This window comes from Ursus americanus, chromosome 13, assembly GCF_024610735.1.
Source record: "Ursus americanus isolate L20-20 chromosome 13, mUrsAme1.1.p, whole genome shotgun sequence".
NCBI classification, from domain to species: Eukaryota; Metazoa; Chordata; class Mammalia; order Carnivora; family Ursidae; genus Ursus; species Ursus americanus.
Genome location: NC_142139.1, coordinates 59,567,696 through 59,711,874, shown reverse-complemented (window position 1 = coordinate 59,711,874; position 144,179 = coordinate 59,567,696). Strand labels below are relative to the sequence as shown.

General features: G+C 38.6%; 1 long non-coding RNA gene and 1 pseudogene across 1 annotated transcript; one reads left to right on the top strand and one right to left on the bottom strand.

Annotated features, from left to right (window-relative positions):
* Nucleotides 1-80,901: 80,901 nt before the first annotated feature.
* On the bottom strand, nt 80,902-107,074 carry LOC148109103 (uncharacterized). Its single transcript, XR_015726533.1, has 3 exons — nt 106,729-107,074; nt 87,499-87,562; nt 80,902-83,580 (listed from the first exon to the last, which is right to left on the bottom strand). It is a non-coding gene; the product is annotated as an uncharacterized LOC148109103 (long non-coding RNA).
* Nucleotides 107,075-118,295: 11,221 nt separating this feature from the next.
* On the top strand, nt 118,296-133,916 carry LOC123793559 (keratin, type II cytoskeletal 8 pseudogene; annotated as a pseudogene).
* Nucleotides 133,917-144,179: the final 10,263 nt, after the last annotated feature.

Below are 144,179 nucleotides of genomic sequence, written 5' to 3'. Positions count from 1 at the left end.
GAAAAGAAAAATACTAAAAATTTGCCTTTGCTTTCATTGCCATTATCTGTGCGTCTCTACTGGGTTAATGTTCAAGTAAACGAAGTTGACTTTGGTCTGTTCTTTCTAGAAATCCAAAGTAGGTAACTTTTCCAAACATAAATTTTCCTCGGTCAAAGTGCTATTTTGAAGTATCCTATATATTTGTTGAATATCATCAAAAAGAACAACAAAGAAATCCATACCCAACTAAGTAAGACTTTGCTGAAGTCATGTGCTCTGAAAATGCCCAAGACAAATTGGCTTGGAGCACAAGAAATCTTAAATTAGGTAACTTTGGCAGATAATGTCATCCAGGAAGTTTATTCTTATTATTGTGCACAAGTCATAATTTCTTTCACTTTTAAACATCCTGCTTCTGAGAAGTTCATAGAATTCATAGCTGAAAAGGACCAGGGAGTTCATATAGTGCAATTATCACTCATTATTGGATAACTAGTTATCAAATTTTATCTTCTACATTCCCATTACTAGGAAATAGATAACTACTTATTACCAGCTCATATTTTTAAAAGCTTCTTTCTTGTATTTACTTCTTAAATGTATTTTTGTATTCTTACATCTATTAAGGTTAATCTCCTCGTAATTTCCTCCCTTTGATATTATTTCTGTCATCTGAGAACATTAACAAGAGCAATCATTACCATATATTGAGGTTTTATAATGTGCTAGGAATAACAATAGGCATTTCATATAGATGTCCCATTTAATCCTCACAACCGAACTGGGAAATAATTAGCTTTCATTAACCTCACATGTTCTAGATGATAAAAAGGGGTAACTTGCCTGATAGTATATTACTAAATAGCAAAGCTATATTTTAAGCCCAGATTTGAAGAGACTGAGATTTTCCTATTTATGTATTCAGATAACACCATTTAAATATTTAAATATAATCATCATATATCTCTGTTAGTCGGCTTTTCCCCCCCAGCTGAATGCACCCAGTTCCTTCCATAGTGTCTTCCATGTTAGTGTTTCCATGATTATGCTATCCTGTCCACTCTGCTCTGGGCAGCCCCAGTTTGTCATTATCCCAACAAAGTAAACTACCTAGGAGGAGGCGCAATACTTGGAGTCTTATCTAGGTAGAATGTAGAAGCATACTACAACTTCCCTTTCTCCAAATATTAACGTTTCTAGTAATGCAGAGTGAAATGACGTGAACTTTGAAGCCTCATTTTAGAATGAGACACGTGTCAGCAAAAATTTTGAAGTCTCTTTTATAGGTTCTGCTGTTCAGTCATGCTGCCCCAGTTTGTACCTGTATAAATATATGTCTACACTCTTTCATTTGATCTTGTCTGTATTAATCCATTAATTCCAACTTGTGAAAACTATTTTAAATAATACAAATAATATCTACTGTATTGGCCATCTCCCATTGCTTGCAATGGGTCTAAAATTTGACAAGAGGCTATGTCTTTAGTCAAAGAAATACTTGAAAGTGAACAGGGCAACTGTATAGTGAAATACAGTAAAGAAGAATCCTTGCAGAGGTCAATTTCAGCTCTACACCTCTCTCTCTCTCTTTCTCTCTCTCTCTCTCAGAAGAATAATAGAGTAAGTCAGTAAGACATTGGAAGAGTTGACCAAATCATGAATAATAAATGCATGGCTGGCTGGCAGGCTGGCTGGACAGATGGATGGATGCCTAATAAAACTCTGAGGGAATGGTATTTTTTCAAGGAAGATGGTGAGATGCTAAAGACAATATTCCGTCCTTAGTCTAAACATGACACCTGGGGAACACCTACCACGAGGTTCCCTTCTGTCTGACAAATGTTGGTAGGGAAAGAAGTTACTAAGACAGAAGCCAGAGAAATAACGAAAATTTTTTCCTTAGATTGATCCAATTTTCTGAATGTTAAAATGTTTAGTAGTTTATGCAGAAATAAAGCTTTAACCATGAATTACAGAGCTTCCCTTTCCAAAGAAAGCAGCATTTGACTCTCAAAATTCCTTGTTTTCCTTCCCAATTCAAGGAAAACAGGTATATGAAAAAGCCCAGTTCTTCATTTCACGGCCAGAAAGTAGGTGTGTGTGTGCGTGCGCCTGTGTGCACGTGTGTGCACGCGTGCGTGTGTCTGTCTGATTTCCTGAGGCATATCTTGTGCCTCAACACTCACTAAGACACAAAGTTAAATCTGTGCTGCCCATTTGCAGCTGTAAAAACCCAAATATTGGGCAGAGCAGCAACCTAAAGTGTATGAAATAGTACAGCTTCCTGAGGACAGAAGTAGGATCTATGAATGAAAATGTCAGAGAGCTGTATTTGGCACAAGTGAAGGAAAAGTTCTTAAAGATTAGAAAGGGAAACGGATATTCTTGAACACCCAGTGTGTGCCAATAAGTCTACATATATGACAAGTTGAGTCTTGTTCCACTAAGTCGTTCTCAACAGCTGATGGGGAAAAAAATAGAAAAAGTCAATTTTAAGTTTAAAGCAGCGTTCTTTGTTGTGAGAACAGACTTTAAATATTAAGATAAACTTGTTTCTTATTCTAGATAAAGCAAGCCAATGAGTTTTATAAGCGTAAAAACTAAGAAAAAATGTCTTCCGGGAAAAAAAAATTGGGGACAATGTATTACTTACAAAACTAAACTATTCTACATAATGGGGGGAATGTGGTTAGTTTCTTAGTGGTTGCTAATTCCTCCATAAGCAGCAGGGGGGGAAAAGGCTACGGCCATAATATAATCTTCCCCTTAAACTCAGATTATTATAATTACTTTAAAATGTTTATTTTCTGGTGCCTGGGTGGCTCAGATGGTTAAGCGTCTGCCTTCGACTCAGGTCATGACCGCAGGGTTCTGGAATCGAGTCCCACATCAAGCTCTCTGCTTAGTGTGGAGTCTGCTTCTCGCTCTCCCTCTGCCCCTCCTCACTACTGGTGCGCTCTCCCATGCTCACTCTCTCTCTCAAATAAACAAATAAAAATTTTTAAGATAAAATAAACTGTTTATTTTCTTAGAATCAATCTAGAATTCCCCATACTGATATATGGTAGTCACCCCACATCTGTGTCTCACTTATAATTGTTTCAGTTACCTGTGGTCAAGTGTGATCCGGAAGCTGGTGATCTTCCTTCTGACACATTATCAGAAGGTCAGTAGTAACCTACTGCTCTGTCAAATGCCTACCTTATTTACCTCACTTCATCTTATGTAGGCATTTTATCATCTCACATCATCACAAGAAGATGAGTGAGTACAGAATAGTAAGATATTTTGAGAGAGAGAGAGAGAGACCACTTTTATGTAACTTTTATTACAGTATCTTGTTACAGTTGTTCTATTTTGTTAATAGCTGTTGTTGTTAATCTCTTAATGTGCCTAATCTATAAATTGAACTTAATCAAAGGTATGTATGTATAGGAAAAAACATAGTTTATAGGGTTCAGTACTATCTGCAGTTTCAGTCATCTACTGGGGATCTTGGAACATACATTTATACGTATGTATGTATTTGGATATGTGTGTGTGTGTGTATTTGCCTTAGTCTGTTTAGACTGCTATAACAGAATACCATAGACTGGGTGGTTTAAAAACAACACAAATGTATTTCTGAAAGTTCTGGAAGCTGGGTAGTTTAAGATCAAGGTAGCAGCAGTGTGGTGTCTGGGGAGTGCCCACTTCCTAGCTCATAGTCAGCCATCTTCTCACTGTGTCCTCACATGAGGGAAAGGAGAAGGGGGCTTTCAGGGGGTCTCTTTTATAAGGGCACTAAATCCCATTCATGAGGGCTCTGTCTTCACGATCTAATCATCTCCCAGAAGCCCCAACTCCTAATATTAGCACATTGGGGATTAGGTTTCAACATATGAATTTGACGGGGAAACATAAACATTCAGTCTATAACAATATGTGTGTGTGTGTGTGTGTGTGTGTGGTGTGTGTGTGTGTGTGCACGTACGCATGTCTATGTACTAAAATAAGCAGGAAAAAACAGAGATTTGGTGTTTATGTTGAGCTGGAGAAAAGCAAAAGACTGACTTTGGGGTCAGCAAAATACTGATCTTAGATTATTATATCCTCTTAGAAATCTTATGGTTAGACTGTACTCCATATTGTGGGGGAGACATATGAAATCTTTCCCCAAAGAAATCAGAGAGGGAGACAAACCATGAGAGACTCTTGACTCTGGGAAACAAACTGAAGGTTGTGGAAAGGGAGGTGGGTGAGGGGATGGGGTAACTGGGTGACGGGCATTAAGGAAGGCATATGATGTAATGAGCACTGGGTGTTATACTCAACTAATGAATCATTGAACACTGCATCAAAAACTAATGATGTACTATATGTTGGCTAATTGAATTTAAGTTAAAAAAAAAAGAAACAAAGGTGATCAGAAGACATTAGAACAGTATCCCTGAAGTGCTTTTAAAAATTGTCAACTCTGAATTCTGTGACCAGTGAGCATATCCTTCAAAAATAATAGCAAATAAAGACATTTTCATTAAAAAAAAAAAGAAAAGAAAAGAAAACAACAGAAAAAGAAAGAAATTTTTCCCCAGGTGTCGAAGTTCTCATGGCCCGTCTTCCTGGGTACAGTTAAATTCTGGAGCAGAACTGAAGACTTGGCAGTAGAGAGAAAATATTTTTCCATCTCAAGGAGACAAAGAGTTGGAGGACTGAACAGGTGAGATTACTTGAGGTCTGCCCAGCTGGAGGTGGTAAGGTGGCCCCTAGGACATGGCAAAAGGCCAGGAACACAGGCATGGCCTGGAGGTTTGCCACAGTGGGGCAAGCTAGGAGCTCAGTAAAATGGAGAGAGCCCTGTAATGGGTCTCAGTTCCATTCGTGTATTTGAGAACTTCTTAGTAGTTACTTTCAGATATTTTTATTGCTGGAATTTCCATCCATTTCCCCAAGCCTCCAATAGGTCCCATTAAAAGTTGCAGCTACATTCTGCCTTTGCCATGGGGGACTGAGAGCAGGCTCTGTGCCCCAGGCTGGTAGTGAGGCTACAGAAGAGAAAGCACGGCAGCCAGAGGAGAACCAATGTGATTCCTTGAAGTAGCAGGAATGGCTCAAGGAAGAGTAGAGGAGAACACCAGAAGACTACACTTAGAATGGCTCTGTGGAACATCCAGACCTAGTGGATTCCGCCAAATGTTCATGGTGAGAACCAACGGTGCAACCAATAACATGGTAAAAGACCAACCGCCTCCTGTCAAGTGGAAATAACTCAAACTGTTATGAGTTGTACATAAAAAAAAAAATGTGACCTCAGTCTAATAACTCCCAGTAGACAGGAATGCCACATAACGTACGTTATTTTCCAGTAGTTAATTATCATAACAACCCTTTGAAGCAGATATTTAAATTTTGTTTCCTACATGGGAAACTGAGGTTTTGAGAAGCTCAGTTTCTTACCCAAATACAACCTGACTCCTCAATAGCAACTCTAAGTTTTAGGTTGAGTTACAGGACTTCAAATCTTCTGTTATATCTTTGAACCATGATTCTTTCCCAAATATGAGATATAAAAAGTAATTAAGATCGGGTCACCTGGGTGGCTAAGCCAGTTAAGTGTCTGACTTTTTTTTTTTTTAAGATTTATTTAATTTGAAAGAGAGAGAGAGTGGTGGGGGGACAGAGGGTGAGAGAGAGAGAGAGAGTCTAAGCAGACTCAGCACTGAGCACAGAGCCCAACGGGGGGCTCGATCTCATGATCCTGAGATCATGATCTGAGTTAAAAAGCTAGAGTCAGATGTTGAACTGATTGCACCACCCAGGTACCCCAAGCCTCCAGCTCTTGAGTTCGGCTCAGGTCATGACCTCAGGGTTGTGAGATCAAGCCCCACATCAGGCTACACACTAAGCATGGAACCTTCTTAAGATCCTCTCTCTCCCTCTACATTTGCCTCTTGCCCCTCTCCCTCCCTCTCTTAAAAAAACAAAAGAATAAAAAGTAATTAAGGGCTCTGTTTAAGAAAGGATTCAGACAGAGTTGAAATGACAAAATGTCTGGGGATGTTATAAAGAATCATGTGTATACGTGGGGGTTGGGCCATACTGTTCTGATATACTGTGATTCTTATTCTTTGGCCCTGCATTAATTATAAGTCAAAAATCTAATTTCTTCAGGTGATATCTTCAGGCAGTATCTTCAGGTGATATTTTCAGGTGATGCAGATATTATAGCACATTATTCTCTGATTTTTCTATTCCCAAGTAAATGTGATGAACCAAAACAAGGAACTCTTGATCATTATTCCAGAATACAAAGGGGACGCTGAATGTCCTGTGGCATGATTTAAGGAAAATAAATGACACCAGGATGAGCTTCACTATTTCCAAGACTGTTGCAACATCAGCCATCGGCCATAGGGTTACATGTGATGATTGTAATGACTTCAGTGCAGTGCTGGCATGGAGATAAATACAGTCTCCAAGGTTAGCCAGCACACTGAGGGAAAAGCCCACTTTCTGCCAAGGTAATGAAAATGTTGACGGTCTGCCAGGGTTAATTAATAACACAGTGAGGAGACCCTGTTCACCAATGGTCACTTGGAGATGAACCAAGGTCTGTTTGAGTAAAGCTGGGCTGCCTGCCATCCTGGTCATCTCACAAGCCGCAATCACTGGGTGCAGAGTCCACACAAATATTTTGTCTTGACCTGTCTGTACTAAAAGCCTCCCTTCTTTCCTTTAAAAATATGACTCAAGTATCGAGAGTAGAGTCCCCAAATGTCCTTCTTTTGGATCTCAAACTGGTCTTCCGTTCTAGCTACGTTCTTCCTATTCTGGTACCAAATTACAATATTCTTATAAGAATTTTTTCCTTCGTATCCAGAAGACTTTCTGTAAATATTTACAATTTTTAAATGACAGACTAGATGGACTGCCCCCCTCAAACCATTCAAAACTACCCTCCTCTCACGCCCCTCTTCACTAAATCACTCAATATCTTCAGCCATCCAAAGGTCTTCTATCACATCCTCTCAAAAGCTATCATTTCTGCATTAACATGAAGTAGGAGAGCGTTTTTCTGGGAAGAATACCTTCTGAAAACACAAATGTCTAAGGGCTTTGCTATTTGAGGACTTACAAATAGATTCTGCATTAACTTAGATTTTTTTCAGAACTATGTGGGCTTCCCGAATTCCAGAAACGTTCTCAATTGGAGTGTTGGACTGCAACAGACGAAGACTTTAAAAAATAGTCAGAAATTCATTTAATCGGTCAACAAGTATTGTTGGTTTCCCTAACAAATGGGCAAATAAATCAAGAAATGGAGTGCATTCCAGTTGTTATCTGAGATAACTTAAAAATGATCTGAAGATAATAAAAAAACTGGCAAGCTGTTTTAGCTTCATGAGGGAAAAATGGGGGAAAAAATAACTAAATAAAATCTATCAGAAAAAATTTGATAAACCCTGTGCTATTATGCTGCCTTCTTTGGGGATTGCTTAATATCTAGTTCTGATAAATGGGCAGGGCCAGGGCTAGGATGAGGCAAGTGAGGCACTTGTCTTGGCCACAGAATTTAAGAGAGTGCCAAAGACTCAATAAAGAAGATAAATAATACTTACATGTGATACTTTTTTAGAAATAAAAATTAATGTGAAAATTTATGATGAACAAAACATTGGAATCTTAAATATAGGCAGGGTCAGCTAATGGGTATGAGCTAAAAAGAGAATGAAATTGTTTGGCATAATTTATAGAGGGCCAAATCTCAACAAATTAAAAGTAGAACTACCATATGATCCATCAATCCCACTTCTGGGTGTATATCAAAGGAAACTAAGTCAATATCTCAAAGACATATGTGCGTTCTCATGCTCATTACAGCATTATTACAATCACCAAGACATGGAAACAATCAACAGATAAATGGATAAAAAAGACGTGGGGCTAGATAGATGATAGATAGGGAGACCAACTGACCATGGAATATTATTCAGTCTTCTAAAGAGGAAATCCTCCCATTTGCAGCAACACGGATGAAACTGGAGGGCATTACGCTAAGTAAAAAAAAAAAAAAAAAGTCAGACAGAGAAGGACAAATACTGTATGATCTCACTCGTAAGGGGAATTTTTTTAAATGATATATATTTTTTTATTTTCTTAACGATTGTATTTATTTGAGAGAGAGAGAGAGCGAGAGAGAGAGAGCACCAGCAAGGGAGAGAGGTAGAAGCAGACTCCCTCCCAAGCAAAGAGTCCGATGTGGGGCTCAATCTCAGGACCCCGGGATCATGACCTGAGCCGGAGACAGACACTTAATCAACTGAGCCACCCAGGCGCCCCTCATAAGGGGGATTTAAAAAAAAAAAAAGTCAAACTCGTAGAAACAGAGGAGAAAAGTGGTTGCCAGAGGCAGAGGGGTGGAAGAATTGGGGAAAAAACTGGTCAAAGTATAAAACTTCCAGATATAAGATAAATAAGTTCTGGGGATCTAATGTGCAGTGTGGTGACGATAGTTAATATACTAGATAGTTGCTAAGAGAATGAATCTAAAGCATTCCTATCACACTCAAAAAATGGTAACTATACGAAGCGATGTGTTAATTAGCTTGCTTGTGGTAATCATTTCACCGTGTGTACATATATATCAAATTATCACATTGTATACTTTAAGTATATATAATCTTATTTTTCAAATATACCTCAATAAAACTAAGGGGAAAAAACCCTCAACTATAGCACACACACACAAAAAAATGTGCAATGGGAGGAAGAAAAAAAAAGAGTAATTTAACTGACATTAGAATCCCTGTTAGGAAAAAAAAATGCCCTCTGTTGAGAAAAGCATCTTTGATCAGTCTTTCTAGTTGTAGGATATGAGCCCTCAGAGCTTGGGCAGCATGGGTTGGAAGTGAGAAAAAGAGAACCAAATACCTTGTCAATAGAGAGGGAATAATTTTCAAGGTATCTGGCCAAGCTGAAGGAGAAAAGAAAGAACAAGACAAGAAAGATGGTGAGCTAGTTCCCTATGAAGAGGGTGGTGAGATTTTTAAAAGCAAGGTTCTTTATGGTTCAGTTGTGAGTGATTAGCTCTGCCACCCTTGATTGCAATTACTATCTTCACCGGCATTAAACCTTCAGAAAAATCTGCCCTATATACGTTCTTGGATACATGAGATACAGGTAAAGGATAGTACTCAGAAGCTAGACTCCTTATTCTCAATCCTGGCTCTCCCATTTATTATCTACTTTACATATGAAGAAACAAAGGGACAGGGATATTAATTTCCCCAAGTTAAAATAACTAGGTGTGTAGATATTTACGGATTATCCTGTTTTATCTCATTTGATCTTTTTTTTTAATCTGATTCCACTGTAGTCTGAAGTTAAGACTACGACCCTTCACTTTCTGTTTGCATTTTCTTGGTATGCATTTTCCTACTCTTTTAGTTTCAACACTTCTAAAGTATTTTTTAAAGATGTATCCCATGTAGGAATGACTAGCTGTGTTTTGCTTTGTAATCTAGCTAGAATCTGGAGGGGGGGGTTCATTTAGCTCACTCATTTTTATCAATACTTTATTTTGGTCTTATCTCTGCCACCACGTGTTCTGCTATGCTTTAAATTTCATCGTTTTCTTTTTTTACTATATGGTCTGCTTTATGTTTTGTTTTATTTCGAATGTTTCTTCAAACAATTTAGACAATTCATATTTTTGCACTAATGATTGGGAAAGCTGATTAATATGTCTGTCTCCGGCTTCTTCACACAGAAAGCAGAACAGGCAGATTAATAAAATAGAATATATATCATATGTGTATATATATTTTATATGTCATTGAAAGTTGCATATCAAATTGATTGAAGAACTTGAATAAAAATTAACAAAAGATACTAAGACAATTCTTTACATTAGTAGAGGAAAAAAATCAAATCAATTTAGATCATTTTAACAGTACCTGTCAGGAATCTGTAAAGTATTTATAGATATAATTTTCAATTCGGTGTTTCTGCTTCTGATGGAAAACAAACAAATGCAAAAATTTATGTAAAGATTATTTCTTCAGTATTTAGTGTGTACATACAGAGGGTTAGCAGGCTATAGAAGATTTAAAATTTGCCATAATAAAAGCTGCCCAGTGGCAGGAATTTTTGTCCCTTTTTTTCATCAATGTAGCCTCGGACTCTAGAAGAGCGCCAGGGGCATCAGAGGTACACAATAAATATTTGTAGAATAAAAGATGGAAGTTTTATATTTTATATTTACTAGGGTCTCATGAAATGTTTTATGGGTGTAATTGCTTTCATTTGATTTTTTCTTTTTCTGATTGCTATAATTTTTTTAATAATTCTGATCAACAACACTAAATAAAAGTTATAAGAAAAAACTTAATAATAAATGTAGTAAGAGAAAATTTTGTTTTATCCTTCATTCTTAGTAATTCCTTTATTGATTTACCCTCAAACATGTTGTTTTAATATCCCTCTCTTGAAGAGTTGGAAATATATCTATATCTATATGTAGATAAAGATATAGATATCTCATCACCATATTGAAGATTCTAATAAGTCAAGAAGAATAAAAACTTGTCTTTGTTAGTACTATTTGAAATGTCTATTATTATATCCCAATGAAAGCTTTTTTGAAGGAAACATAACAAAATATTTTGGCACACTAGGGGACTTGGGAGCAGCTTCTGAAATGCTGACATAAACCAATCTTCAACTTTCTTCTTGCTTCAGCTTATAAAAATATTTTGGATTAAAAAAATTTAAAAACCTGATTTTTTAACTTTCTGAATTATACAGAAGTACCCAATTGTTTCCACTTAATATGTTTTTTTAATTCAGAAAAGTCCACTCTGAACTCTACACATGTAGTCCATTTCTTACTGCAAAACACTCACATCCAAATACCTGTGTTTTTTTAATGTATATTTTTATACTTTTTAAAGGTAAAAATCTCAACATCACTCATCATCAGGGGAATACAAATCAAAACTACAATGAGATATCACCTCACACCCGTCAGAATGGCTAAAATTAACAACTCATGAAACAACAGATGTTGGCGAGGATACAGAGAAAGGTGAACCTTCTTACACTGTTGGCGGGAATGCAAACTGGTGCAGCCACTCTGGAAAACAGCATGGAGTTTCCTCAAAAAGTTAAAAACAGAGCTACCCTACAATCCAGCCATTGCACTACTAGGTACTTACACAAAGTCTACAAAAAAGGCATTTAAAGGGATACATGCACCCCGATGTTTATAGTAGCATTATCAACAATAGCTAAATTATGGAAAGAGCCCAAATATCCATTGACTGATGAAGGTATAAAGAAGATGTGGTATATATATACAATAGAATATTACTCAGCCATAAAAAAAAATGACATCTTGCCATTTGCAATGACATGGATGGAGCTAGAGGGTAATATGCTAAGTGAAATAAGTCAGAGAAAGACAAACACCATATGATTTCACTCAGATGTGGAATTTAAGAAACAAAACAAATGAACATAGAGGGGAAAAAAAGAGAAAGGCAAACCATAAAACAGACTTAACTATAGAGAACAAACTGAGGGTTGCTGGAGGGGAGGTGGGCATGGGGATGGGTTAACTGAACACTGGTCATCAAGCAGTGCACTTGTGATGAGCACTGGGTGATGTATGGAAGTTTTTAATCACTATATTGTACACCTGAAACCAATATTCACTCTATGTTAACCAACTGGAATTTAAATAACTTGAAACTAAAAAAAAAAATAAAAATTAAAAATAAAGGTAAAAATTTTTTAAATAACGATCTGATGAGTAATATATATTAATTGTAGAACATATAAAAGAGCATGAAGAAGAAACTTGACATTATTCATAAACCCACTACTCAGTGGCATCAGGGTGGCTCAGTCAGTTAAGCGTCTGCTTTTAGCTCAGGTCGTGATCGTGGCCCCATGTTAGGCTCCCTGCTCAGCTGGGAGTCTGCTTGTCCCTCTCCCTCTGCCCACCCCCCATGCTCTCTTTCTTTCTCTCTCTGTCTCTCAAATAAATAAATAAAAAGTCTTAAAAAAAAAGAAGAAGAAGAAAGCAAAAACCCACTGCTCAGTGACAACAAAGCTAGTATAAATGTCTATTTAACCATTTGTCTTCTTACCTAAATACATTAAGATACTACTGTGTTTGAATGTCCTACTAATTTCTTCAACCATTATCATGGGCATTTTATCATATCATTATATATTCTTGAAAACCATGAATTTTGTGGCTGTGACAATATATTAGAAAACATAACAAAACTTCCTAACCTACTGTTGATATTTAGGTTGTTTCTGGTTAGTAATTGTATAAATAACACCATGAATAACAACTAGTATGTAAATCTTCATGTGAGAATTATTTATTATTCCTTCCACAGGCGACAAACCTAAGAGAGAAACTATAAGATCAAAGGATATGATCCTCCAAGGTCATGGGATTTTTTTTTATGCCATTAGCATTAAAATGAAGTGCTCTCAGATCCCATCTCTTTGAGTTTCTGCAAATTATAAAAATAGACATACTGTTGTCCTTATCAAAAGTCACCAGAAAGAATTTCTGCTTAGTCATGATACTGGAGAAAGGCTAGCCTTTTCCAATTTCATTTCTAAAAGTAGCATGATCCAAAGACTAACCCTGAAGGACCCCAAGGAACACAATACAAAGAGTCCTTCTAATGGAACACATAGCAAGCATGTTTGGAAAAAGAGTGCAGGGGAGGGAGGCTCATTAATATTGCCATTTGCTGAATTACATGCTGCTTACCCTTTCAATCTTGCAATTCGTCTACCATTGGACCTGTACATCCCTTAAAAAAATTATATGTCAGGGACAACACGTGGAAATCAGAAGAGGAGGAGGTGTGGAACATGTCTCTATTACTTGAAGGAAGTTATCAGTGAGATGAGACAGACTCAGCTCCTGGGGACCTTCCAAATTTATTGTTTACCAATTGATTCATCTTAGAAATAGAACGATAAAACACTAGGACAAAGGATGGTCTCGCTTACCAAATCTGTTCCCCCACAGGGCAGCGTTATGCACTTCCAAAACTTTATGGGCCTCCTTCAAATGACTCAAGGGATGGGAATTTCACCACCTCTCCTGGGAGATTCTTTTATGGCCTCCTAAGTCTCACCCATTATGAAAGTCTTCCTGATGAAAGCATTTTTTTTTTTTCTTTTCTTCAGTTCATTCATTACCCTTAGATAATCCCCTAAAGACCACCTCCGCAATCCCTCTCCTTCTTTGGGGTTTATACTTTCAATTATCTGCAAATGGCTATCAGGCCCCCACCCCACACACATGCGCACACACTCCTTAGCTCTTCAACCAACCTACACACATGTAATTCTTTTAATCTTTCCTCATACATCAAAACCTCCAGCTGCTTAATCATTTTAGCTCCTCTAATAAGCAGCGAATTTGAAGGGGGATTATGGTTTCCTTCTCAAGCTTTTCTCATGTCAGCTGCATCCCTTCTTCTCAACCACATGCCAGATTTCTGTATGCCAATAGCCATTCATCAACGGAAATGAGGGTTTTCTGGAATGCTGTGTTGTATAGTACAAAAAAAAAAAAATCCTTCCTACCCATAACTCATTTCTAGGGCGAATCAATATTTATACAAACTAATAAGGAGGAAAACTCTGAAAGATATCTGGGATCTACCCTAAGTTTTCAAACAACTGAAAAACTTTTTAACTACAATTAAAATTTCAAAATAATCTGTCTCATTTAAACATGGATGGAGGACTAAAAAAGGAAATTCAATCACCTTTGGTAAAGGAAGTGTTGAAGGATTGACTACTCACTTCTTTTATAACTAATATATATATATATATATATATATATATATATATATATATATAAGCTTAAATGAGTTGGGCATCACTCTCAGTATAAAACCTCAGGCTCTCCCCTCCCCACTGTTTCTCCCAAGCGTGCTAGCAGCCAGCCTCCTGCTGCCCTATGAATATGGCATGCACCGTCAGGTCTCCAGGACCCCTTCCATCACTCCTCTACCTCAAAGACCCGTCCTTTGCCCATCTCCCCCTGACCCCACCCCAAATTTCATCTGTCCATCAAGATCCAGCTTCAGTTCCATTTCCTCCAGAGAACCTACCTCTTCCTCTAGGCTTCATATTTGATATCTCTTTACCATTAAAATACTTTCTTGCATTACTCATTCTCCACTTGCTTCACATTTGAGAGTCTTGCCTCGCCAATGATTTGCAAAACCTTTTATGGCAGAGATGATGTCATATTTCTTTACTATCATCCAAAAGAACCAATGTATTGCTCTTCATTGAGTGGGTGCTTAATAAATGTTTCTTGATTCCTAGTGGAGTGAGAATCTCATAAGAAAGCTCCCAAGCAGTCACAAAATATTCACATTTATTTTAAAGTAGAAATAGTTCACATTGAATGCTCAAAAATTGCTCCCTTTTCTGTCGGTTTCTGTTATTGAAGAGTGATCGCAATTAGCAAAGCAAGCAGATATGTATTGCTCTTGGGATATACAAAACTTCTTTTCATGGTTTCTGGCATTAGGTCTATAAATCCTATCCCCTATAAAACTCTGCCCTTTTCTCTTTCTACTACCACTAGCACATATTTTTTGCCTTCCAAGGAACTTTTCCTCTGCCTCTACTATGCGTTCTTTTGTTTTCTCCCCCAAGAATTAAAAGCATGGAATGAGCTCTCCAAACTGTTGTGAAACCTGCTAGTCAGCGATCCACATCATTAGTCAATGTACAACATGTAAAAAGGTCACGACAAATCACTCTCGTCTACAAAGTACACTCATCTGAGGCCCTGATTTTTGTCTGAAGCCAAATCATCATTTACTGTAAAACTCTACGCGTGTTACTCTTCACTTTTCATCTTCAACAACTGAACAATTAACCTGCAAGTTAAAGTAGTCTCCTTTAAATTCCCAGCAGATTGGAGAATCTCAGGTAGATATTCTCCATTTGAAAAGATAGTTTTACTCTAAAATCTGTTTTCCTTCACTGCTCATCACACAAGGTTTAGGAGCCTGTGTTTCCTGCAGAGAAGCAGGTTCCCGATTGAAGTTACCCCAGAGGGGTGCCTGGATGGCCCAGTCGCTTAAGCGTCTGCCTTCAGCTCAGGTCATGATCCCGGGATCCTGGGATCGAGCCCCACATGGGGCTCCCCACTCAGTGGAAAGCCTGCTTCTACCTGTCCCTCTGCCTGCCGCTCCCCCTGCTGTGCTCGCTCTCTCTCTCTGTCAAATAAATAAATAAAATCTAAAAAAAGTAAAAAAATAAAGTTACACCAGACATCGCGAGTGACATCTCAAACTCTCTGAGGATACCAGCGAACCAAGCCCACCTCTGGAAGTTCCTGCAAATATCACAACAGTAATTACGGCCCCCAAATACTCTTCTGGACCCCATCATTTTCCTACTTAAGTGAGAGCATAAGCCTATACAGGAGCACAAGATACATTTGCTTCTAGAATGTTCTCAGTATTGCCATAAAGAAAGGCACCATAGTTACAAACTGACTTCTAAGCCAGTGTGGCAGGTTTATATGTACTTCAACAAACAGAGGCCTTCCAGGCAGGCTTTGGCTATCTTGTTCCCATTCTTACTCACTTCTGATAGAGTCTTGATACAGTTGTCCTTGGGTTCATTTTATTTGGAACTCTCTGGGCTTCCTGGACTCGGATGTCTATTTCTTCCCCAGGTTAGGAAAATTATCAGTCATTATTTCTTGAAATAGTACTTCTGCCCCCTTCTCTCTCTCTCTTCTGCTTCTGCTTCTGCTTCCCTATAATGTGAATGATATGATACTTTCATAGGTCTCATATTATCTCTCTTCATTTTTAAAATTCTTTTTTCTTTTTTGCTGCTCTGTCTAGGTGAGTTCAAATGCTCTGTCTTCCAGCTTGCTGATCTGTTCTTCGTTTCATCCAGTGTATTGGTGAACCCTACCCGCAATTCAGTTACTGTATTCTTCAGCTCCATGACTTTCTTCCATTTCCTTTTTTTCTTTCTTTCTTACATTTTCTATCTCTTTCTTGAAGTTCTCGCTGTGTTCATCCATTCTTTCTTCTTCCAAGTATGGTGAGCATTTTCATGACCATTACTTTGAATTCTTTGTCAGGTAGATTACTTATCTCCATTTCACTAAGTCTTTTTCTGAGGTTTTGTCCTATCTCGCTTTTGGAACGTGTTTCTCTGGCTCCTCATTTTGCTTGACTCACAGTACTTGTTTCTGTGGATCACGTGAAACAGCCACATCTTTTCATCTTGAAGGAGGGGCTTTGTGTAGGTGATGATGTTTCTCGTTCACCCTTGCCCTAGTTCTTGGGTTTGTCTCTCAAACCTCTGTAATTGTCTAAACAGCCTGCCTTATTCTTGATATGTCTCCATTGTTGAGGGTGTTTCAAAATCTGTCAGTGCTCCGAGAGGAGGAATCTCCTTTAGCACCTAGTTTCTGGCTGATTGGAAGCCAAATCAGCAATTTCTGAAGTATGCAAATATATACAGTCATGGGGTTGCAATCGTAAATCCTGCTGGTTTCCATATTGAGAGATCTGGAGGTATTTCCTGGGCAGCAGTTGCAAACATCAGGGCTTCAGGCAAGTGTATAAGCTCCTTTCTGGGAAGCCTCACGGAACTGCAGCCAAGGGAATATATAAACCAAGGGTGAGGCGAGGAAGATGTCTCCCTGAGACACCTTCATAGCCCCTGGATGTGTGGGAAACCTGAAGCTTTTCCCTCAGGCTGCAGCTCCCAGATAAGTAAATAGGTCTTTTTCACAAGAAGACTGAGAGTGTGGTTCAATTGGCTGTCCATGCAGTGCCCTAGGGTTGTTGGCCTGCCAAAAAATGTCTCAGATTGTTAGTGTCCCTTAGAGCTCAGGAACACCAGCCCCCTTGGCCATCAGGGCCGGGCAAACAAGGGACATCCCCTGAGTGGCTTACATATGCCTGCTGGCTTTAACAGGCAGCTGGAGAGTGCCAGGGGTGGGGCCTGCCTAGTGGCTTCAGAAAGGCAGTGGAGGGGCGCCTGGGTGGCGCAGTCGTTAAGCGTCTGCCTTCGGCTCAGGGCGTGATCCCAGTGTTCTGGGATCGAGCCCCACATCAGGCTTCGCTAGGAGCCTGCTTCTTCCTCTCCCACTCCCTCTGCTTGTGTTCCCTCTCTCACTGGCTGTCTTTCTCTGTCAAATAAATAAATAAAATCTTAAAAAAAAAAAAGGCAGTGGAAACATGCCTTGACTGCATGGGTGCTGAGCCCTCCGTAATGTTCTGGGAGAGTGCTCTGTCTGCACTCCTGTGCTGGCCCCATATTTGGGGTAGGAGAATGCCAGAAATGTTCCCACTTGCTTTCCCCCACCAGGGAGCAGGGGGATGCTATGACTGCCAACACTCTCCAGCCTCAACAAGATAGCAGGATATTGCCAGGACTGCTCACCCCAGCCAGCCCCAGGCAGGCAGCAGGAGGGTCGTGCATGGAGCATGCCCGCCTGTCCTACAGGGTAGCTGAAGAGCGCATAAACAGCATCTGCTGGCACCTTCATCTCTAGAGAGAGCCCCAACTGTCCCCTGACCCTCCAGCAGATGTCCCCAACCAGCAAATGAATCTCCTTCACATACAATCTAGGTGCTTTTCAAATTGGTGCTTTTGTGCTAGATCCTGGGGCAAGTAAGAGCCAACTCAAGCCCACTCAAAGGAGCTTCTCAGTTTCCTGTGGCACTCTGGGTCCCTTGGTTTTCTAAGCCAGGAGTTTCAAGAAACTCCTGTTTCTGGTGCAGATCCCAAGGGATGGGATGCCTGATGTGGGGCTCCAAACCCTTGCCCCTCCAGGAGAAGCATAGGACTGGTAAGATCCTTCCACAGGCATCACTGTGACAGGGGTGAGGTTTTTAGCCAAGACCACCTCTTGCCTCTCCTACCTGGGTCGATGTAGTCCTTTCATCCTTTCCCGCGGAGAAGCAGTTCCTCTAGTTTTCAGTTCTTTTTCAGAGGGAAATGATCCATATGAAGCTGTGGATTTGGTGTGTCTGTGCAACAAGGTGAGCTCAAGGTCATCCTGCCTCCGTCTTGAACCCTCTCCATGAGATTCTATTTTTAATGGAGACTTTTAAGTGTCTTTCAAAAGGAAATATAAGGTAAGTTATTTTCTCATGCTGCTTTTGAATAGTCAATCTAGGAGACTTATAAAAATAAATGTGAACAGAGTAGTCACACACTATGATATACATATATGTATAGACATATATATATATATATTTCAGCTTGAATGCAAAAAAGAACTGCTACTGAAGTGTAAGAAAAATCATTTCACTCATAAAATCAGGAGGCCAAATGCATAAATATAATGATTCCTACTTTGATTTTATTACCATAAAACTCTATGTGTGAGAGGAAACTTTGACCCGATTTCACTTTTGCCAAATCCTCATTTTACCCTCTTGGCCCTAGAAAAGGGAAAACAGCAGGCACCGGGGAGTATTTTGAAAGAGAAGAAGTTACCGAGGAAAATGTGGCGAGACTTTCTTTGTATGGATGGAGCGACTGATGGAATAATGATACCGATGTATACACTGCTGACTCCATTTTAAATATATGTTTTAAAAAACCAAAATGATGAAAGTGCATTTAGTCAAAAAAGTACAGAAAAAACTTCATCACTCATTCAAAGGAACAACAACGCTGTTCCTTTCAAAAATATCTGACTGAGAGGGGCGCCTGGGTGGCTCAGTCAGTGAAGCATCCAACTCTTGATTTCAGCTCAGGTCATGATCTCAGGGTCATGAGACTGAACCCTGTATCAGGCTCCGTGCTCAGTGAGGAGTCTACTTGAGATTCTTGCCCTCCGTCCCTCCCTCCCAACCCTCATATGCTCTCTCTCTCCCTCTCTCTAAAATAAATCTTTTTAAAAACTCTGACTTAGAAATAGATTTTTGAGTTAACAACTCCATAAATAAGGATGCCTCTACTCACATAAGGAGAGAGAGATATATTGGTGTCATCATAAGTATGAATTCTTACGTCACTGAAAACGTACATCTTTTTTGTTTTTTAACCCATCTTCAAGGAGTCATCTTCAATTTAAGAGTATATTTTGATTTCCAAGATCCACACCAGTTTCCTCCAGAACAACCTCGTAGTTTCTAGGTCTCACCACATGGTTCTACCACATAGAACCCTAGTGGGTATTACTATCCTTTTATTTCGTGGAGACACTGACTCACTTCCTCAGGGTAAGTTGTTATTCCACAGCTTTTAGTAAAACTGGATTTCAAAAATAAACACAGGAAAAGATAGAGATTACGGACATTAGTCTTTACAATGAACCGATCCCTTCATCTGACTCAATGTGAAAACTCCAAATAAGTTTGACCTCAGAGTTCCTTATGTGATCACTAGGACATTTAAGATCAGTTAGTTACAAAATGCATAAGAAGACACCGTAAGCACGTTGAGTATACATAAATATTTATGATAGTGTTTTCATAAGGAAGACACTTGTGAAGAAGTGGAAGTAAATACTAAAGAAAGAAAACAAATATTTTGGCACATAATTAAAGAATTAAGTCTTCTTTAGAAATATGGTTTGGGGACACCTGGGTGGTTCAGTCAGTTAAGCATCTGCCTTCAACTCACGTCATGATCCGGAGGTCCTGGGATCGAGTCCTGCATCAGGTTCCTTGCTCAGCAGGGAGCCTGCTTCTTCTTCTCCCTCTACCTGCCACTCCCCCTGCTTGTGCTCTCTCTCTCTCTCTCAAATAAATAAAATCTTTAAAAAAAAGAAATGTGGTTTGGATCTGCAGGCTACGAATGAAATAAGAAGTAATCATGTAATCAGTATTTTAATTTTCATAAAAAGGGTACTCATTAAGCACAAATCAGTAGACTGAGCCACTATTTTATTTTAGTCGTTCTTTTCATACTGTATGAAAATCAGGAAAATACTCATTCAGTTGTCAGTCAGCTAGTCAGTGAGAATTGGAAAATAAGTAAGATGTTAGCCGTGGTGTTGCTATTAACATGCTCTAAAGAGAAAAGTTTTGTGTTTACACAGTACATTAAGAATCAAACTGTGGCAGTAATATTTCAAAATTTCTCCCCTCCTGGTATATATCACCATAGCCAGACAGCAGCTCTGACCACTAGGACTTTCTGCAATGCGTAAAGATTGTACATTGATCCGCATTAGGCAAACAATAACCTCTAGCCACACGTGCCTACTGAACACTTGAAATGTGTCCCGTGCAACTAGAGAATTGAATTTTAATTTATTTAATTTTAATGCCTTGGATGACAACAGAAGATAAAGCCTATAATAAAAGCAGGGAGCCTCCCATTCTCAGTGATCTAACCATTTCTAAAAACTCTCATTTAATAAACTTACAAAATTATCATTATTATCATCATCATTATCATCACTATCATTACCATCATTATAATTATTATTAACTGTGAAATATATCACAAGTAATTTACCTACATTGTATTCGCAAAATCCCTTCAAAAGGGATGTCTTACAAGGATAGAAATATTATTTCTCTGAGGGAAAATGAATGGAAAATCCTTTCCTTGCTGTAACTGTAAACAGAATCAATTTATCGTCTCATGCTCTCTCTTCCTCATTTGCAAACTCCATTATTGTCCAAGAATTAAAGGTATAGTAAGTTCTTCCAAGAAAAGATAAAATCTAGGCAGCTGGGAGAAACTGTCTCCCTTCCTGTGGTTCCAGTGTGCTTTTGACTGTCTTTTGAACCAGAGCCCACAGTTTATTTGACCTTCACATAATTTCTCAGACATCGAATGACACTGAATGGCCCCTTGTTGAATGAACATAACCTGTGCATTAGTAAGGGTTTCCCCTCCCCCGAGATTTCTGTAACTTCATGCGTCATTGGAGCTGCTTTGGTTTAAAACAAAAAACCCACATCACTCTTTGTCAGGGATCCGCAAAGACACTTTCTTATTGCTGAGGTAGGTCATGAGGGGGGTACGTGGTAGGTTTCAGAGCTTGTTTAAAATAAGGATAAAGTCTTAAAATGAAAATTAACGTGGTGAAAGGAGAATTTTCCTTTTTTTCCCCTGCTTTCTCAACCTCCAATCAGGATGCTTATCATTATCTACTGGCCTCTAAAGGTTGGAAAATACTCCATCAACAGTTCTTATCTGCATGGAGCAGAACTGGTGTTCATGTGTAAGTTGGTGGGGGAAGAGGGAACAGAGGACATTGACTTTGTACCTCTTTCACTTTTGCATTTCCAGATTTGTTTTGTTTGGCTTTGCAGGGGAAGTGCTGGGTATTTTTTCTTTGTTTTGCCCGATGCACATACCAGTTTCATAGTTTTAGAAACACGAATGATACGTAGATGGTGCCAGTTATGGTGGACAAATTCACAGTTGACACGCATTTTGAATGTTTTCCATTCATAACCCAGCACGGTTTATACTTTGCTCTCCCACTCCATTTGGGTGGCAGAAACCAAATCTCAGTCAATTGGGGTAACCAATCATTGTTTTCTGGGATTGAGGTCTAGGTGAGTTCACAGTGCCAAGGCCTGGGAAGGGGATGCCATCTGCTCTTTGATGTCGATTATCCATGGAGGCATGCTCCTGAAAGCCCATTATCCCAGCTGGTTCTCATTGATCAGTCTACTCATGTGCTGAGGTGGTCTTCATCCCTGTCCTTGGCCTCTGGGTCCCTGGGGTCCTTTCAGCAGGTGCTGTCATGTTTCAGCCTGTCCCTTGGGAATCTCTGTGAGGTTGACTCTAGTCTTACATATCTCTAACAGACCCACTCGGCAGTCTGCCCACCTCTCGCTCCTCCTGCTCTCTCCTGTGAACAAAGCTATCTACGGACCTAACGAGATTGGGGCATGGGGCTCCTCTCCCCAGGACCCACTGCGATCTCCTCGCACAATGCTTCCCTTCCTTCTCTCCTCACACCTTCCAGTGCAGAGAAATGTTTTCCGGTTCGGAAGTAAAATCCCTCATTCCTCAAATCCTGACATTTTTTGGCTATACCTCAAACCTTCTCTCTTCTCCTTATAGCTTAGGCTTTTACAAACTAAAGTCAAAAGGATTTTTGCTCTGTCCCATCCCTGAGACCGTGAGAACTAAGTAATCTAGCTTTTTAAATTTGGGTTTGAGGTGGTACTGACGGGAACAGGTGGAGATGGAAAGAATCTTCTGGACCACTGGGAGACAGAAAAAACAGTTAATATAAGAAAAAAATATAGGCTACAGGGAGTTAGGGGGATGACAGCTGCTGATGTTCTACTTCGACACAGAACTGACAAGGCCAAATACAAATGGTTGAGGGGTGAGCCATTTCCCCAGTGCATTTCCATCTCAGATCCCAGTGGATTTCCATCTCAGATCTTCTAAGGTACCCGTTTTGCTGGATTGCAAGAAAATAAAATAAGACCTGACATCTGAACATTCTTCTACAGTAACGAGTCATTTTCTGAGACGGGGGGCTGCAGGGGAGACTTCTCTGCCAACTGGGAGGTGAATTAAACGAAGACCACATCTGTTCCCAGGCTGATTGTAAGTGATGGTCCTTCTCTCTGCACTACAAAGCGACACTAGTGAAGAGTCTGATGCTTTCAAAACATTAACCCCTTCTAAAGGTTTGGCTTTGTAAAAATACGCTCTTGTCTGCCTTTTCTTGGGGCAAAGGCTGGGACGGGTAGTATTCAAACTGTGTACCTCAGGGATGTGCCCCTTCTGTTCCCAGTTCTCCTTGTGGCCTTTACCTTCCAGTGGCCTGGGAAGAAAATATCTACCTTCTTCTTTCACGAACCACCTTCCCTCAAAATCTGTTGTCAACTTCTTTTCCAGGAATTTTTTGTTTTTGTTTTTGTTTTTTTTTAAAGATTTTATTTATTTATTTGACAGACAGAGACAGCCAGCGAGAGAGGAAACACAAGCAGGGGGAGTGGGAGAGGAAGAAGCAGGCTCATAGCGGAGGAGCCTGATGTGGGGCTCGATCCCATAACGCCAGGATCACGCCCTGAGTCGAAGGCAGACGCTTAACCACTGTGCCACCCAGGCGCCCCTTTTCCAGGAATTTTTTATTCACTTAAACAACAAACTTTCACTGATCTACTTGTAGAGTCTCGGGCACTAATGATATTAAGAAATGAAAATGACAGTAATCTCAGGAAGAATTTACAAGCCAATGCTGGAAACTTTCTCTGTGTATCTCCTCTCTTTCCTTTACCGTAATCCTGCAGACACTGTTTGTATATTTCTTGTAAATATTTTATAAAATTCATGATAATTTTATATCAAAAGTACCTCTAATATGAAGCATGTTTCCTCCATCTATCTCTCCAATAGTGTACATATCAATAAATACTATCTGCATTATCTACACTTTCATTGGATGATAGATACATACTGTTCCTGGAAAAGTGCAGTTTCAAAATCCAACATGAAATAGCTAATGGTTAGAATTCCTATAAAAAAATAAAATAAAAAAGCCATCATGAAAGAATGAATGGCAACATTATAACTATATGTATAAATGTTATCCTCTATGATAGCTTAATTAGACAAAATGGTTTTAAGACAAAAGGCTTAACTTTCCAATATTGTTATTCAATACGATTTCACTGCTTTCACTACATCATGCTGACCTTGAAACATAATATTTATCACCTTCAAATTTAAATTCGATTTTTTTCATAAACATAGTGCGGGTAAACTTATAAGAACATTAGTTGGTGCACATTAACATCAATGGGACAGTTACATAACCATAGACTGCTCATATTACCACTTCAAATGTCAAAAAAATTACACTTCTTAACACATGTACAAAAATATTGCTATTTGTTCTCATTTCATTTTTTTTAACTAAGCGGACCATCAAGATTATTTTTACACACATTTTACAGCAAAACCCTGGTCCAAAAATATGTCACGATTCATCTAGCAACTCTTTCTTAACTCATTCCTGTACCACAAGAGATGAGAATAGTGGACGGAGATTATGAAATACATACATAAGCAAGAATGTTCATTTGTTATCCCTATTTCAGGAACATACCCATGCTTATAAAAGATTTCTAGCAAACTCCTGAGATTTCGCCGCATAACAATTTAATTTCTACTGTGGCTGGAAGTTTTTATTCAGCTAATCTTTGGGAAAATATACATTGTGGTTTATTCACTTTGGAAATTATTCCAGAGTGAAGAGTGGCCTCCAAAATGAAGCTAGTTCTAGCTGCACATAATATTTTCCCCAGAAGGGCCTATAAAGTCTACTAAAATAAGAAAGTGCTCATTATTTTTGATAAACAGTAAAGACTGGAAATTCATATTTCATTTGAGGACCAGAAGTGTGGAGTTGAGATACAGTAGCGTTCTTTTTCTGTGCAGTATAATGGCCTATTATTTTACGAATTACTATTTACTTTGTGTCTGTAGCTGAAGTCTGAGTAAATTCTACCTTTCTTCTCTTGCTAACTAAGTGGGGGAAAAAAATTACCTCAAACCCTACCAAGTGTCAAAGCTGCTTTAAAATATTGGTATTTCAAGGAGGTATAATACCAGTAAGTCTGAGACGATTAGGAGTTCTGAGTGAGGATATACAGGACTGTGCTATGTAGTTTGTGACAGAAATCTTAAATTAGTATGGCAACATGGACTAACTTTCCCACAGACTAGGAAGAAAAGGGTTGTCAAACACTTAACTTGTGGTGATGGCACTTAGTAAGTATTGGTCAAATAAAGGGGCAGAGAGTAAATGAGTTGAGTCTCTCCAATTCTGAATTTGGATTTTTTTCCCCTTTTAATTTATTTATTTATTTTATTTATTTATTTATTTTTATTTATTTATTTATTATTTTTTTTTTTTTTTTGGTCAGAACTTTGAAGTTTTTAAAGCTTTGTTCTCTTCCTCTCTGCCAGGCCAATAAAAAGAATTATTATTACTACCACATTTGTGTCTCTTGGATTTTATTTTTGGCTAATGCAAGCACTTTTACAACATGATCTCGGTTGAAGGAGCAATTAGAATTAAGGAGCCTTATCCACAATTACAGCACTTATTGCAATTATTATAGTAACTGAGTACTTGACGACTTACCAAGTTACTCCAACGCTACATTTTTATTTTGCTTTTAAAGTTATCAAAAGCCTGATGCTGGAGGTTCGTAATGACTTCGTGGTAGCCAGATTTGAAGTCTGAAGCCCTGTCTGCCACACTGTTAGCCATCAAAGGAGGCCTGTCCCACCAAGCTCTCTATTTTCACAACAGGATATCTGGTTTCTTTTATGAGGATACAGCTATGTTAATTTGGTTTAGTGGTTTGTTGGAGGTAAGCAGGCTCTTCACAGCACAAACACCAAAATCCCCTTAAAGCAGTTTCTTGTTAATAGCTGCGGTCTGATTGGCAGATTTGCATTGTAAAGTGTGATTTGGTTGGATAAATATGTTTAGTCTAGTAAGCACTTTAGTGATTGAGTGTCTGTTAATGGATAAAGGTGGATTATGGAGAAACCTCTACAGGCTGTCACTGGGCACTTAGCATCGTGAGATGTCAAGGGCAATGGAAAACAAACTGGCACGACAGAACAGCTGAAGGGCTATAAAATGCTTAAAATATTCAGTGCTAACGTTGGGCTTTCCAGTCTCGAATATGAATTTCAGTCGAGGAGAAAGAACAGAAAATTAGACGGCAGGGCTGGTGTGAGTCCAGCAGTGACAACGTCGGGATGTCCCCAACCACACTCTTCAAAGCTGCCATCTTGCGTTGGATTTAAAATCAGAGCACTGACGTGTAGGAGGTTCGGGGCAGTTAAGTGACATCCAAGAAAGAATCCAACGCCTGCTGAAATCCTTGGGTTTGGATATCTTGCAGACAGAACGGGAATCAAAGGGCGGGGGGCGGGGGGTGGGGAGTGAAGACGTTAGAATTATTGCTCAAAACTGTTGACATGTCTGCGCATATGTGCCGATGTCGACACAGAGCATTTTACGCTTTCCTGAAAACAACGCACTGCTATAAGAATTACAGATACTAATTTCCTACCTCCTCCCATCTCCGAGCATCTGGAAATGAAGACTTTTCCATTTCTTCCTTTTGAAAAAGAGTACTGGGATTCTTCATGAAAGTCACCAGAAAAATGTCACTTTTTTTTTCCTCCTCAGGTGAACACGCAGAGGTATTTTTATGAGGTGAAAATATCAGCTTACTTCAAGGATCGAAATGGTATTTTAACATCCCAGGCTCTAGCGGAGGGATGCTGGAACGTCTGCTCCCCGCCAGTCATGAAATGCTTAAGACTTCAGGAACTAGTCTATTTTTGCAGATTGGCTAGTCTATTTAAACGTGTGTCAGCCATCATCGTTTAAGACTCTTCTGGACACTGCTTAAGGTCACCAGTTTTCATAATCATCGTATCCTAGACATTTATCCTCACAACACCACGAAGCAAGGCTTTGTGATTACGATTGTTCATCTATTGCTCCTGAGCCACTGGTTTCCTAGGTTAAGTGGCATCAGGAAAAGTATAAGCCATGAATGCTATTCTGCAAACCTGAGTTAAAATGAAGCCGATCCTTCAGCTTTCTGGATAGTAGAGATAAATATTATTCTAACACAAGCTATACCGAAGATCAGTTAAAAGTCTAGTCTAGTAAGGTGTTAGCCACTAATTTGTTATATGACCTTGGACCAATCATAGTCTCTGTGGGTCTGGTTCCAATACATATGGTGTTGACAGTGATTAATACAACAATGCCAATACCAATGCATTGTTATTAATGAAATTGGGTAGCTTCACATATATAGGCCCCAAACGTTGCATTTCCAGGGAGCATAATTTTCTTTATTATTGTACCACAAAACATAGTTTCTATTTTGAGCTCCTGTCCCACTGGATGGAGGAAAATAGAAAATTACATATAACCCCAAAATATAGTTATTATTATAAAGTTATAATATAGGTAGGCTATATACACAACTATATACACATGTAATTACTTAAGGGTCTTTTCCTGTCATCCAGTTCCTAGAATTGTGTCCTTAGTTCCGGGGGCCTCCAGAATGCCAGAGAGTGTCCTTTGGTTGGGGGCTGGGGTACAGAATGTCTCATGTTTGTACTTCATCTGCCCATGCAGATGTCTCTCGTGGAGACACCTCACAGTCATCTGGTTTCCAGTTCCTGATTCACACAGATCACGGCTCATTCTCTGAATATCACCCAAGGTCTGTCTCAGAGATATCTGTGCTTTTCTCAGATACATAAGGAACACAGGGTTCTTCTCACCTCTTAGTGGGGCATGTGGAAATGTGCATCTGACTCCTCTGTCTGGACACCCTGACACAGCCATGTCTGCTCTTCTGCCCCTCTGCCATATTGCCCAGAGAACTTGCCTTGTTCCACCCTCTGGGAAAAGCACAGGTCCCCTCTGCTCTCAATCCTTACACCCCTGCTGGATTTTTATCCCATAGCATCACACAAATGAGTCCTGGTAGAGTGCTTCAGAACCTCAACTTTCTTGCTTGCATTCCAATTCTTACTTTCCTATGGAATTTTTATTTGGTAAGAAAGAGATAAAATTAAATCTGACGAATCACCTATTTTATAAAGAAACACAGGGTGACAAAGTTGAACAGGTTCAGTGACAAACCAAAGCTGATGTTCCTATCAGCTATGGTTTGCACATGATTCTACAAGTGCAGTGACTTCAGCATAAGGTGTTAATATTGATCTGAGCATTATTCATACATCGTAAGTTAGTTGGAGCCAGGGATGGGGGTGACCGTGAATTCTCCAGTCCTGCTCTTCCTCAGAAGAGCCTGGACCAGCTAAGCTGTGGCTCCTGCTCTTACTTCCTTAGATTGCTACGAGGAACTCAAAACCCAACAAATTAGCTTTGAAGGGTATTTTGCCTATCATGAATCTTGAACCCAGAGCCAAAGTAGAAGATTTAGAACAGGGAGGTACAGAGAATGAGTGTTCAATAGAGTCTAATAATAAATGCCCATGTGAAAAGAGCAAAGGATCTAGTGTTGGACAGACCCAAGTCAGAATCTTGGCTTGCAAGTTAATAGCTATATTAGTTTTTTATTACTGCATAAAAAATTGCACAAACTTAGCAGCCTGAAATAGTAACTTATTATCTCACAGTTCTGTAGGTCAGAGGTCTGGGCATGGTATGACAGGGTCCTCTGCTCAGGATCTCACAAGGCTGAAGTCAAGGTGTCAGCTGGTGCTGGGTCCAGTGTCCTCTTCTAGATTCATCCAACTGTTGGTAGTATTCTGTTCCTTGTGGCGCATTTGACTGAGGTCCTCATTTTCTTGCTAGCTGTTGACTGGGAATATGTTCAGCATCACCAAGTCCTGTTCTACAGTCTCCTCCATGGCCCTCCCACACAGTTCCATCCCCTTGTTTCTGGAAAGGTCCAGCTCCTTCTAAGGGCTCATCTAAGTCAGCTCCACACAAGACACCCTCCTCTCTGATTTACTTGAAGTCAGCTGACTAGGGATCTTAATATATCTGTGAAATCCCTTCTGTAATATACCTTTCCATCACTGTGGAAGTGATAGCCCATGATAGTCACAAGTCCTACTGACACTGAAGGGAAGAGCATTACTCAGGGTGCGTATATCAGGAAGAGGAAATCTTGCAGCCATCTTAGAATTTGCCTACCACAAAACTGTGTGAACTTCGACAAGATTTTCAACCTCTCTCTGCTTGTTTCCTCTATAGAATGGGATAATAGTAACACCCAATCAGATGATCATTGGAAATATTAAACGTATATTGCCCAGTTCAGTACCTTTGGATCAAATAAGCACAATAAATATTTGTTGTTATTACTATTGTTGTTTAATGGAAAAAGTTGACCTGAAAAGAAAAACTGTCTTATTTTAATATTACAAATACTAAAGGGCCACAATTACAGGGCCCCTGAGATGATGACATGGACTGAGTGAAAACAAGTCTGATGTTTTCATGACTTTTTTGCAAAGCGGTGATGGAAGGCTGGCAAGACTGTTGCTGTCATCTGACCACCATAAAAGCTCAAGTGTTCTTAGCAGCTGGGACCCTAGGACCTAAACCTAATCTTATACCACTTTCCACCTGAAATAGTAGGAGCTTTGGAGACTCCTTCCCGAGGGGCTACTCCCACCGCGATTCTCTAGACTTTAACAGCACAAGGTGTAATTACTGTGATCCTCTCCTTCTCAAGAGATTCTCCAAGACTGCCCTGAAACTTCAGTGGAACATAAGGAAGTAAGTGGTTTTCAGGGTGTACTAAACAACAACAACAACAACAACAACAACAAAACCCCACTTACTTAGATGGACAGTTGCACTAGATATCAATCTGGACTGAAGAACAATGTGTAAAGATGGTTTCAGAGAATTAATTACATGGTCCGAGGGTATCCAGTACCCCTCTGAGAAAACTGATCAGAGAATATGGTTATGAACACAACTCTTTTTTTTTTTGTAAGATTTTATTTATTTATCTGTCAGAGAGAGAGACAGACCTCACAAACAGGGGGAGCAGCAGGCAGAGGGAGAGGGAGAAGCAAGTTCCCTGCTGAGCAGAGACCCCGATGTGGGGCTCAATCCCAGCATCCTGAGATCATGACCTGAGCCGAAGGCAGTCGCTTAACCAACTGAGCCGCGCAGGCGCCCCCGAACTCAAGTCTCTTACATGCCCTAAGAAAAAGTACAAATATAGGATGTATAAATGTGAATATACACCCATATCTGACTTCAGTGTTTAGGAAGGAAGAAAGAAAATGAGAGCTCTATCTTTAGATTTCTATAATTTTGTCCTGCTATTATAGAATTCATTTGATTGGCCCTCAGTAATTAAGGAAGATCTGTTTTACCATAGAAAGGTAAGAAAACCAGAAAGTGCAATATTTTTTAAAAATAAGATTGCTTAAAATTATATGAACTCAGAAAACTGAAAATAGTAACTGCAAAGCAAAAATAATGTATTTCATTCTTATTGCCTCAAGGAGGAAAAAAAAAAGTATCCACTTTACCAGTCTCTGCAAATAATGGAACAGAGAATTCTTCCTCCAGGAAAAGGAGCTACCACATCAGGTTGTCTTAACCAGATTTTGACACTTAACACATTTGAAAAGAAAGCTAATAAAATATAGAATCAGAAGACACCATAGGTACGCAGTTGAGGCCATATTTTTTAACTAATATTTTTGTAAATTCTAATCACATGGGATGTAAAATCAGAAGATTTTTAAATATAGTTTCATTTATTATTACCTAAAACATGGAATTTTTTTAAGTGGGTAGTCTTCAAATTTAAGTGTTTTATTTATGTCATATAAATTTGTATCAAAAAATAACTGGTAGGGGCGCCTGGGTGGCTCAGTTGGTTAAGCGTCCAGCTCTTGGTTTCAGCTCAGGTCATGATCTCAGGGTCGTGGGATTGCCTCCCTGCCCCCCCAACCCCCCAATGGGCTCCATGCTCAGTGCAGAGTCTGCTTCAGATTCTTTCTCCCTCCTCCTCTGCTCTCTCCTGCTCACGCTCTCTCCCTCTCTCTCTTTCTCTCAAATAAATAAATAAAATCTTTTAAAATAATAATAATAATAATTGGCATAAAACTTCTGATATCTGGCTACAAGGTGACCTGGGTCAGTTTATATTAAGTCTCCAAATATCAATTTACAAATTTATAAAATGAAGACACTCAGAATCTTATAGGGCTGATGTCAAGATATAGAACTTATGCCTTGGGATCTTTGCATGTAAGGTGAGTATACGATGAAGCTCTTATTCAAATTACCACAAAAACAAATGCTTATAATACTGATACCATCTTTTTAATCAGTTCTTAATACAAACTATAAGGACCTTGTCTTTAAATAACCTTAAAAATAACAAGACATTTTGAGGCCGTGCTTTGACTGCAAATCTATCAAAAGAAGCATAATTGAGAATACCTGAAGAAGATAGAGTGATTTGGGTGCAAAAATATCACTTTAATCATTACATATCAACATTTAGTATTATGCCTCCCAAAAGATAAAAAAAAACTAAAAAACAAGCAATCCTGTGATATAACACAGATATATGGTCTTTCAGTTTAAAATTAGAAAGTTATATAAAATTATATATAACTTGATGATATAAAATTAGTTATAAAAAAATAAATAAAATAAAATCAGTCATATATCAAAGATAGCCCCTAAAGTTGTTACAATGCTATCATGCTTAAAAACAAATGTACTTGAGACACTTTTAGAAATAATTTCACCTGTCTGTGCTCAAATATAAATGAGCAAGCATGGGAATAAATTGCCTTAAATTCATGATGAAAAATAAGTTCCACATCTTCTACTCAGTGGGCTTCCCCTTATCTTGACTCAAGTAGATGCAGATTTTAAACTCAATCTCTCTACATTAAAAATTAAAGATTTGCACTAGAAACAATGTAAAAGAAACAGCTAATTATGTTTGTTTCCCCATCTTTTCGTTAGTTGCCACCGAATCATAAAAGTCACTCCCAGCTTGAGAAACAGGGATCAATTATCATATCAGTAAAACTAGAGATATTGACATGATTTTTATAGACGTCTCTGTGGAACATACACACATTTCCATGAGTTTAATTCCTTAGAGCTAGGGCATTACATTTAAGAATTATTTTCCTGCCTCCATGGTGTTTTAAAATCCTATCTATTTCTCTCAATGATGCCTCTGAAAAAGCAAAAATATGCAGTATTTTACTGCTGTAAATATTTCATGCCCAAGAGATTGGGCCCAAATGGAAAAAGATGGGGGTAAAGTCACGTCCGTGGAAAAAACCCACACTGGAATTCGATTTGGGGGAATAAAAAACAAACAAACAAAAAAACACCCAGAAAAATAGGTTGTAGGCAGATAGGTAGGTGCTTTGTTCACTGCCCAAGCCCTGTCTGAAGGGAACATGAAACACAAAGGCCCGGCCACATATCTAGAGGAAGCAGCTGCAGGAGTGATACAGGGCCCATTCTTATGAAGAAAGAGCACCAGCAAATCTGAGCATGAATATTAGATTTGCCGAGTTCTGCTGACATCACCATGGCAGATAAACATATTATGGAGACTGAGGCAGCCTGTCGTTGGAGAGGTTGCCAGATGAGATAAGTGAACCCGTGATGCCCGTCTTGACAGCCCTGTGTATCCCCCAAGGCAACGACTTAGTCAAGTGTCGTCTTGAACATCGCTCGTCTAGAACAAGTGGATCAAAATGAACTCTGAACCTTTGCTTCCTTAAGAGTGAAGGACGAACAGCTGCCTGCATCTGGAATCTGTGTGAAAGTGCTTTACAGCTGTAACATAATAAACAAACTAAAAAAAAAAAATGCGCAGGGTCTACTGTTCCATTTACATTCTTGCCCCTTCTCTGGCCTCATTAAATTGTAATCTCACATCTAATTACGTTTTATCAATGTATTATTTCTGCAACTTGAGGATGAAATTAAAAACATATTGAAACCAAGAAAAAAATCTCTAAAGTTATTATTATTTTTTTTTTTTTTGGTCTTTCTTGTTCAGTATTAGCAAGTGCACGATGACCAGGACCTGAGTTGTAAGGGGCCCGGAGCTTGTATGACGCTTTTGGCAAGTAAATGGTGGTGGGAGGGGGAACCAACACGCTCAAGGATATGATTTACCAGCTCTGGAGCTCCGAGGTCTACATTTTCATAAATATAAGTGACAAATTATCAATAAATCACTCTTTGGTTCACCATAATGCATAATGTTTATTGAAACCCAGTTCCAATAAATATGACTCGCCCTTTTTAGCCAAAGCATAAGAAACAAAGATGACAGGAATTACAAACAGAAATGAAAAATGGGGAATAAGCCCCTGGCAAGCAATGGACCTTTTCTCTTTCCAATTCAATCTGAGACCACTAGATTCTGGAAGATACTTTCAGATGTGTACACTTGTTTCAAAATACCATTAGTTTTCATTCTGACCTGAAGAATTTACAGAGCGAGGCAGTATGGGTCATGTTGGACCAGTGAAAGTTTCTACTATTTTTTTTCTCATTTATATACATAAGATTCAGTGAGATTCCACTAAATGGCAACAGCATGAATTAAAGTGTCACAACATTCCTTGGTTTCAAAATACAACAATATCCCTGTTCTCTTTCCAAAAAAATGAGCTACAGTTTAAAAAAAAAATGCAGTCAACACTCATACTAAATATTTGCAAAATCGTCTCTAAAAAAACAGAAAGGTGGAAGATGAGAGTAACACTGGATGTAACTGGTAATTTGCCCTTAAAGTTTACACGCACATTTTAGCCATTGTTCCACAGACATGCCTCCAAGAGAAGAGGGATTGCACACATATTATTTCTGTTATTCTTTATTTATTTATCACTTAGTATGATTTTGATATGCTTTCTGCACTGTATGATTTATCTTCTATGTTCTAAGAGTGAAATTAAGAAGTGTTGCAGACAATGCTGTTGTAATGCCCTATAACTTTACAAACTCATTCAGCAGCTGGAAGCAATTGACATAGAGTAGCATTTGACTTGAACAACACTTTAAAAAGTCAACTTGAATCTTAATTGAAATACCCTATATTTCACATTGGATATATGACCCAATGCTAGCCTTTTGTTTCTCTTTTAAAAAGCAAAGGTGATAAAATATTACACTGTGTGTAAGACTTTATTATGAGATTGTTTATTATTATCGAACAACAGTATTTACTCTAACAAAGATTTAAAAAATTGACACTCTGAAACACTCCTGTGTTATGTATTTTTTTGTCTTTTTATGGAAAATAGATAAAATAAATACATTTTTAAATGAGCAAAAGTTAACCATTACCTGAACATGTAAAAAAAAAATATTTGATTTTTGGGTATTATAGTTCTTCAGCCTTTCTCCTATGTCGATGTCTTATTTATGTAACTGTTTCTAACTTTTTTATACTTAAATGTTTTATATACTTGGTTACGTATTTGTAATGCTCCACGTTCTTATTTAAACTGCCTAAAAACTATTGCATTAAATTAATTTTCAATGTGATCGGAAAAATAAGGAGTTAACAACAATTCATCTCTTATCAATAAAAACTAACATGCATTTGGGTAACAGACCTCTGTTCTAGCTGCCTCGCCCTCTATACACGATAACTATATGAGGTAGTTACTATTAATAGCTACATTTTTCAGATGAGGCAAATAATTCAGAGAGGTCAAATACCTTGTCCAAGGCACCATGTTAGTAAATAATAGAATCAAGCTAAGAGAATGAGCTCTACCAAATTTCCTTCCCTTGAAGTATTATGGGTCTTTCCGGAAGTATACATGTCCATCAGATTTTTAAAATTAAATCGTACATTAAATGCAGTCAAGTTAGCTATTTAATCCAGTGAATCCTTGTGGGCAATAATCCCCCAAATGTATCTGTTTATAAATTTAAATTTTATTGTATCATCTTGGGTTGTTCTGTCCTTTAATGACAGAAACGCAACTCCAACCCATTTGAACAAAGTAGAGAGTAACAGGATGCCTGTCACTGCAAGGGCACCTCAGGCATGACCAGATCCAGAAGTCCGAACAAGATGATAAGCCTGCAGCCCCTTTCTCTCCCTTACAACTCTGCCTCCTTTGCTAGCGTTCTCAAGCAAGATTTGTGTCCACTGGCGGGTCTTAAGTTTAATTTCTCCTGCAGGAGGATGCATAACACAAAGTCCTTTCTCAGTAGCTCAGGCAAACTCCCAAGAGATAATCCTCATTAGTCCAGTGGGTCATGCTCCAATGCCTGAACCATCACCGTGGCTGGAAAAAGAACGTTCTTTGTCTCCAGGCCTGTAGCATCAACCGTGCCCAGACTAAGAACGGAGAAGGGGTGATTCTCCAAAGGAAAAATCAAGATATCGCTACCTAAAGAAGAGGAAGAAATTGCTGGCCGGAAAGAAATCCACAAAACTCCCAGACGCAAGTTGTCTAAAAATAGTCTTTAGCTTTGTTAGTGTAATCTCTTCAGTATAAATACCCCATGTGGCACTGAGTCCGGGAGGGTGCAATTGAGAGAATAAAATCTGCTAGTTTAAGCTGAAAGGGATTTATTATGGGGGTTTTAAGACACATTTCTCAAGACAAACAAAGAGACAGAGTTTCTTTTAAGGTCATAGGAAATACGCTAAGAGAAGGTTAATCTCTTTAGTGTAAAAGGGTTGGTTTTTGTGTAAATATTCCACGCTGAGTTTGGAATACCCCATTTCCTCTTTCTCCCCCTCCTAAGATGACCAACCAGTCTTGGTTTGCCTGAGACTTTCCTGGTTTTTAAAACTGAAACACTCACAAACCAGGAGTTCCTCAACACTGGGAAAACCAGGACAGCGGGTCACCTACCTCACCCCATCCCTTGGGGAGTGATACCCAATGGAATCTACTAGCTAAAACCAGGACTTGACGCTAGCTGAGCAAAGCCATGGGATCCATGCAATGAGGGGGGAAAACGATTTAAAGAACCTAAACCTCTTTAATAAAGAAGAGAATGAATGAAGAGAGGGAGGGTCCAAGGTGAATAGGTTTCCCTACAGAACATATCACGGGTTACTACATGGGGCCTTAAGAGGCCCCAAGACTCTTGAGCAGTTGGAATCCAAAAGAAAAAGGAACTAAGCCCAAATGCCCCTGACCCATTGGGTCTGTGTGGATTGGAAGGCCCAGATAGAACCCAAAGGATTGTTTTATTTTCATCCCGGCCTCTGAGGGTTTGCTTGCTGGCTGACAAGAATATTGCCTGGTAATTGGGTTAAATCCTTTCTCCTTCCAGTTTTAAAAGGGGAAGCCTAGAAATACATACCCACCCTTGCACAATTAGAGTCGTTTCTGATATTGACTACCAAACCCTCCCACTTTTAGCATATAATTGAAAGCCTTATGAAATTCATCCTTTTCTCCCCATCCTCCAGTCCTTCCCCTAATAAAAGGGAACATTGCCTCCCTTTCTCCACCCCTGGATTTGGATGATTTCTCTCATTGTAGGGCCCATTTATACCTCAACTGAAATGGCAGGACTGTGAGATTATTCCCTCAGGGCTAGGGCCAGAAAAGAACATGGGTCCTCCTTCACTCTTCCCCACCTTCATCTAATTTTACTGAACTCCTCAAATACTTTTTTCCCAAGGGAAGAAGCTGATTTACTTCATCAGAACAATTCAGGAAGAGATAACCAAACTGACTCTTCATTCTGCCTGTTGAGAGTATGAGCTAAATATTTGTGCTTACCTTCCCCCAGAGTTCTGCTCCTTGCTGTCTCCTCAAATTTGCTACCTTGAGTGTTCCCAATAAAGGCCATGCTTGACTACAACTTATACGAGGTGACCCACAAGTTATTTCCTGTCCACATATCTCTGTTTTTGAATTATCTTAAGTTCCCCACATTGCCAAGTCCTAGGGCCTGTGTAGACTCTACCTCCATGTTTACCGAAACTCTGTGTGGTCCTTTCTTTCCTCAAAAGCCTCTCTATTTGATAGCTATGAGATGGGAAGGACAGGTATTCTATTATGCCCTTATTTTACCAAGAAGGGAACTAAAACCCAATACATTGAAGTGGCTCATTCAAGACCACATGTCTAGTCAACAGAAAAGCCCATATAAAAAAATTAGAATCTTACACTTCTACTTTATCACTTCACCACTTTAGTCTGAGTTAAGGTCTGGATCAAGCAACACCCAAAAAAAATCTTCTTAAAAGAAATTCAATTTTATTATCTTCTAATATGTACAATAGAATGCAATTTTTCTCAAATAATCTGCTTATTAAAAATAACGTTAACTCAAGGGATACCTGGGTGGCTCAGTCAGTTAAGTGTCTGACTCTTGATTTTGGCTCAAGTCATGATCTCAGAGTTGCGAGATCGAGCCCTGGCTTGGGCTCCACGCTCAGGGTGGAGTTTGCTGGGGATTCTTTCTGCCCTCTCCCTCTGCCCCCCCCCCCATGCTCTCTCTTTCTGTCTCTCTCTTTAAATAAATAAATAAAATCTTTTAAAATAAATTTTAAAAAATAAAAAATAAAAAGAACATTAACTCAAATAGAAGCAATCCAATTGCACATAGTTCATACTCTAAAGTCCAACTAATTTTATCCTGCAATATTGTTAACATTGTAAACTTGCTAGGCACACATTAAAAATTGCACACAGGAAAATGAAAGAGTGAGGTTTGTAGAGAGCTGGCCAAATCTAAGACAGAACTGGCTCATCGTATGCTACCAGCATGTTTTCCTGGACTTTTCCAGGATCAACCCCAGGCTCCTGCTCCATTCAGATGTATGCGATCATGTTTGGATGCACCGTTGCTTAGTGTGAAAGAAGCTGTTTTAAAAAAATTGAATGTGTTGCCACCATCTCAAATTCAGGAGATTTCATAGTAAAATCTCGATGTTGAAAATACAAACTTGCGTTTCCTCCTGACATTTGGCCGGAGGAGATAAGCAGCTCTCTCTCCACAAAGCATCTATCTCCAGTTTACCACAAAGTTCACCGCATTTACTTCTCAGGTACTTGAGGTCTGAACTCTTATAGGCCTTTTTTGAGTGAGGGGTGGGCAGAAGGAGAGGGAGAAACAGAATCCTAAACAGGCTCCACACCCAGTGCGGAGCCCCACAAGGGGCTCGATCTCACAACCCTGAGATCATGACCTAAGTCAAAATTGAGAGTTGGATGCTTAACCAACTGAGTCACCCAGATGCCCCAATTCCCATAGGCTTTTGAGTTGCAACCTCCATGGCTGATTTTTAGCCAGTAAACACCAGATAAAAGTAGCTCTTATATATACAATGGAATATTACTCAGCTATCAGAAAGAACGATTTCTCAACATTTGCTGCAACATGGACGGCACTGGAGGAGATAATGCTAAGTGAAATAAGTCAAGCAGAGAAAGACAAATATCATATGATTTCTCTCATCTATGGAACATAAGAACTAGGATGATCGGTAGGGGAAGAAAGGGATAAAGAAAGGGGGGCTAATCAGAAGGGGGAATGAAGCATGAGAGACTATGGACTCTGAGAAACAAACTGAGGACCTCAGAGGGGAGGGGGGTGGGGGAATGGGATAGACTGGTGATGGGTAGTAAGGAGGGCACGTATTGCATGGTGCACTGGGTGTTATACACAACTAATGAGTCATCGAGCCTTACATCAGAAACCGGGGATGTACTGTATGGTGACTAACATAATATAATAAAAAATCATTAAAAAGAAAAAAGAAAAAAGAAATAGGATGATCGGTAGGGGAAGAAAGGGATAAGGAAAAGGGGGTAATCAGAAGGGGGAATGAACCATGAGAGACTATGGACTCTGAGAAACAAACTGAGGGCTTCAGAGGGGAGGGGGGTGGGGGAATGGGATAGACTGGTGATGGGTAGTAAGGAGGGCTCGTATTGCATGGTGCACGGGTGTTATACGCAACTAATGAATCATCGAACTTTATATCGGAAACCAGGGATGTACTGTATGGTGACTAACATAATATAATAAAAAATCATTAAAAAAAAAAAGTAGCTCTTAAAGGTAACAGCCACCAACCATCCCAAGCCCTCTGAATGCCATTCTGGATGCCCTACCTCCCACCCAGGACCCTCCGACAGTTCCCCATGATTGTCAATTAAGGAGTAAATGCTTTGTACAGCAGGGTGCCTCCGGAACTCTGGTGTAGCTTCCCACACTTCCCTCCTGATGGTGGGGCCCATGTCCTAACAGATGACCAACTTTTAATACCACCCTGACAATCTCTATAACTAAACTATTTCTTTTTTTTTTTTTTTCTCTCCCAAAGAGCTAGTCTCATCTTATTTCAAAGCGCCATTCAAAATAGGTACTTTTTAACCTATGGCAACACCTACCCTGTCTTGAAGCTTTAGTCATGAGACAGTACTTCTTTTAGGAAGAGAAACTAGCATACTCATCAAATGATATTCGGTAGGGGACAACCAACCTAACGCATTGTTATTGCACTCATTTACAGATAAAACAAGTGGCATCCAAACATAGCAAAATATTTTAACCAAGCATTATCCTTTACATTTAAAAAAATGGTTCTCAGATCAGATTGTGAGCTTGGGGTAGAACGATTAATAACTGACTTGCAGCTAGGTCTTTCTCAGGTACAAAATGCCTTTAAATATTTTCATGTATTCATTTCACAAATGTGTGCCAGATTTTTCGCTCGATTCTCAGAACTCAGCATGTCGGACAAGACAGAAGTTACCACCCCACTTCACACAGGGGAACTAAGGCCCAGGACGGTGAACTATTTACTCAGAGTAACATCATCACTGCAGAACAGAGGCTTGAATCGAATTCTCCCGGCTCTCAGTTCCATTTAGCATTCATGAGAATGCTTTTCACGTCAGGAAAATTGTCCCGATTTGGTCAATGACAAAGCTCAAGCTGTTTTTTTGCTGGGCTATAGATTGTTAACTCGGATGATGAAAAGATGCAGGTGTAAGTTTTCTGCATCAGACTCTCTACACTTTTGCCCGTAAAGCTTTATTTCCTATTATGGAAAAGATTATACTGAACTACATTTTTTTCTTCCTTTGAGAGAAGCAAAGTAAATTTTTTAAATGCCTCTAACACTCACCTTTAGCTCTATGCATTCTGTACATTTCATATGCTCATTTCAGAATAGCTTATGTTAACCCCTAGGTTACATATTTTTTAAGTTACTTGCTATATTTTGTTTAACTTTTGGTTCTAATTTTACCCTGAGTGTACCACATTTAGATCAGAACATTTAACTGTTTATATTAATAGTATGCCTTTATCTTGCTGACATTTTCCTCGAGTGATCTATGTGTTTTTACAGAAGACATCCCATTAAAAAAATTTTCAGTTATTGTAATATAAGATATCTTTCTTAGAGTATATGTTAGCTTAAATTTTTAGTTATTTTGGGGCACTAAGGTGTTTTTAAATGTAATCAAAGCAATACAAAATTTACCAAGGTCCTAAAATTACATCACTAAATATTTCCATAAATAATCTCAAAGACTTTCGACAAGGCATTTGAACCAGTGACTTTAATATCTGGCCGTTGATTCAGAATCCTTAAAAATACATGAAGTTATTTGGCCTGAAAAATTGTACTAAACAAAATCAGAATCAAAATGTGATTTGAAGTCCAGCTCTTAATAACCTTATTTGATTTAAAGTCCTAACCTCATGCATAAGTGTCAGTGAAAATCACCTGATGCTAGTTTTTATAATATTCTCACGTCCAACACCACATTAAGGCGATCCTTAAAATAATAATAAACACTAAATATATGCTGGGTGTTTATATTTCACTTTTAGAGAACAACTGTAGGAGAAAAATAATAAGGCAAATGGAAATGGAAATATTTACTCACTAACCAGTCATATCACTAAAAAAGATCGATTTAATAATTTTGTACCTACATCTTTACTCCTTTGGACACAAAGCTGTAAGTCTAAGAACATAGGGACACTAGAAACCTCTTCTTCACTCTTTGGGGGGCATTCAATAGGCCAGGGATGAAGGAATTCAGGGTAAAACCAGTGAATAGTATAGGCACAAGCCCATTGCTACACTTCATTTGCCAAAAACTTCTCGATCATAAAGTATGTTGTATAGGGTACTGGATGATGAAAACCATGGAAAGTCTCTGTACGGCGCTGGCAGTGTTTGCAAAAGAACTAATGGGCAAGGAAGGCAAATCCAGCTCAGAGTAAGCCAATTCTAGTGACCATAAATCACTGTCCCTTCCATGAGGAGTAGGCATCCAAAATACACTTCCTCATGGGTGACTGGTTAGTCCCTCCGGGGAGAGAAACTATTCTGAGGGCTTAGTATAGGCCTCACTCTCTCCCTAGAGTTCCATCGATACCTGTTTCTCTTAGAATGATCTTAATTTGATCTTAATAGGACGACCAGGTTGAATACCTAAATTGGCAGCAATTAGATCACCCTTGGTGAAGGGAAGCCCATGTCACGAAAGTCATGGAGATTTCATTGCTGTCATTTTGTTCATGACCCGTGAGCCAGCTCTGCAGTTGGTGAGGAGAAGCTGACCGACATTGAGTCATCCTGACCATTGATCACTGAGATCCTCTTCGGTGATGGGGCAGCCTCACCTCCTGGACTATTCTAAGGAATCTACCCACAAATCCTTTGCCAGGTCTTCATTTCGTCAGTCCTTCAATATTCTTCCTGAACGTCTGGCCGAGCTTTTAGCCACTACTTATTAATTCCTCTAGATTTATATCTCTGGCCCTTTCTCTTTCCAAGCAAAGTAAATAATCAGAGGCACTGCTCGTAATTTTTCCTGTTGGAAGGATTTCCTTCTCCAGAGTCCTTCTGGGCCACCTCCAAGGCGAACGGTAACGTAAGGCTGCCGCAGTCCCGTTCAGCCAGTGCCAGCACGTCACGCAAAACCCCAATAAACCACACTTGAATTTTTACCTCTTCAGTCGACTAATCAAAGGGAACTCCCAAGAGACAAGGTGTGGGTGGGGGATAAGAGATTAGAGCAGCAGAAGGAGACAATGAGATAACTGGAGCCACGATGTATGCATACCTTCAGAAACTTCCTAAGTCCTGTCTCATATAGACCATTGCCACTTGATGGAGTGCTTCTTAGCAAACCCCAACTCCATCGTGCCTTGGATGAAAGGGGCAGTTCGGGTCAAGTGTTCACGTGGTGCATCTTAGCCAGGTATTCGGTGTCTATCGGAGACTGGCAAGTGGGGAGCAGGAGCTGTTTCTCAAAGAGGGAAAGGATTTGTTTCCGAAATCCTTGGTGTCTTCTACTGGGGACAGCCAGGACCTGCATAAAACATTTCTACTTGCCACAGACAGTTTGGGTGTCATTGGATCGGCCCGATCATGAAGCCCACAGAGCAGAATGTCTTATCCTTGAGCGTGGACCAGCTGCAGGGCCTATTTTTGCTCTGGGCCCCACTCAAAACTGACAGCTTTGCAGCAAGTAAGTGAACCCAGCATATTCAAAGGTAGTTTACGTTGTCACCAAAAGCCTTCCTTTTTTAGTGAAAAAAAAAATGGTCCTTCAGACATAGGAATTAGTCAACTTCATTGGTATATATATATGCATGGGTCCGTGTTTGCATATAACTGCTGTTTCCTAATCAAATAAGTATAGAGCAATTTGTATATAGTATTTAATAGCTCCTTCAAACTGAGTCAACAAAATATATTTTAGTCTAGTTAAAGGCAAAAATCCCGTGATATGCTAAGTTCTATTTTAAAGTCTTAATACATCAGCAACATGTTATTGAGTACTTTGACCATTTTCATTTATCATTTCTCTTGTTTCTATCATTAGGCACTGTTTGAAGAATGTGCCATAGCATGAAACTAGCAAGTGATTAATAAGACTTCAATTTGGGGAAATTAAAGAAATAAGTCAGCATGCAAACTATCATTGCCTCATCTGGTCTCAATCGTGCATGCCTAAGTTATGATATATGTATCATTTTATCTGGATTTATACTCCTCATTACTGAAAAAAATTAAAAAGCGAAAAAACTATTCAGAAAGATTGCATATGTTAACAAATACTCGGCAAAAAGAATTCTCTATTGATTATTGATAGCACAGATTGATGCACTTATCCTTTAAGATTGAAGTCATTAGTCTTTTGTTAATGAAAAGGAAATAGACAGCTGGCTTCTACTCAAACCTGGAAGATCTGACAATACACAAATTAAAGATGACTTTGAAAGAGGAAAGGCCACAATCCTATTACAACTAATCATTTTTACATATTGCTCTCCTGATCCCTGCTCATATGCATACATGTTTTTTACATTATTCATTATTAATTCATTCAACAAGCATTTACCAAGTCTACGTTATTATAAAGCACATGCACAATTTCATATTGTGCTTTTTGAACTGAATATGATAATATGCATTTTTATCATCTCCCTAACCAATGTTAACTTTTTAAGCATCCTTTTACTAAAATGCAAATGTTCTGGGGATCTAAGTTTCTCAATTTTCACCTTCACAAACAACTCCTCTTGATGATGCAGAATGAGGGTTAGGTTCTGGAACTAGACAGATCTGAGTCTAAAGCCTGGATTCACCACTTAACCATGAGATCTGGGGCAAATCGACCTCTTCATTCTCCTCATTTGTGTCGTGGTGATAATAAGAGTACTATTTCTGTCACTGTTTTGAGGATTAAATGACACAATGTAAATGAAATCCTTAAAACAGTGCCTAGCACTATATAGCTTGTGTTGTTTTTATTTATATCTCTATTATCCAGTCTGTGAAAGTATTTTTTATTCTTCATGGCTTATCTCACATGTTGTCTCCTTCATGAAGCTTTTCCTGATCTTTCCAACTGGATGTGCTCTTTCCTCCATCACTCTTTGAAATCATTGTATTTGTATTGGTTCTTCAGGACTTGGCACTTTATGCTTTGGTTTCCAAATGAGTGCGCCTTTCTCTTATCCACATTGCCAGATGACAAACTCCTTGACCACACCTTGCTAAACCTTCACTTTGACGATGGCACTTAGCACAGTATTGCCTATGAAATAGATGCTCAATCAATATTGACTAAGTTGAAAATAATTGTGGGTTGTCACTATATTCAACAGGTGGAAAAACAAGGATACAAACACATGATGAGTTTTCAATTAAAATTATTTCAAATTTCAGTTGATTTTAGCTTTCAATTGAAAATGATCTATTCCTTTGCATACTAATTATATCTGAATTAAAAACTGTTTTCCTGGGACACCTGGGTGGCTCAGTCGTTAAGCATCTGCCTTTGGCTCAGGGCATGATCCCGGCGTTCTGGGATCGAGCCCCACATCGGGCTCCTCCACTAGGAGCCTGCTTCTTCCTCTCCCACTCCCCCTGCTTGTGTTCCCTCTCTCGCTGGCTGTCTCTCTCTGTCAAATAAATAAATAAAATCTTTAAAAATTAAAAAAAAAAACCTGTTTTCCTCTACCAAGTCCTACCTTGTCCTCGGATGATTTCACTACTTCTCTTTTTTAATTGTATTGACCATTTGCAATTTTTTATTCAGGATAAGTTTGTTTCTCATGGAAACCTATAAGTATGTCATCTGGCCCAGTTACAACTATTTTGGTTTCTTCAAATAAGTGAATGTTTCTTTTGTTTGGTTCTCCAAACAAATACATGTTTCCAAAAATCTTTTTCTAATAGTCTGGCGTACCAATTATCACTTCTTTGTTGAATTCTGTTATGCTGTATTTTTTGCACAAAGCATCAGAATTATGTTGTTCTTACTGCAGATTACTCCCCTCTGTCTACAAGTATTTGTAATATTTATGATGGTGTTAACCAAACTCATGAAATAGTTTTCATGTGCCTATTTTGTATGTATATGAGAGACCTAGAATGAAAAATGACTTACAGCTCTTTCATCATGACTTGAAGCCCAAAACTTTCTCTTCAGATCAACATGTTCACTCTAAGAAACATCATCATAAAATAATTTAAGTGCATGAAGCAATCGCATTGGCCTCCTGCCATCAGTTTATAAACTTATCAACATAATTCCATTCTTATCTCTAAATTGATGACCATGAATAATGAGTTTAAAATGAAACTATAATTGCATTAGTCATGGTTATCCTTGATGAATGAATAAATGCAAAAATTATGCACTGGAGATATACATTAACATGATCAGTCCTCTAATTATTCAGTACAGTAATTCAATGCCCTTATGTAGTTAATGTGTGACATACAGACACATCACTATAGAAAATTTAATTCGGATTTTTAAAAGGACCCACAAAACTCTGTCAGTTGTTATAGAAAAGCAAACAAAAATGTGTGCCCTTCGAAAACTTGCAACTCACCTAACTTCCAAATTAAAATAAAACTGGCTTAATTAGAAAAAGCTAATAACAAACGATTGTTTCTAAAATTGCTAATCATCTTTTCATAATCTATCTTGTGAATACCTTGGCCTTCATAAACTTTGTTTTCTCAAATGTCCCTATTAGAGTTAAGAGTGGAAATTATAACGTCAACAACACCACTAATCCTGAATTTTTCAAATGTCATTTAACCACCTCTGTAGATATCATATGACCTTGATCCTTAGTTCTAATGATACGATGAATTCTACTAACAGATTTCCAAATAGGGAGTCACCATTAGGCCCTGCCCATTGTAGGTATTAAACAACTCATGTGGTAGAAACATCTGACCACCCACTGGGTCATATTTTTTAATGGCATCCTATTATTTGTGCAAAGAATTTGGACTTCATCCTAAAAGCAATGAGAAATATTTTATGAAGCTTTTCATTAAGAGTCCTGGATTTTAGAACAATCTCTCTGGTAACAGAAAAAGCCAAATTAGAAACAGTAGAATTATTGTAATGAGCCAGGTGAAAAATGATAAGAGCTTGAACTAAATAAGGTGAAATTCAGAGATATTGAGGAAATGTAATTATCAATGACTGATTGAGTCAGGAGGATGAACAAAAAGGAATACGAGTCCAGGTTTCTGGCATGGGCAACGAGATAGATGGTAGGGCATTAGTTGTGATGAGGAATACAGGAAGATGAGTAGCTTTGTCAAGAAAGACAATAAGTTTGTGTGGAGTTTTAGATACTTGTGAAACTTCCAAAGGTATACATTTTTTTCTAGAGGATGGGAAAGATATAAAGAGCATAAATACAAATTTTGAAGTTATTAATGCAAAGATGATAATTCAATCTATAGGAGTGGTTGAAATCTCAAGAAGAGTGTACATGGTGGGAAAAGCAATGGTTTAGGACTTGAAGCCGCCTTACCTTGCCAGACAGTTGTAGGGAAGATTAAATGGTACAATATGTATGAAAATATTTCATATGTTACTTATTATTTTCCTCCTAAAATTCTTTTTATGGTTTACATTGTTTAAATACACATGGCTTACAGAAAATATAGTTTATTACTCTTATTCATATATGTATATGTAAATATCAAATAAAGACTATGTAAAATTTCCAGTCCTACCTGTCTCTCCTCTGGGAATAATGCCATAGTGGCCCCCATTTGACACTTCCTGAGGTTCAGTTTCTACCTGTAAATGCAAGTAATAATATTTGTGTTTTACAGGTGTTTTTAAACCCCATGGGGAGGGAAAATACCACTGAGATTTGATAAATAATATATGATAGTGGTGATTTTCAAAAGACACAGATACATCTAGGATTTTATTTGCTCAACATTATTTTATGTCCACAAATATTTTTATGAGCATAGAGCCTTTCCGTTCAGTTTCTTTTCAGCAATTAAAATGAAAGTCTGAAGTGTCACAAAAATTCATTTTAAGTAAATACAGAACAGATTTATAACTTTAGAAAAGTCACCCCACTCTTAATACTTAACCCTTACAGCCAGTAAAATATAGAGTATAGTGGATACCTCAGAAATGCCCAAAGAAATAAACAAATTCAATACTTGGGAAGTTTAGTTCAAGAGCCTCCAGACAATAGGTGGTGCTGCTGGGATGGGAGACTGAATACGGACCTTTGATTCGACACGCGTCATGGAAGCTTTGCCTGAACAAAATTACTGTGCATATGAAATTAAACGTAGGTGTGAGAGCAGTATTAAATTCTAATCAGGATGAGCACTGGAGAGAGACAAAGCTTCAAACAACTTCTTGCACTGAAAAGAAAGATGTTTCCACCAGTGGGAGCTCATTTTCATAAGCAGATTTTAACTTAAAATAGCCAAATTCCTGAATCTTCTGTGCTTCTATCTGTCAAAACAAAGCGGTAACTGGCAGGTTCCAAATTTAGGTAGGTGCAAAAGATACCCAAACATGCTCTTTAACCTATCCATGTTATTATGCTTTCTCTCTTTCTTACACTGAAATTCGAGTGGAAGAAGATCTAAAATCCAGATTTCTCCCTTGCCTGAGCAGGTCTGATAGCCCAAGAGCCTTGACCTTGAGCAGTGTAATCGTAAGATACAGCTCTTTGGCGTTTGAGCCATAGGGTTTGAAGCAGTTCTACACACCTGCTCTTTGCTGTGGCTAAACGATTGCAAGTATCATAGAACAGACTGGAGTTGCATGAAGGGAATATTTAAAGAAAGGGAATGACCTGCAGATCCAATTTTCCCAGAGCCATTTCTCACTTTGTGATCAAAATAATGTATTTTTCCTCATCATTCATATCATTTGAAAATATCCGACAATCGAGGTGAAAATGTGCTGTGCGCATCTCTCCTTCGGGCAGAGTACCACCTGTGGTTTAGAGGTCCCTGCTACGTCCTACCCTGGCACATTCTACTTACTTACCTTAGCACTCAATTTCCAGAGTAACATATGGAAATAATCATTTAATTCTCTAGCTTTCCTTGTAAGTCTGGTTCATCTTCATATCCCCAGTCCTTATCACAGTGCCCACCACATAGCACGTGCTCAATAAATGTTTGTAAACTCACGAGCTCCCAGTATTTGTGCATGGGTGCAGTGAGACGTCCTCCAAAGAACCTACAGATTAGTTTCCACCACTGCTTGTTTGAGAGCTGGCTGGTACGATGTGACAGAAAGTCTGTATTCTCTGTATTTCATTCAACACTGAGTGACATTTTCTCCCAGTGGCTTAGTAGAGACAGCAAACTCTGAACCTATGACTTGTGCGTTTATACTCTTCATGGAAAAAAAAACTAAAAAGAAGAAATCCAGAGCCTGCCAGCTCCGGGAATTGAAGGCATAATGGGAATTATCTGTCCAGCCTCCTATGGCATTAGACCGGTCTTAATTATAGCACGGAGATACTCCCTTACAGATGGACTATTTTAGGTTAGCAAGTAATTAACCAATAAATTCTATCCCATGCTTTGAAAGTTTATTTCACATATGCATAGCATCTTGTATTTGGAATAAGGTAAAGACACATCTGGTTTTCTCTACTCACCCCAGAGTATAATGTTTGGACACTTTTTTCTCTATGAGTTTCCTGAGAATGGATTACATGGCATAGATATAGTTTATGGCTGTGAGATACGTTATGAAGTCTCTTGCAAAGGCAATCTCTCTCTCTCTCTCTCTCTCTCGGCTCCTTTTTTAGCAAATCCGTTTATGTGAAATAATTGGGATAGATGAGTCAAAATGCTTTCATCTTTGTTTCTTGTCTACATTGCATTTTAAAATAATTAAAACTCCAGATTGTTTCTGTTTTTCACCTAAGTTTACTGGCACCCAGCAAAGAAGGCTACACTTTGATTTTAATCATGGCCAGACAATACAAGGCCCCTGTCTCGGAAGCAACAAGAGCAGCAAGTAGAAACCCCGCTGGGTAATTTCAAAGCAATGTACTTCCTGCTGCTAGCCCTACAGTAGGATTTCTGTTCTGCCAAGGGCACCAAGAGCAGGCAACTTCCAATTTGCACCTCACACATAAATTCACATTATGCCAATAGGTTTCGAAGGAAACCACCAGCTACCCAGCTCAGCCGTCAGAGGTCTGTTAACAGACCTTTAACTATGATCTATTGTGCAGCAGGGCCCAAAAGACGCATGCGGAGTCCCACTTTATAGAGACCACACTTGCCTGACACCATTTTTCTTGAGATAATTATAAGTGTTTATTTTGGCTTTTAACAACTTTAATCACATTATTTAGCATGTTGCTGTTTTGTCATCAAGTTAAATGAACACAGAGTTCTCCCAGGAATGTCCCAGAAACTCACACATAGGGTGGTTTCCTTGAGGACAGACCCCCAACATATGAGATGGCAGTGGTTAATTTCACGAAAGCTTCATGTAGGCAAAGATGTTTCCTTCCCCAGACGAGTAAGCAAACAAATTACACCAGGCAACAGAGCATTCCTAAATGAGTAAGGTGCGATCTTTCTAATTGAAATAGCATGACTCTCGCCCTGCTTTGTGGTTCTGTTTCAGTGGTTTAATGGAGAGAGGGGTTTATAAGGAATCTCGCGTAAAGGCACGCAACATCTTTGATGACAAATGTTGCTGCAATGACCATGTGGACTACAGAACAGCACTTCTCTGGCTTATCTAGAATTAAGTTTAAAAATAACCTTAGCTGATCACAAAGGGTTCTATAGTCACTGTTAACGTCAAGCAACTGTTGAAACATCATGCCGTGCCAAATTGCATTTGATGGCCCAGTAATAGCAGAACTATAATGTGCTTCAATGAATTCTAAAAATATCTCCCCCCAAGGGAAACTGGTTTAACACAACCAAAAAGGACAGTTCACCTTATTCTTAAATCACCCCGTTCAGTGTGCATGAGAGGCAACTGGGGTATAGGTCTCAGATTATTTAATAGATATATTTAATACATCATGAAACTTATATGCCATCTTTATGACTTTAATATTTTTATCTGATGCTCTACATTCCGTTAATAATGACACTCAAGTTTCAGAGTAAGATTGTTTCCTCTATAATTATGCATTTCTATCATTTACTCAGTTCAACTTTCTTAAGAAACTGATGACCAACATTCTTTATTGGGATTGTTTTTGCTGCCCAAGGCTCTCAAGTGCACATGCAAGGTTTTGTTTTGTTTTTTTTTAAATGATAACAACAGATATAAGATGACAAATGAGGATATGCTTTTGAAGTGACCAATTTAATCAAATGGACATTATTTCTTTAAATCATCACATTTCTTTTTCATGAAGACCTGCAGGGCAACTTGTGATATGACCATCAGACTCAGGCTTTATTTGACAAATCCACGAGCCAATTAATTCATAAATAAAAGTTTTGTTTGGGTGTACTCTCAATCTCAAATTTAGTAAACTCATATCCAACAGACAACCCCCAGACTGATGAAATAAATGTGGAAAAAATGAATTTCTACTATAAATCAGTACTTTAAATACCCTTAGGAACTAATAGATGTTCCAGAGTTTTCTATATGCAAATACTATATTAACACATGTACATAATGATTAAAAGGGGGGTTAATATGTTTCATAGTTGAAAGTCCCAAGTCTAACAGAGCAATTGTCAGAACAAGCAAACACCACGTACCTGTGCATTTCAGGTTGCCTTTGCCCCGAGACAGTTAGCAACTGTCAGAAACCCTTTATCATTTACACAAGAGTTCCAATTTTATCTTGTTCCAGCAAACTCTTTCCTAACAGGAATCTCATGCATTTCATAATTAAGTAAGAGACCTGGATTCCAGTCTGATTTCTGCGTTGACAGAAGGGTACAGTCTTTAATCTGCTTCTTCTTCAGTAGCAAGAATTTCTTATTCTTAACTTCTTTCTGAGTTTAGTACTCTTTCATTAGATTATGCTGATGGAATGAAAAAAGGACACATGTTAATTTTCTTTCTTCATTCTACCTGCCTGGGCCATATTACTGAAAACTGTAAAGAATAAAAACATAACATTAAGGCATAAGAAAATAGTTCATTTAGAATCTAAAAACTTCCACTCTGATCCATTTTTGCTGTGATTCACATAAAATCGTGAGTTTTCCCCTTCTTTTGAATTTTTTATTTAAATTCAATTTAGGTAACATATAATGTATTATTAGTTTCAGGGCTACAATTTAGTAATTCATCAGTTGCACATAACACCCAGTGCTCATGACATCACATGCTGTCTTTAATGCCCAACACCCAATTACCCCATCCCCCCACACACCTCCCCTCTAGCAGCCCTCAGTTTGGTTCCTATAGTTGAGTCTCTTATGGTTTGCCTCCCTCTAGGTTTTTATTTTATTTTATTTTTCCCTCCCTTCCCCTATGTTCATCTGTTTTGTTTCTTAAATTCCACATATGAGTGAAATCATATGATGTTTGTCTTTCTCTGACTGACTTACTTTGCTTAGCATAATTCCCTCTAGTTCCATCCATGCCATTGCAAATGGCAAGATTTCATTCTTTTTTTAAAAAAGATCTTATTTATTTATTTGAGAGAGAGCATGAGTGGGAGGAGGGGCAGACGGGGAAGAAGCAGACTCCCCACTGAGCACGGGGCCCAACGTGGGGCTCCATCCCAGGACCCTGGGATCATGACCTGAGCCGAAGGAAGATGCTCACCTGACTTAGCCACCAGGAACCCCAAGACTTCGTTCATTTTGTTGGCTGAGTAATACTCCATTGTATAGCTACACCACCTCTTCTTTATCTATTCATCTGTAGATGGACATCTGGGCTCTTCCCATAGTTTGGCTATTGTGGACATTGTTGCTATAAACATTGAGGTGCATGTGTCCTTTTGAATCACTATGTTCATATCCTTTGGATACATACCTAGTAGTGCAATTGCTGAGTCATAGGATCACTCTATTTTTAACTTTTTGAGGAACCTCCATACTGTTTTCCAGAGTGACTACACCAGTTTGCATTCCCACCAGCAGTGTAAGAGGCTTCCTTTTCTCTGCATCCTCACCAACATCTGTTGTTTCCTGAGTTGTTAAGTTTAGCCATTCTGACCAGTGTGAGGTGATAACCCATTGTGGTTTTGATTTGTATTTTCAAGTATGCCAAGTGATGTTGAGCATTGTGTCACATAGACACATGTCTATTAGCCATTTGTATGTCTTCTTTGGAGAAATGTCTTTTCCTGTCTTCTGCCCATTTCTTGAGTGAATTTTTTGGGCTTTGGGTGTTGAGTTTGATTAAGTCCTTTATAGATTTTGGATACTAGTCCTTTATCTAATACGTCATTTGTGAATAGTTTCTCCCATTCTGTAGGTTGCCTTTTAATTTTATTGACTGTTTCCTTTGCTGTGCAAGATTTTTTATCCTGATGAAATCCCAATTTTCCATTTCTGTTTTTGTTTCCCGAGATTTTTCTTTTTTTTAATAATTTTTATTTTGTTATATTAGTTACCATACAGTACATTTCCAGTTTTTGATGCAATGTTCCATGACTCATTATTTGCATATAACACTCAGTGCACCATGCAATATGTGTCCTCCTTAATACCCATCACCAGCCTATCCCAGTCCCCCACCCCCTTCCCCTCTGAAGCCCTCAGTTTGTTTCCCAGAGTCCATAGTCTGTCATGGTTCATTCTCCCTTCTGTTTACCCCCCCTTCATTCTTCCCTTCCTTCTCCTACCGATCTTCTTATTTCTTATGTTCCATAAATGAGTGAAACCATATGATAATTGTCTTTCTCTGCTTGATTTATTTCACTTAGCATAATCTCCTCCAGTCCCGTCCATGTTGCTGCAAATGTTGGGTAATCATTCTTTCTGATGGCTGAGTAATATTGCATTGTATATATGGACCACATCTTAATCCATTCGTCTGTTGAAGGGCATCTCAGCTCCTTCCACAATTTAGCTATTGTGGACAAAGCTGCTATGAACATTGGGGTGCATATGGCCCCTCTCTTCACTACATATGTATTTTTGGGGTAAATACCCAGTAGTGCAATTGCTGGATCATGGGGTAGCTCTATTTTTAACTGTTTAAGGGACCTCCATACTGTTTTCCAAAGTGGCTGTACCAATTTGCATTCCCACCAACAGTGTAAGAGAGATCCCCTTTCTCCACATCCTCTTCAACATTCGTTGTTTCTTGCCTTGTACATTTTTACCATTCTAACTGGCATAAGGTGGTATCTCAATGTGGTTTTGATTTGAATTTCCCTGATGGCTAATGATTTTGAACATTTTTTTCATGTGTCTGTTAGCCATTTGTATGTCTTCTTTGGAAAAGTGTCCGTTCATATCTTCTGCCCATTTTTTGATTTATTTGTTTCTCGTGTATTGAGTTTGAGAAGTTCTTTGTAGATCTTGGATACCAGTCTTTTATCTGTCATGTCATTTGCAAATATCTTCTCCCATTCTGTGGGCTGCCTCTTAGTTTTTTTGACTGTTTCCTTGGCTGTGCAGAAGCTTTTTATCTTGATGAAGTCCCAGTTTTTTCTTAATATTTCTGATGTAAGAGGATTAGCCTGGCCTCTAATTCCTCATCTACAATACTGGATTCCAGAGTATAATGGACCAATGTTTTCCAAGTTATTTTGAACCTGGAATTCTATGCCCAACTAAATTATTATTCAAATCTATAGGTGAAATTAATCTTCAGTCATATAGTGACTTGGAAAGTTTATTACACAATACATTTTCTGAAAAATTCATGAATAGAATATTAATAATTCCTATCTAGCAGTGAATTATCACAAGAATGGACAATAAACAAACAGCCTTATTCTTAACATCAAAAAATGCCTTAAATTTAGGAATCTATTCATGCAGTTCACTATATAGCATATGAAAAGAGAAACCTATAAGATTATTTTGAAAGCTTCTGGTAAAGCACTTCCTATAATTTCTTTTGCTGATAAAGACAATAAAGCCTCCTACAAAATTTGTAATATTGAAAATTAGATCAAAACCTACGATAGGGGCGCCTGGGTAGTGCAGTTGTTAAAGCGTCTGCCTTCGGCTCAGGGCATGATCCCGGCGTTCCAGGATCGAGTCCCACATCGGGCTCCTCTGCTGGGAGCCTGCTTCTTCCTCTCTCACTCGCCTGCTGTGTCCCCTCTCTCGCTGGCTGTCTCTCTGTCACATAAATAAATAAAATCTTAAAAAAAAAAAAAAAAAACCTACGATAAATAGGGGCACCTGGGTGGCTTAGTCAGTGAAGTGTCCCACTCTTGATTTTGGCTCAGGTTATGATCTCAGGGTCATGGGGTCAAGCCCTTCATTGGGCTTCATGCTCAGTAGGAATTCAGCTTGAGATTCTCTCCCTCTCCCACTGTCTCTCCCCCTGCTCATGCTCTCTCTCTTTCTCTGTCAAATAAATAAATCTTAAAAAAATAAAAATAAACCTATGATAAATACTATATTAAAGATTGTCAAATAAAGTTCACTGTTAGGCAAGGAATGTATACTATCACCACTATTATTCAAGCTTATTTTGAAACATTCCAGCCAATGCAATAAGGCAAGAAATGTGAAATGTGTGTGTGTGTGTGTGTGTGTGTATACACGTGTGTATATATATACACACACACAGGAAATAAAGAAATAAAACTGTCCTTATTTGCATATTATAGGTTTGCCTGCCTAAACACTCCAAGAAAGTTGAAAAAATTTAAAACTAATAAGAGTCTAGTAAAGTAGCCAGATAAAATACAAATATACAAAAATCAATAGGAAATGTATAAATACAATGGAAAAAATATCCTATTCACAATAGTAACAGAAAGCAGTAAAATGAATAAGAACAAGACTAACAAGAAACATCAATGTATACTCAAAGAAAACACTTACCCTTAACTGATGAATGTAGAAAAGGACTAAGTACATTAAAATTCATAGAATTATACTGAATGAAAGACAGTAAATTATGACAGTGTATTAGTTTGCCAGGGCTACCATAACAAAGTACTGCAGACTGGACAGCTAACAGAAAGTTATTTTCTCAGAAAATTATATGGAGGTTAGAAGTCTAGGAACAAGGTGTCTGTAGGGTGAGTTTCTCCTGAGGCCTCTCTCCTTGGTTTGTAGATGGCTATCTTCCCTCTGAATCTGTCTGTTACAAATTTCTCTTCTTTGAGTTAGTGCCCTGCAATAATCTCATCTTAACCTAATTAGGTCTTTAAAGACTTTATCTCCAAATATAGTTACATTCTGAAGTATACCGGGGGTTAGGATTTCAACATGGAGCTAGGGACACAACTCAGCCCATAACAATGACATTCCTTTCTCAAAATAATCTAAAATTTCAAAAACAATTATTATTAAAAACCCAACAGAACTTTTTATGAAACCTGCCGGGATGAGTATAAAATTTACTCGTGAGAGTAAAATGCATAAGAAAATTATAAAATAGAGCATCGTTGACAGACAACTTGCTATCCCAAATGTCAAAGTATCCCAAAAACCTATGGAAAGTGCTTATAGTATAGTGCTTACCAACATTCTCGAATTGGATTGGGAATGTTAGGGTTCATCCCAGCTCAGCTGTTTAGTAGATCAGTAACCCCGGGCAAGTTACTTAACCAATTTGGGCTTCAGTTTCCTAACACGTAAAATGGTGATAATAATGTTGATTACCACATAAGGTATTTGTTATTAAATTAAATTAAAAGAATTAAAAGAATTAAAAGAAAGGCGCATATTAAAGGTTCAAAAAAGATTAGAGATTATTGTTATTAAATTCTGTTGTTATAGGATTAAAACAGTATGAAGAATAGATGAATAGATCAATGGAACAGAATTGAAATTACTAAAAGAGAGTGATGCATATATAGGAAATCAGTCTATGAAAATGTTGGCATTGGAGCACCTGGGTGGCTCAGTCAGTTAAGCAACCAACTCTTGATTTCAGCTCAAGTCATGATTTCAGAGTCCTGGGATTGAGCCCCTTGTTGGCCTCCACACTCAGCGTGGAGTCTGCCCAAGATTTTCTCCCTCCCTCACCCTCTGCCCTTCCCCCACTCATGCATGCCCTAAGTAAATAAATAAATAAATAAAATCTTCCTTTAAAAAAGAAAAGAAAATGTTAGCATTAAAATCTGTTAGTAAAAGCTAACTATTAAACACATTGAAAAGAAACCCTCTCTATAAGGAAATACCTATTTAGCAGATAAAGAATTAAAATCCATAATATATGAAAATGTTAAACTATCAAATAAAAATGAGCAAAAATTATGAACTGGCAGAAGAGGAAGTACTAAGGATAATCACTATGCAAAATCATGTTCAACATTATAAGTAATAAAGGAAAGGGGATTAAACAATAAGATATGTTTTATCCACTCAACTGGTAAAAACTGGAACAATTTATAATTTCCAAAGTCCATAAGTTTCAGAAAATGGGAACTTGATATATTGTTAGTAAAAACAATATATATAATGTGTGTATGTATATAAACATATATATATATAATACAGTATAAAAAAGCATATGTGAAAATGCCTATCAAAATTATAATGTATAGGTAACGCGACTCCACAGTTTTACTTATAGGGATCTCTCTTACAGAAATAGTAAGAGACATGGGTGTATAGAATCTTTGCTCTTTGAAGTAGTAAAATATTGGAAACAATCTAAATATCCAGAAATAGGGGAATGCTGAAAGAAATTATGAAACATTCATTCTATGGAATCCTAAAAAGAATGAGGTAAACAAATAAAATGAGAAATAGGAAAATGTCTGTCAGTTATTATTATTAAGTATTTGGAGTTTTCAAAAATCTTTATGTCCAAACATGTATAAATGCCTAGAAAAAAGTCTGGCTATATATGCCTGAACAATAGTTATCTTCAGACAAGAGAAAATGCTGGAAGACTAGGATACTTCTGGGCAGGTTTATTTTTATATATCTGAATGATTTGTAATTTTCAAAGTAACCTGTTATTACTTTTATATATTAAACAATTAAAAGATAAGATACCAACAATTAGTTCTGGGACTAGACATAGGCTGAAGGATCATTGCCAATCGTTTTTTGTGGGAGATGAGCTATAATCTGTAGTGTTTCTCTAATTACACTTAGATAACTGGGAGAAGAGTAACGCCATTGACAGAGAAAGGACACATGGAAAGACAACTGTTCTTAGTACCAAAAGAAGGAGAATAGGGGATCTTCTTTTGCCCTGATTTCATGTTCCCACGTAGAAGGACATCCATTCAAATAATGCCTCTGGCCTCTCTACACCCACACTAACTCTTTCCTAAGGGAGAAATGTTGACCTAACCAAATGATAAGCTTGGAACAAAAAGAAGGCAAGCCTGTATCAGTTCTTTCCTCTTTCTTTTTGGGAACTGACCATATGCGTGTGTTCTTTGATCGTGTTATAAACTTAGTGTTCAAGACTCTGTTCCAAAACTGAAAAGTATGTTGTCTAGGCCTGTAGCTGTCCAGAACTGCCTTGACCCAGAAAATACTATGTCTAATTCTTGGGATCTAGCAGGAAATCCACCACAACCACATACGTAAGGCATGTTCTCCAACCCAGCTTTTGTCACTAACGAAGCCATCACTTTAATCTTCAAGTGCCTGATTCTTGGCTCCATCTCTCAGTTAGTTCCAAACCTTAGAAAGGTGGAGTGCTTCAATATATTTGTCCAGATGCTTCCAGACAAATACTGAGTAACTCATATCAGATTTTCATCTATTTATTTATTTGTCCAATCAGCAACACTGAGCTAAGCTCAGGAGATACAGAGGTATATAGAATAAGGAACTTCGGGAACTCACGGTGTATTTGGGGCCCAGGCACAAAACAAATACAGCATTCTGTTAGGCAATTGGAAGGTTAGGAATAGGTACATAAAGGAGTTGATATAAGCTGAGTTTTGAAGGTTGAAGAAAAGCTCCCCAGGTTGGTGATGGAAGGTGATGAGGATATGGCACATCAGGAAGAGGAAACAGCATACGAAGGCAGGAAAGCTTGGGGGAACTCGTACCTTCAGTGAGCTCGGTGAGGTGCGCTGTAAGTGCAGTATGGGGTATATACTGGGACCATGGCAGCCAAAGCTGGAAAACGATCATCAAAAATGCATCATGCAATATGACGTATACAATGCGCTTCTTGAATATGATGGAGAAATCACCAAGGAATTTTTAACACTGTGGTAAAATGATAAATTTCGCTTTTAGACAAATCACTCTGATGGCATGTGAAGGAAAATGTTTCTCTATTCCTTTCAAGTTTAGACTTCTAACCCATGTCAATATAAATTCCTGCTAAGATGTGGCAAGTCCAGAAGACTCACCGAAAATTAGCTCCTGCCTTCTGAAGAATTTGGGCCACAATTGACACGATGTTGTTATTATCCTTTCTTCCGCCAGCCTTTTAAAAGAAATATTAACCAAGATTGATTTTTCTACTTTTCCTTTTATTGCTTTTCAGACGAGCCTCAAAAGATAGGTTGTGATTTTTTTTCCATTTTATACATTAAAAAATAACCATAAAAGAATTAAAGAGTTTAAACCAAATACAAGTCAAGAACAAAGCCTAAATTTGGGTATCTCTTAAATTCAATGAGGACTACACAATAGTGGGTAATTTTCTTCCATTTTAGAAATTCTACCCTTTATAATACTCATTCTCTGGTAGCCACAAAAAGAAATTGTGTTTTCAAATATAAAATCTGACCACTTGCCCCTAAGTGTGAATTCAAATTCAAAGTTAGATGAAATAACCAGTGTAAAACAGGTTTTTACAGAGAAATCAAACTAATATTTACTGCGTACTCTAATCCTTTTCTAAAATTTTCCTAAGCTTCTCTCCTTTAATGTAAGTAGTGCATTCAGGGTATTCTCTAAGGAATTCATACTGTTTTGTGAATGCCCCGGAATACTAGATGCCAAGCTAAATAAAACAGTACGAAAGTTTTGGTAACCTTCCTGGATCATGTCATGACTTTTATATATTGAAAGAGTCACACTGCACTGAACTGTTTGAAAGTCAAGAGTTTCGTGGAGAACAGCTCTGAAGGAATGGTGGTCTGAGCATTTAACCCTTTCCCAGCATTGATGTACCCCTGTGCATCACTGGAGTGCGAACAAAAGCCTTCTCAGAAAGAATCCGCACTGGAACACATTTCAGTTCATTGTGTTCTGACCTTGTGATCGTATGACCTTACCAGTTGCAGATGGCTGCCATGTATATGGAACACACAATGGCGTATATTTTCGTGATTTTTCTAAAAATCTTATTTGTTAATTACATATAAAATATTTTAGGAAGTGTTTCTGCCTCCTTCCAGAAGTCAGACTTGTTGGTATTTTGTGGATAGTTCTTCAGCTGTCATCATAGTTTTAATATCTTACTCATTTGAGTTGTATTATAATTTTGGCACCTGATAACAAGTTCAGTTCAGAAATTCAGCTGAGTTTATTTTATAGTACATTCAAAAAACTATCTAAATGTTTAACTAGGAACATTACTGAAAAGAGCTGATGAAATTAGATAAAAACAAACTACTATAGATTTCTTCAGAGGAAATATTCCTTACCACGTTCATGTCGCTACAAGTGTGCACTTCTCACGTCTGTGAATGGCTATGGCGTATTTAATTTCCCCAGACAGGTTAAACAGTCACCTTTTAGTGAAGTATAAACAAAATTCACAAAATACCCTAATACTTTTTTATAAAAGGGAAACTTTTATCCACTCCTGATGCCAACGAATTCTAAAGGAAAAGAATTCTAACGACACACCATGCGTGCTCCCTGTGTGTGAAGACTGATAGCCGTCCAGCTAAAGCTTTGATTCTGCAAGCGTCAGAGCAGAAGGAACCCTCCAGGGAAGCAATAGCCTGTAACATAAAACAAAAACTGAGATGAGCCATTTCCCCAAAATTCCTAAGAACTCTTTATGAGATTCTAATATGTTGAGTTAATTCGGTTTTGTTTTGTTTTTTTCCGTCTTTGAGCCATTCCACACTTATTAGTTTTGGCTAGAAACACTGGTTCTGAAATATAGTCATAAAGCCAGTTCTGGAAGCCATGCCAGCCAAAAGTCTAGACCTAGAAGTTCCAGATAAGGGTAGCACAAGCACTCATTCAAAAGTTTACTGGATTGTAAGCTGCTTGAAAATTAACACCATATTTTTGCTATAAAATTATATATAAAAAGTGTTAAGTACCTCCTACAAGTGCCATGGACTTCACTTCAAATAGATGGTAACTAATAATTTGACCATCATTAAATGACTAAAGGGAACATACCTTTTTATAAACGTTACTATCATTTTCTTGGCAATCATCTCCTCGTTTATCATCAAAGTAATACCTGAGATGGCATATACAAAACTTGTTACAAGCAGTTTTCTTTGCTAAATTAGTTGTTGGATTCATATATGACCATATGGCTGCCAGCCATGTTCTTTGGAAGTGGTTTGCCTGTAAAATGGGGGGAAAACATATTTCTATTCCCAAGAGAAAAAAAAAAAAAAAACCAAACCTTTAGGTCACAAAATGTAACAAAATTTTTAAAACCCAGAGAAATGTATCTATCCCATTGGCATGTGGGTTGTACCAATCTAGAGGTGGTGTCCCAGTACAAGCCCATCTCAGTGGGGAGAGGGACCAGGAATCTTTCAGGCTGTTGTATGCTTCTCCTTCTTTGTTTACTACGAATGGGACCAATCAGAATGATAGCATTCTTTGACATTACCGAGCAACAAATGCAATGCATCAGTGAAGCCTCTTTCTAAATTAAGTGAAAGATCAATAGAAACCTAAATGTAATTGAAGTATTTACTTGAGGGAAAATAATGACCCAGCGCCAGACATAGACTCCTCTGAATATTTTAAGACGAAAGCATCCAACTCAGAGCAGCCAGAGTTGCCATAGACACTCCTCTACCAGGTCCACAGGGTACCAGAGAGAGGCGCCATGACAAGGGTTCTCCTCAAATGGCCTAAGTTTCCTCTCAGAGAACAAAGATGCATAGAGCACCCAGGGCCTCTAACTATAGTTCTACCCCTTGACATCATCGATTGTACGTTATTCATCTCCGGAACCTCAACAGCACAGCACCTGACATATACTAAATGAATAAAAACTTGGTGAATGAATGAATGAGTAAAAAACAACAATAAACTGACCATTGACTGGAATGACCAAAAAATAACAATAAAGAAAGCCAACATCAGATTAAAATGATCAGATCTATTAAAAATAAAAGCTTTAAACTGTTGGCAATAGTCTTTTATTAGAAGAATATATTTATGGGAAAATAAATACCTATGAAGTCTGGATCCAATTCATCTTCTGTATGACTGATAATTCTTTTCCTTCTTATAACTTGAGGGTTATGGAAGAGCAAAACACTTCTAAATGTGTTATATTTATGGTTAGAGATGACACAATAATATAGCTCAACTATGTTTAACCATGTTTACTTTACTAGTGATTTCCTTCCTACAATGTTATAAAGAAAACAAAAATTATGAGCACTTGATTGTAGGTTATTTTTAAAACATCCCAAAAGTCTTTGCCACTTTTATCAGGATAACTTGATGAACAAATATGCCCAACCCCAGGCATAGTTAAATGAGCCAAATGTTTGTAACATGGTTTAATGACTATTCGTGCATCGCGTTATTTTAATGATTTTGTTTTTCCTCCAAAGTAGAGTACAGTGTACGAAAGCCACGCCAAAAGGGCATACTGACCCCTTCTAATCTCTAATGAATCTGTTACTAGCCTAATAAGGATCTGGTGCTGGACATTTGGTGATGGCATGGTGTAATTTTAGTACTAACCATTTGAATGTTCTAGCAAAGGGGCAGGAGAGAATGGGCAATTACAACTTAATAATACAAAAATGAAAGGCAGGCAAAACAGCTTAACATAGTCAAAAGCCCATCAATTTTGCATTCAGTTGGGATGCTGAAGTCTTTATGTCATAGATTCTCAACCAAATATCTATAACCCTATGATCAGAATTCTGCTCAGTGAAGAGAAAATATAATTAAATACACAGGAAATTGAGGGAAAACTATAACATTTAATTTCTCATCATCTATCCAACATGCCACCAACACTTATTAACAAAACAATTATATTTTCCTTGTCAATGGAACAGAGAAAAAAATCTATAAAAGCATAGTTATGATAATGACATATGACAACATGTCATCACAGATAAAGTGCATTAATTATATAAATATTCACTGGATGTCTATCACTCTTACTTCATGCATACATTATTTTTACCATGTATTTTCCCAAGTGATTAAGAATTCCGGAATCCTTCTTATATTACCATAGATTATCAAAAACAATATACCATGCTTTTATCCACAAGAACAAACATTATATTACAGCCACATAGGGGAGAGTCACAAGTCAGAAATTACAATTCTAAATGATAAAATGCAATGAGATTCTTAGCAGGGACATTGGGGCCCTTTGGAGGTGAAAGATAAGCAGGTAGCAGAAGGAAGATCTGGGAGGTCCTGATAAGAAATGACAGCTAAACTAGGTCTAAGGGATGAGTAGGAATGATCCAATAAAATATGGAGGGAGAAGAGCAAAGGGAAATGGGTTAGGAAAAATATTCCAGACAAAACGAATAGCATCTGGAAGGCCTGGAAGAAAAAGAAAGCATGAAACTGAGGGAAACAGAAAGACGTTCATTATAGAGTTAACGTTATAAAGTTAACAGCACAACATGAGGAGAACGAGGTCAATGAGATAAGCAGGATCCCAATCATGAAAGGCCTTATAAGCCAAAGCACAAGAATTAACCCCAAGAACACAGCAAAGCTAGAGAAAGGTTATAAACAGGGATGTGATAAGATCACATTACTCTTTTTGAAATCTCACCCTGACTACCTATTAAAGGTGAAAATGTCAGAAGACAGACTATGCAGGAGACAATGAGAATAAGTTAGGAAGCTATTATATGTTCTACTTAAGGATATGCTGGTGACCCACTCTAGGACAGTGGCAACAAGGATGGAGAAAAATGGGTGGATTTGAAGGATTTTAGGTGGTAGGATAAGCAGGATTTAGTAAATGATTAGACGAGTGAATGAAGGAGAGGAAGATGCCCAGGATTTTGCAGGTGAGTGAATGATAGCACTGTTCTTTGGTTTACACTTAGAAAAGGAAAGGGGGAGGGAGGAGAGCGGGAAGGAGGCAGAGTTAATGCTCTACTTCTTACAAGAAAGCCAACATCAGATTAAAATGATCAGATCTATTAAAAATAAAAGCTTTAAACTGTTGGCAATAGTCTTTTAGGTGCCTGTGAAATCTTTAATTGTAGATACCCTGAGATCACTTAAATATGACATTCTAGGAGTCAAGAAAGAGGTCTGGTATGGGGATACGAATGTAGGAATAATCTTTAAGGATCGGGGATTCTTAACCTGAATTTACGATGGGTTTCAAAAGGTTCCAGGATCACCTGAAATTGTATGCAAAATGCTATGAGTTTAATTTTCTCTCCTTTGTCTAGTTTCTTAAGGTGAAACTTAGTGATTAAAGTTTTATTTTTTCTAATCCTAGAATTTATTGTTATAAATTTCCTTCTAATTGGTGTTTTAGCTTCATCCCACAAATTTTGATATATATAATGTTTTCATTGTCATTCAAAAAATTTTCTGATTTCCTTTGAGATTTCCTCATTGATCTATGGGTTATTTAGAATTACACTGTTTAATTTCCATATATTTTTATATTTTCCAGATATTTTTCTGTAATTGATTTCTAATTTAGTTCTGTTATGATCATACACTCTGTATGATTTGTCTTTTAAAGTTTATTGACATTTGTTTTATGACCTAGTATATGCTTAACTTCATGAATATTCTATGTGCTTTCTAAAGGAACACATATTCTGTCATTGTTGGGTGTAATCTTCTATAAATGTGAAGTAGGTTAAGTAGGTTGATGATTACATTCAAGTCTTCTACATCCTTACTGATTTCCTCTCTTCTTCTATCAATTACTGAGAAGTGTTGAAATCTCCAAATATAATAATTGAATTTGTCTATTTCTGCTTTCAGTTCTGCCACTTGTTGCTTACTGTATCTTAAAGCTCTGTTATTAGGAGCATACATGTTTGGTTTATTTTGCCTTCCAGATGAATTGACTCTTTCATAATTATGTCTGCTGGGATTTCTTGTCCAGTAGGCTTCTTTGTGTAATACTAAAATAGGCAGTCCATTGCTCTCTTGATTAGTATTTGCAGGGTACATCTTTTACTTCCAACTTATCTTTCCTTATACTTGCAGTGCTTTTCTTCCAGGTAACATATATTTGGATCTTCATCTTTTTTATCCATTTTGACAACCTCTCCCATTTAATGGAATGTCTATGGACACTTTACATTTAATTTTATTATTGATATGGCTGGGTTTGAGTCTACCATCTTGCTTTTTGTTTTCTATTTTTCTTATCTGTTTTCATTTTTCTATTATTTTTTCCCTCTTTTAGTTTTGGTAGAATATTTTCTTGTGCTCCATTTTATCTCCTCTGTTAATCGACATATCTCTTTTTTTAATGATTTCTCTAGGGTTTATAATATGCATTTTAACTAATCACAGTCTACTTTCATTATATTATATCACTTCAAGTACAGTATAACTTTAAATAATACAATTCCACTTCTCCCTTCATCCATGGAGCTATTGTTATCTTACAGCTGCCAAAATATTACGTTTATTCCTTATAAAGATGTTATTAGAGAAAGTAGACAAATGAACTTCATAATACTGAATCTCAAATTTAGAAAGACTTCTCCATTCTAGACACATGCACTGCCTGGGACCTGCCTCTGTTAGATTTATGACATGGAAATGCAAAGAAGAAAGTTCTCTCTGGGAAGCCTACTCACAAGAGAAAGGGAGACGGGAAAGCACTGAACTTCTCCTTCCCACTCATCAATGAGAGGTAACTCCAACATCCCCATTGTGGAGTGAATGAGGGGGCAGAGAGGAGCCAGGAAAGTTATGATATTGGAATGCCCCCCCCCAAAAAAAAAGAAGAATCCTCAGCATGAGAAAACCAGTATCCCCTATCAGCCGTTCATTTCCTTTATAAATTTTGTCTAATTGTTCTGTCCTGTCCCCACATAATGTCGTTCTTACACGTATCCTCTCCAAGTTTCCTCCTACCTGAGCATGCATTTCTCTAGTAATTCTTGTAGCTTCTGACTCTCAAATTATATTTCAAATAAATCGGATAAGATGTTTTTAAAGTTAGAAGGAAAGTCTCTCTTCACCACCTACAGAACTTATAATTTCACAATTTGATCCCTCACACTCTAGTGACAGCCAGCTTCTCATGCACCGAACAGATCATGTGGAATTCCCTTTATGGGCCAAGCACTGTTACAGGCTGTCACAGGCACTGGTGATACCAATGGTGAGACAGACGAGGCCCAAGCTCTGCAGCTTCCATTGTTGTGAGTAAGGGACAGGCAAGTCAACAAGCAAACAAATGCATCAAGAAGATAATTTCAGATAGTAACAAGTGTTATGAGGAGAATAAAGCAGTATGACCAAACTGAAAGTGACTAGATAGGGAACAATTGTTCATGGACTGCTTCTTTCCATCTTGGACTCTCCAGGAAAAATAAATCATGATGAAGAGATAAAAAATAATAATAATAAATAATAATAATAATAATAATAATAAAGTTAGGAGGGGAAAAAAAGATAATTGGTATACCAGTTTTCTGTTTTTGTATGCTAATCCTCACTTAAATTCAACAGCCAGTTGCCATCCTCTCACATTTCTCTTGAAGGGCAACTACCTTTGGCCAAATACATAAGCCACACATACATAAGAATGGAAGCATCAGCACAGTCTCTATTCTACCAACCATAGCTAAAAGTAAGACAGAATTGGGGCACCTAGGTGGCTCAGTAGGTTAAGGGCCCAACTTTTGATTTTGGCTCAGGTCATGATCTCAGGGTTGTGAGATTAATCCTAGCTCTGTGCTCAGCACAGCGGAGTCTGCTCTAGATTCTCTCCTTGTCCCTCTGCCCCTCCCCCTGCTCTCTCTCTCTCTCTCTCTATCAAAAAATAAATAAATAAAATCTTAAAAAAAATAATCCAGAAATAATTGTTACCTCAATTGTTCCCTGAGTGCCAGGGTGCCACTGATTCTCAGGAAATAATGACTAATGAAAGGTTTAAATTAGCAATGAGTGAGAGAGCTTTTGACATGAATGTGCAAATGTTAATTAAACTGTATCATCCAGTGTAACACTGGTGGAAAAGGTAAGGTTTGTATCAACTGTGTGAAAGGCTCTTTCAAGTATTAGCTTCATTTTCAGATATCAAAGTCTTGGCATTCACCCAAATGTCAAAAGAAGTGTCTTGATCGGGGCACGTGGATTTGTACTCCCCCCGCCCCCAGATTGTTGTAATAAAGATGATACAGTTGGAAAGTGGGGGAAAATTTGCTGGCGAAGAAAGCCAAAAGAAAATAGGCTTCCAGCTAAAATGAAGCATGCAACAGCTATGAAGCAACATAGATTTAAAAAATTGGCTACATAACTATTTTCTGGAGAAGACAGAAACCAACTCCTGTGGCCAGACAAATTAAGGCACCGAGGGATCAGCCAAAGCAGCCTTCATTAAGCACCAGAATAGTTCCTGCCAAACAAAAGATACATGGGACTCAACTCAGTGTGACATATTGCAGCTTTTAGTGCAGAATTGATTTGTGATTTTAAAAAATGCTAAATGTGCAGTTTTGTGATATAAAATGACACAATAGGGAAATAAGGGGAGCATGAATGAATACTTGAGAATACTTGTTAGATGCAAGAACTTAAAGGATGGATCAAGGCAGGTAATCTTTCACGAACCTCACAAATTTTACTTTTCTCCAAGTTGGAGCCCCATAAGAAATTCCAGTAATCCAGTGCGATTACAGACTAAGGTGTGTGAGTGACTTGGTTGGTTTGTTTGTTTGTTTCTTTGTTTGTTTGTGGAGACTGTGGTGGAATTGCAAACCACTGACCCCCCCCCAAAAAACATCCTTAAGGCAGCCTCAAATAAATAAGAGTCTTTGGTGATTACATTTTTTTTTCTCAATAACAGCTATACTTTTTTCTTTAGCTAAAGTATCATGGAGATTTTATTCTTTGGTCTAGATTGTGCTATAATTTAAACTGAAATATATACTTTCGAGAGGACTCAGTAGGCCTGGCTTACCCTTTCCATTTAAAATTCCCTGGCTGCACTTCAGGCTCTCAGGCTACCTTTGAAGGGAGATTTATGTGTTCTAAGTACAATTCAAGCGCACTGACACCTCAAGAGGAGATTGTAAACAATCAAAGACTACATAGGGGTAATTCAAGTATTTCACTCTGACAACAGCCAAAAAAGTCTCGTGCGTCTCCTAAAAGACTCCGCATTAGTCATAAACATTGTTAGGTGCACACCACCAAACCCATCTCAAAGGATGTAGGTCATCAATGTCCATGCTCTGTTTAAAGAGTTTGTAAGTTTCGTTAAGTCTTTCTTAGCCTCAGTCATTAAAACATTCTGAAATCGTACTGATCATATGGTTCAAATTCTGTTTTTACATCTGAGAAGCAAATTCTAAAATACCCAGCTTACCTGGCAATGCAACTTCTAAAAATAGGTGTTAAAACTAATTTATAATCTTGTAAAGACATTTTGCCTTTTATTAATTAGAAATAATGCTTTCATCAGATTACTTTCACCAGAACTGATGCAAATCGTTTGGCACTAAATAAGGAAAACATAAAACCTATCTTCAATGTATTTAAATATCTCTTTCAGAGGACTTCTGACAGAAGCTAAGGTCTTCGGTTTACCCTGCAACTTTTTGGTTCCTGTCTTTTCTTTTCTTTTCTTTAAGATTTATTTATTCATTTTAGAGAGAGAGAGAGAAAGGAAGAGCAAGAAAGAGCTTGAGTGGAGGGAGGGGCAGAAGGAGAGAATCTTGAAGCAGACTCCATGCAGAGCGTGGAGCTGGCCTTGGGGCTTGATCTCACAACCCTGAGATCATGACCTGAGCCAAAATCAAGAGTCAGAGGCTTAACCAACTGAGCTATCCAGGCGCTTCAAGGCTACTCCCTTTTCAATTTCATTGAGAAATTCCATAAAGGAAGGGGCTTATGCTTTTTTATTTTTCTCATTGTGTTCTACGTGGAAACCAAAAGCTAAAAATCACGTCTCCATAGTCCAAATGAAATGAAGTATCATGGCGATTATCTGGGTCGTTCAAGGGAAATCCACATTAGAGGTGATTTGAGAAAAGTTCTTTTCCTTTTGTGTGAGTTACATATGGGGTTACCTCGGTTACTTTGCCACTTACTCATATGATTTTCTTCTGAGTCACTGTACAATTATCCTAAGGCCAGAAAATCCTGTCTTGAAAAGCATACTTAATGTCATTTCACATCCATGCCATTTATAAACAAAAAAATTAATTTTAGCCAATTAAATACTTTAAGCAAACATATATATATATATGTATATTTATATATATTTGCCATAGAAGTTTGAGCTTTTCCATATGGATCAACACCCTCATCATTATCTATAATGAATTTTACAGTATTTTTCACATTACTTCCTCAAACGGATTGTATTAATTAAAGAAAAGGACCTTCACACCATCTAAATTCCTAGCTCTCCCTACCTCAACAATTTCCAGATTAAACCTGAGAGTTCAGAGAATTGAAATTTCTGGCCTAAGAAATCTTTCAGCATTACATCTTTTGGCACTGTCAGATTAAAACCTGCATAACAAAAAGAAAATAATTGATTCAACATATTTACTCAGTCTTTTACCATTTAGCATTTAATAAAATGCCAAGAATTCAGAATTACCTAATTCAGCTCTGCTAACTACCAGTTCTTTCCATATTTCACTCTCTCCTTATGGTATATTGTATGACTGCTATATAGCATAGCACAATGACATCTGTCCTTAAGCAGCAGATGACATCACCGTCACACTATCAAGTTGAGAGAAGAAAAGAGAACCCTTTGCATATGAGTCACAAAATTCTTTCGCTTATACAAGTTCTTTGGTTCTAAGCCACAAATGCTCAATAATAGTAAATAGGAGAACAAATTTTATGATAGTATGGTATTATCAGGAAAACAAGTGTCCAAGAGTGTTATCTCCCTTTTAAATCTCCACACATTTTTAAAATTCTAAATGTAAGAATAAGATGTGACTATTATAGAAATTTTAGAAAATGTAAAAGATATTTGGGGAATTTAAAAATCACCTCAATTGACTACCCAGAGAAAATTATTGTAAATGTTATGGTAGGAGTCTTTTCAGATGTTTTTCATGTCCTCTGTGTATATAGGCATGTGCGTGCATATATAATTACCGTCACGATGCGTGCAGTATTTGATAATCTGCTTTTCCTCATGGTATACAATGAACATGGATCCATGTCATGAAAGTCTCCAAAAACATGTAGAGAAATCACATCATATACATACACCGTAATATATTTAACCAATCCCCACCACTGTATTCTTAAGATGTTTCTAATTTCTCACCTTTACAAATATTGCTCCGATAAATATTTTAGTGCATAATTCAGAATGTTTTCTTTTCTTTTTTTTTTTTTTTAGACAGAAAGAGAGCAGTGCACACAAATGCCCAAGTTGGGGGAGGGGGCGCAGAAGGCGGAGGGAGAGGGAGAGACCCAGCATACGCCCAAGGTGGGGCTCAATCTCACAACCCTGAGATCAAGACCTGAGCTGAAATCAAGAGTTGGACACTTAACCGACTGAACCATCCAGGTGCCCCAGAATGTTTTCTTCAGATAAATTCCTAGAAGCAGATTTGCTCTCAAAAAGAATCTAAATCTTTCAAGGCTATTCACAGATTGTGAAATTTTAGTCTAGAAAAATTCTTCTAATTTACATTCCCTCCAATAATGTATGTGAGTACACATATACTCATCTTTTTAAAATACTGCCACTCCAAAATATTAAAATTGATATTTCATTTAATTGGTGTTTACTTGATTACAAATGTCAGCATATATCCTAATGTACTTCCCTTTGGCCTGTATAAATCCTTTGCCATGTTTCCACTGGGGTAAAAAAAAAAAAAAAAAATCGATTTTTTAATGTGAATTGCTTTTTTAAAAATTGAGGTATAATTGACATACAATATTTTATTAGGCTCAGATATACAACATAATGACTCCATATTTCTATATATGGCAAAATGATCGCCACAACAAATCTAATTAACATCCATCACCATACACAGTTAGAGAATTTTTTTTCTTGTGATGAGAACTTTTGAGATCTACTCTCTTAGCAACTTTCAAATATGAAGTATGGGATTATTAACTACAGTCACCAAGCTGTACGTTATGTTCCATGACTTATCTAACTGATGACTGGAAGTCTGTACCTTCTGATCCCATTCACCTATTTTACCTACCCCTGCCTCCGGCAATCACCAAACTGTTCTTTGTATCTAGGAGCTTGTTTTTTGTTTTGTTTTGTTTTGTTTTAGAGTCCACATATGAGATCATACAGTATTATGGTATGTATCTTTCTCCATCTGACTTATTTCACTCACTATAAGGCTTTCGAGGTCCATCCATGTTGTTGCAAATGACAAAAATTTCATCCTTTTTTGTGGCTGAATAATATTTCATTGTGTATATAAATAGCACATTTCTTTCTACATTCATTCCCCCAAATCTGTAACTGTGTATCGAGATGGATGTTAACCAGACCTACTGTGGTCATCACTTTGCAAAATATACAAACACTTAGGTTGTTTCCACATGTTAGCTATTCTAAACAATGCTGCCGTGATCAGGGGGGTGCATATATCTTTTCAAGCTAGTGTTTTCATTTTCTTCAGATAAATACCCAGAAGTGAAACTGCGGGATCAGATGGTACCTCTATTTTCAACTTTTTGAGGCACCTCCATGCCGTTTTCCAGAGTGGCTGCACCAGTTCGCTTTCCCACCAACAGTGCACCAGGGTTCCATTTTCTCCACACTCTCACCAACCCATGTCATTTCTTATCTTTTTGATAGTGGCCATTTATGAGGTGATATTTCATTGTGGTTTTGATTTGCATTTCCCTGAAGATTAGTGATGTTGAGCATCTTTTCATGTGTCTGTTGGCCATCTGGATGTCTTCGTTGGGAAATGTCTGTTCAGATCCTCTGCCCATTTTTTAATTGGATCATTTGTTTTTTTGCTATTACATACATTCCTTTTAAATTGCTCTTTAATTCAAAAGTCTCCTAAACTTTGAGACTAAACACAATTCAAGGTCTTAACTCACCTGTGTAATAAGGGAAATTGTCAATCCCATCTTGATTATTCGTATTTATACCTTAATCTTGGAATATTCAAATAAATAGTATTTTTAAATGATCATCAAGCTGCTTATCTTGATGATATCCTGCAACTCCATGGACTACTGCTACATTCGTTCTACTGCTAAGATAGCTGAAGGTCATATCATGCTAGGTGAGTGGACCATTTATATTTGGCTTTTTAGTGAGGTTATCATTTGATTGACACATATGTAAAGTGATCTGTTAAGAATTTATGAGATTTTTTAAAGATTTATTTATTTGAGAGAGAGAGAGAGAGCACACAAGTTGGGGGGCGGGGCTTAGGGAGAGGGAGAGAGAGAATCACAAGCCGACTCCCCGCCGAGCATGGAGTCCCATGCGGGGCTCCATCCCAGGGCCCTGAGATCATGACCTGAGCGGAAATCAACAGTCCGAGGCTCAACCGACTGAGCCACCCAGGTGCCCTGGACTTCTGAGATTTTTAATTCACTACAGTGAATTTAATCCTATTAAACTGCAGCTGTTTCCTCTGGGTTATATAGACATACTACCGAAAACCAGGATAAGGCAGCAGGCACCAGGGCCTTCCCTGTGTCCCCTCTCCGCCTCCAAACCTCGGCGCTCCCCAGGACTCAGCCGCAGAGCCTCTTCTCTTTTCCTTCCACGCTCTCTCTCAAGAAGCCATCTCAGTCAGCGGCTTTAAGTGTGATCTACGCACTCACGATGCCCTGATTTTTATCTCCAGCTTCAGGCTTCCCTGGAAAAGCAGACTCTCACATCCAGCTGCCTATTCGACGGCTTCCCTTGGATGCCTCACAAGCAAACCTAACTCAAGCTTAACTCGGGATTCCTTGGTCTCGCCTCTTCTTCAAGTCCTTCCCCTCCCCTTAAATGGTTCCATACATTTGATCAAGCCAAAGACTTGGGGGAGGGGAGGGAGTTGGAGGGGTCATCTTATTGTATCTCCTTCCCTCACAGCCCCTTCCCATTCATCAACAAGGCCCCTGGGCTCTAACTTCCAAACACGCCGCGAATCTGACCCGCTCTCTTACCCCTTCGCGGCTGTCCTAGCGGGAGCCTCCATCCGCTGCTGCGGGCTGCTCCCAGCTGGGCCCCCATTTCCCCTCTTGCCTTCCTCAGATTTTACCCTTCACATATAGCCGCACAGCGACCTCTTTAGATGTAAATTAAATCACATCGTCGGCCTTTACTCAAACTTCCAAAGGTTTCCCAACACTCTCGGGATGAAATGCCAGCTGCTTGACCTGCTTACCGCGAGGCCCCGAATCTCTTGTTTCCTCTCGGACCTGATCTCTTCCACCCCTGCTTTTCACTCCAGTCCCACGCGCCTTCTAGCTGCGAGAACATCAAGCTCGTCCTCTTCCCCACGGTGTTTGTATGCTCTCTGCTCCCTGGCCCGTAACATTCTTCTCCTAGAACCTGGCATGGTTTCCTCCTCCATTTCATTTAAGTCCCTGCCCTAATGCCACCTCCCGAGAGAGAACCCCCTGACGCCTGGAACAGAACGCCCGCCATCGCTCTCCACTCCTTTGTTCTGATTTATTCCTCTTCGCAGCATTAAGTGTGTGCATGTGTGTGTGTGTAAAATGTAGACTCCATAAAAGCGAGATTTCTTTATTTTGCTCACCCATATTTCCAGCTTATAGAACAGTAGTATACACTCAATAAACATCCGTTCTCCCCTCCCCTCCCATTAACCCTGCAACCAATACTAGAATTATGCTGACCTATATAGTAAGAGGGTTGTGTTATTTTCTGTTACATTCTACATGTCTCTTAACTTTCTTCCAAAAGATTTAATCACAGCATTGGACAATTCAGTGCTGTCCGTTAGTATAAAAGGGGGTCACGAATGATCATGGGGTCCCATCCCCTGCCTTCAGCTGAGAAATATCTTATTAAACTCCTTTTACAAAGTAATCACGACAATCCCAAAAGCTTGCGGCTAACTTTCAACTGTGTTTGACCTCACAGGTTGCAATTATTCAGTGATAAAAAGAAGAGCTGGGAAATCTATTTGTGGTTGTTTTTACCTAGAGTATAACATCATTCACTTTCACTTTAAGACAATAACACGACATTGAAAAGATGCTATTCCATGTCATGTTTTTCCAGACTGTGGAGGGAGAAAACACTAATTCTTTTGCTCCATTAACTATAGTTAATTCAAAGGGATAATATACCAGCTCATCAGAGTTTGGTTGTTGTTTTGTTTTGTTTTACTCTTTTCTTAACTTTTTTCCCCCTTCATGACTAAGATCTACCTAAAACTCCTAGTGGAACCCTCTACTCTGTTATTTAAACAGGCTCAGTTTCATTTGGGCAAGATTTGACTGGTAAGGTACCGCTCTACCCTTTACAATCCACAGAAGAATTTACTAACAGCACACCAAGGGAAAGTCTGAAACAGCGCACAGAGGGGAAAATCATTGCTCTGTCCAGCCTAACTCGTCCTCTACATGAAGAAACTAAGGTCTAGAGATGCAAAGTGATTTATCAAAGCCATCCCGGGCTCCTCCATCTACCCGCCCTCTGCTGAGCTCTCATTGATACCCATCATTTATCTTGTTGCTTCCCTTACAAAAAGATGGCGTTTTTTTCCTCTCAAGGCAAAGCACCAAAAATCTTGGGAGTTTTGGAAAGAGAAGAAACACAAATCCTAGTCATCCTCAGCTACTTAAATGAAAGCAGGATTGGCAGGAAAACATATAAATGAAAATGCCAAAACCCTAACTTCAAATTAAGGTTTAGATTCCAAGAACCTCTCAACTCGACTCTTAAAAGAATTGCTTGTAAAACCACATCCTATCATTCTATCTGCCAGGCTTACGATGGCAGGGGTATGAGCAATAAAACAGTCAAAGGGTATGCAAGGGAAAAGAGAATTCATATGAAAATCCAACAGCCTGGTTCTAGATAATTGGGAGTGGACCGTAAACACCTCAGCTGTCATATGGCAACTTTGGCCTTTGGATAAAAATATTTTAATGGCAAATTGTTTCACTTTAGGAAAATTGTATCTACTTTCAGCAACTGGAGGGTCGTTTCCCAAAATGATTTTCAGGCTAGGAAAAGAATGTGAATAATGATAAGGCACAGCACAAAAAATACAGTTTCTGCTTGGCACAGGAATTTGTACTCGTGGCATTGAATGCCTACTTTGTAAAGTTCGTCTTAGTGATTCTGTGGAGAAAATCCTACTCCATCTCCTGACCCTGAAAATGAAACTCCATAGTATACTTATTTCCTTTCCTCCATTATTATAAAACTGCTATTAAAGGGCAGTCACATATTTAAACTAAATTGAACCCTTTTAAAATATTGAATAGTGAGCACTTGATATTCACGAAAGCTATGGTTCCAAAATCTTCACTAATGTCCAAATTGTGGGGGATTATTTGATGGTAAAAGTAAATTTAGAATTGGCTTGCAAATGTGTTTTGTTGGGCCTTCAGAGAGCTGACATTTAAAAAAGGGGAGGGGGAATTTCATATAAAAATCTGGATTTCTGATTCTCTTGAAAATTGGAAAAACATGGCAAAACAGCCCCACATTCCTACCTGGCATCAGTCAGCTGGAGCTCTGGAAGGTGGCTGCCCTTGGATGGGCACAAGCCCACCAGTTCGCCACACTCTCCCCCAGCTCTTTCGACTCATTTGCAGTTGCTTCCCTGGACCAGTTAGGCATTTGAGTTTGTGGCCCTGGCGTAAGAGTGTGTAAGTTTTCACTTCGAATGCACTAGAGGCATGAGGAGCAGACAAAGACAGTTTGAATCGTTGACACTGGCCTTTGGGTGGATTCACTCACCAGCTGCTGGCTGCAGTCCAGACACACAGTGGCTGTACGACATGAAATTCACACTTGGGTTTCAGCAAAATTAAAAATGATTTTATTCGGGCTCCTGTTGTACTTTCGAACCACGTAGCTTACATCTGTGAATGGCAATAACCTTTTGCATGCTATAAAAATTCTTAAAGGCACAGAGATACTTTAAAAGATTGATTTTTAGAAACTTATTGGGGAAAAGTGAAAAATTACCTTAAATCCTGTTAGAAACCCCATGCTTGAAAGCAAGAGTTCTCAACCTACAGTTCCCCACCAACAACATGAACATCACCTGGACACTTCTTAGAAATGCAAATTCTGGGGGTGCCTGGGTGGCTCAGCCATTACGCGTCTGCCTTAGGCTCAGGGCGTGATCCCGGCGTTATGGGATCGAGCCCCGCATCAGGCTCCTCCACTGGGAGCCTGCTTCTTCCTCTCCCACTCCCCCTGCTTATGTTCGCTCTCTCTCTCTCTGGCTGTCTTCTCTCTGTCAAATAAATTAATAAAATTTACAAAAAGAAAGAAAGAAAGAAAGAAAGAAAGAAAGAAAGAAAGAAAGAAAGAAAGAAAGAAAGAAAAGAAAAGAAAAGAAAAGAAAAGAAAAGAAAAGAAAAGAAAAGAAAAGAAAAGAAAAGAAATGCAAATTCTGGAGCTGGACCCTGGATCCACTGAGTCAGAAAGTGAGCGTAAAGTCCAACATTTGTGTTTCAGCAAGGCTTTCTGGTAATCCTGACATACCCCAAAGTTTGAAAAACCCTGGTCGGGAACTTTCCTGCTAGCTTGCCCTGAGTGGAGATATTGATCTCCTCAGCCCTCAGAGGCAAAACTGACAGGAGCGTTCAAAGCCCCCAAGCCTCGGTCTCTAGCCTCCAGCCACCTGCCTAATCAGAGTTTGATGACTTCTGTGTTCCTAGCTTGTCCCCAGAGGCAGCAAGCGGGATGTGCGTCGTTCAGCCCTTCCTCGTCCTCCTCTGAACTACCGTCTGCCTGTCTACTTCCACTGGCAGCCACCTGCCCAAGGGCCATGGAGCTACTGAAGAAGTTTCTATCCCCTGCTCCCAAGTAGGACACAGGGCAGAGTTCAGGAGCCAATCAGAGGGTGGAGACTAGAGAAGTCAGGCCAGGACAACAGAGCAGGGGCCCTTGGCAGGCTCAACAGCGTGTAATAGTCCTGACTCAGTCTTCACAGATGTTGAGTTCCTTTGCCCATTGGCGGCTGGTGGTCCACTTAGCGTTGTCCGTGGTGGCTGCAAGGTGACTACTACCACAGTGCACACATATTCCCAAAGGTAGAGCTTCGTTAGTTTGAAGTACTTGATATGGAAATATTCCATTGGATTTGGAATCCAGGCACAGTAGCCTAAGAAATTTTCAGCGAAAGAAAAGGAAAATCTAGTGGGTACTTTATTTCTTTTTATTAGTTACTTTAAAATATAATTTCAACTCTTATGAATTCTTGATTGGCTGGGAAGTCATTTAAAAACTTATTTTGAATTAAGTTTCTCATTAATGAGAAATACTTAAAAATTAAAGAGATCATCGAATACTTCATATAGTCATTTCAAGCACTGAAGCTGATAAAAGCAAGCTTGAGTTTCTCATTAAGATTATTTGAAGCTATTTTATTTGGAAAGGCCTTAGAAATTCAGCATTTACCCTTTTAATTCGTTGTATTTTATTTTCTCCATCATAATTATGCAAAGAAAGTGAAATTTTTTTTTACCAAGCTCCATATAGACACACCCAAATTCCATGCAACATACCCCCAAAAGCCATGCAGATTATGTTTGTGATACTTCATGCCATGACACGGAATTGGCACATTATTTGGAATTGCAAGTCAAATCTGAAGCGTATCCATTAATCCAGCCTTGAAAATTGAGATTCTGACGAGGAACCAGTGTTCGAAATGAGCCACATAGGCCTTGGTCCTTCAGCAGTGCTCCATAAACTCTAAGATTTTATTAAATTTCCATAAGCCAAGACAGTCTGTGAAGCTGTTTCTTCAACTCAGATCACTTGGAAAAGTAGACGAAAATACCTCCTCCCAGACAGCGGTCCTAACACTTCACCATTGCAGAGGACTGAATAAAGATACAGACCCACTACTCAGAAAACTGCACAGCTACACTGTAATGAAAGCACATTCCAAAGCCTTCCTGGACTCCCCCAGACAGTCCACACTCCGTCCATTTAACCTCAGAGTCTCCCGACACATATCTCACCCATGATCATTTAGAAGGCCCTTCACACACACACTCTGTTTTGATTCAACCCTGAGAGGTATACAAGAGGTATCACTAGCCTACATTTTTTTAGAGAGAGAAATCCTGGGCATATGAAAGCAGTGGTGGGGGTATGGGAGGGTCAGAAGGGGCAGAGGGAGAGGGAGAGAGAAAATCTTAAGCAGGCTACACACCCAGCACTCCATCTCATGACCGCGAGATCATGACTTGAGCCGAAATCAAGAGTTGAAAGCTTAATGGACTGGGCCACACAGGCGCCCCTCTAGCCCACGTTTTTTACAGAAGAGGAAACTCAAGGTCTCAGTTATTACACCCCTGATTTCTTACTACCTCTTATAAAACCCACAGGCTAATCCAAAAACACAGACATTTTTGCATCCACAAATACTCCGGGCCTTACCTTTTGATTATGCAATATTTTTAATTAGGCTGTGGTTCTTTCATAAATTATTTTATTTACACATCTTAATCAATTATCTTCAAATAGAATCTCCTAACACATTGGGTGTTTTGTGTTTATACTTACCCACGCTGTAGGAACTTAATTCTGTTTTAATTGTAACTTGACAGAGTAATAGATAACAGCAGGAGAAGAAAATAATAAATTCAGCGATCCATTGAATGTTGTTGAAAATGTGACATCAGTCTCAAACATTAACAGCCTTCACTATGGGTATACAATCATCACAACTACATCTAAAGGGATGTTTAATTGTTTTAAAGGTAGATAATTTAGTTTATGATGTTATACTCTTTCCTCCACTGTGATGTAATAGTGCTATTAGATACATTTTTTAAAATTTTTTATTATGTTATGTTAGTCACCATACAGTACATCCTTAGTTTTTGATGTAGTGTTCCACGATTCATTAGTTGCGTATAACACCCAGTGCACCATGCAATATGTGCCCTCCTTACTACCCATCACCAGCCTATCCCAATCCCCCACGCCCTTCCCTTCTGAAGCCCTCAGTTTGTTTCCCAGAGTCCACAGTCTCTCATGGTTCTTTCCCCGTTCTGATTACCCCCCTTTCTTTATCCCTTTCTTCTCCTACTGATCTTCCTGCTATTTCTTATGTTCCATAAATGAGTGAAACCATATGATAATTGTCTTTCTCTGCTTGACTTATTTCACTTAGCATAATCTCCTCCAGTCCCGTCCATGTTGCTGCAAATGTTGGGTAATCGTTCTTTCTGACGGCTGAGTAATATTCCATTGTATATTTTAAAATAATCTCTCTTTTTACCATTATCTGGGACATAGAACAGTTTCAGAAAAGTACATATATACTAGTAATGCTTAACGATGATTTTTTAAATAATTAGCTTTTTTAAAATAATCAGTTGACATTCTAAAAAATAAAACATGTATAATAAAAGAAGCCATATAAGAAAACTTACATATATTAATGATCATAACTTTATGAGAATGTGTCTTCAGGATGCCACACATAAATTCAGGGACTCAAGAAGCAATTTTTCACTAATATCTCCTCAGTAAAATTCTTTTCCACATTCCTTTACCCCTTGCTGCTCCCCTTAACCTTCCATACTCTGGAAACATTTTCAGGATACACTGACATATATATGCCATCACTTCAAGGGACTTACATTTAGCCTTCAAAAGGGACATTTAAACAAAATTAAAATTATTGGGGCGCCTGGGTAGCGCAGTCGTTGGGCGTCTGCCTTCGGCTCAGGGCGTGATCCCGGCGTTCCGGGATGGAGTCCCACCTCGGGCTCCTCCGCTATGAGCCTGCTTCTTCCTCTCCCACTCCCCCTGCTGTGTTCCCTCTCTCACTGGCTGTCTCTCTGTCACATAAATAAATAAAATCTTTTTTAAAAAATTGAAATTATTTTTAAAAGGGGGGGACATTTATATTTTAAAAGAGAATTCTGTAAAATAAAAACTCTCTGACATTCAAAGGAATGAGTACTGCAATCTCAGACACTGTCAGGCAGTGGTAAAGATCTTTGGAGGCAAATGGACCTCATATCAGACCAAGTACATGACTCGTACTGACAAAATCAATGCAGGTCCCAAACTCCTTGGGGTACGTTCTGAGACCCATGCAGCACAAATTACTTAGCAAAATGAAAAGCATAGGCTTTCACAAAGCCCTCCCTCCACCCATTCCTTTCCTTCCTTTAAACTGTAAAATTATTAACCTCGTGCTATAACTGTACTTCCGACGGCCAGGCTAGCCAGTCCAATCAAAATATCTTCTTCGGGTGTCTCTCTTACCCTCTTCTCTTCAGGCAAACATTCACAGGATGTGATACCCAAAGCGACTCTGCATAAATCCACTGGGGGCTTAAATGTTCAAATCCCCACTTGGCTGTTTATTTGCTTTATGACTTTGGATGAGTTTCTTAATAGTTCTGTGCCTCAGTTTCCAAATCTGTGATACAGTGATAATAACGGTACTGACCCCCAAGCCTTGGTGCAAGGATGGAGTTGATGCCCATTAATGACCAGCTCATGAAAGTCCTCAGCAGAAACTATCTTTGTTGTTGTTTTAAGACTTTTATTTATTTTATTTATTTGGCAGAGAGAGAGAGCAAGCACAAGCAGGAGGAGCGGCAGAGGGAGAGGGAGAAGCAGGCTCCCTGCTGAGCAGAGAGTCTGCCATGGGGCTCGATCCCAGGACCCAGAGATCTCTCCTACAGGTGTTGCTCTTAACGGCGCACTTGAAACGTCAACAGAGGTCATCTGGGCAGTTGGATCATAGCTCATGTTTGAAAGAAATAAACATCTTCCTAATAAAAATAACGAACTTTGAAGAAAATAATTAATAAATAAATAAAAGAAAGGGGAGAAAAATAAAACCCAGATCCTGTTCACTCTTTCATCGCTTCCCAGCTGGGGGAGCCAAGGAAGGCCAGGATCTCTTTGGAGTGACCCCCTTTCCCTCCTCACGGTGGAACGCAGTGGGAGTGCTGTCAGCAGGTGAGGGGCTGAGGTCAACCCAGAGGCGTGGAGAATACCCCAAGCGGACTGCAGCAGACTCGGAGCTATTACCCTGGAGGCACTTGTGCCGTTTCCAAATGTGTGTCCTTGTCTGCGTCCCCCACTTGGACTCAAGGGCACAGGCTTGCAGCAGGGGCAAAATCTTTCCAGCATCCAGCTTATCAATCAAAAATCATTTTTAAATCTCTTCTGCCCTGAGAATGTCTAGATTTCAGGCCCGGCAAGGTTACATAAACGTTCAGTCTGCATATGCAGTAGTGCAGTTAAATTTAAAATCTGTTCTATAATTTTCTTAGCAGATGTAGCTTTTTATGATGGTGGACCTTAGTTAACATTCGCTCTGCCTGAATCGTGCCAAGAAGTGACATGCAACTGGTCATGTGCGCCCCTCGCCTCCTCACCCTTGGCCTTGGCCTCAAACTTTTGGTTCCTTGAACACACCACATGCTCTCTGGCCTCTGAGCCTTTGCATGTGCTGTTCACTCTGTGGAGAATCTTCTCAACCTTCAATGCACCCCCTCCCTTAGCTTGTCCTCATTGTCTTTCAGGTGTCAGATTAAAAGCCGCCCACCACACCCACCCACACTCTACCACTCTCCTCCCCCTGCTGCCCCCCAGTAAGGCCTCCCCTGGGCTCCATAAAGTAGCTCAGATCACCGTGCTGTCTGTCCCCATAGCATGCTGTCAACCCTCCTCACATTCTGTTACAACCCCTGTTAATTGTGAACACTCAGGCAGCTGAAGACAGGGTTGTTTTTATGCCTAGTGGCCAGCAGAGCACATGGTAGGCACTCGAAAATGTTTTTGGTTTTTTTTGTTTGTTTGTTTTGTTTTGTTTTGTTTTATTTTGTTTTTAAAGATTTTATTTATTTATTCGACAGAGATAGAGACAGCCAGGGAGAGAGGAAACACAAGCAAGGGGAGTGGGAGAGGAAGAAGCAGGCTCATAGCAGAGGAGCCTGATGTGGGGCTCGATCCCATAACGCCGGAATCATGCCCTGAGCCGAAGGCAGACGCTTAACCGCTGTGCCACCCAGGTGCCCCTCGAAAATGTTTTTGAATAAATGAGTGAATGAACAAGAAGGCACTTATAGTTTTGGGTTTGTTTTTTTAAAAGATTTTATTTATTTATTTATTTATTTATTTGACAGAGAGAGCGAGCACAAGCAGGGGGAGCAGTGGGCAGAGGGAGAAGCAGGCTCCCTGCTGAGCAGAGTGCCCAACATGGGGCTCAATCCCAGGACCATGAGATCATGACCTGAGCCAAAGGCAGACACTTAACTGACTGAGCCACCCAGGAGCCCTAAGAAGGCCCCTTTGGATTCACATTTGCTTAAAATATACCACAAAATAATACAGCAAGAGAGGGCAGATTCTCTCTGCATAAATTTCATTGTACATATGTACCTACATACATACACGTGAAGTCTATTACTGGGAAATTCAAAGCGTGGTGTAGAAAAATATTTTCATCATCTAATGGAATCATCTGCTGGGCTGAAGAATCATGGACAGTGAGAAATTACACCCTAGGGACACAAATCAGCTCTGTGTTTCTCAGCGGAGTCTCTGGCTACACAACACGATATAGAAATACAACATATAGGGAAGGTTGCTCCCCAGACTGGAAGAAAGAGTCACGTTAATTTTAAGATCTTCTTGTCATCAGGTCACTTCTGAGCATCCCATTCATTGCAGAGAACAGCACAGGTGACACAAGTCCCCGGAAAAAAACAGAAGGACGTGACCGAAGCTTTATCAGAACCGAAGTCTGTGTTCGAGAACCTTCAGCCAGGAACGTAAACTTTCTCCTGCCGTTTCACAGTAGTAAAAGGCAAACTCTGGGGGCTTGGTTTCTATTACGTATTCACCGAATCTGTGAAGAGCTATGAAACGCTAACCAGAAGGACAGCCCAAAATAAATTTAACAACAAGCACAGATCCACAAGGAAAGTCCTTTGTAATGTTTTCCAAGGCACTACACTTTTTGAACGTTACATACAGGAAAATATTATATGGAGGAAACGTCACTTTACAAGCCTTTAGATGAGGCCTTTTCTATTTTAACGAATGTCATATACAAGGAAATGTTCAATATAACACAGTTTCACTGAACTGTATTGTCGGAATAAACTGTAGTCACTTTGGATTTTCAGCCTTAATCTTGTGAGAAATGTATTTCTAAATATCTTTGGCAAGACGTTCAAGGTTTATTTCCTTCGCAGTGTGGATCGGAACTCCAAAGGTCCAGCCAGGCTTACACTGGTGCTAGTCTTCAGCTTAGTTAAAGGCAAACAAATTGACAAAGTATCAAATGAGCGGTAAGGACATGTCCATTGGATTGTTCACAAGCCCTAAAAAACAGGGTGCGCACGAGTTCGCTCGGTTTTCAATTACCCTCAGCATTTAAAAACCACCTGGATGGGTTCGAGAAGTAATGTGAGCTGGGAAAAATATGAATTAATGAAGAACACATTTTGCTGATAGGCCTATAAATAAATGGTCTCTACGCATCTAGTTGGCACCCACAGATTGAATAATGCTAATGTAAGTAGATACAGATTTCTAAAGTCTTTTTATGTAAAATGTGGTTAGTTCCTGCTTTCTTGGCTATGCTAATGAATGCCAGGGAGAGTGTAAGCTGTATTTTAACTTTTTGTTTACATCGTTGGACACATGCTGAGAAAGTTCCCATGCAATACTGCGTACCACATGTACATAAAAGGTCCCAAGCTCACAGAATTAATCACGTTCTAAAAAATGATTTTGTTTCCCACACTCGAGATAATAGTCCTTTGTTATTTTTAACAGCTTTGGCGTATAAGATATGTAATAACTGCTTGAATATAATAGCATAGACTTTGTTACAATAAATCATTAAATTTAATGGGTCTGGGTTGTGACAGACTGCTGATTCTCCTAGATGGGAAGACATTCATCCTCCCTGGAAGCGCGTAGGAAAAATCCAAAAGCAAATTTCTTTGGCTTTTCGACAGAGCCAACCTACTTAGGTGGGTTCATTCAAAACCAAAACATCTTTTTCCGTCAAGAAAGCAAAAAGCTTCAAATTAGGAAAAAAATACTGAGTGGTTTGGAGTGTGCAACAATGTCCCCCGCATCCTAGGAACAGCGAGGAAAGATCGGTTTGAAATGTAGCAAGAGCAGGGAGGAGGCTGAATGAGAGAAAGATACGAGCACGTCACCCTTCCCTTGTCAACATGCTTTCACATTTCATCTCATCCATGCTCCTTGGATCAGCCCATAAAGAAGATGAGGCCAGTGAGATGGCCCTTCGCCATGAAAGCAGGGGACAAATAGAAGTCCACATACCACATGTCTAAATACTGAAGTTTTACAGCAAGCTAGCAAGCTGTTAAATAAAATACTTAATATGCTCTATTCCCCTTTTTCAACAAATAGATCTTCCTCATAAAATTGAGAAATATGTGCCTAAAGCTGAAAGTTGGCAAAATATCAAGGAAAACGGAATTTAATTTTTATTGCGCCCATCTAGGTGTTCTGTCGATGGGCCAACAAAGTTTGGGTGAATAATAAAACACCGAAATGACATAATTCATTTGAAAATTCTCTATCTCATAACATTCCTGCAAATTCACTAATTATTTGGTGTCATCAAAGTTTCCACATACTCAGTTTCCATCAGCAGCCAAATCGGATAACCTTTCTCGAGTCCTGATGGTTCTTAGTTTCTTATTCACATTAACATGGAGAAACTTTGCTCTGCTGAGGCAGTCACACCGCAATTGTTAAGACAAATGTAAAGCAATCCTGAGATTCAAAAATGGAATATGAAATTAACAAATCATGTTTGAACATCGCAAGAGGAACACTGATGATAAATTATTAACACAAAACATTACAAAATAATTTAACTCCAAGATATAAATTTCTACTGCCTCTATTAGATTTTCAAAGTATTTTAAAGCAGTATCTAGAGCCATACCACATTTCTTAGGTTCTTCTTCTTCTAAAATTGTCTGTACTGGAATATTATAAAGAGATCTGAAAAGAGCAGCGTGCTGTTCAACTGATTCCAATCTCTCAATCGAAACCATAGCTTGCTTTCTCATGACTAGAAAGTATGCTTTACAGAAATCAGTTTCAGAAATATTTGTACATGAATCTTTTTCTGCATAGGCAGGAAATATTTTTATTTGCTGTTGCAATTTCTTTCCCTTTTAATGAAATGTCACATTTGTTGCATATTTAACATGTAGCTTCTTGCAATCTCTCCAAAATTTTCTCCAGGGTTTGGGGCTTCTTTTAAGCTTTGAAGTCTTTTAAAAATGAAGTCGTTGGCCAAGCACATCGTTTTTGTGCTGTGGTGGTCATCATCTTTTCCTACCGTTATTAATAGCAAGCCACACAGACACTTGAAATTAAATTCATTTTCTGCCAAAAATCACAATTTGATTTTTATTTGAGGAGCTTCTCAATATAACCTTTGAAATCCAGTTAAACTGAGTAATATTTACTTTTTTATATGTTTCCTTCTCCCATTTTCTTATCTAATAAATGAACGATCCAATTAGGATTCTCTATCCAAAGGGGAGTCGCATTTTTTATTCTTTTCCTGATTTTTATTCACATTTTATACATCTTTAGCCATTCTATTAACAGACTTGGAGATGATTTCTACAAAGCCCCAAATTTTTCATGTTTATATAAAAATTAAGCAGAGGTTGATAAAAGGGTACAAACTTCTAGTTATAAGATGAATGAGGTCTGAGGATCTGATATATAACATGGTGACTATAATTGATAACATTGTATTATGTCACTGGAATTTGCTAAGAGAGAACTTACTTATTCTCACCAAAAAATATACATGTATGCATAACATATGTATGTAAATATGTGAGTTGACGGATGTGCAAATTAACTAGACCGGAGGAATTCCTTAACAATGCAGACATCTATCAAATCATCACAATGGACCCTTTAAATATCTTACAATTTTATCAATTGTACCTCAGTAAAGCTGAACAAAATGCTATTGCTGCAATAAGTATCATTGTGCTTTGCTAAAAATTGGACACATGATATCATCTTTAATATTCTTTTAAGAACTTGATAACAATGTTGCATATTCTGTTCTAATTTACTTCTTTGTTGAAAAATATCAATTGTCACTTACTTCATCCTTTTTTTCATTTGTTTAGTATCTGTTGATTTTATGTGCTTGTGGCATTTCATGTTCTTTTTTTGGCTTAATTATTCCTTAGTAATAGTTGCTCACATTGCATAATATTCTACGCATAATTTGTTTAACCATTTTCCATTTGGCTGGCATTCTTCCTGGTTACATTTTAATTATTGCCACTTTCTCATTTCGTTTTCTTTTAATCAAGAATATGTTTCCAATCACAAATATCTTTATTGCCCAAAACCATTTATGAACATTGGTTGGGAAATATATAAGGGTAGTAACAGGATATTTTGTCTTCGAACTTAGAATATAACAGCTTCTTTCCCAATTTGAAAGATTAGGGGTTTAACATGAAATTTATGAAGCACAGAGGAATTATAGGTCAGTGAAACTATGCTGTATGATACAATAACGATGGATACATGTCATTACACCCGTGTCCAAACCTATAGAATGTGCAACACTAACAGTGAACCCAGATGTAAACTCTGGACTCGGAATGATAATGAGGTGTCAGTGTGGGTTCATCAACTGTAACAAATGGAGCACTCTGGTGGGGGATGTTGATAATGGGAGAGGCTGTGCGTGTGTGGGGACAGGGAGGACGTGGGAAATCTCTGCATTTTCCACTCAATTTAGCTGTGAACCTAAAGCTGTTCTAAAAAATAAAGTCTATGAAAAAACGAAATATAAATTTCACATTTATCCAATGGAAAACTGTAATCATCGATTTGAATCAGATTGTGCTTTGCTAGAAACATTCTCATTTGTGTCAGGATATGACAGCCATTTTCCAGAATCATCATCCAATAAACAGAGTAAAGTTCCAAAGTTTTCAACTTTTTTATCCAATTTGCAGATTTTATGAATGTATTTTTCTTCGGCTTCTAACAAGCATGCCAGAATTATGTTTGCTGTCTCTGAATTACAAATTTGATATGAATAATTTTGTCTTTCATTTTCACTTTTGGTTGGTGACTACGGCTTCATTTAATGAGTCTCTGTCATTATAGAAGTTTTATCTGGGGGCGCCTGGGTGGCACAGCGGTTAAGCGTCTGCCTTCGGCTCAGGGCGTGATCCCGGTGTTATGGGATCGAGCCCCACATCAGGCTCCTCCGCTATGAGCCTGCTTCTTCCTCTCCCACTCCCCCTGCTTGTGTTCCCTCTCTCGCTGGCTGTCTCTGTCTCTGTTGAATAAATAAATAAAATCTTTAAAAAAAAAAAAAGAAGTTTTATCTGACCAGTTTCAGTGTGGATTTCAGGTGAATAATATACCTCGTTCATTTTCATTCAGTCTTCTTTGAATAATTGATAACATCTTGCTTACAACTTTTATGTGAGCAATGCTGCGCAGAAGTCCACTCACTTTCCTAGCTTCTGGTTTTTTAAATTTGGAGCATTAATTTGAAAAGTTTCTCTCTCTTATTGCTTTTTCGTTTTTATCCTAATTTCTACTTTTATCATGACTCAAATTGTACACACTCTCAATGATCTAAACCAAGATTAGCAAACTTTATCTATAAAGGGCCAGATAGTAATTATTTTTGGCTTTTTAGGTCAAACAGTATCTGTAGCAATTACTCAATTCTGATGTTGTGCCATGAAAATAACCACAGACGATACATAAAAATATGGGCATGGATGTGTCCCAATAAAGCTTTATATAAAAACAAATGACAGATTTGACCCACAGGTCTTAGTTTGCTGACCCCTGATCTAAAGAATTAAAAAATAAAATATTGTTTTCAAAGTATAAAAAATTTTACAGGTAAATAAGGTAAAACGATTTATCATGCTTCTTATTTTTTTCTCTAAAATAAGCAAAATAATATATTAAAATTAAAAGGCAAAATAAAATTTAGTATCAGTGACAAAGTTTGAACCAGAAGATATAAATATAAACTGAAATTTTAATTTTCAAAAATTTAATTACATCTTATTAAATATTTTTATAAAAAGAAAACCATTCACCATTGAATGTTCAAGGTAGAGAATCAATGTCATGAGAAAGACAAATACTATATGGTATCATGTATATGTGGAATCAAAAAACAAAAAGTTGAACTCATAGAAACAGAGAGTAGAATGGTGGTTGCCGGGGCCTGGGATGTAGGGGAAATGAGCAGACACTGGTTAAAGGGTACAAACCTTCAGTCAGAAGATGACAACGTTCTAAGGATCTAGTATATAACATGGAGGGATGACAGTTAATAATGCTGTGTTATATACTTGGAATTTGCTAAGCCAGTAAATCGTAAGCATCCCCAACAAATAAGCAAATAAATAAGAAATTATGTGAGGTGACAGATGTGTTAATTAACTTGGTTGTGATAATCATTTCATAATGTATACATACATCAAATCATCACATCGGACGCTTTAAATATATCCAATTTCATGTCTCAATTACAGCTCAATAAAACTGGCAAAAAAAGTCATGCTTCACATGTTTCAGCTAGACCTTTTTTCCAAGTACTATGAGTTATTTAACATTGTAAAAGGCTATTCAGACACCGTGTACAACTGTTGTGCGTACCTCACTCATTCATGGCTACCTCCAGATCCAGAAATTAGAACACAGGCATATTGGTCTGCTTGGGCTGCCAAAACAAGAAACACGGTCTTAAATAATAGAAATGCATTGCTCCAATTTCCGAAGGCTATTAGTTCTAGATCAACATCCAGCCGATTTCTGGTGAGGACTTTTCCTGGCTTGCAGACAGCTGCTTTCTCGCTGCAATCCTCATGGTCGTTCCTCTGAGCCCAGGCAAGAGGGAGAAAGAGGAAGAGAGACGGATAGTCTGGTATCTCTTCTTAAAAGAACACTAATCCTATTCGATTAAGGACCCACCCATATGACCTCATTGAAACTTAACTACCTCCTTAAAGGGCCTATCCTTTAATACTGTCACATTGGGGTTTAAGGCTTCAACATATGAATTTGGGGAAACAACTCAGTCCTTGGCAATAAGGAAAAGCAGGAATACTAACAGCACATGATATTTACTGTTCAAGAAAATATTGTGTTATTGTTATTTGATAGAAAGCATTTGGCAAATTAATTTTTGCTCTACCTAAGTATTTTTATCCCACATTTCAAAATAAGTCTGTCTCTAACATTGTCAGTGACACAATCCCCAAGTCTTCATGGAATTAGGACACTGGAGCTTTGCTTCATGGATACAGGGCAAGAAAAGTGGAGATGCATTTCCTTGGAACTGAATGGTATTTACGATATACAGGACCCTCTAAAGAGTGGCCCCAGTCAGTTCCCCCCCCGGGCCTTGTCTAAGGCCATGATCTCTGCAAGCATCGCATAGATGAATGGGAAGAGATCAGCTACTTGTTTAACCTTGAAAACTGTCTGAGTCGGGACTAGGGCTAGGTCCCATTTTTAAAACTACATTTATCATTCATGGCAGGGTACCAATTCTTTATACAGATCAATATTAAATACACTGGTCAATGATAGAGGTTTGAATTGCATTGTTGAAAAAATGGGTGAATGAATGCTTATATAGCCTTAAAATGTATAAATATGAAAACACGGTAGAGTAGTAGCCATTTTATAAAAGTTGAATAAACTAAGAACAGAAAGGTCAATTCTGGCCCAGAGTAGGACTTTATAGTTATCGATTAAACACAAATATCATGTAACTACTGTTTTAATATAATGGTCCTTGGTTATTTTGTCTTAAATGTCATAATTATTAATCCAAGAAAGATTAGTCTCTTAACATGAGGGATTGAAAATCCTCCTGGGAAAGAATCTACCCTGCCAATTATTCCCTATCAGATCGTTTTTTGTTTTTTTTTTTAATTTGGTCTTCAGACAAGAGGGAGAATTCTGAATAGAACTTGAAGAGTTGTGGAACACAGCATAGCTTTGGTCATTGAGAATCTACATATCCGATGCCTTCCACCAGCCTAGTGCCCAACGGTGGCAGCCTCTAGGTGTGGACACTAATGGTGTCATGAAAATATCTTGAATTGTGAGCACCAGAAACACTTTTGGATGCCATGTATTGAGCCTCTTTTGTCACTTATATGATTCTCTTATCACTAACACCAAAAAAGTTGACGATGGGGAATGTAAATTGGTACAGCAACTGTGGAAAACAGTGTGGAGGTTCTCAAAAAATTAAGTATAGAAATTCCATATGATCTAATAATTCTACTACTGGGTATTTACACAAAGAAAATGAAAACACTAATTCAAAAAGATATATGAACCCTTCTGTTTATTGCAACATTATTTATAATAGCCACGATATGGAAACGATCTAAGTGTCCATTGATAGACAAATAGATAAGAAAGATGTTGTATATATGTATATAATGGAATATTATGCAGCCTTAGAAAAGGATGAGATTGTGCCATTTGCAACAACATGGATAGATCTAGAGAGTTTTATGCTAAGTGAAATAAGTCAGATAGAAAAAAGCAATTACCATATGATTTTGGTCATATGTAGACTCTAAAAAAACAAATGAATAAACAAACGAACACCAGAATAGACCTATACATACAGAGAACAAACTGATGGTTGTCAGGAGGGAAGAGGGGTGGGAGTTGAGTAAAAGGTGCGAAGAGGAGTGGGAGATACAGGGTTTCGGTTATGGAAAAAGTCATGGCAATAAAAGGCACAGCATAGGGAATATAGTCAATGATACTGTGACAATGTTGTATTGTAACAGATGGTGGCTACAATTATGCTAAGCTTAGCATAACATAAAAAAGTGGAATCACTATGTTGCACACCTGAAACTAATTAATGTTGTGTGTCAACTAAAATCAAATTTAAAAGAATTTTTTAAAAAGAAAGCAATGTATCAATCATGAAATTGTCCTAAATTCCTCATGAAGGCCTCATTTCTTTTTTTTTACCAAAGTAAAATACAAATTTATTTGAGGAGAAATTTCTCGATCGACTTACTGATAGTCCCTCCAAAATTTAAGGGTAAAGACTCACAAGTAGGATAGAGCTTAAATTTTTTTTTAATGCTTATAAAGGGAATAGTTGAGGGGAAAAAAATCATGATAGAAGGGAAGAGTTGTTTTGTGGTCCTAGTATGGACAGCAATTTAATGGGAGGTTATAGCCCTCTGGGAGATGAGTCATAAAAAACAGCCCACAAATCACCAGACACAAATTGTTATCATTTGCAAAAGAGAAATAAAGGAGAGAATTAATGATGTTGCCAATAAGTTGTTGTGACTTTTGGTTTCTCCGTAAGAGTTCACACCAAAACAGGTAATCATAGCAATCGAAATTACAAATGTCTCTAATTGTCCTTGAGACAACTGGGACTTTAGTCATATTTTCTATATAGGGTTAGGTTCAGAGAATTTAGGTCGAAATTCAAATGGATCCTCTACTTTCTATTGATTCTAATTGAATTTGCCTTTTCAATAAAGGGACTCATTTCATGCACTAATTGAAAGAGTTTGTTTTGCTCTATCTGCATTGCCATAGAAAACACACATTAGCACATGCAGGCATTAGACAAGGAAACGTTTGTCTGTTTCACTGATTTGATCTCATTAGACTTGTCAAAGGATAAATATATCTATATGGGCTTAACATATGTTTTAATATTATTTTGATTCATTTTTTCAATGCATTTGAATTTTAACAGTATAATGTATAGCAGTTAGATTACCACATACCGGTAAGAAATCTTGAAACGGGGTTTTACCCTAGGGAAAAGATTTATTGGATGATATACATTTTTTTAAAAAGCTACACAGTGGTAACTTTTAAAGTGCTCTCAAATATACCATTGGAAGTTAGTTTTTAAATTCAATTTGTTAAACTTTTTTATCTGAGAACCTCAGTTTAAACAGACTATTGCTTTTATTACTCAAACTATGCCCAGAAGAAAACTTTAAAAGAGAATGATTACTTTTCTTTCTTATTTTGAGTGTGCAGTATAGTGTGGTACAAAAACTCTGGGCTAGTGTAGAGATAATGGGTCCCAGTGACTGTTCTCTCACTAAATGTGTTTTACACTTTCCCAGTACCCATTCCCTCCTCTAGAAAATGAGGTGATTGTCAGTGAATTCTCATGTTCTGGACTGCCTTAAGGATGCAAGAAGAGGCCTCAGACACAGTGAGGGAAGGGGGGGTGAAGGATTCTTACATCTCCCAACCTTCACCTTGCGGGGCTTCGATTTTATCTGTTTTTCATATTGTATGCCCACCTTCTCGTAAAATTTCACTTGAGGAAATAATTCTATGAAAAAAAAAAAGTTGAAAATTACTTGACCAGATGAACACGAAGATCTAACCAAAAGAATGTTCTAGCTTATAAACCGCTAAATTGCTTTTAAAAACTGTAGACTTTCGGATATATTATTCAGATTCAAACCAGCTGTGAATCAGTTAGGATTCCCAGTTGCCGACAACAGAATTCACCTAAACTCTAGTTTAAGTAGGGAAAAAAAAAAAGAAAATTATTTTCAAAAGTAACTTACATCGCTCACAAACTCTGTGGGAAGGGGAGGGAGTAAAACCTGGAGGCTATGCAAGCAGGTACAACCCCCAAACACATACAGACTGTTCCACAGAAAAACCCAACGCCAGCTCCACCAGACACAGAAGCTGCAGCTCCCACCACGGGCGCTGGGCTTTGGCCACTAGAACATCCCCCACCAGTGTGCCTTTACACAACACACACACACACACACACACACACACACGTGTTCCTCCTAGTACATACTTCCAGAAGTTGCTGTCTTCTGACTCAGAGTATTGGGGGGTACATCTGATCTGTGCCCCAGCTACAGGCAGGTCAAATCAAGTACCTGACTGGCCGCCTCAGGGAGGGAAGACTGACAAGGCAGAAAGCACCCCAGACGCAGGAAAGGTATTCCAAAGGTGCTGGGCAGCAAAAGCATTTCTTCATTTCTCTTCTTATTCACCTCTTTGTTGGTGCCTACAGTGTGCCTGGAACTCTTCTGGGTGCTGGGATAAAACAATGAACAAAATAGACAAAGGCCCTCTTTTCTGAGATTTTACATCCTAGAGGAGCAAAAGGACAATAAACAAGTCAACAAATAAATGTTCAGTATGGCAGACGTTGCATAAGTGCTAAAAAGTAAAATAAGCAGGATAGAGGGGCAAAGAATAAGTGGGAGCCATCCGGACAGGGGAGTCAGGGAGACATCCCTAAGGAGACTGCCCTTGAGTTGTCCATAGGACAGGCCTCAAGGTCCTAAGGAAATAATTCATGCGCAGACCTCGGGTGTGGGCCCTCCAGGCAGAGAGCCCAGCACATGCAAAAGCCCTGAGGCAAGGCAAGTATGTTCCAGTCCCCATAATAACACCCATGGACCCCTCAGGAGAAGGCGCAAAGTCCTGAGTGAAATTATATGTTATCTGGTATTCCTCAGGACGTTATCATGTGTCCACACTTACCTTCCCAAGTCACAACTGTGGGGCCCCACCAGGAAGTTGTAGAAATCCCAGGCCACTGAAGGAGGCCCCCAGGAGCAAGCAGAGCCAGGGCCGCCATGATACCAGCAGTGCGTCTGCGCACAGCAGCCGAGTCTGGGTCAGCCAGAGCAAACCCTGGGGTTGAGCCACTTGCTCCAATTCTGTTGCAGCTGCTACCGTAGCATCTTATAAAGACAGAGAGGTCCTTGCTGCCGGACACCTGTGTGTGGAAGGAACACCTGACAAAGGGTGGGCAACATTCCCCACATGCTGATGTGACGTCATTCTGCAGAGTGCCAAGATCAGCATTTGCACAAAGCAGCGCGGGCCCTTCTGTGCCGTGTGGAGTAAGGAGATACCAACCCTGCCCACAGCTTTGTGTGATTTAAGCCTGTGCACTTCCGTTTCCACACGTGTGCTCACTGCCTCCCTCTACCAAGTAGATGCTCAGTTAGGAGATGGGGAAACTCAGCCAGAGTTGGATGAAGTCCGAAGACGGAAAGGATAGTTGGTAAAGGTGATGTGAAGCCTCATAGAAACCAACGAAAGGAAAATGGTGGAAAAGTGACTCAGATCTCTAGGGGCTTGCTCCCTCCCCCATTCCTCTCTTCTCTCTGAGCTTCATTTCTCTTTTCCTTTCTATACCTTGGCCTCTGTTTTCCTGGTGGGAAACAAGGCAGCCAACAGCCCTAAGGTTTAATAACAGTACAGGAACCTAAAAAGATTTAATTCTCTTAATCAGTTCCAATAACAGAATTTCGAAGCATGAACTCTGTGGTATAATAAAGAATATTCTCTGGGCTTTGTCCCTGGTTCCTGGCACAGAGCTTTAAACGCCACTGGAATTTCCTGAATGCTAGGTGTCTTTGTTATGTTAATGAAGCCGTGCCTGGGCGACACTACAGATGGCTTCAGGACAGTGAAAGCTGGTCACCAGAAAGACCTGGCTTGTGAGGAGACAGTTGGAAATTCCAGGGAGGGGGAATGGGTGCTGGAGATCGAGTCAATCACACAGCGGAAGATCTCATCAATCATACCTCTCAGTGAAACCCCAATAAAAACTCAACAGCAAGGCTCTTTCTGATTGGCGCAGAAATATGCCAGGAGAGTGAAGTGCCCTGACTCTGCGGAAAGCATGGAAGCTCTGTGTCTGAGACGCTCCCGGACCTTGCCCTGTGCAGCTTTTTCATTTGGCTACTTCTGAGTTGTGTCCTATATAAGAAAATTGTAATCGTGACTATAGCACATCCTTGAGTTCTGTGAGTTCTATTAAATTACAGAAAATGAAGGAGCCATAGAAACCCCCAAATTTAAAGCAGGTCAGTAAGTGTGGCTGACCTGGGGACCCCACTTGCATCTGGTTTCTAAGAACAGGGCAGTTTTGTGGAGGACTGAGCCCTTAACCTGTGGAGTCTGGTGCTAATTCCAGGTAGTTAGCGCCAGAATTGAATTGCAATCAACCCACTGGGGATGGAAACAATGGCCTCTGACCAGCCAGGCCTAATTAATGAGGTCGAGATCGTGGGATAATATGCTTAGCCAGGCTTGGATCTTCTTCCCAACCTAACCAATCAATGGTGACTTTTATAAACCTGGTGATATCTATGGCAACATGTGAATTTACAGAGGAGGGGCAGTTCCTAAAAAAAGACGATTTCCCGGTGCCCAACTCCCACTGCTCGAAGCTTCCCCAACTGACCTAGTACATCCTGCATTTCATTCTTAAACCTAGTCAGATCTACAGATGGCTCTCTAGTGCTGTAAATTCATACAATCCTTCCACCTAGAAAGTACATGCAATGCTGAACTTCTAAAATAAAAAAAAAAGAAAAAGAAATAATACTTTTCAGCAGCTTAAACATCTTATATTAAAATTGAGAGTTTATAAATAGTAACCAGATCTTAGAAACAATTGGCTGTGGATTCCACGTGTCTCGAGAATTATTCAGTGTTTTTCTCAAGTATGTATTTTGCTTGGCAAAATAGAGAAGTAGTCTCCTCAATGCGGCCCTGAAAATAAATGTAAGGTCTATTCTGGTATTACATATGCAAAAGAGGAGTCGTTTCCCATGTGGTATTGTGGCGAGCTAGAATATGCTTGCAGAGAACTCAAGGCTTCGAGAGCTCAAAGAATAAGGATGAACACGGTCTGGGTTCACTAGCAAGGCACACACAAGAAAGGGTGTGCTTTCTGCCTGCAGCAGTCTTCCCTCACGCCCTATGAATGCGTCTGTATCTCCCAGCACCCCAGTGCCGTCTACATTGTAGTTGCCTGGAAATTCATCTGTTTCCCCCAGAACAGGACTTGAGAACACAGGCTGTCTTCTATTCTGTTTAGACCAGCACAGCTCCTGGAACGAAGCAGGAGCACAATGCGTATCAGTTATATTTGCATTGTTTGATGGTCTCTGGCAATGACCTAAATTCTCTGAGTGTTGGTTTGCGTATGGGTAAAAATGAAGGTAATTATAAGCCTTACTTCACTGCGTTGTTATGAGGACTAAAAGCCCATAAATGCTACTGTTGTTGCTTTGTTGATAACCGTGGCCCGGTCAGTAATCATTATTCACTGATTAGAAGCCATCAGGCCCAAAGCAAGCTATTAATAGGTGGAGAAATCACAAGAGACTATTTCACAAGAGGTCCAAGTGACTGTTCTCAAAATAAGCAGCAAATGAAATCTCACTATTCAGACAGACATCCCCTTTCCTGGAATCTCCATAATCATTACACCCTGGATATTATTAGAGTTTTTAAAATACATGTTGACTTACTTGTACATTCATATTTACTACTTATTATTCATTTGTTTGTAACAAGTCATCAACATAATTTATTAGAAGTCAAATAATATAGTTTTAGTTTATGCTACATGTTTATAAACTTTATTACACTTTATAATATTGCAATAAAGAAAAAACAACCTGGGCTTTTACTCTTTATTTCATTAAACCACCCAGCTCCTGAGTACTTGACATTTGTCATTTACTTTTCGAACGATCCAGCCCTGCTCCTTATTAATTCATGTCCTCGATCTGGAGTTGTTAGTCAATAAAATAAACATATTATTGAAAGCAATTTATAATACATATAAATTGGGTCATTAGAAATCATTCTTTTGCTTAGATTTTTTTTGAAAACCAAGAATCATAACATCCCATTAGTGCCAGAATCTTTAAAGAAATAATTTCAAAACACACACACACACTTTGGAAAGAGTAAATATACATAAAGTTCCAACAGGTAAGGAAAATCTCTTTGTAACCAAACAGAAACAATTTCTCCAGGAGGAACCCATCGGATATTGTCTGGAAAATGATGCTACTGAAAAGAAAGACAGATACAAGTGGAGCATTAGAACAATAGTCATACGTGATACCCAGGCAACCCCTGAAAAAAGAAAATGACCTGTTTTCAAAAGTCATACTTATCAAAGATATATTTTTAGTTAGTAAAGGCAATGTCATTTTTAATTTTTTTTTTTTTTTTGGTAGAGAAGAAAGCTCATCAGCTAGAATTTAAACATATTGCATTAAATAAAGGTACTTGACACTTGCCAACTACCAAATTAAATTAACAGAAAAACTGAAGTTATTTGAACATTAATTGTATGAGTAGAACTTATATTGGTTCGGGGTGCCTGGGTGGCTCAGTAGGTTAAGAGTCTGACCATTGATTTCAGCTCAGGTCAGGATCTTGGGGTCTTGGGATCAAGCCAGCAGCTGGCCAGGTCCCCACTCAGCGGGGAGTCTGCTTGAGATTCTCTCTCTCTCTCTCCCTCTGCCCCTCCCCCTGCTCATGCATGCACTCCCTCCTTCTAAATAAATAAATAAAATCATTATTTAAAAAGGAACTTATATTGGTTTGAAGCCATTTTTAAAAGTGTATTATTTTAAAGTGATTTTTAAAAATCTTCCATTAAAAAATAGTATTCCAAAATGCCCAGAGTGTATTCAAATGTGGAGTAAATTCTCTGCTGCCTGGAAGACTGTGAAAGCAGTTTCACTGGAAACCTGCTGATAATGCCTCCATCCTTTCAAATATACAACGGTGGGGGCGCCTGGGTGGCACAGCGGTTAAAGCGTCTGCCTTCGGCTCAGGGCGTGATCCCGGCGTTGTGGGATCGAGCCCCACATCAGGCTCTTCTGCTATGAGCCTGCTTCTTTCTCTCCCACTCCCCCTGCTTGTGTTCCCTCTCTCGCTGGCTGTCTCTGTCTCTGTCGAATAAATAAATAAAATCTTTAAAAATATATATATATATACAACGGTGATTCTGTTACCTAAATCACACATTCCATCCTTCGTTGAGATTATAAGCCTAAATCTGTGCCCCAAACAAGTGCTCAGGAAATTATGAACACAGTTGTCTACTTGATTTTAATACAAAGTAAAATGTCACGATTTACTGTCCGTGATCACAACTTGGGCATCTCAACAGTGTGGCATGCTAAGCATGTCGCTGCTTGAGCTATTGCCAGCTAACATTCATTTTGATATATGGATATCACCAGGGAAATTCAGAACCCTTCAGCCACTTATGTCTCACGTTAATACTCCCAAGTGGTTTTATTAAAGGCGCCAGCATTGCTGCCCATTAGGAGTTGTCATGCAATGTTTTATTTTGATATTTCACTTCACTGATTTTCATCATAGTTTCCTACCTAGGTTCCAGACACTATGACTGCATTCATAAACTTGCATATAATATGCATGTGAAATCATATTTCCTTCTTGGACGTGTTAGCAAAATTCCATCTGTCTGTTCCTTTTTAAACTGTTAAGTTTTCCACATTGAAAAGAGAATTGGGTTACAATTACCTACTGTGACTTTTCATCAAAATAACGTCTTAAGTTGTATGTAATATTGTTCCATATTATCCCTTGCCTGAGGAGTTTCAAATATTTCACACACCCAGATATTTCTACAATAAACCAAAAGACATATTAAAGCATTTTAAAGTCGAAAGGAATTTTTAGAGATTTTTCTAGCCTAACCCCGTCATTTTTCAGATAAGAAAGTTCAGCTCAAAAAGATTAGAGAACAGAAAATGCGAAGTCTGGGGCCAGACTGCCTGGGTTCAAGGATGTCTCCACCACAGCCTCACGGTGGGACGTTGCCAACACGCTTCACTTCACTTCTCTGTGCCTTGGTTTCTGTGATAATAATACCTATTCTGTGGGGTTTCTGTGAGAATTAAATGAGATTCATTACCAGGAAAAAAAGGTCTTCTCCATTAGCGTAACTTCCATGAAGAGGGAACATCCTTAAATACATCTATGATTTTGGAAGAAGGGGTAGAATGATGTAGCCCAGATCCTTGCTCTCCTTTACCCTAGGATTAAATACCCACACAAGACTCAACTTTTGCTCTGTTCTATACACCTCAGGATGCCCTTCAATGGAAAGTCACAGTCCACCAGCCTGGCCCAAGCCTGCACGCAGAAATCTCTTATCCCGGGCTTCAGTATTTAGAAACCTGTTGTTGCCACAATGCCTGATAACCGCTTCGTTAGCCCTAAAGGTGATATTTGGTTCTCCATCTGACCAGCTGCTCTTTATCTCTCCTTTGGTCCCAAACTCTGGCAAGAAAACACCAGCACAAAGAGCACGGTTCACAGAACTCAATTTGCGTTAGCTGTTACCATCATTGCAGTCTTGCTCAAAGCCACCTATCACATTAGCACCAAAATTAATATTACAAACCAGACCCCTTAGTTACAGGGCTAAAATCTCATCTATGGACAGAAAAAAAAGAAGGACCTTTGATTATTTGATCCTTAAGATCATATAATTATGTTTCTATTCAGATTCACTACACAACCAACCACTATGCCCTAATTTAAAGCAAACATGTGCTGTAAATATTTATCAAATTTTCTTTGGGACCTACTATTTGAATTGTAGTAATTTAGGGGCACCTGGGTGGCTCAGTCGATTTAGCGTCTGCCCTCGGCTCAGGTTATGATTCCGGAGTCTTGGGATAGACCCCCCACATTGGGCTCCGTTGCAGCAGGGAGTCTGCTTCTCCCTCTGCCTCTGCTTCTCTCCCTGCTCATGCTCTCTCCCTCTCGTTCACTCTCTCTCTCAAATAAAGTAAAATAAAAAACTAACAAATAACAGTAATTAATATTCTTGCAAAAATAGTAAGTCATATGCTGGCATTTTGAGGTACAAAAATATGGAAGTAAAATTTAAAAAAACAGCCACCACTTTTGTTTCTCAAATGAATAAACTACATTTCTTGGATTTGAGTTTTTAGTTTATAAATGCTACATTCCTCATCTTTATAACTTTTGAGGTTATAATTTTCCACTTAAATTTGCAATTTGCCTCTTCCCACAATTATATATATTTATATATATATATATATATATATATATACACACACACACACTCTCTCTCTCTCTCTACATAGACCATACACATAGCGGGAATATTTTAATTTTTAGTAAATTTATTTTTTTAATTTCATAGTTTAATAAGAATGCCTATGAATGTTTGTATAGTAAAACTTTGAATAATAGATTTTAAGTTTCTTTAGAGCAGTTTCAAAATCTTTTTCATTTGTCTTATTCATCATAAATCAGACCATATCAGTGCCTTACTTAAAACCTCCAACATCTTTCCACCGCATATAGACTCAAATCCTTTAGAGCCCTTTCTGATCTGGCCCTTCCTCCTCTCTGACTTTACCTCCAGGGAGCCCTCCCTGGAGCGTAGGGCCTTCCAGCCAGTTTACCTTCTCGCTGCGCCAGGACATGCCAAGAGCATCTCCCATCCCGGGCATTTGAACTTGCTCTTCCCGTGGCCAAGAACTCTCTCCTGTCAGACATTTGCTTAGCTCAGCACCCCCCCCCACTTCACTCAGGTCCCTGCTCCAATGCCATCTCTCAGAGAGGACCTTCCTCACCATCTTCGCTCAACTATCCCCACACTCACACTCTATCCCTCCCTATTGCTTTACCTTGTTTCATTTTCTTCATTGCCCTTATCACTACTTAATAATACATATAGGTTATTTATTTCTTTATTGTTTGCCCTTCCCAACTAAAACGGAAGGTACACAAAATTAGAAATTTAATTTATTTTATACCTGTATCTCAAGAATCCGGCAGATGTTACACACTCAGAAATGTGTTGAATTAATAAATAGCAAATGCTTGTATGGCAGTACTTAGCAAAAGCCCTGGCTCAGAATGAGCACTGGATAAGCGACAGTTGAATAAATGAATAGAATGTTTTATCCAGGGGCTCCTGGGTGGCTCAGTTGGTTAAGCGTCTGCCTTCGGCTCACGTCATGGTCCCAGGATTCTGGGATTGAGCCCTGTGTCGGGCTCTCTTTTCAGTGGGAGCCTGCTTCTCCCTCTCCCGCTCCCCCTGCTTGTAATCTCTCTGTCTCTCTCTCCCTCAAATAAATCAATAAAATCTTCTAAAAAAATGTTTTATCCAACAACAACAAAAAATATTGCACTCAAAACAAAAGGTATGACCCACCTGTCTTCAGACATCTTAGAAACTTACTGGAGAGAGAATAATTAGTGCATGAAATTTTGTACACGGTATGTAGCAGTGCATGAAGCTGCATGTAGTCAGTTCTACAATAATTGTGTCTGCATGAATGATACAGCGACCAAGGGCATGACCGCTCAGTGCTATATCTTCATACTAAACTTTGATGCTGTTTGTCATTATTTACCAAGTTAAAGCCAACATGCTGTTAACAGAACACAGCAGTGCCTTCCAGGGGAGCGAGTCATGCTCTGAGCAGAGACGTGGCTGCAAAAAAGTATATGACTCTCCACAGCTTCCGAATAAAACCAATCACAGAAGAAATAAGTGTGAAGTGTACAATATTTCTTGTAAAACTGAAAAATTAAGTCAGTTGAAAAATTAGTGTCTTACTGAATGCAAGAATAAATTAGTAAAATACCTCCCCCAATCAAAAAACAGTAAAGAATGCCCATTTCTAACTTCATTGTACCCTTCTGGGTGAATATTTTGAAGCTAGAAAAGTGAATACATTATATTAAATAGAATTTAATAATAATATCTGCCTTAACTTGACATTATAAAAGAATAAATAGGGCAAATGAAAGTTATTGGTGGGAAGACCTTTCTTAATGAAATAGTCATCTTAAGGTCCCTCTACCCTCCATCGCTGAGCGAAACTTAAGAGTCTCATTTACATCACCATTCATGTATTTGGTTTCTAGTCAGTCTGTTATCAAGCTTGTGGGGTGGGGAGGATGTCTGCGTTTTTGAGGCTACTTGCATTCTCTGATTTTAGTAGAATAGTAAGACAATGGAACTAATATTGGCTAAGGATTGAATCAGAATTAAAAACTGTACACTCTCACTCTCTAAACAGCTAAATTTCAATTACATCAATCTGTTTATTTTAATTTTCAAATGTATGGACAGCTCTTACGCACATGAATGTTAAAAGAATTCACTGAATTTGTTTGAAAGATAAAGGCAATGTACGAGACGACAGCAAGGCAAATCAAACAACATCCAAATACGGTGAATGATTTTAGACTTAGGCTTTCAACTCAACAATTGGGAAAACATCGCTAGATGTGATACTTGGCATGAAGTTGAGGAGGACACTTCAAGTTCTAACAACACCACCCATGAGCAATGTGACATTAATTTAATATTCCTAGATCCCTGTCTTTACAGGAAAATGAGGATAAAGTTTTACCTTACAGAACCACCTTGAAAATCAAAGGAGATATTTCAAATGATTATCAAGACAAGGAATGGGTATAAAAACATATCATAAATTGCAAATTGCTAAACACATGGTGATTATGATATTTTTTTATTTGTGCCCAAGGTACACAAAATTAGATTAATTATAATTTTTCATTCATAGTACACATTCATCATTGGTCCAGGCTTAGCCCACATTTATTTAGTTGGTTGATTACTTAGTTGGCATTTTTAATAATGTAATAAACATTCATGAAATCACCACCCAAAACATAAGCTAGTGCCATGATAACAACTCACATCTGGCCACATAGACCCTTTTCCCATCTCCTCCCTCTCCGCTAAATCCCATGTTCATCGTTTTTTTTTTTTTCTTTAAACAGTCTGATTAGTTTGTGTATTTTTTCTTATCTTTAATAAAAATTTGTTTATATTGTTTGGTAATTATATAAATAATGACCCACAAATAATGACAGTTTTATTCTTCCTTATGCCTCCAATTTTTTTTCCTTATCTTATTGCACTAGCAGCTGCAGAAAATGTTGAAAACCTCAAAACTGATGAACTAAGTATCTATGGTCAGATTCTAGCAAATAAACAACACAAACCCATGAAAAAAAGAAAATAATTTAAATAGTATTCAATGTAGAGACCACATCTCTACGCCTATATTTTAAAGATTCCACCTGACTGAGAAAAACTGAAGCAATCCAAAAAGAACTTCCACAGAGTTCCACCACCACCTCTACCCACTTAAATTAGTTTGCTGGGACTGCCATAACAAAGTCCCACAGACGAAGTGGTTTAAGCAACAGAAAGGTATCGTCTTGCATCTCTGCATGCTGGAAGTTCAAGGTCAGATGTGCGCAGTTTTGGTTTCTTCCAAGGCCTTTCTCCTTGGCTTGCAGCTGGTTGTCTTCTTCCTATGTCTTCACATGTTCTTTTCTTTTTGCCTACACATTCTTGGTGTCTCTTTTCTCCTCTTCTTATAAGGACACCAGTCATATTGGATTAACCCTTCACCTTTACGACCTCATTGTACCTTACTTACCTCTTTAAGGACCTTATCTCCAAATATAGTCTCATTCTGAGGAACTGGGGATTAGGCCTTCAACATATGAATCGGGTTAGAGGGGGACACATGATTCAGCTTATAACACCATCTATGAGTATATGTATCCCAAATGATACTTTTATGCTCCTTCTGCTGGATAGATTTGGTCCCACATCAAGGCACACAGTGTGGCTACATTTCAGCTCCTCCACTCTCCTCAGGAAGACAACCTTGAGCAGAGCACAAGCTACACATCTATAGGTTATGGCCCAGTGTGTAACCAAATATTCTGCTTCCCACCAGTTACTGTAAAAGGATACCCCACGCTCCTATCTAAAGCTGACTCATCCATTTGTGCATTTGATCTTTAGTCTTTTGCCTATTCAAGGCCACACGGCAATTCTCATCTCTCTATGCTATATCATTAATTTTTTTCCTCTCGAACTGATCATTTCCTTCAACATACAAACGTTATTTATCCCATCTTTAATCATAGTTTTATTCCCATTTTTGGCTCCACTTTGCCTTGTACCAGCTACTATCATTTCTCAGCTCCCTTTATGGCAAATCTTCTCAAAGAACAGTCTAGAGTAACCATTTCAAATTTGTCTCCTTGCATTCTCTCTTCTTCCACTTTTGACAGACTTCCTCTCCCTCCTCTCTATAAAAAAAAAAAAATCATTCTCATCAAAGTCACTGAAGACCTCCATTTTGTTAAATTTAATGATCAATTCTTTTTGTTCATGTTACTTAATCTAGCAGCAGCATTTGATACAATTTATTAAATTGATATTGACATTTGATATTCTTTTTTAAAACTCAGCTTCTAGAAAACCACATTCTTGGATCTCTTTCCACCTTACTAGTCACCCCTTCTCAGTTTCCTTTACTGGTTTCTTCTCTTCTCTCAGACCTCTCAAGATTGACATTCCCCAGAGGCGCCTGGGTTGCTCAGATGGTTAAATATCTGCCTTCAACTCAGGTCATGATCGTGGGGTCCTGGGATCAAGGCCCACATCGAGCTCCCTAGGCTGGGAGCCTTCTTCTCACTCTCCCTCTGCTGCTCCCCCTAATTGTGCTTCCTCATTCTCTCTGTCAAATAAATAAATAAAATCTTTTAAAAAATTTGACATTCCCCAGAGCTCACTCTTTGAGCCTCTTTTCTTTAATATCTAGATTCATTCATAGTTAGCTCAGCCTCACAGCTTGAAGTATTATCTGGACCACAAGGACTCCCAAAATTCTCTCCTGAACTCTAAATGTGACTATCCAGACTTCTATTCAACATTTCTCTTGGATACTGTGGTAAGCAGAATTCTGAGGTGGTCCCCCAACATTCCTGGCCCTTGTATACATGCCCTGCAAAATCCCTGGGACTATAAATATGATGGATCTTCCTCCTGTAGTGATGTTATGTGACATGGCACAGTTAAATTTTTAAATTTTAAAAGGCCGGTTGTGGGGGGGCGGTGGTAAGGAGAGGAGATGGGAATGGATGATAAAATTAAAAGAAATGTTTAAAACAATCCCTTTTATAATTACAACAAGAGAATAAAATACCTAAGAATAAACTGAACCAAAGAGGTGAAAGACCTATGGACTAAAAACAATAAGACACTGATGAAAGAGGTTGAAGACGACATAGGTAAATGGAAATATATCCCACGCTCACAGATTGGAAGAATTAATATTGTTAAAATGTACATACTACTTAAAGCAACCTGCAGATTCAGTGCAATCCCTATCAAAATTCCAAAGGCATTTTTCACAGAAATAGGATAAATAATCCTAAAATTTATTTGGAACTACTAAAGATTCCATATAGCCCAAGATATTTTGAGAAAGAAGCACAACGCTAGATCACTTTCCCTGATTTCAAACTATATTGCAAACACATAGAAATTAAAACAGTATGGTATTGGCATAAAAACAGACACATAGATCAATGAAACCAAATAGAAAGCCCAGAAATGAACCCACACATATATGGTCAATTAATTTACAACAACAGAGGCAAGAATATACAATGGGGAAAGACAGTCTCTTCCGTAAATGATGGGAAAACTTTGTTCTTGGAGATGGTTTTTTGGACCTGACTCCAAACACAAGGGCAACAAAAGAAAAATAAACAAGTGGGACTACATCAAACTAAAAGCTTCTGCATTGTGAAAGAAACCATCAGCAAAATGAAGAGGCAACCTACTGAATAGGAGAAGATATTTGCAAATCATACATCTGATAAGAGGTTAATATCCAAAATATATAAAGAGCTCCTACAACTCAATAACAAAAAAAAACAAATAATTCAATTAAAATATAGGCAGAGGATTTGAATAGACATTTTTCCAAAGAAGATGTACAAATGAGCAACAGGCACATGAAAAGATGCTCAACATCACTCATCATCAGGAAATAGAAATCAAAACCACAATGAGATATCGCCTCACACCTGTTAGAATAGCTATTATCAAAAAAACTAGAAATAATAAGTATTGGCAAAAAATGTGGAGAAAAGAGAACCCTCATCTACTGATGGTGGGAATGTAAAGTGGTGCAACCACTATGGAAAACAGTATGGAGTTGTCTCGAAAAATTAAAAATAGAGCTACCGTGGTACCTGGGTAGTGCTGTTGGGTGAGCATCTGACTTTTGGTTTTGGCTCAGGTCATGAGATTGAGCCCCATGTTGGGCTCCACACTCAGCCCAGAGTCTGCTTGAGATTCTTTCTCCCTCTCTCTCTGCCATTCCCATTCATGCTTTCTCTCTCTCTAGAATAAATAAATAAATCTTAAAACAACAACAACAACAACATTGAACTACCATATGACTCAGCAATCCCACTTCTGGGTATTCATCTGAAGAAAACAAAAACACTAATTTGAAAAGATAGATGTCCCACTATGTATAGTGTATCATTATTTATAATAACCAAGATATAGAAACAACCTAATTGTTCACTGATAGGTGAATGGATAAAGAGGATGTGGTATATATGTACATTGGAATACTACTCAGCCATCAAGAAGAATGAAATCTTGTCATTTGCCACAATATGGATGGACCTTGAGGGTATTATGCTAACTGAAGTTATGTCAGACAGGGAGAGACAAATGCCATATGATTTCACTTATATGTGGAATCTAAAAAAACAAAACAAGAACTCATAGATAACAGAGAATAGACTGATAGTTGCCAAAGGGGAGGAAAGTAAGGAGGTGGGTGAAATAGGTGAAGGGGATCAAGAGCTACATGGGGCGCCTGGGTGGCACAGCGGTTAAGCGTCTGCCTTCGGCTCAGGGCGTGATCCCAGCGTTACGGGATCGAGCCCCACATCAGGCTCCTCCGCTATGAGCCTGCTTCTTCCTCTCCCACTTCCCCTGCTTGTGTTCCCTCTCTCGCTGGCTGTCTCTATCTCTGTCAAATAAATAAATAAAATCTTTAAAAAAAAAAAAAGCGCTACAAACTCACAGTTATAAAATGCGTAAGTCATGGGGATGTAATATACAGCATGGTACCGATAGCCAATAGTATCGTATTGCATACTTGAAAGTTGCTGAGAGAATATATCTTGAAAATTCTCATCCTAAGGTTAAAAAAATAAAAAATTTCTAACTTTTTATGGTGCTGATCATAACCAGACTTATTGTCTTAATCGTTTCAGTGTACACCGATATCAAATACTTATGCTGTATATCATAAACTAATATGATGTTATACGTCAGTTATACTTTAATAAAATAATATTTCCAGAAAAGGGCAGAAGTATTAGAGGATGGTGAAGCATTGCTATTATCTATACTTTAATCGAACTGTCTGTTCTTTTTTGAACAGTTACTTATGTTTTCTAGTAACGATTTGTTATACATAGCTCCTTTTCAGGTTTCTTGATACTTAGAACAAAATTCAGCAAATTGAGAATAAATTTTTTTTTAAGATGGAGGGTGGGAGATATACAGGTGGGCCTGACCTAATCATATGAGTCTTTTAAAAGCAGAGAGCTTTCTCCAACTGGTCTCTGAAAAAGAAGTCAGAAAGTTGAAGCATGAAAGGAATTCAACATGAGGGAAATTTTCCATTGCTGAAGGAGGGCAAGGTCATGGAGCAAAGACTTCAGAGCGGACTCTAGCTGCTGAGAGGCTCCCGCCTGACATAGAGGGAGGGAACAGGGATCTCAGACCTACCACCACAAGAAACTGAATTCCTCCAACAACTTAAATGAACCTAGAAGTGGATTGCTCTCCAGGGCTTTTAGACAAGAACTCAGCCTTACCGACCGGTTGATTGCAGCCTTGTGAAACCCTGAACAGTGAATCCAGCCGTGCACTGCCTGACTTCTGACCTACAAAACTGTAACTATAACTGGGTGTTATTTGAATTTGTTACACAGGGAAAGGGCAGGACAAAGAAAGAAAGAGAGAAAGAGTGAAACAAAGGGGAAGGAAAGAGGGAAGGAAGGATGGAAGGAAGGAAGGACAGAAGGAAGGGAGGGGGGGAAGGAGGGAGGGACGAAATACAAATGTGTAACAGATCCTCCAAGCTCAACATTTGCGAAACTGACCTCTTGATCTTCCCTCCAAATTGGCTTCACCTCATTCTTCCCCATCTTCTTTGATGGTACCTCCTTCCAGTTACTCAGGCCAAACACGTATTAATCCTCGACTCCTCTCTTTCCTTCACAAACCACATCTAAATTGTCACGAAGTCCTGCTGGCTCTGCTTTCAAAATATATCCAGGTCACAATACTTGTTACCATCTCTTCCGCTACTTTTGTCCAAAACCCCGTTATCACCGCTCGCATATCAGGCTGCTAGGGCCTTTCAGTTGGACCCTCCTCCTTACCCAACGCCTGCTCTCAGAACAGTGGCCAGAGGAGCCTTTGCAAAACCGGAAGTCAGATCAGGTAACCTCCCTGCTCGCAAAGCTGCAGAGTCCTCATTTTACCGAGACTAACCGCTCATGACAGCGAAGAGAGAAGCAGGCTTCCCATCCTGCTACTAGTATTCCGAAGAGGAAAAAAAGAAGGAAAGAGGTATTTGAACAGCAGTTCCAACAGAGTATAATTTTACCTCCAACCACAGTTCTCTTTTCATTGGACAAATTTATAAACAAACTCCGTAAAAGTTCCCGATTCTCGCCACACTCTGGAATTTTCTGAGAACTGTAAAAGGCCTAGACGTTCTCTGCTTTGAAATCTTCCATTGGAAACTGTTGTGATTTTTTTTCTTTTTAGTTGGAACTCGTTTCCAGCACCTCTGCCGTTCCCCAGCCGCAGGACCCTGGCAGGTCGTGTTGGCCTCTGAGTCTCAGTGTCCCTGAAATGGAAGTTTGCGAGGCCTGCGCTGCCCAATTCACTGGGCCACCGTAGCCATTAACTGAGATTCTCACGTTGGGGGAGAATGTTCTAATGAAAGAGCCCTGTGCATATGTATATCCTTATTTATAACAAAACTACTTAGCGGTCTCCGATGCATGAGTGGCTTCTCAGCACTTCATCACTCCTCCCGCAGCCCATGAACTTCCCTATAAAATTACAAAGATTTCCAGACCCGCAGGTGACCCTTAGGCTTGGGTGCTCATTGCTTACCCTGTAACCAAGTAATGAAGAGCAAGTTATGGCTCGTAAATTTTCAGAGCTGTCTCTTTCCTGCAGAATTTGAAACTGAGGCGGAAAGGGGGATTGGCGCTGGTTGGTAAATATGGCCATTCCTTCCTCTTACACAGGAATCCCAACGTTCACATGTCAGCTAGCATTACAGCACGTTTCAACTTCTGCCTTTCTTCATTTCCACATCCCCAGCCTTGCTGAGGGGGGGGGGGGGAGACAAAACAACCCAAAGAAAGAGCAGAGCAGTGGTCCTAGGAGAAGTGGCACTGTAGGAATGTGCAGGAATATGTTGAATGAAGGTGTCTGGGTAGGTAACTGTGGGAGCACACTGCTCAGCCATGAGCTGTTCCTGGCCCGTTGCACTTCCTGTGGCAGTGCCATCATGGGTGCTATTACTTCCCGAGTGATTCAGGTATTATGGCAGACATTACAGAGAAAACACAGCCCCTGGAAGAGAAGTCTGAATAGCCAGTAGGAGAAATTCTTAGAAGAGCTAGTATAATAGTCTCCAGAAGCCATATTTTTTATTCTGACAGACCCCACCATGCCCACCACCGATGAACTCAAAACAGAGCGAATCTTCATAAATCTTTTCACAAGGCTTATTGTTCTTTCACACCCCTTCCCCACCTCTGAGCTCTGTCTATGGTGAGAGCTTCGTTTAGACTCGCTTTGTGAGGTATCTTGTTTCTCTCCAAAGTCCGTGTTCTACCTTCTGGACCATGATCTCTAACTGGTAGTCCAACCCATGTGAAACTCAGCATCTTATGACTTCTAGTTGGGTCCAGCTAAAGGGGATCATTACTAGGAGAACAGAAAGAAAAGGAGAGTGAGATTCCAGGTTGTACCCCCACACACAAGCCCTGCCTTCTCACACTGGGGGCACCTCAGGCTGCTGTGTCCCTCAACCAAGGTCATATTCATCTCAAGGCAATACCTCTCCCTAGTACTCAGGTCTCCATGCCCCCCATCTTGTCCCTTTGGGTCTAGGTATTGTGACAGCTCTGCTATTAATGGCCCTGAAAAAACTGCTCTATCCCTTGTCACTTCCCTACACCATCACCACAGCTTTATAAAATGTTTTTAACCCTCCTCAAGTTCTCCATTTTGCAGGTGGCATCTGTTTCTTGGTGAGCCTCTGAGGATACACTTGCTAATTAAATGAGTATGTTCTAGATATTTCTTTACCTCATTTGTCATACACATGACTATAAAAAAGCAAGTCGGTAGACATTCTAATTTTAGGGCTCCTGAGTGGCTCAGTCAGTTAGGCGACTGCCTTCAGCTCTGGTCATGATCCCAGGCTCCGGGGATCGAGCCCCAGCAGGCTCCCTGCTCAGCAGGAGAGTCTGCTTCTCCCCTCCCCCTGTTCATGCTCTCTCTCTTCCTCTCTGTCTTTCAAATAAATAAATAAAATCTTAAAAGAAAAGAAATTCTAATTTTAGCATATCCTATATAAGAAGTGTGTCTATATTTTAATAGGTATATCCTTCAAATCTCAGCTTAAATGTCTCTTCTTCAGACCTGCATTCCCCAATCCGCAACCTCTTTCATAGCATCTTGCTTTTCTTTACTATTGCCTAGCACAGTGTGTTGTTTTATACATTTGTTTGTTTTCATGTTTCATGCCTACCGCCCACCAGATCTTAAAAGTCATGAAGGCAGCAACTGTGTTCATTATCTTCAGCATAATGTGCCATTATGGTTCGAGTTACCCGAACCATGGTAGATGCACAACAAATATGCACAACAAATATTGAATAAGTGACTGAGCTAAAATAGGTAAGAGGGAGAAGAGCCACATAATTCCTCACGCAGACACATTTCAACTTCAACCCCCATTCAGCTTGCCCCGCCCCCAATATAGGTTGGGATTATCCTCCTCCCGGTTCATTGCCTGCCCAAGTGCAAGCGTTCCATAGCACCTTAGGCCCTCATTGGTCTTCTTCCTCTAAGAATGGGTGCTGCTTTCCCAAAATATTCTAGGAAGCTTCTAGAATATAGTCTATGACTTAGATTTATTTTGTATCCTCTATAAAGCATTTTTAAATAAAACCTAGGACTGAATCTGCCCTAGGCCAGGGGCTCTCCAAAATAGCATGAGAGGTATAAGGCTGAAAAAAGGGCTCGAAATAATTTATCAGAAATAATTTACATAACTGCTAAATGGATGTATAATGTCTAACACTCATACCCCATTTCAGTTATGAGCCCTGTATAACATATAATCAAATATCTTTCAGGCCCCGAATCCTATTCCAGATAATTGAGCCACATAATTCATTGCTGAAACAGAAATACCCCTCATCAAAAAATGTTCATATCCCAACACAGCAAGAACATAAACAGAAGATCAGCAATATTTTAAATCTATTCCAGTATTCTGGAATGTTTGCTCTATACACAGCTGCCATTTGGGAGATCTACTGCCGTGGTGACCATTTTTCCATTTTTTATAAAGTTTTTTCATTTCTCTTTCTATATTCTCTAGTTAGGAGATAATAGATGCAGTTTTCAGAATAACCCTGTCTCCAGTAAAACAGAGAGGAAAGACAGCACAAAACTCTGACAGCATTATATTCTTAGCAAAAACTTTTGATTCAGCCTAATCCAAATTATATATTTAATTATGTATTACTTCAATATAACTATGTTTTGCATTGATTTTTTCGAAATCCTCCTTTATTTGCATTTCCTCCTGCCCTTACTGAAAAAAGTATAAGCAACTAATAATTTTAATAGTCAAGCTAATTTTGAAGTTGATCACAATTGTGTGAACTAAAGTACCTATCTAAATATGAGGATACCCTTCTAGAATAGAAACTTGAAACTGTCAGAAAAATATATGGAGAAACTTATTATATTCCTTTATGTTTTATCTTTTTCATGTTTCTTACAAATGTGCACTTTTCGAAGAGAAATTAACTCTGCTTAATCTGCCTTTGATACAATCGGGCTTCTTTGAGAAACTTGTAGATGGGACTGACCGGACTTCAGCACACTTTGGGTTCATCTGGCCTGATCTGCAACACAACATCCACAAAAAGCAATTACCTTCTTGCACCCCATCAAAGTTAGATGCTGTTTAAACATTCCTCGAATTATTTCTTACCCCAAATCATATAGTACGAGGCAAATGCTCAAAAACCAAAATGTAAAGTTGCCCAGACTGAGAAAAGTCAATTCTGAAAGTCCTTTTTGTTTTCCAAAAAGGTTAAAATCACAAGTTCAACATGCAATAATACACTGAAGACTGATAGACAGTGTGTATAAACATGGCGAGAGAGAATACCAAGAGCTGTCCATCCCATCATGATACCGCTTAAAACTGGCCATGTTTGAACTCTCAACACACTTGGTGAACTTCCGGTAAGCTCTACCAATCATAATTAACCACTAATGAAATTTTACTAGGAAAAAAATTACAAGCTATATTCAGAATCTCTTTAAGTCTGAGGGAGCAAACTCCGTGAAAATGATTGCCTTCCCATATAACAGACTGCCACAGAAAGGCTCCGAAACAAATCTGTCCCCAACAGCTAATAACTCACCTATTATCAAACCCTCTAGAATCATAATACCTCAGTCCCAACTGTGAGCCTGAAAATATGTGACAAAACAATTGATGAATTGCGGCGACCAACCGAATTGGTAATGTGCCTTGGGATTTGGGAACTCCACCCACCCTATGTGTGAGAAGAATTTATGAAGATAACATGACATGCTAATATATTTTTACAGCTTAAACAAGATATTCCATGCCATTTTTGAGCACCACACATAGTTTATCAATATAACTCTTAAGACCTTTATCCCCTTTTGTTTCTTTGCTGCTGCACATAATACAATTATCAAAAAGGTTAAGACTGATGAGTGGAAGCATTTGAACCCTAAACGGAAGCTCTCCCCCCCCCACCCCTTTCTTTCTCTGTTTTTGTTGTGTTCATTGGTTCATTTTGACTTCGGTTGTTTTTATTGCAATTGCCATAATACGATCTTCAGCCATAATAAAAACATAAACATTTTAAGTGGCTGAGATGTGACCTTTGAAAAACTTTATTCTATCTCCTTTGAGATGGGTCACATGGCACATCGAATCCTAAAGCAGCACTGGCCAGAATTCAGGTATCTTTAAAAAAGAAATCAAGGTCCCCACCTCCGAAGGATAAAACGGTTCATTCACAGGTAGAGAAGACATCAGCGCTGGCCTCTCCCTGGCTCTTGGGGAATGTCAGAGCTCCTTCTGAAAGCTGTTCTCATGCGCTAACACAGTTGGAGCAGTTAATTATAGAAACGTATTTCAGGCTTCTCTGCTTAATCATATTTAAAATATAAAAATGTATTCTGTTCTACCGAATGGTCAAAAAAATTCCTGCAAATTGAAAGAGTTAATGTATACCAGGCCTGTCACTAGTGATGATAAAAAAGAACAAAGAGCTTATGTTTGGTGAGTCATTAATATATGCTCACACAGTGTACTTTCCCTGAATTAGCTCACTCAGTCCTCACACAGCCCTAAGAGATAGGAGCTATTATGATGCCCATTTTCTAAATGAGGAAACAGGCTCGTGGAGTTTAAATAAGATAAAACAAAGACAAAAAGCCTAGTAAATAGAAGAGCTGGAACCTTGAACTTGAGCTTAGCCTACTTCAAAACCCATGCTAGATTTAATGGTTTCTGCAAAATTCACACGCTTCGTGTTGCTTTGAAATTTCTCAGATGTAAAGCATATGAATGAGAAACTCCATCAATTGTGAACAAGGCGATCTTGGGAAATTTACTTAAAACTATGAAGCTTCAGTTTTCTCATTTGTATAAAGCTTACAAGACTTTTAAAAGATAAGTAAGGGGCCCCTGGGTGGCTCAGTCGGTTAAGCATCTGGCTTCGGCTCAGGTCATGATCTCAGGGTTCTGGGATCGAGCCCCAAGTTGGGCTTCCTGCTCAGTGGGGAGTCTGCTTCTCTCTCTCCCTCTGCCCTTCTCCCCCACTTGTGGGCATGCATGCTCTCTCTCTCTCTCTCAAATAAATAAAATCTTTTTTAAAAAAAGATAAATAAGATCACATGTGTCAGTACCTAGTAAAAGACCAACAAATGGAAGCATTTTCCCCTTTAATCCATTTAGAGATTTTTAATATTTAAGATAATTCAATTTGAAAATAAACAACTTTACACACATTTTCCCTCTTAGTACCTTGCATGTAGCAGGCCAGCTCATAAATATCTATTGATGTTTCCAGGAAGCCTGAACAGGAAAATATTATCTGATTGGAATTTTAGTAATGACTTCCTTTTATCACACTTTGTCAATCAGGAATTTGTTACATAAAGTGGCAGTAAACTCAGATAAAGTTGATGCTTTCATGTAAGAGGATATCACATTCAGAAACTGAAACTTCAAATAACCAACGTAAAATCGGTGACCTCAGACATCTGCAGAAACATTGCCTTAAAAAGATATGCAAATAGGGGGCACCTGGGTGGCTCAGTTGGTTGAATGTCAGGCTCTTGGTTTTGGCTCAGGTCATGATCTCATGGGTCGTGGGATCCCCGTGGCATGCTCGGCAGTCCCTGAGGAGTCTGCTGGAAGATTCTCTCCCTCTGCCCCTTCCCCCACTCACACACATTCTCTTTCTCTCTCTCTCTCTCTCAAATAAATAAATCTTTAAAAAAGATGTGCAAATCCAGTGCTGATAGAAAAAGATTCAACAACAGGTTTAGAGCTGTCCCACACACTAGCTACATTGACTGTTGAGCATTTAAAACTTGATTGGTCCAGAATGATATCTGCCCTAAGAGTAAAGTAAACATTAGATTATGAAGACTTAGTATGAGGGAAAAAATTGGAAAATTTCACATTAATAATTGTATATCGACTACATATTGAAATGATTCTATTTTGAATGTATTATATGTAATATTAACACATATAAGACATAACATACACTAATATATATTCATATATTGTTGAAATTAAACCTCACCTTTTCTTTTTATTTTTTAAATGTGCCTATTAGCAACTTTAATAATGTGAGCGTTAGTGGTTCACGTTATATTTTAATTGCTCAGGGTTTGTCTGGAATGCTTACCAAATCTAATCAAAGTAGTTTTAAAAATAACAGAATTTATTAGTGAAGAAAACTAGTACCGATTCATTTAGTACACAATTCATTAGGTACAGAATCTAGGAAACAGATTAAAAATCGTTCGGTACATCTCAGGACTGTTTAGAAAAAGTAAACTCTGATTTTAATGGCCAATATTATTTAATGAAATGGAAATAATTCTACAGTAAAAAAATATAATTATCATATTAAGTTACTAGGGCTGTCATCACAAAATACCACAGACCAAGTGGCTTAAACAACAGAAAGATATTTTCCCACAGCTCTGGAAATGCAGCAACAAGGTGTGCACGGGTTTGCTTTCTTCCAAGACCTCCTTCTTTGGCTCACCGACGGCCACCTTCTCACTGTTCTTTTCCTCGGTGTGATCACAGGTGTGTGTCTGAATCTCTTCTTATGAGGACACCAGTCACACTGGAGGAAGGACCCACCCTTATGACCTCATTTTTACCTTAATTACCTCTTTAAAGGTTCTGTCTCCATACACACTCACATTCTGAGATACTGAGGGTTAGGACTTCAACATGTAAATTTGAAGTTACAATTCGGCCCATAATAATCACTCAGTTGTAGTAATTTAAAGAAAACCCATTATGAATATTGGGGTTTTTTTTCTGAGTAAGAACCTTTCTAACATGTTATGGATCTCCTAAGTGAATCTACCTAACTAAAGAGAAAACTCATTCCAAACGATCAACATTTGTCATCTTGTGAACATGTGTTTCTCTTTACAGAAATAATTTGAACTCCTGCTTTATAAATTAATTTCTTGTGGGTTTTTTGAATATGCATTGGTTTCCCTGAGTTTAACCCCCACTGGAAGGTAATACTTTTCTCTTCAGACTCAATGGAGGGATTCTGGGCATCACTATACAGTACTGTGCAAGGCAGGACCACTAACCCAACATTCGTATCAGCTGAGCCTTGAGTTGTCACCATAATGAAGTTATTTTTATGGTTTACTGCAAATGTTTCTGAATAGCTGGTTGGGTTGATGTAGTAGGGTAGTTAAGAGTACAGTCTTCATGGGGCACCTGGTTGGCTCAGTCGGTTAAGTGTCTGCCTTCAGCTCAGGTCATGGTCCCAGGATGCTGGGATGGAGCCCCACTTCAGGCTCTCTGTTCAGAGGGGAGTCTTCTTCTCCCTCTCCCTCTGCACCCCCTGCTTAGGTTCTCTCTCTCTGTGTCAAATAAATAAATAAAATCTTAAAAAAAAAAAGAGTACAGTCTTCCAAATGACACAGACTTGAGATTAAATCCCTGCTCTGCTCGTTCCTAACTATGGGGTCCAAGGAAGGCTATTCAACCCCTTGCACCTCAGTTTCCTTATCTATGATAGAAGAAAAATAAGGGCACTCTTAATGATAGGACTGTGGTGAGGATGAAATGCCTTGATTTAATTAACATCCTTCTCCAACAAATTGAATAACTAGTTTTCTTCATCATTCTCTACTTCACCAACTAATACCTAGGTAGACAAAAGAGGACAAGCCTCTTCAATTCATCAGCTTTCTTTAGGAACTCTGTAACTAGACACTGTATTTGGTTTGTGGCTCAGCAGCCTAGATCCATTAATATAATTTTGAGTTACAATTGGAAGAAAAGTCACCAAAAAAGCATTATGTTTTCAAAAGAGGTCTTTGAAAATGGTACAAAAATACATTATAATAGAAGAAGAGAAGACAGAAAAACAGTTTCATGGATCCCATCGATAGGTGCCTCGGGTGTAAGAAAAAGAAAAGAGTTGGAGAAGAGGTAGATTATTAGAAGCTTGTGGCTGGCAATATCAAAAGGGAACTCAAAGTTTGGTTTTGATCCAAAAAAGAATCCAGGAACAGACTTGGGGAAAACTGACCCAAAAATACTTCCTTTAGAGGTGAAACAAGAGCCATGAGGTGAGCCCAGCTTTCCTGACACATTAGGGAAATGTGTCTGAACCCAATCTGAAAAAGCGAAAGCGAATTGTCTAACTTAATAGTAGGAAATAACAGGGTTCGTGCCCCCCACGCATGCCTACTTTGGTTCCTTAGAATCCAAGAAGAATTTGGAAAAATCTCGTCAACAGGCCAAGCAATCTGGAATGAAAAAATTGCTTCTGACTAGTCTTTCAGAAGGATTACAGTAACATCTGGTTGGGATTGCATACTTATTTTAAATTTTCTTGAAAAGCCTTTAACTTTAAAAAAGGAAGCATTCAGTTGCTTCAGAAATTGAGAACATTAATTGACACATAATTTCTTTTTTTACTTTCTGACATTTTATAAAAATAAATCCCACCAAGTAAATGTTGATTCTTAAGTCAATGGTGAAAAGAGCTAATAAAAGTACTCCGGCTTTAGATTTCTTCTCCATGAGACTATTCCTTCCACACATTGCTTATAAGTTCAAAGTGATCTAAACTACATTTGATAAAATGTTCAAAAAAACCAACAATTGTGTTCTGACCCAGATTTCAAAGAAATAATTTGTGTTGGTTTTTCACACTTGACATTGTCTCCTCACTAAGCCTGACCCAGAAATCCTGAAATTATGGTAGAATAGTAATACATCTGGCCTCTGATCTCACTGGGAGTTTGAAATCTGTGGCCAAAATATAGATTAGGATATGGCTATTTGTGATGGCCATTGAATCTAGAAATAATCTCGCTTGGGGGGCGCCTGGGTGGCTCAGTCGTTAAGTGTCTGCCTTTGGCTCAGGGCTTGATCCCGGAGTCCTGGGATCAAGCCCTGCATCGGGCTCCCTGCTCCGCTGGGAACCTGCTTCTTCCTCTCTCACTCCCCCTGCTTGTGTTCCCTCTCTTGCTGGCTGTCTCTCTCTGTCAAATAAATAAATAAAATCTTTAAAAAAAAAAAAAGAAAAAGAAAGAATTTCACTTGGATTCACAATTTAACCAGTTAATGCTTACACCCTCATGGCCCCTTTATGTGTTAAATGGAATTTTATGACTATTTATAAGGGATATCCAGAGACCCAATAGCTCAAACTTCCCTGGCAGAAAGAGAGGGAGAGAGAAAGAGAATGAGAGATGATAGATGATTGATAGATGATAGATAGATAGATAGATAGATAGATAGATAGATAGATAGAGGATAGATAGAGATAGAGAGATAGATAAAGAGAGAGATAATGAGCTCTCCGAGGATAATAAAAATAAGGAAGGCCACTTTGGTCAAAAACAAGAAGAGCAGTATCCCCTAAAATTGAGAACAGAACAGAAAATCTTGAGACTATCGCACAGGATCCAAACATTCTAACAAGTTCTGACATTGTTTGTGCACCTGAGAAGAAGTAGTCATGCCAGATCCCAGTACACAAATAGTCCAGTAATTAAAATGACTTTTTCATCCTTTTTTAAAATGGCAAAATTTTTTCCATCTTATATTAGTCAAAGGATACCTGTCCTTGTTGATTTTCCTAAACCGCACTTGAGCTGTTTGGGTAATTAGCCCATGATTGTGACTGAGAGCCAGTCAAGAGGGGAAAAAAAGGTAAAAATAAGTTGGGGGTTCAACCTCCCACTTTTGTTAGGTAGACACAGCCTTTGAATCAATAGGTATAACATATTCAGAAGAATTTTCAGTAAACATCCTAGAGCTCTAATAGGAGCTATGCAACATACAGAGATCTCCCACCACTACTAAAATCATTTTCTCATCATCAGAATTGGAGGATAAGTATCTTCAACGAGGTGCAGAAACAATTATGCAAAGGAGTATTTTCAGGAAATAAAATACATCTCTTTATCAGAACTAAGGAAATAAATGAGCTGTATAAATACAGGTGCAGATTTACATAAATAACAGCAAAGAAATGCCCAAAATTCTTCAATCAAGAAAAGATGCTATTTTGTAACCAATGGATTGCAAATATTTATTATGCACCTACTCTATGCCATGTTGGTCCTTGGAGGGCAAATCAAATACAGAAAACAGTGATGGAAAAGACAGTCAGGGGCGCCTGGGTGGCTCAGTCAGTTAAATGTCCCACTCTTGATTTCAGCTCAGGTCATGATCTCAGGGTTGTGAAATCAAGCTCCATGTTAGGTTCCATGCTGGACGTAGAACCTGCTTAGGATTCTCTCTCTCCCTCTCCCTTTGCTCTCCTCCCCCCTACCCCACCCCCAGTTCATGTGCTCTCTCTCTCTTTCTCAAAAAAAAACCAAAAAGGACAGTCAGTTGCTCAAAGCCTACTTAGTTTGTGAATTCTTCCTGATTAAATCTGTCTGTGTGAGGAAATAAACATTACTGAACCCCTGTGATGTGCCAGACACACTAAGTGTTGGGGGTATAAACATAAATGAGAGGCAGTCCCTGCTACAGAAGAAATCACAGTCTAATGGGAGGGGGACAACAGCTCTTACCCTCTAACATGCTAAGCTATATAGCGGTATGACGATGACGGACATGGTACTAACACAACCAATTCACATATCAGTTCAGTGTGAGTTTATTTTAACATTAGGTGCAGTCGATTTGGAGTGCAAGAACTTCATTTCATCTCCATCATCCCACCTGGAACTCAATCTCTCTAACCCTCGTAGGACCGTTCTCCATAGCATTGATAGCCTGAAAGAAAGACGTCATTCTTTCACAGTACAGACATATTGTTCTGGGCGTGTGCCTACCACAGACTGTGTTTGCAATCCCAGGTCCACAACCATGGAATTCCCAGGTACTGTGTTCCCTTCGTGATAAAATACGCAAACTGCTTTTGGCTATTTTAAATTTCTCATTTCCACTGAAAGCATTCCATCTCTTAAATCTAAACACATCACATCCCAGTTGCAAGTTTTTCTCTTCATGTATTCTGCAATCTCTTACTTTCATTGATACCTACAGTCAACCTCAGAGAACATGCCTTATCTTCTTCCCTTTCTCTCCCCTTCCTGGTCTCAGTCTCAGGTCTATCCCTTCAAATATTCTCCTGTTAACATCCATGGCCTTTGCCCTTGTCGATCTCTCTTCCGATGCATAAGGACTGAAAACCCATGGTTCAATCTAACCATTAGTCTACTCTGCTACATCTGTGGTCTGTAAAGGAAATCACACAGCCATAAAATCTGGCACCGGGAAGATTTATGGTTTCCAATGCTGATCGAGCCCTTGGAGCCAATCAGCAGTCCTTTACATATTCCTCATCTGCCCCTTTTCCCGTTATCACAAACAACTTTACTATTTACATTTACTATTTTCAAACTCCTTTTTCGAACTGTCATTCTCATTTGCAGCAGATCGTCTTGTCCTCTTCTTGATACAGAAAACACAACTCATTTAGGCAGAACTTTCTCAAAGCCCTATTTTCCTACGTAAATACATCTACATACCTACGTCCCTTCTATCACAGAGAATGAGATGCCCACTTCCTGCCCAAAGCTAGTCCTGCAATCCACATCTTTCACCCACTCAGGTCCCTGCTCTGCCAATCAGCTCTGCTTCTGCCTTCAGCCTCTTCCCCTTTTGGGGTTTTACCCTCTGCATATGATATATTCAAACCCCTCCCATGTGAAAAAGCAAGCCCTTTCTCAACCCTGTGTCTTTCTTAAGCAATCTCTCTAGCTTCCCCGGACCCTCATGACCAAGTTGGTTGAGAGTGGCCTCCCACTTACTTCTTCACTCACTGTAATTCGGTTTCTTTCTCCAATCTACAAAAACTGTTCGTGATGAGACCAAATTGTTGTTCATGCTGTTCCCTAATTTCTATAGCCAGTGGATAATTAGTTACTCTATCTTTCTTGATTGTTCTACAGCATTCAAAACTATGGAGAACTTTTTCAAACTCTTTTCTCTCCTGGCTTTTATAACATCATATCTCTTTGTTTTTCTTCTACCTACATAAATACTTTTGGAGAGTCATGTCTTATATCTCCCCCTCCTTAAATATGTGAGTACCCTCAAAGGCTCTACTGCAGGCCTCATCAACTCTACATGCTAACTCAGTGTTAGTGACCCTCTCAGGGGTTCAACTTTCACCTATACGATAACATCTCCTGACTTAACATCTCTAGCCCTGATCTCGCTGTGGATCCAAGACCACGAATGCATCTGACTAAAGGACAATTCCATATGGATATCCCGTGAGCACCTAAATTCAGCACATTAAAAATTGAACTTGAATCCATAGGACACTGTTTAGAGAAGTAATGTGCAATTACAAAACCAGAATCAAATTGGCCCTTGAACAGAGCAGAAATTAGGGGCGTGAACCCACACACACAAAATTAAAAATAGAGCTACCCTACAACCCAGCAATTGCACTACTAGGTATTTACCCAAAGGATACAAACATAATGATTCAAAGGGGCACCTGAACCCCAATGTTTATAGTAGCAATGTCCACAATAGCCAAAATATGGAAAGAGTCCAGATATCCATCAACAGAAAACTGGATAAAGAAAATGTGGTACATATATACAATGGAATATTACACAGCCATCAAAAAGATGAAATCTTACCATTTACAATGACCTGTATGGAACTAGAGGGTATTATGCTAAGCGAAATAAGTCAATCAGAGAAAGATAATTATCATATGATTTCACTTACATGTGAAATTTAAGAAACAAAACAGAGGATCATAGGGAAAGGGAGGGAAAAATAAAATAAGACAAAATCAGAAAGGGAGACAAACCATAAGAGACTCTTAACTATAAGAAACAAACTGAGGGTTGCTAGAGGGGTGGGGGTGGAGGGTGGGATAACTGGGTGATGGGCATTAAGGAGGACATTTGATGTAATGAGCATTGGATGTTATATGCAACTGATGAATTACTAAACTTTACCCCTGAAACTAATAATAAAAATAAATAAAGGTGAGATGCAAAATTAAAAATAAAAATCCACATATAATTTTGGACTTCCCTGAAATTAAACTACTAATTTTCTTAGTAGTCTTACCAGAAGTCTTAACAATAACATAGTCAATTAACACATATTTTGTGTGTGTATTATATACTGTGTTCTTAAAGTAAGCCAGAGAAAAGAAAATGTTATCTTAAAAATCATAAGGAAAATACATTTACAGTGCCTTACTCTATCAAAAAAAATCCATGCAAAAATAGAGCCACACAGTTCAAACCATGTTGTTCAACCGTATTATAATCTTTTGTCTTAACTTTAGAGGAAGCTTTTAGGAACTTATATCCCTTTCAGTAAAGAATCAGGCATCCAAAGCTGAGTGAATCCTGTAATTTATTTTTCTATATATATATTTTTTCCCATAGAAATATGTCCAGAATTAAGTGTATCAAAAGTTAATAATGAATACTTCTGAGCTCTGAGATTTGGGGTGACATTTAACTTCCATTCCTTTCCTTCTTGTACTGCTCTAAGTTTTATAATGAGTTTGGACAATTTTTCAATACAATTTTTTAAACTAATCTCCTTCTGTATTTCCTATTCACAAAATGGAGCCAAACAGTACCATCTTCTAATTTGGAAGTAGTCCTTGATTTATCCCTGCACCCACCCCCTCTTCAGTATGTCTTAAATTCATTTGCTTCCTTTTCGTTCCCACAGCCGTGTCCTAAGAAGGACTTCAGTCTCTCCCACCTTAGCTCTTGCAATGGCTTTTGCCTCCCGTCTCAAGCCCCTCCATTCCATTCTCCATGCTATTGTCAGAAGTTTCTCTCTAGAACCCAAATCCTGGCATGCCGTATGCTGTTTAAAATCAGTAGCTTTCAATAGCCTTCAGAATAAAATCTGAACTACTTGGAATGTCCTAAATGATCTACATGATCTGACCCATGTATTTTTAAAATGGTGACCTTAGACCTTGGGATCAGAACAAGGTTCAAATGCAAATTCTCTATTTGCTCTCTGTGGACTCAGACAAGTTAATTAACCACTTTGGGGCTGTTTCTTCGCTGGCAAGCCAGAGCAAATGATACTTTGCAGAACTGTTGTGTTAGAGATAACTGCAGTTAAGTAGTGGACATACTTGAGGTGTTCAGTAAATGTAACTACTACTATTTTTGCTACTACTGCTTTTATTATTTCCACGCAGCCCCATCCTTGAGGAAGGATAGTGTCTCCTTTATGTTTATATCTCCATCACCTGTGCCTAACACATTAAAGGGACTCAAAAAATATTTGCTAAAAAAAATAGTATAGATAATATTTTAGACTCCTCTTGGTCAGCACCGGGCTTTTGTAGACTGGCTGTGGGTCTTTAAAATTCATCAGTTAAGACATCTGATCCTTTCCATCTGAATCCAATCATAAAGTAAGTCTTACGTCTGCATGCAGTCAGAGATTACAGAGAATTCTTCTAGCATGCTCCCTCAGTTGCTTACTTAGAAATATCAATGCCACACTGCCAGTCTCAATTTGAAAAATTCACGCAGTTCTAATTCCGAGTCACCCCAGATAGATCTAAAAATATTTCTGTATATACTTGGTTATATAACATCGATCCCCTCATTCGGCAAACGCCAACGTTTGTTTTCTTGGGTTACTAAAATGAAATCTAAAAGGCCGGATTCTAAAGTCAGACTTATCAACCCATTTGTATTTTGACCTGCATACCTTAAGTTAAAAACCACCAACAAATACCAAAGTGCTTCAAAGTGCAAACCAATTACAAACTTAGGCGGTCATTAAAGTAAATGAAATGCATTATTTTGACTAAAGAAAAAAGCATTGTCTCTGTAAATTTTTATGGAGTACTCCAAAGGCAGGGTTTTCTCATCATCCTCTGAATAAACAAAATCGTAAATTCTACAGACCAGGAGTAAAATAAAAACAAAATTAAAAATTGACCACACACACCTGCCTGCTTAGCTGTAACAGATGTGATTAATGTCACAATTTAGTACCTAGGCAATAATGAGGTACCCGAAGAGGACTTGGTAAAGGTAAGTAATCCTAAATTTGCGGCCTTTTGACCTTTAAGTTAATATTGTGCTAAATAATAAATACTTTCCTAAATAATAATTAAAATATCTTATATAGGCATGTTTTTTCCCTACTTTAATAGTATAGGTTCCATATTCTCTAGGACTAGTTGAATAATGAGCTAGAAACATCCATGGGATATACCACATAACCATAAATACAACTTCTAGAATTATTAAAATGATGTCATCAGAAATCACAACCCCTTCACATTATATCTTGAAATTGCTGACTGGTCTCCCTTAGGCTCTACTAAACCACATTAAAACTCAATGGCAGGGGCACCTGGGCAGCTCAGCTGGTTAAGCATCTGACTCTTGATCTCAGCTCAGGTCTTAATCTCAGGGTTGTGAGTTCAAGCTCCGTGTTGAGCTCTCTGCAGGCGTGGAGTCTACTTAACAAAACAAAACAAACAAACAAGAAAACTCAATGGCAAGCTAAGATTTGCATCCCCTCGTAGGGATGGTGAACTTCTAAATGTACCACCTTTGATTCTACTGGACATGGTGCTATGAGCGAATTTTGTGTCTCCCCAAAATTCATAGGTCGAAATCCTAACCCCCACAGATAACGTTATTAGGTGGTGCAGCCTTAAGGAGATGCTTAACTCAGAGGCTAAAACCCTCATGAATGGGACTATAAAAGAGGCTCCCTAGCCCTTCTACCATGTAAGGACACAGAGATAAAACTGCCAGCTGTGAACCAGGAAAAGAGCCCTCACCAGAATACAGCCATGCTGGCACCTTGACCTTGGATCTTACAGCCTCCAGAATCTTGAGAAATGCATTTCTGTCGTTTATAAGCTACACAGTCTACAGAATTTTGCTCTAGAAGCCTAAATAGACTAAGACACTCAGAGTAGTGGGAAAATCTACTTGGGTAATTTGAGTTCATTATATTAGCAAAGAGTTGGAAATTACACATAGGATACATGAGAATCTGAATGGGTAAAACATAAAGAGTATGAATAAAAATATTACATTTGCTATGATCAATTCCATTATATAATGAAATCTATTGCTAGCAACTTTACATCAGAAAGCTGGAAGGAATCACTCACTCAGGAAAATCTACTTAAATCAATAGTAAACCATATAACAGCAGTACTTTTATTTTTGTATAGAGATTTTCTTTCAGATGATCCAAATAAGTTCGCAAACATTCAGCCTGGATTGGTCAGTCGGAAGGAAGGAAATTACCTAGTTGTTTGAGGTAAGAGGATGACCCCCAAAATGACACTCAATACAGTGAAATGTAGTCAAAGCAAAAATCTGCTAAGTGAGCGTCCCCAAAAGCAACATGTCCAACTCATAATGCTGACACCTCAACAGGGCAACGGCAAATACCTCTATTATTTTCAGCTTAATGTAATAAAGGCGCCTGGTGATAAGTTGCCTGCTCAAGTTTATAGAGTCAATATAAAGAGGAATAAAGCCCGGAAAGTATATAGTATTATATGCAATACTTTCTTGACCACATTTTATCATAGAAATCATTCCTTTTTATAATGTGCCATAGTCTTGTTTCGATAAATTAGAAAGAACTAATCTAGATACCACTAAAGTTTGGTTCATTTATATTTGGTTGATATGGAATGAATTAGTGAACAATGGAGACAGATTCTGGAGCAGAGCAAAGAACTCACAAAGCGTGCAAGAAGTGATGAAGTGTGATGTGGGGTGACCAGCGCAGACTAACAGGCGATGATACATGATGAAGTGCAGCTGAAAATCCCAAGGAAGGATGAAGTGAGATGGGCCGTGATCTTGGGGTGGTGGACATCCATCTGTAATGCAAAAATCTGAGAGATTATACAAATGACCAGAAAGAAACTTGAAAACTGGGCTGAATGTTGGTAAATGGATATTCTTTAGAAAATTAAGAGCAACACTTGGCAACTAAATCCCTAAACACAATATAGATGTCCTGTCTTCAAATTGCCTCCTGTCTTCATGTGACTAGAGTGATACGTTGTCAGGAAGCAGTCCTCAACGACAAGCCTCTGCCATAATTTAACCTCCATATATGGATTATTTTGAAACTCAATGATGTCATAATTCAAAAATGTACTTTAAATATCTTAAAATGCTGTCAGTTTTACCTCAGCAAACCGGGAAAAAAAACCAAATTAAAAAGTGCCCCTCCTTGTCCTAAGAGTTTTTGGTATATTTGGAAGATTAACTCTTTTTAATTTTTTTTAAAGTTTACTTATTTATTTTAGTAATTTCTACACCCAACATGGGGCTCAAACTCACGACCCTGAGATCAAGAGTCACATGCTCTTCAGGTCTACTGGGACCAAAAATATCTGAGGTAGTTTGGCATGGAGGATGATGTGAAAGGCTAAGATGAGAATAAGGAAGACCAGAGATCGACCAGGAATTATACCTTTAGGGCATACTTACACACTTCAAAATGGAATAGATGCATTCAGACAGTTTAGGACTTGACTTTGAACCTACACTGAATTAAGATAGCCAGTTTGGTTCAGAAGTTGGTCAAAATGATTCAGGAAAGAAAAAGACAGTTACAAACAGTCCCCTGGTATTTGCAAAGGACATATCTGATGAAGGGTTAGTATCCAAAATATATAAAGAACTTATCAAACTCAACACCCAAAACCCAAAATATCCAGTCACAAAATGGGCAGAAGACATGCTCTTCAGGTAGGAGTCCCAGATTAGCTCTTTATCTTTGATTTCATATTCATAGGAATCGGGAGTTAATATAACAATAATTATCCATTGAAACATGCATTTTTTAAAAACTGGCATTGAAGTAGTAGTAGAACCTTCTACCAAAAGTACAAACTTTTGGTTAATATATAAATTTGCTTCTATTTCAGTCTGTCTGAAATAATTTTTCATCTTATCAACTCTGTCTCAAGCATTCTCGATGCTTTTACCGCTACCACTCTCTGCTGCTATAAAAAGAATCCTAGCGTCTCTCCTTTGCATATATACATCCACTTTGTACCTCTTTCTTCATGAAAATTTTACCCTAAAAAGGCTTCTGGTCATCCCTACTCCTTCTCCACTTACACCGCAAGTAGCGAAAGTGTTGTACCTCTCAAAAACAGGAGCCAGGAGGAGGAATGCTACTAAATCATATCCATGCTTCCTGCTAATGAAAGAAAGATATATAGAGGGTTATCAGGGGTAAAAACTAACTACTTTTAAGAATTTTAATAAAAGTAATTGTTGTTTGGAATAACTAAGAATCATAGTAGGAATGACTGGGAATATTGGTCCCAGCACCATAAAACATAGGTGATTTGGAAGAAAAGTGAACAGATAGGTCAGAGTACAGGGGGGCAGTAAGGAAATCTATTGTAGATTAGATGCAGAGTGAAATTTATCCAGGATTTGGATTTCAAAAAGACCATGTCATTTTAATTCATCCCAATTCTGCACTTCGTAATGGAAAAGAGAAAGTGAGCTGTCAATAGAAATAGTCTTTGTTTGATATATTTATGGGCTGGTACAGGGGAGGAGGTGAAGGATACACAATGTCCCCTCTGAACTATTTTCTTGTGTCATGTGTCATACTGTACGGGTCACAACAATCACTATGACCTGGGTGGAGACAGCATACCACTTCTCAGAATGCTACTTGATGGCCCATAGTTACGATTATCTTCCCTTTGGCTGAAGACAAAAGAGGAGAAGAGAAAATCCTTGCCATACTCAAAGGACAGATGGCAAGCTCTGCCTAAACTCAAGAGAAGAAAGCAAGGACTTAACATTTATAACCTAAGCCAGTGGCCTTCATTGCAAAAGGCTGGTTTTGAATTTAAGTATATGCAATTTCTTGAGAATCTAGCAAGCAAGTGATTTATTTGGGAGGAAATCCTGAGAAGCACCAGGAAAAGAAGTAGGGAATTGAAATAGAGAAAGGAAGGAGGCCAATAAATATTCGACCAGGCTACAGCTGTTAGCACCTGGAGCTCCAATCCCACGGAAGAACCCAGGGAGACAACGCAGAATATGCCTCAGAGATTTCCCTAGCTACGGATATTTACCCTCCAATTCTATCAGACATTGCCCAAGAGCTACTCCCAAGGGACGTTAATGCCTCAGCACTCCCAGCACGCCGTCCCTATAGGCCAAACGCACTCCAGTGGTCAGAGACGATCTACGGAATCTCACACACCTGCTGCACAAAGCAGCAGAGTGGACGGGCAGGGGAACGGTGGCTACTGAACAGATACGGACGAGGCATCAACATCATTTGCTGTACCTTAGTCCCATCAGACTGGACTCCAAAATACCGATATATTTATCATCTGAACAAAAAAAAAAAAAAATGAGGGAAGGGAGAGAAACTCTCCTTGTACGGAAGAGAATACTGCATGTACGAGAGGGCCAGAGCAACATCATTGGAAAAGGAAACTTCCTGGGGCGCCCGGGTGGCTCAGTCGGTTAAGCCACCGACTCTTGATTTAGACTCAAGTCATGATCTCAGGGTCGTGGGATCAAATCCTGCATCAGCTCCGGGCTCAGTGGAGTCAGCTTGAGATTCTCTCTCTTCCTTTCCCTCTGCCCCACCCCCACTCCCCCACCGCTCCACCCCCACCCCGCCGGCTCCTGCATGTGCACATGCACACATGCTCTCTCTCTCTCTCAAAGAAAAAAAACAACTTCCTTTAAATTTCTTGGGCTTTTTAGAAATTAATATGAGGTTAGAGCAAGGGCTGGCATGCGAGGCCCTGAAGCCAGATCCAACCTGCCAATGGTTTTTGCACAGCCCCAAAGCTAAAAGTGGATGTTTACATTCTTAAATGGTTGGGAAAAGGCAAGAAGACTATTTCATGACACGTGAAATTTATATGATATTCAAGTCTCATTGTCCATAAACATTTATTAGAACACAGCCACAGTCATCACTGACGTAGTATCAATGGCTATGCTGTCAACAGCAGGACTGAGTAGGTGAGACAGGGATCACGTGGGCTTCGAGGCTTAAAAGTTTTCCGCGGTGGCGCTTCTCGGAAAGTTTGCCGACTGTAATTTAGAACCAGACTCGCTCTCAGGGAATCTTCAGGATAACAGTGATCCCCTGGGTTGGAAAGATGGATCTCTTCCTTTTTTTAAGGAGAATTGAAACTTTTTATTAGGCTCCACTGGGCAGTCTCTGAGCTTCTTGGAGAAGGATGACTGCTCTTTTTTTCTACCCCTGAATTGATCCGAGCTGAACAAATAGACAGTCTCCTCTTATTGCCAATATAAAACTTGTAGTTTCTCTGCTGAAATGCATGTACTAAGGAATGAGATGCTTACAAATAGTGATGAGAATGGAATGAACTTTAAGATTCAGAATCTCTGTTTTCTCCAATTTGCAACGTAACATTCTGCAAACACCTGCGCCGTTTTGAGTTTTTTCCAGACATGAATTCACACTGGAAACTAATGTCTGAACCCCTGAAAAGGAGCTAATTTTGTGACAGGAGATGAAAAGATACCACACCAAGGGGTTAGTTACCAAGGGGTAACTAAAAAAAAGAGATGGGGCGCCTGGGTGGCTCAGCTGTTAAGCGTCTGCCTTCAGCTCAGGTCATGATCCCAGGGTCCGGGGATCGAGCCCCGCATCGGGCTCCCTGCTCAGCGGGGAAGCCTGCTTCTCCCTCTCACGCTCCCCTTGCTTGTGTTCCCTCTCTCGCTGTCTCTATCAAATAAATAAAAAATTTAAAAAATTAAAAAAAAAAGAGAGAGAGAGGGTGGTGGCAGCAGGTGAGAGAGAGATTAATTAATATTATTTAATCATCAGGCATCAAGCTAATAAATTACTGAAGGAATAAAGATTGATGTAATCGATTGGCCATAGAGCAAAAGAATTAAAACTGGTAACTTTCATCAGATCCCAAGGGAATCCAGGATGCCAAGTTTAATCTGGCACCTGACCACAGTGTTGCTTGCTCAGTCATAGAAGCGGGGACTAGATATGTAAACCAGGTCTTTCCCAGGGAGCGTTGCAGTGATCTATGGGTGTGCTATACACCAGCACCGTGGCCCTCAGGATGCCAGAGTCCATTCTCAAGGCCTTGTTTACAGGAGAACATCAGTATCCCCTGGGTACACACGTCAATGCGAAGAGAACTTTAAATAGCACGAGAGAAAAGTGTTCTTGGTAGTCACACAGCCTATGATAAACTTTGAAGTACAAATGAGAAGTGGAAGTGAATGTTAAACGTATGCCTTGTCCTAAAACTTCATGAAAAATGAAATGTACAAGAAAAGTTGGATCCCTGCCATGACACCCATTACAGTGTAGACGAAGGCTCTGACCTTTTGTGTTATACTTACTGTGTTTTTGACACATTTAGTCAATTAAAACGGGTGAAGTGTAATTTGTTTTTCTTAAGTTTAATACAGCATGTCAATAGAAGTTAACCAAAATTTATAGTTGGAACACTAAAGCTGCCACATGCACTTAAACAAACGAACACAATTTATCATGGTTGAAATAAAGAGAACATCACGGGCATTTGACTTTATACTTCACGTAAGCGTGTTGCCAAATATAGGAAAGCAAGCGCCTTCTCACACTTCCAATGGAAAAGACATTTTAGTTCACATTAAATATTGGTGTGAAAAATCTGGCAGGTATCCAGTCCTAAGGAGTGTTAACGTTGGCACTTCCACTGTGTACTTTTACTATAAATTGTTGTAGCGTTTATTTGACATGGAATACCCCAAGGATTGATGAGCAAAGAAAGGAAGATTTTTTTTATTGTGCCATATTACCTTTTTCAGACATCTATACTAAGTCTTTACATCTTCAAAGTCTAAACAAGTAGCCACCTGTATTCAATCGGTGCAAGATATTTTTCATGAAACTATAGCTTGCCTTTTTATAAACCTATAAAAGCACACATTTTCCATTTTATTAGTCAGCAAAGCAGTGGTGGATTTAATAATAAAACTTATAAATGCAGTGTCTTTATAGACAGTTTAACTTTTTTTGCTTGTTTAAAATGCCGCAAGAACAACCAAATTTATTTCACAGTTTCTCTCTCGATCCCCATAGAAACAAGTAGCTACAATTTTGTATATCTTTACATTAAAAAAATTTCACCTAGCACTCAGACCATTTATATAGCAGCCTACAGACTCCTAAAGGTTTAAGAGAAACATAAACCGCTAGAGGAAAATTATCTCTTACAATCAAATGCGTGTATTTGATTTTGACACCCACAGTATGTACATCGATTACATAGAGCCACAGCAGACACGCACTTTGAATGTCCAAGAGCAATGTAAAATAAGTTTGTGTCTCCTTTTTCATTAAATAAATACAGCTATACAATATACACAATAAATAAATAAATATATGCATACACTCTCAATGATTACAAAATGAAAACTTAAGGTAGAAGTAGGTAACACATTGATATTGGTAAGATTTAAAACAGCGGAACACCAATGCTGATGGAGACATTGGGAAGTATACTGGAGAAAGGATGAATTGTTATGGCCTTTTGGAAAAGCAGTCTGGTAATATCTGCTAAAATAGAAGATATAGACCCCCTTCAAATCAACATCTCTGTTACCGGTCATCTAAACCATAGAAATAAAATACTAGTAGATAAGGATAGTTAGTGCAGTTTTTTAGGGCAGGAACAAAAATGGGGGGGGGGGATTGAATGTCTACTAATGGGTAAAAATTTTTAATAAGTTGTGGTACAACCATACCATGAGATACCACACAGCAATTACAAGAGATTTTACCAATCTATAATCAAGGATTAAAAACATTTCCACAATATGTGATCAAGTGAGAAAGGTAAGAGGCCGAGAAATATATATATATTACCCCACTCTTCTAAACCAAACAATGCCAAAAATATTTGAATATATATACAACTACAAATGTGTGTGAATATATATAAATATGCAAATGCATATAATCATTTGACCATAAATTAAAGTAAGCCAAGGTACACAACAAACTGGTAACACTGATACCCAGGATTATTCAGTTGGTGGAAGAAGAGGCAATGAACAAAAAAGAAAATTGCATTTTTTAAAAGCTTATAAAGTAAAAGCAGAATTATTAGATGACCATCTTTGGAAATCTTTGGGAAAAGGAGTGTCCGTGTATGTTTCTAAAAATGGTACATGAAAGAGTAGTCATCAAAACATCGATGGTATTTTTCCTCAATGTGCAAGAATTTTGGATGATATTTCTCTTTCATTGGCTGATTTTTTTAAACAGTGATTACTATTATATATAAAATATATGATGAAAGGGCTATTTTCATTAGAGGGAAAAAACCTAAAAGCTATATAAAGAACACCTAGTTTAAATATCTCTCAGTATGAATACTTACTATGGGGGACATGTTTAAGCCTTGAAATTAAAAAAGAAAAACCCCTCACATTTTAAAGGGAAAAAATGGGGGAAAAAATCATGAGAAAAAGGAGATGGCATCTGCCACCAATAGGCCTCACTATCCATTCTCCCCTTTTGCAGTTCCTAGATTCTCTTTGTGTTTCATCTAGACAAACTGGCACTGAGAATAAACCCTGTATTTTGCATTCTCCCTTACAGGTAGGAATGCAGGAATGTGCCTGAGTTCTGCCAGGTGAACATAAGCAGAAGTGAAGTGTGCAATCCTCAGGCAGAACCTAGAAGGAGTAGTGTAAGCCATGTGCAGCCATACAGACCAGAGCAATCCAAGGGACTATTACAGAGCAAGAAAAGAAACAAAGTTATCATATCATAACCTGGACTGCTTATGCTTGAAGTATTGTAAGAGAGACAAACGCACTTTTATTTTTTCAAAGTCATCTTATTTGTTATACTGTTAACATAATATACAAACTACAGAGTTGCTATCTAGACATGCAGCTACCTTAACAATGCTTAAGATATGAAATACTAATTTTGTGGTCAGTTGGTGATCAGCAAGAAAAGAGATACTGCAGGCTGGAAAGTTGGTGATCCTTGATATGCCATGATGGATTACGTGATTAACTGTTATTTGATTAGCTGTAGACTATAATATCTTTCAATATGAATCACATGCAGATAGAGCCTATGAGAGAGTTCACCTGGGAAAAAACTCAAAATATTGGTGAGAATTGGTTTTTCCTTGCCAAATTTAGCAAGTCTGGCAGTAGAGACGAGTTCAAAAGAATTATATTTCTGCAAAGACGGATTTAGCGGAAGATGAGACTGGCCCACTCCCCCTGAAAACATCACTGAGAATGGGGCCAGTCTAGTGGCAAAGATCAGATAAAGAAAACAGGGCCTTTTGCTTTCTCATGCAAGACTGCTGTTTCAGATGACTTAAAAGTAGCCAAAACCAAAAACGTAGCTAATTGAATCAGAGAAAAAGAGATCCCCACCTAGAAGTAGCTTCTTGGCTCCTTCTCAAACACTCTGTCAGGTTCAGCCTCCTCACCTCCACTCCAACCTCCACCAGGGTGACCCAGAAGTCCTAGAGGTGTTCACCTCCCGCCCACTCGCACCCGAGACACCTGGAGCCCACATCCACTCCCCAGCCTTCTCCCGCCGGCGGCAGCAGCAACAGCTCCCGGGGTGGTCTGGACACCAGCGTGAGTATGGTCAGGGGCTACAGCAGGGCTGGGGGATAAGGGGCATCAAAGCCGTCTCAGTGAACCAGAGCCTGCTAAGCCCCCTTAAGAGGGAGGCAGACCCCAACATCCAGGCTGTGCAACACCCAGAAGAAGGACCAGATCAAGACCCTCACCAAGTTTGCCTCCATCAACAAGGTGCGGCACCTGGTGCAGCAGAACAAAATTCCGCAGACCAAGTGGAGCCTCCTCCTGCAGCAGAATCCCGCTCGGAGCAACACAGACAGCACGTTGGAGAGCTCCATCAACCACCTTTGGCGGCAGCAGAACACACCTGGTCAGGAGAAGCGGAAGCTGCAGGTGGAGATTGGCAACAGCGAGGAGCGGGTGGAGGGCTTCAGAAATAAGTACAAGGAGGAGATCAAAGAGCGTGCAGACATGGAGGATGAATTTGTCCGCATCAAGAAAGATGTGGAGGAAGCTTACATGAACAAGGTAGAGCTGGAGTCCCGCTGGGAAGGGCTGGCGGACGAGATCGGTTTCCTAGGGCAGCTTATGAAGAAGAGATCCGTGAGCTGCAGTCCATGGTGGACAACAGCTGCTCCCTGGACCTGGACGGCATCATCGCTGAGGTCAAGGACGTCACCAAACGCAGCTGGGCTGAGGCCGAGACCGTGTACCAGATCAAGTACAAGGAGCTGCAGGCATTGGCTGGGCAGCCTGGGGATGACCTCGGTAGCAAGAAGATGGAGATTTCCGTGATGAACCAGAAGATCAGCTGACTCCAGGGCCTCAAAGGCCAGAGGGCTTCACTGAAGGTCACCACCGCTGATGCTAAGCAGAGCCAGGAGCTGGCTGTTAAGGACGCCAATGCCAAAGCGGCGGATCAGAGCCAAGCAGGATATGGTGCAGTGGCTGTACGAGGACCAGCAGCTCACGAACATCAAGCTGGCCCTGGACATGGAGATCGCCACCTACCGCAAGCTGCTGGAGGCCGAGGAGAGCCAGCCGGAGTCTGGGCTGTGGAATATGAATATCCATGCAAAAACCACCAGCGGCTACTCACGTGGGCTGAGCTCCGCCTACAGAGTCCTCCTGACCCTGAGCCCGAGCCTCAGCTATGGCCTGAGCTCCTGCCAGTCCAGCTTCGGCTCCAGCAGGGGCTCCAGTTCCTTTAGCTGTGTCAGTTCCTCCAAGGCCTTGGCTGTGAACACGATCAAGACCTGCAGTGGAAAGCTGGTGTCCAAGCCGTCCGATGTCCTGTCCACGTGAATAGCCACTGTGGTCCCTCCCAGCCTCCTCCCTCCTGTTACTACCATAGAGCCTCTGGGGGAAGAAGCTGTGCGGGGGAGCATCAGGAACAAGAGCCCTACCTGAGGCTCAGTCCCAGTCCTCCACCTACCCTTGGAGGCAGTCTGTCACCCTGGGTACCCCTTCTTGCCCACGTCCCCAACTAAAACTGTCTTTTCCCAAATAAAGACTCAGATGGCTCTGCCAAACCCCCCAAAAAGAAAAAGAAAGTACAAATACACAAAATAACAAATAACAAAGGAGAAATAAAGTGAGAAAATTTTGAAAAATCCTGAGTCCCTACTATGTAATCCTATGAAAATAAATGTGAAAATCTAGCTAAAACAGTCAATTTCGTATAAAATACGTTTATCAAATTTGACTTTCTCTGTCCAGATAAGTATTCGTTTTCTATTGCTGCCATAAAAAGTTACCACAAACTCAGTGGCTTAAAATACCACATATTTATTATTTTATAGTTCTTAGGTCAGAAATTCAATATGGGTCTCACTAAAATCAAGGTATCAGCAGGCTGTTTCCTTTCATAGAGGTTCTAGAAGAGAATTTGTTGCTGGCTCATTCTATGTTGGTAGAATTTGTTTCCTCGTCGGTGTATGACCAAGGTCCCTATTTTCTTACTGGCTGTCGGTTGAGAGCTTTTTCCCTGCTTCCAGAAGCCACCCATATTCCTGGGCTCATGGTCCCTTACTCCACCTTCAAAGCCAGCAACGGTGATGCAGGTTTAAGTTTCTCTCACATTGAGTCTCTCTGACCCGTGAGAAAAAGTTATTCACTTTTAAATTCTCAAAAGATTAAGCAGTTCAGGATAATCTCCCCATCTAGAGGTCCCTACCCTTGATCGCACCTGCAGAGTCCTTTCTCCCATGCAACACAACATAATCACAGGTTCTGGGGATTAGGGCATGGATATTTGGGGGGCCATTGTTCTCCTATTACAGATCCAAATACAGATTTCTTATATATATAAAAAAAAAAACTTGGATTAAATTTCAAAGAAGTGGAGAATTTGCCCTCAAACATTACCATGTGCACATAGTTTCACAGGGGAGTTCAGCCAAACTTTTAAAGACTAGATGATCCAAAACTACACAAATTTTTCTAAACAAAGACATTTCCAAAACTATTATTACAAAAAAAAAAAATCAGTACGTAAACCTGAAAATATAGTAGAGTAAAGAAAAACAGAAACCAATCTTACTTTGGAATACTGAGGCAAAAAATCTTAAAGTATTAGGCAGTAGAATCCAACAGCATATTTAAAAAATTAATATATTCATGACCAAGTTTATTACATGAATGCAGAGTGGTTCGATATTAAGAAATCCATTACTATGATCACCATCTTTTTTTTTTTTAAGAATTTATTTATCTATTTGAAAGAGAAAGAGAGCACAAGCAGGGGGAGCTACAGGCAGAGGGAGAGGGAGAAACAGGTTCCCTGTGGAGTGAGAAGCCCGATGCCAGGCTGGATCCCAGGACTCTGATATCACGACCCAAGGGGAAGGCCGACACCCAAAGACTGAACCACCCAGGCGCCCCACTATGATCACCATCTTAAAGATTTTTAAAAATTACTTGTCTAATGACAAGGACATTAAAAAATGCAACTAAATTCAAAATTCATTTCTGATAAAACATTTGTAAAATAGAAAGCCATGGATTTTTCTTTAAATTGATAAAATAAATTTACCTCAATCCTAAAGCCAGCATATTATTTATTAGGTAAACATTAGAAGCGTTTCCATTAAGATCCAGAATGAGGCAAAAATGCCTGCTGTTCTTTTTAACTATTTTTTATAAAGATTTTATTTATTTATTTATTTGACAGAGACGGACAGCCAGTGAGAGAGGGAACACAAGCAGGGGGAGTGGGAGAGGAAGAAGCAGGCTCCTAGCGGAGAAGCCTGATGTGGGGCTCGATCCCATAACGCCAGGATCACACCCTGAGCCGAAGGCAGACGCTTAACCGTTGCGCCACCCAGGCGCCCCACTTTTTAACCATTTAATACAATATCAGACTTACTGGCTAGTGTAACAAAATAAGAGAAAAGGCAAGGGGGAAGTAATTAGCTCCCCTACGTATCAAAACATGGCATTGAAAGAAAGTTTAAAAATAAATACAAATACATATGGAAGTTTAGAATATAATTGAGATAGCATTTCACACCTGTGAGGACAAGATGGACTCTTTCATAAATAGTGTTGTGACAAATGGATAGTCGTCTGGAAAAAGAAAAAAACGTAAGAGAAAAAAGATAAACGCCAATCTAGGAGAAAAAGCGCACAACATATAACAAAGATAAAGAGCTAATCTGGGGCGCCTACCTGAAGTACATGTGACTCTTGATCTCGGGGTCGTGAGTTCGAGCCCCATGGTGGGTGTAGAAATTACTAAAATAAATAAATAAACTTCAAAAAAATTAAAAAGAGTTAATCTTCTAAAGATACCAAAAACTCTTAGGACAAGGAGGGGCACTTTTTAATTTGTTTTTTTTTTTTCCAGCTCTGCTGAGGTAAAACTGACAACATTTTAAGATATTTAAAGTACGTTTATTCATTCTGAAAACGTTTATTGAGAAACCTCATGTAAAGTTCTACACCTGAATTTGGGACGTGGGATAACGACACGCATGGACATCTCTGTTCAAAATAGGAAAACCCCCTCCAAGTCCTTTTTAGCTCACGAGCATCTCCGTTGGCAGTCAAGGGCAACGGCTGTACTAATTTCCCACACATGTTTTTCATTTTACTATTTGCCTTCTTGACGATCCTGGAATGCAAAATAAGCCACGAAAAGGACTATGAAAGTCCTTTGATATTTTAAGATAAGAAAAATATCCCCATCCATCATGATATTTATTTGAAACCTTGTAAAATGTAGTTCCTCAAGATATTTTTATTAGAATTTAAGGTCCTAATTTTAAAAGTAAATTTCAGTACCATCTTTTGTTTGCAACCATGAAAGAAGTCAATTACGTGTTACTTTAACCCTGATTTTAACTGGAAATATCTAATATGAAAGTAATTGCATTATTCTTAATTCAATATTTGAGTCTATATTTTACGTCCCTCATGGCTCTAAGTACAGCCATCTAAGAGTTCTGAACTTGGAGTCCTCCATTACTTCTTACTCAAACATGCAGAGCTCCTGTTGTTCAATATTTTATTTAATAATTTTGTTTAAACAAGACTATTTATTTGCATTGGTAACAAAATTGTTAGTTTTCCTCCCTAATAGGCTATTCTTACTACCATAAAAGGAGGCCAGGAGACAACAAGGGCAATGTATGCTTCTCATCTGACAAGAGAACTCTACCCACTTTTGTATTATTTATGCAATAATGATCAAGGCCCAGGGCATTTCCTGGGGATTAATGGCTCACTGGGAGATTGGCTGAAGGACATTAACTTGGGGCAGTCATTAATTTTCTAAGAAAACCTGGTTTAAAGTCATTATTTCTATTATAAGATCAATAACACACACCCCTCATCACCACCACAACAAAAAACTCATTGGGAATAACTTCTTTTCTGAAATTTTTCATAAGTACATTCAACCTGTAGGTTATATTTTAAAAGCAATGCCACGGAAACCCTGAACGACTTAGTAACATTGACAGGACTCGTCACCTAGACATCAACGTCCTGTACATTTGCTTTTTTGTTTCCTGTCTGCCCTGATTTAGGGTTCAAGCTAAAAATAAAGTCCCCCCCCCCACACACACACACTCTTTCTCTCTCATTCTCTTTCTCTCCCCCACCCTTTCTCTCTTCTTCCCTCCCACCCTCCCTTGCTCCCTCCATTCCTCCTCCCCCTCGCTCCTTCCCTCCCTCTTTCCTAAGGGTTTTCTCCAGCAAGTTTCCACCGAAGGTGTAAAGCTGCAAAAGCAGCATGTGGTAGGTCACACAATGTACGAATTATTGGCGAGCAAATGGAATTATGACTCTACAGTGTTTTCATTAATGGCATTTTCTCAGGAATAAATGTGTGAAAGACCTGGTCCTTCTTAGCAACTTCACTGAAATAGATCTAAGAAAGCTAGAATTCACATGATTAAATAGGCATAATTTGTCTGCCACTGCCTAGGGGCTCCGAACATTGAGACTCAGGGGGGAAGACCCTGACCCAAACTGCAGCCCAGGAAGCCGAGAGCACCAAAAAAGCAACAGTGTTTGGAGCCCTGAAAGAAGCAAGAAGATGGATTATAAAAGAAATGGTGAAGAACCTTAGGAACTGCATTTCAGTGCATGAAAGTGGCTGGTTAGGACAGCACCACATCAAACAGGGGGAGAGCTCCTTCCATCAACGTGCCAGTTCACGCGTATTTAGAAATGTCATCCCTCTTCTGCTTCTCAAAAGTCCCTGCATCCTTTTAGGCTAGGAGAAAAGTACTACTAACTTGTGAAACAGTAAATAAGATAATTATAGAGAAAAATAAAAGAAAAGAATTAAAGAAATTGCATCAACCTATTTTCCTTATCTTTGAAATAGTGGTCATGTGAATTACATTATAATGTGCTACTCAGGGCAAGGTATTATTATTCAATGTAGTAAGAATGACTAGTCAACTAGGAGGCTCCAGAAATAGCCCAAGAGACACCATATGAAATTGGACCCCCTCCCCATTTCCATTCCAGCCACTCCTTACCCTTGAAATAAGTGATACTGTCATATTCTTGCCTGTCAATGTGCTTACATCACTTCCTTATAGATCCATGTCTTGGATACTATGACATAGCTGTATGTATTGGGTACTTCCTTTCCTCCTCCTTTATCTCTCCTCCCACCCCCACTAAACTTCCACCACCACCCATATATTCAGTGTATGGATAAGCAGAAGTGGTGAGTCATGAAAAGCAAAAGAAAAAAGGCTTTGAGAATAAAAGGCAGAAGTAATTGGTTGTTGCTAAATAACTGAGGTTCACAGACGTCCATCCTTCCCACAAGTAACGGAAAACCAAAGTAAATGACCGCACTGATGAGAAATACAAAAATAAATTTAAAATAATCCCCATCCCTTAAGAGCTTACAATCCATTAATGGAAATAAAACAAGAATACAAATTGTTATAGCATGAGTTAGTAGGCGTTAAGAACCATGTGATAGACACAAGTATGTGAGTGATTCATGTAGTTCAGTGTTTACTTCTAGTTGGGAGAATCAAGGAAAACTTCATGAAAGGCATAACTAAAGGATCAGAGATTGGCTCACAAGCAAAGAGAATGGCTTGAGGCACTAAGAATAAAAATACGGGGGAGATTGTCTGAGAAGCACAAACACTTTGGTTTGTCTAGAGCATACAGTGTATAAAAACACTGTGAGATATAACTAGAGTGTAGATTGAGGTCAAATCTTAGAGGTCTTCAAAGGCCAGCTAAGAAATCCTGGGGAAAGAGTAAAAGATTTGAACAATATACTGATGTAAGAGAGTTGTATTTTAGTAATATCAATCAAATACCAAGAGATGTTTGAAATAGATTGAAGGGAAAAAAAAATTGGATGAGTCAGGGTGCATGCGTGGCTTAGTCAGTTCAGCATCCAGTTCTTGATTTCAACTCAGGTCATGATCTCAGGGTCATGAGATCCAGCCCCTGTTGAGCTCCATGCTCAGCAGAGAGTCTGCTTGAGATTCTCTCTCCCTCTCCCTCTGCCTCTCCCCCCACTCATGCTCATGCTCTTTTTCTCTCTCTCTCTCTCTCTCTCCTTAAAATAAATTTTTAAAAATCTTTCTAAAAAATTGGATATGAGTCAATTATGAGGCAATTTAAATAGCTCAAAGCTGAGATATCCAGACTTGCACGTCATGCAGTGGCAGTAGGAGTTGAAAGAAGATTAATACAAGAGTCAGTGAGTAGATGTAAGTTACTGTCAAGGTCCTCTCTTTCATGTTGGGCAGTAGTTCACTTTATTATGATCATGATTACTATTTCAAAACAGAAGAACAAATAAATAAATAAAAGGTGGCCATGAATGAACTGATGATGAAAATGTTCTGAACCAAGGATTACGACTAATCTGTGTCCCTGAAACTTAAAAAAATAATAACAATGAAATTTTTCAGGAGGAAAACTCCCTAGAGAATAATAGTGTCCCCTGAGAAAGCTAGCTTACTCTAGTAGGAAAAAAAAGGGGGGGGGCTCAGGAGACAAATAAACCTGGCTCTGAATTCTGGCTCTTTTTTTTTACAAACTTGATGACATGGAGTCACCAGTATAACTTCTTTATGTTTCTTTTTTTCTCATTGGGAAAATAGGAATAATAATATCTACTCTATAAGACATTGTGAAATTTAGATGATAACTGATTTTTGGCAAATACTAGATGCTCAGGGAAGGCAGCTGTAAGAGATGATTGATTAAAGTATAGAGGGAAATGAATAAAACATTATTACAAGGCTTTGAGCCTACATAGATGACTAAAAATAATCATGCTATTCATGGAAATTTAAAACTCAGGGAATATTAAACAGATTTTAGGAAGGAGGTTTTTTCTATTCTAGCAGTTTTCATCTTATATGACCTGTACATAAATCCCATACCATTACTAAGGCAAATTTGTTTTTTTTATTTTTTATTTTTTAAATTTAAGCTCTAGTTAGTTGACATACAGTTCAATATTGGTTTCAAGAGTAAAGTTCAGTGTTTCATCACTTATGTACAGCACCCAGTGCTCACTATAACAAGTGCCCTCCTTAATAACCATCACCCATCTATCCCAAACCCCATCAGCCCTCAGTTTGTTAAATTCCTTTGGTATGGTATTTCATATGCTATTTGTCTTTCTCTGATTGATTTATTTCACTTAGCATAATACACTCCAGCTCCATCCATGTTGTTGTAAATGACAACAAGATCTCACTCTTTTTGATGGCTGAGTAGTAGTCCATTGTGTATATACATCACATCTTCTTTTTCATTTCATTAATTGATGAACATTAGGGCTCTTTCCATAGTTTGGCTAGGGTTGATAATGCTGCTATCACCATCAGAGTGCATGTACTCCTTCAAATATGTATTTCCTAAAGCAAGTTTATAGTATAGAGACTCTCTGATAGCCATAAATAAATTTCAAGGTGCATTTGGCCTCGGGATGACTTCATGTCCTTGTCATTGCTGCTGTTGTTGTTTATTTTTATCTGCTTTTATTGTTCACTTTACATAATGGGTAATATAAAATATAGATGAGGATTTAGCCTAGCTAGATCCTGAAGACCAAGAACAAGGGTGTCTCAGATGCTTAACATCAACCAGGATTCTAAACAAAACGTATAATCACTTATAAGCTACGTGTATAATAAAGCATACACATTTTCTTAAAGATGGCCATCTCTAAGACTCATATACACAGGCATAACTCAGAGATATTGCAAGTTCAGTTCCAGATCACCACAATCAAGTGACTATCACAATAAAACCAGTCAAACAAATTTTTTGTTTTCCCAGTGCATATAAAAGTTATGTTTATAATATACCATAAGTGTGCAATAGTATTATATCTAGAAAAACAATGCACATACTTTAATTTCAAAATACTCTATTGCTAAAAATGCTAACCATCATCTGAGCTTTCAGCAAGTTATAATCTTGGTGGAGAGTCTCGCCTTGATGCTGATGGCTGCTGACTGATCGAGGTGATAGTTCCTGAAAGTTAGGGTGGCTGTGGCAGTTTCTTAAGACAACAATGAAGTTTGCCACATCAGTTGACTCATTTGAACACATAGAGGTCATTGTAAGGTTAGTAATTGGCCTAATTTCAATATTGTTGTGTTTCAGGACATTGGGAGACCTGAGCAGAGGGAGAGAGACCAAGGAACAGCCAATTGGTGGAGCGGTTAGAACACACATAATATTTATTGATTAAGTTTGCTATATAATACAGGCACAGTTTGTGGTGCCTCAAAACAATTACAATAGTGACATGAAAGATCGCTAATTATAGATCACTATAACAAATAGAATAATAATGAAATATTTTGAAATACTGTGAGAATTATCAAAATGTGATGCAGCAATGCAAAGGGAACAAATGTCGTTGAAAAAGGGAACCCTGGTGTACTCTTGGTGGGTGATGTAAATTGGTACAGCCACTACAGGAAACAGTATGAAGTTTCCTCAAAAAATTAAAAATAGAACTACCCTATGATCCGGCAATTCTGGACAATTTGAAGACATAATAGCCAGACATAATTAAAATATACATAATTCATATTTAATGAAATATATAAACCTACATATCCAAGAATCTCAATGAACCCTAAGATCAAGAATCATAAATAAAACTACACTAAGACACATCGTAACCAAATTACTTAAAATCTTTGTGACAGAAAAGTCTTGAAAGTAGCCCAAGGAAAAAATACTTTACATACAAAGAAACTAAGATAAGGATGACATCAGATTTCATGTCAGAAACAGTCAACCCAGAAGATAGCGAAGAAACATCTCTAAAGTTCTAAAAGAAAAAACAATCTGTCAACCTCAAACACTTTATCCAGAAAATATATCTTTGGAAACAAAAGTAAAATAAAGATATTTTTCAAATACACAAAAGTCAAAAGAATTCATCACTAACACAGCTGAAATACAAGAAATAATACAGAAAATCTATCAGCCAGAAGAAAAATAATAACAGATGGAAATCAGAATCTACACAAAGTAACAAAGAGCACCAAAAATGGCAACTACATGTTTTTAAAATATTTTTTTCTTATTAGCTATGTGTCTTTAAAGATAATTGACTATATAAAGCAATAATGGATTATGGAGTTTGTAACATATATAGAAATAAAATAGACGACAATAATGACAGAAAGACTGGGAGGAGAAAATGAGAGTATACTGTGGTAAGGGTTTTATATAGTATATAAAGCAGTATAATATCACTAGAAGTTAGAATGTAATAAATTAAAGATGTTGACTACAAACACCAAAACAGCCATTAAAATAACACAACAAAGAGTTCTTCCTAATAAACCAACAATAAAAATAAAATGGAACAATGAAATATTCAACTAATCTAAAAGAAAACATAAAAAATGATGAAAAGGAGAATACGGGAAAGATAGAGCAAATAGAAAACAAATACCAAGACTTAAGCTCCACCATACCAACAATCACATTAAACGTTAATGGCCTACAAATACGAGTTAAAGACAGTGGTTGTCAGATCAGATTAAAAAAATAAAAAGTAATACTCAATTCAGTATATTGTCTATCAAAAAATTAAATATAAACACAAACTGATTAAAATTAAAAGAATAAGAAAAGATACACTATGTTAACAGAAATCAAAAGATGAAACACCTATATTATATAGAACAAAGTAGATTTCAAAGCATGGAATATCACTAAAGATACAGATTATTTCATGATAAAAAGGTCAATTCATATTGAGGACATAATAGCAGAACATCAAAACGCATGAAACAAAAACTGATATGACTGTAATAAAAAAGGACAAATTCACAATTATAGTCAGAGATTTCAACAATCTCAATAATTGATAGAACCATTAAACAGAAAGTAAGGCTATAGAAGAGTTAAAGAGAACACTATCAAACAATTTGACCTACTTGATATTTTCAGAACAACCCATCCAACACTACACTAGAATACTCATGTTTTTCAAGTGCACATGAAATATTTTCCAAGGTACACCATATTTTAGATCACAGAACGTGTCTCCATAAATTTAAAAAGACCCAAACCATACAAAGTATTTACTCTGAGCACAATAAAAATAGCTTAAAAAACCAATTATCTGGAAAATTCTCAAGTATATTGAAACTAAACAACATAATGTTAAATAAACCATGGGTCAAAAAAAGTGAAAAGGGAAATTAGTAATTGTGTTGGTGAAAACACAACATTTCAAAATTTGTGAGAGGCAGTTAAAGCAATATTTAGAGGTAAATTTATAACACCAACCACTTAGAACAGAGGAAAGACCTCAGATGGATGACCTCAACTTCTACCTTAAGAAACTAGAGGGGTGCCTGGCTGGCTCAGTCAGTAGAACATGAGACTCTTAATCTCAGGGTTGTGAGTTGAAGTCCCACACTGAGTGTAGAGATTACTTAAAAATAAAATCTTAAAAAAAAAAGAAAGAAAGAAACTAGAAACAAAAAGACAAATACCAAGGTAGAAGAGATGGAATTATTAAAAAAATCAAACTAGAAAGTAATGGAATAAAATATAGAAAATCAATGAAAAGATTAGTAAAAACAAAAGCTGCTTCTTTAAAAAGATAAATAAAATTGATAAACTGCTAGCTGGACTAATCAGGAGAAAGGGAGAAGACATAAATTACTAATATTGGGAATGGTAAAGATGATATTATATATTCTATGAATATTAAAGGAAAATAAGAAAATATTAAGAACATTATGCCAACATTTGACAGTTTAGATGAAATTAACATATTTCTTTAAAGATACAAACTACCCAAATTTACTCAGGAATAAATACTAACCTAAATAGCCTATTAAATACATTGAATTTGTAATTAAAAGTGTCCCACAAACAAATCAACAAAAGC